The sequence below is a fragment of the Lampris incognitus genome, chromosome 6, assembly GCF_029633865.1.
Source record: "Lampris incognitus isolate fLamInc1 chromosome 6, fLamInc1.hap2, whole genome shotgun sequence".
Lineage (NCBI taxonomy): Eukaryota > Metazoa > Chordata > Actinopteri > Lampriformes > Lampridae > Lampris > Lampris incognitus.
Genome location: NC_079216.1, coordinates 14,849,994 through 14,955,502, shown reverse-complemented (window position 1 = coordinate 14,955,502; position 105,509 = coordinate 14,849,994). Strand labels below are relative to the sequence as shown.

General features: G+C 45.5%; 3 protein-coding genes across 4 annotated transcripts; all 3 read right to left on the bottom strand.

Moving 5' to 3' along the window:
• Nucleotides 1-1,231: 1,231 nt before the first annotated feature.
• c6h11orf96 (chromosome 6 C11orf96 homolog) lies at nucleotides 1,232-2,936 on the bottom strand. Its single transcript, XM_056281541.1, has one exon. The coding sequence runs from the start codon at nucleotides 2,534-2,536 to the stop codon at nucleotides 2,156-2,158; it is 381 nt and encodes a 126-aa protein (XP_056137516.1). The 5' UTR covers nucleotides 2,537-2,936; the 3' UTR covers nucleotides 1,232-2,155.
• Nucleotides 2,937-17,913: 14,977 nt separating this feature from the next.
• Nucleotides 17,914-63,574, bottom strand: alkbh3 (alkB homolog 3, alpha-ketoglutarate dependent dioxygenase). Of its 2 annotated transcripts, XR_008810363.1 has the most exons (11): nucleotides 63,353-63,574; nucleotides 62,804-62,907; nucleotides 61,888-61,922; nucleotides 61,099-61,146; nucleotides 59,217-59,320; nucleotides 56,896-56,984; nucleotides 52,327-52,536; nucleotides 46,663-46,761; nucleotides 42,434-43,487; nucleotides 18,854-18,933; nucleotides 17,914-18,124 (listed from the first exon to the last, which is right to left on the bottom strand). XR_008810363.1 is itself a non-coding variant. In XM_056281540.1 (9 exons), exons 1-9 carry the CDS (start codon nucleotides 63,435-63,437, stop codon nucleotides 43,362-43,364), a joined length of 900 nt encoding a protein of 299 aa, XP_056137515.1. In that variant the 5' UTR covers nucleotides 63,438-63,574; the 3' UTR covers nucleotides 41,758-43,361. The 2 variants fall into 2 exon arrangements, 1 of the variants encoding a protein (XP_056137515.1); XM_056281540.1 differs by lacking the exons at nucleotides 17,914-18,124; nucleotides 18,854-18,933 and having other exon boundaries at nucleotides 41,758-43,487.
• Nucleotides 63,575-69,582: 6,008 nt separating this feature from the next.
• cd82b (CD82 molecule b) lies at nucleotides 69,583-104,911 on the bottom strand. Its single transcript, XM_056281598.1, has 9 exons — nucleotides 104,798-104,911; nucleotides 90,107-90,179; nucleotides 88,199-88,271; nucleotides 79,182-79,306; nucleotides 77,865-77,939; nucleotides 75,198-75,296; nucleotides 73,474-73,647; nucleotides 71,662-71,745; nucleotides 69,583-71,295 (listed from the first exon to the last, which is right to left on the bottom strand). Exons 2-9 carry the CDS (start codon nucleotides 90,167-90,169, stop codon nucleotides 71,218-71,220), a joined length of 771 nt encoding a protein of 256 aa, XP_056137573.1. The 5' UTR covers nucleotides 90,170-90,179; nucleotides 104,798-104,911; the 3' UTR covers nucleotides 69,583-71,217.
• Nucleotides 104,912-105,509: the final 598 nt, after the last annotated feature.

Sequence of the window (105,509 nt, the reverse complement as noted above, 5' to 3'; positions counted from 1 at the left end):
GAAATAAAACCATTCACGCTCATGGAAGAAAAAAAAACCCCAAAACAGACTGGTTGTTGTGGCCCAGTCCATTGGTGCCGGCCTACTTATTGCCGACTTGCATAACATATCCAGTAAGCATGAAGAAGAACTAGCTAGACGTGTCGGGGGTGTTTATATGAGGACGAGACTTTGGTTTATCAGGAGCATAACGGGAGATGGATGGCGAACAGAAGGCTGTATATCAAACGCCCCCATGCCGTCCCCTCTCAAATCACACCTCGTCTTAGCCCCCATTTAGAAAGTCTTTACTTTTTCTGCAAACCTTGCTTCAGATTTAAGGCAGACAGGGTTATTTTGTTTAATCTTCTGTCAGGTTGCTGTGGCTTAAAGCCCAGTGCTCCTTATACCTGGACGCTTGTTGCCTTGGTAATATCTGACGCTACAATTGCATTCATGGTAATGGTAATAATAATAATATAATTACATTTATATATATTACATTTATATACAGTAAGTCACATGCATAAAATGTGACGTGTTATTGTAAAAAAAAATACATATATACTACGCACAAAAAGTAAGTAAATGTGTGTTTGGTAGATTATTTCTTTGTTGTAACAATGCTTCTTGGCAATAAAACGTATACCGTTGGGAAACCTGTTTATTTCCCTTTTAAATGGGGCCAATGTGTAAGGAACATGCATTTGTGGGATGAGCAGCAGAGCTGAGTATGTGGGCTGCGCCTATGAAACATTTGCCAAATCTTCTCTGCCAATGCCAAACAGCTTATTTTGCTGCTGCTATTGACTCTTGTTTTGAGCTTCTGGTACCCCAGGTGCTGACAGCCAGCTGCCTGATACAAGATTTATTGCCGAGAAGCATTGTTACAACAAAGAAATCATCTACCAAACACACATTTCCTTACTTTTTGTGCTAAGTTTATATTGGAGGTGCAGCTGATGAGTGTGCGATGCACAAAACAGGCTTGTGCTGCTATGTATTAAAACTTTTTTTCCTGCATCTGTATCGATATATATATATATATATATATATATATATATATATATATATATATGGTAGATTATTATATATATATATATATATATATATATATATATATATACAGATGTGTGTGTATGTGTCCCCCCGTATGAATGAACTTTGAACTGGAAGCTTCTGACTTTGTCGGTAGAACAAGCTCTTTATGTTGACAATATGCCTCCTAAGTACAACTAAAGGGTGTCTTGAGAAGTATTTGAACATATTTATTAAAGCACAGAGAACAAACTAACACATATAAACATCCACATAACAACAAATACACACATAATGGGAAAAAATATACAAAGTATAAAGGTTATGTTTTACTTCGACAATCAAGAGGATGACTTTCAAAAAGTCAGAAAGTACAGCAAAACAACACCTCGAGATCCACTTGAATATAAACAAAAGAGAATAAATACGTCGACATTCGGAAAGGCTTCCTGTTACTCGGAAAGACAGGCGACAGTGAAAGAGTCACTCAGTTGAGGAGATGTGGAAAGTAAGTTCAAACTCCGCACAAACCCGCGACAACTATTAATGCAATGACTGCCAGGGCCGCTCTCAACACACGGTACAGTGTTCTTCTCAGAGTATTTACAGGTCTGCGGGCCTCAAACGCTGGCAGACACAACACAGTGCGTCCTATCTTGACTGGTCACGTAGAAAATCTGAGCTGACGCAAGAAGATCTATACAAGTTTAGATTGGAAAGGTATCAGTCACGATCCTTCAGCGTTCAAGTTTTTAAGAAAGCTCTAAAGTTATCGGCAGTAGAAAAGGAATCTATCTGAAGGGTCGTAGTGTGCTCAACACCCCCTCGTGTGCTGCTACCCGCTCCACTCAGCGTGTCCAACACAGCCGTGTCCAGACAAACAGCTACTGCTAACTGGTAGACTTCTTTACAAAATGCGTTGAGTGCATATTATAGAAAACATATATCAATATGTTAGTATGCATTTAACTGTATAAACATGTTTTTTTTTAATGACGGCAACAGCAACACGTGCACGCTGGGGGGGGGGGGGGGTCCAGGCTGGCGATCAGTCCAGCTCGGTTCAGTTCTGTTGGCCTCCATTAGAAGCTGCGTCTGGCGGTGAAGTGAGGGATGGGGTGGAGGGCGTCCTACCCACTCACTGGGTGGAGTCAGAGTCACTGGAGTCCAAGCTGGCTTGCGTGGGTGTGACAGTGTGGCTGTGATGGGGGGCTGGCGGGCAGTGGAGGGTCTGCGTGCTCCGCCGCAGGTTCTCCAGGGACTGCAGGAAGGACCGGCGTGCCCTCTCCTCCTCCATCGGTGAGGAGCCCTCCTCCTCCACCTCGGCGATCTCGGCGAAGGTGACGGGCTGGGTCTTGAAGCGGGCCTCACGGGGCCGGCGGGAGCGGCTCTTCCCCCTTGCCGGGCCCTTGGGTACAGGCAGCTGCTGTGGGAACTCCTCCATGGCAGAGGCCAGCAGGTGGGCCGGCAGGACGTGGAAGCCCGAGGCCTCCACGGGCATCTGACGCACGGCAGCCATGGGTACAAACTGGAGTCAAATGTCTGAAGACAATTCTAAATGTTGAAATCTGATGTGAAGCAAGAGCTGGCAGAAAATAGCTGCCGATTGCCTTTCTGGAATTTCTTCTGTTTGGCTGTTACTCGAAGAAAAGTCCTTCTCTCCTGGTTTTGCAGGGATGCTTCTCCAAAATGTTTAACCAAATGCACCACAGATTTCCCAAGACCAGTGATCAGATTGTCAAACTCTCAGCAAAGTTATGTGGCGAGTCAGGCTGGTCAGTCTCTACTCCTCTGCTGTCTTCAAAGCAAGCCCGAGAGCACTTGGTTTCAACCCGGTTGACGTGTTTCTCTCTTTCTCTTTCTCTCTATCTCTTCTTTCTAGTTCTGCGTTTGTCTCAGTCTTCAAGAGCTTCTGCGACTGACAGCTTCTCCCTCGTCTTTTATAGCCGCCCCCCCCCCCCCCACACACACACACTCCCTCTTTTTCTCAAGGCACACACACTCTCGCAGTAATAGTTCCGGACTCCATAACTAGACAGCCAATCAAAACCAGCACCTCAAAATAAACACACGAGGATGGGGAGAGCTAGAGAGAGCGAGACAGTGAGCGAGAGAGCAAGAGAGCGCGAGAGAGAGAGGGAGGGAGGGTGAGAGAGTTTCAGGGGAACAGTGAGAAATTCAGTGAGAGAACAGAAACATTCAGAGAGCATCTGAAAGAGAGAGGAAGTAAAAAAAGCGAGATTCCGAGAGCTAAATAGAGACAGAAGGTGAGAGACAGGGGAAGAGGAAAGGTGTGGGGGGAAGTCAAGAGTTAGAACACTTTAAATACACATTTATTCTTCCCTTTATGCAGGACAAAGTCCTCTACACAATCAGCCATCAACCAAACGTGTTCAAGTCCCTTTTCTAGAAATCTTACTGACTGGCAAAACAAGAAACATTCAACTCCTCTCCTGCGGAGGACGCTATACGTCAGTCTCTACTTAGAAAACCTTTCCACATTTTAGGCCTTTAACTCGATGGATGCTCGACATTGCATTGCAACAGCCACTCTTCGGGGAACAACACGTTAGCTTGACTGTGACTGTTCATATGTATTTTCTGCCTTTGATCGCCCCACTACCCGCTCATAAGGGCAGAATGGTTTGTTTTGCCTCCTCACTGCCACTGCAGATGTGTGCGACCCAAACTGTCACAGTCCACTGGCTATTTTACCAGATAGCGAGGCTGCTGGAGCGGAACAGAACATCCAAACACCGGCTGGTAATTTGTCAAAATGGCCGGCAGAGTCAACAAACTCAGCAGCCCGGGTTTGGGAATAATCAGGAATCAGGAACACTATTTCGAAATATCGTTTCCCCCCAGCCCACAGCAGTGCAACACAAAGAAAAAAACACACGTCCAAGAACTACAAGAACACACATATCCAAACCAACACATATATCCAAACCAACACACATATCCAAACCAACACATATATCCATACCAACACACATATCCAAACCAACACACATATCCAAACCAACACACATATCCAAACTAAACAAAAAAAATCACTGTCCAAGGGAACGAACTGCAGCCAGGATGACTGACAGAACTTCCGGTCTGTCTGCATGGGCTAGCAGTTAGCTTAGCCTGCCCCGCTAATTTCATGATCCAACTGAATCTTTTCATAATCTCTTCTACTGCACAGCACATTTTGCATTTATTTGAAAGAACTACGCAAACGACGATGGATTGTTTGGGTGACTGGCTGAAAGAGGGTGACCTGGTCCCTCAGAACCCTCTCTGACAACTTGTTGATGGGAAAACATGGAAAGTTGCCTTGCTTATAGTATACACACGCACGCATGCACGCACACATACCCAACACACGCACACCGCCAGGAAAGATAAACATCGCTGCTGAGTCATGATGGCTCTTGTGTTGAGTGGAAACCACACACACGGTTTTAGCATCCCATCACCACCGCGCTTTCTTCCTGGATCAATATCAGATATGACACAAAGGACCAAGGTACATTGTACTGTCAAACAAAACGAGCAGGTATGTTATATTCTTCAGTATCAGCAGATTAATCTTCACAACAAAACCTAACTTTCCCTAACAATTCCTTTTAGGGTTGGAGCAAATGTGCAACACTAGTGCACTAACTGTTTTGGGTTTTTTTTGTAATTAGCTTGCACAGGACACATAAGATGCAACGTACCCTTTTAAAGGTAAAACGGGTCCATTCCGTTGCCTACCAACACGGGGATCGCCGGTTCGAATCCCCGTGTTACCTCCGGCTTGGTCGGGCGTCCCTACAGACACAATTGGCCGTGTCTGCAGGTGGGAAGCCGGATGTGGGTGAGCGTTCTGGTCGCTGCACTAGCGCCTCCTCTGCTCGGTCGGGGCACCTGTTCAGGGGGGAGGGGGACTGGGGGAATAGCGTGATCCTTCCACGCGCTATGTCCCCCTGGCGAAACTCCTCACTGTCAGGTGAAAAGAAGCGGCTGGAGACTCCACATGTATCGGAGGAGGCATGTGGTAGCCTGCAGCCCTCCCCGGATCGGCAGAAGAGGTGCAGCAGCGACCGGGACGGCTCGGAAGAGTGGGGTAATTGGCCGGGTACAACTGGGGAGAAAAAGGGGGAACCCCCACCCCCCCAAAAAAAGTAAAACAGCTGCGATGATCAGCAAACATGCACTTTGAGTGGAACATCGGCCAAATCTGTATAATCATGTTAAAACACACACAGATTTTTATTTCCCTTTGGTTCAAGTGTGTTCTTGGACATAATTTGTCTAAAACCTTTCGGTTTGCATTGACGTTGGTTCTTTCGTAAGGTCTCCCAAAAATGGGAAACATCTTACAGTCTGTTACGTCTCATTTAAATAAATCAGGTGAAAGTTCTTTCCCCCTAAATGTGTATAGCCATAGTATTTTGAAAGTTGTGTTTTGTCATCTAGGTTCGTAGCGAGAGGGTGACATGTCCGAGAATGCTCATTCACAGGTCTCCAGTACATAACCAGTGCCATTCAAAACTCAAGGCACCCCCGTGTCACCGGAGACGATCCGTGGTATATGTGACAACTAAAATGACCCCGCATGGTCAGATACATGTCAGCGGTGAAGCGCTTCTTTTGCGGGAGCTGAGGTGACGTTTCTGCTGTTTTTAAAGGAGGCTGACCTCATGGGCTTTCCTTTTGCTGAGCTAACGGGGGTGACGTACCATTTTAAAATGGCTTCCGTTCCGTCAGGTATTCCCTGGAAGACACCTCAGTAGTATCAAACACAGGCTGCACCGGGTCACCCACTAACTTCTCAAATATCTCTCCACTCATTCTCTCTATCACACACACACACACACACACACACACACACACACACACACACACACACACACACACACAGTCTGACTGTCAGCAGGGTTTTAAGTAGGATATGTCAACTTGTAAATAACCCCCCCCCAACTCTATTTTAAGTAGGTTGGGCAGTCACCCACTGTAAAAGCGACCAGCTGCCAGTCAAACCATATCACATGGCAACCCGGCTTGCTTTTTCACTGTGCATGTGCTGTGTGAGCCTTTGTGTTATGGTAAAGCTTTAGTGGTTTGGTTTGGCTACTGTCTTTTAGAATTAGGTGTAGTTTAGCTCGGCTGAGGCAGGGTCAGAACCGATGTCACACTTGGGGGGGGGGGTACTGACTCATTAGCCACCAGCAGACGCACCTGTGGCGTGTCCAGTCCTGGGCTGGATTAGACACGCCACGAGGAAGATGCCAAAAGAAAAACATTTTCTAGTGTAGATGGGAGTTGGACCCTTTTTACTGACTCGAGTTTGTATGAGTCATTCACTAAAGAGAGTCGGGTTTTCGAGTCACTCAAATCACCGAGTCAGTCACCCAGAGCCCGGGGAATCCCTCACCGGGCCCAGCGCTTACAGAGTATGTGCCCCAGAGACTTCCGCCAGCTGAGCCAGTGAACTTCCAGTTTAGCCTACCTCCACTAACTTGATTGCGATAAAATAATTTAATTGTGCAGCTCTTCTAGACTTTCCTATTGTTATCGGTCCAAATTTATCAAATTCTAATATTAAAATGAGTCATTTTGCTGGGGTTGTGACGTCCCAAAAATGTTATCCACTGTTTTACAGCTGCTCCTTTTCCCAGGAAACCCCAGCAATAATAAACGAGACCGGCTGACCAACACACACGGCATCATTAAACAACTTAAACCAACTCTGAGGTAAAGAAAATAACTCTTATACAAAATATTGGTAATAAAGAATAACTGAAACAATTGCACTGATTTAAAATGATTTTATTGTTTTCAGATAATAATAAAAAAAGAAGTGGTGTCGGACTCGGCCAAGGTTGTCCCTTGCCCCCGATTCTGTTTGTGATATTCATGGAAATGGATCTCAAGGCCCAGCCAAGGTGAGGAGTGTGTCCGTTTTGGGAATCTCAGAATTGCATCTCTGCTCTTCGCAGATGACGTGGTTTTGTTGGCTTCATCAGAACGCAACCTCAAGCGCACACTGGGGCGGTTTGCAACTAAGTGTAAAATGGCCGGGATGAGAGTCAGCAACTCAAAGTCTGAGGCCATGGTTCTCTACCGGAAAACGGTGGATTGCTCCCTCCGGGTTGAGGATGAGTTGTTGCCCCAAGTGAAGGAGTTCAAGTATCTCAGGGTCTTGTTCCCGAGTGAGGGTAGGATGGAGCTGGAGATTGACAAGCAGATTGGTGCAGAATCAGCAGTATTGCGGACATTGTACTGGACCGTTGCGGTGAAGAGGGAGCTGAGCCAGGAGGCAAAGCTCTCAATTTACCAGTCAATCTTCGTTCCAACCCCCACCTATGGTCATGAGCTTTGGGTAGTGACTGAAAGGATGAGCTAGCGGATGAGTGCTTTACCCCAGACCACCAATTGAAGAAAATATTCAACAGAAACACAGCCAAAATGAGCTACAGCTGCATGCCAAATGTCCAGCAGGTTATTTCATCCCACAACACAAGCATCATGGCCAAGGCACAGACCCCCTCACTGCAACCAAGCACCTCCAACTGCAAATGCCGTATTAAGACATCGTGTCCTCTTGAAGGAAAATGCCAGATAGAAGGAGTCATCTATTAGGCATTAGTAACAAGAGAAGGCAACTGCAATGTGGACACTTACATGGGATTAACAGAGGGCCCTTTTACAATTAGGTTTATATTAGGTATATGAGTAGCTTCAGAAATGAGCATGCGAAAAATGCAACGGCGTTAAGCCACCACATTTGGTCATTGGTAAACAAGAGTATCAGTTATTGTCTCATGGACAATCCTTGCAAAGAGTAGAGCATATTCAGTTAGGGGTAAAAGATATATTCTGTGCTTGGCAGAAAAATATTTTATTATTTGCAGACCTGATATGTCCACCTTGAATAATAGAAATGAATTGGCCACCAGTTGTAGACACCGAAAAAAATATCTCCTTTGTAATTATAAGTAAAATGTCTTTATTATTCCCCCCTGCCATTAGATGATACACATATGACATTTATTAGATGTTTTTTTTTTAAATTAACATTTTAACTGCCTGTCCTTCCAACTGTGCCCCAACCCCACCCCAATATATAATTCACATAAGTTACCTTGTTATATTTTTAATGTAGGCCATTTCAACAGTACCCTGGCCCCTAAATACTTTTCAAAACAAATCCCAGTCCCATTTGTTGTAATGTTTTCTACCCCTCCACTGGTTGCTGTGCATCATAAGTACCTACCCCATTGGTTGTTATAATTTGAATGTTTCCCCATCTCGGTCGCTGTCCAACCAAAATTAGGGGCGCGATGCTGGACAACGTAAACTGTATGATTCTTTGTTGAAACACATTAGCAGTTGATGAGTGCGAGACGCACAAAACAGGCCTGTACTGCTATGTATTCAAATCTTTTTTCCTGTATCTGTGTTGATATTCCCCTTCTCATTAGTTGAGCACTCACACCATTGACGGTTTCGGAAAAAAACGCTATATATACGAATATATACACTACCGTTCAAAAGTTTGGGATCACCCAAACAATTTCGTGTTTTCCATGAAAAGTCACACTTATTCACCACCATATGTTGTGAAATGAATAGAAAATAGAGTCAAGACATTGACAAGGTTAGAAATAATGATTTGTATTTGAAATAAGATTTTTTTTACATCAAACTTTGCTTTCGTCAAAGAATCCTCCATTTGCAGCAATTACAGCATTGCAGACCTTTGGCATTCTAGCTGTTAATTTGTTGAGGTAATCTGGAGAAATTGCACCCCACGCTTCCAGAAGCAGCTCCCACAAGTTGGATTGGTTGGATGGGCACTTCTTTGAGCAGATTGAGTTTCTGGAGCATCACATTTGTGGGGTCAATTAAACACTCAAAATGGCCAGAAAAAGAGAACTTTCATCTGAAACTCGACAGTCTATTCTTGTTCTTAGAAATGAAGGCTATTCCATGCGAGAAATTGCTAAGAAATTGAAGATTTCCTACACCGGTGTGTACTACTCCCTTCAGAGGACAGCACAAACAGGCTCTAACAGGTACTATTTAATGAAGATGCCAGTTGGGGACCTGTGAGGCGTCTGTTTCTCAAACTAGAGACTCTAATGTACTTATCTTCTTGCTCAGTTGTGCAACGCGGCCTCCCACTTCTTTTTCTACTCTGGTTAGAGCCTGTTTGTGCTGTCCTCTGAAGGGAGTAGTACACACCGGTGTAGGAAATCTTCAATTTCTTAGCAATTTCTCGCATGGAATAGCCTTCATTTCTAAGAACAAGAATAGACTGTCGAGTTTCAGATGAAAGTTCTCTTTTTCTGGCCATTTTGAGCGTTTAATTGACCCCACAAATGTGATGCTCCAGAAACTCAATCTGCTCAAAGAAGTGCCCATCCAACCAATCCAACTTGTGGGAGCTGCTTCTGGAAGCGTGGGGTGCAATTTCTCCAGATTACCTCAACAAATTAACAGCTAGAATGCCAAAGGTCTGCAATGCTGTAATTGCTGCAAATGGAGGATTCTTTGACGAAAGCAAAGTTTGATGTAAAAAAAATCTTATTTCAAATACAAATCATTATTTCTAACCTTGTCAATGTCTTGACTCTATTTTCTATTCATTTCACAACATATGGTGGTGAATAAGTGTGACTTTTCATGGAAAACACAAAATTGTTTGGGTGATCCCAAACTTTTGAACGGTAGTGTATATATATAATTTTTTTTATTTATTTATTTATTTATTTTGGTGTGTGTATGTGTGTGAGGGGGGGTACACACAGTGTTATTGCATCTGTATTTACCCCAACACGCTCATAGGGAATGAACCGTTTTGCACCACACTTGTCTTAATGGGAACCCAGTAGGCCATGAGTTGTCAGACAGTCCCTGGGGACGCCTGTTTCGTGACACCACAGCCAAGGTTGCATGTGTTCAGGCACAGCCTCAAGCAACAACACCGGAAAAAGTTTTGGACTGAACTAGACTGCATGCTAGTCAGTTCTTGGATAAAAGTATCAAAAATAACACTAAAACTTACGTTCATAAACAGTAGGTTTATACAAACCCCAATTCCAATGAAGTTGGGATGTTGTGTAAAACGTGAATAAAAACAGAATACAGTGATTTGCAAATCCTTTTCGACCTATATTCAATTGAATACACTACAAAGACAAGATATTTAATGTTCAAACTGATAAACTTTATTGTTTTTTGCAAATATTCACTCATTTTGAACTGATGCCTGCAACACGTTCCAAAGAAGCTGGGACAGGGGCAACAAAAGACTGGGAAAGTTGAGGAATGCTCAAAAAACACCTGTTTGGAACATTCCACAGGTGAACAGGTTAATTGGAAACAAGTGAGTGTCATGATTGGGTATAAAAGGAGCATCCCCGAAAGGCTCAGTCGTTCACAAGCAAGGATGGGGCGAGGGTCACCACTTTGTGAACAACTGCGTGACCAAATAGTCCAACAGTTTAAGAACAACGTTTCTCAATGTACAATTGCAAGGAATTTAGGGATTTCATCATCTGCAGTCCATAATATCATCAAAAGATTCAGAGAATCCGGAGAAATTTCTGCACGTAAGCAGCAAGGCCGAAAACCAACAGTGAATGCCCGTGACCTTCGATCCCTCAGGTGGCACTGCATTAAAAACCGACATCATTCTGTAAAGGCTATTACCACGTGGGCTCAGGAACACTTCGGAAAACCATCGTCAGTTAACACAGTTCTTCGCTACATCTACAAGTGCAAGTTAAAACTCTACCATGCAAAGCGAAAGCCATATATCAACAACACCCAGAAACACCGCCAGCTTCTCTGGGCCCGAGCTCATCTGAGATGGACTGACGCAAAGCGGAGAAGTGTGCTGTGGTCTGACAGGTCTACATTTCAAATTGTTTTTGGAAATCATGGACGTCGTGTCCTCCGGGCTAAAGAGGAAAAGGACCATCCAGATTGTCATCAGTGCAAAGTTCAAAAGCCAGCATCTGTGATGGTATGGGGGTGTGTTAGTGCCCATGGCATCATGGGTAACTTGCACATCTGTGAAGGCACCATTAATGCTGAAAGGTACATACAGGTTTTGGAGCAACATATGCTGCCATCCAAGCGACATCTTTTTCAGGGACGTCCCTGCTTATTTCAGCAAGACAATGCCAAGCCACATTCTGCACGTGTTACAACAGCGTGGCGTTGTAGTAAAAGAGTGCGGGTACTAGACTGGCCTGCCTGCAGTCCAGACCTGTCTCCCATTGAAAATGTGTGGCGTATTATGAAGCGCAAAATACGACAACGGAGACCCCAGACTGTTGAGCAACTGAAGTTGTGCATCAAGTAAGAATGGGAAAGAATTCCACCTACAAAGCTTCAACAATTAGTGTCCTCAGTTCCCAAATGCTTATTGAGTGTTGTTAAAAGGAAAGGTGATGTAACACAGTGGTAAACATGCCCCTGTCCCAGCTTTTTCGGAACGTGTTGCAGGCATCAAATTCAAAATGAGTGAATTTTTACAAAAAAAAAAAAAAAAAAAAGTTTATCAGTTTGAACATTAAATATCTTGTCTTTGTAGTGTATTCAGTTGAATACAGGTCGAAAAGGATTTGCAAATCATTGTATTCTGTTTTTATTTACGTTTTACACAACGTCCCAACTTCATTGGAATTGGGGTTTGTATTTATCAGTTCTTTGAAGGCTTCCTTTTCATCATCAATATGCAATTTAAGTAACGTGAACCAGTTTCTAAATTATCAACATGTAATGCATGGGTGTGTGTGTGTGTGTGTGTATGGGGGGGCCATACAAACTGCTGACCTTTCCTGTCCTTCGTCCAGGGCCTACTGGTGTTGTGTCATGTCCTGTCCCATGGCCTACCATATCTCCCCCTACCATCTTATCTGTTCTACCCTACTGTATCCCCTCAACTCACCTCCTATTCTAATCTGCATCTATCTAATCAGTATCTAACAGCTGACAGTGTGTGTATGTGAGTTCTGCAAACAAGTGAGTACGAGCGAAACCGATGGCAGCTGAAATAATCCTCCAGGCTTTTAATATGGCCTGGAAATAGGCTGGCTCTCAGCTTCCCTTTCAGCCCTCTCCTTCACCATCACTCTTATTTAGACCAGCCTCTGTAGCGCTACATCTAGTATGAGGAATAAGTTAAAAAAGTATTATAAACAGATAACAGTGGACATCAAAAGGAAGGGTGTGTGTATTAATGAATTACAAAGCGCATATTGGAGGTCGGGGTAGCAACTGATTTAAGTCCCTCCTCACTAGGCTTGCCTACATCGAGCCCGGATAAGACAACAGAATTGTCCATACCAGATGTATTAACTTATTAGATGAGAAAATTACACGGAATAAAACGTACATGGCAGAAAAAAATAACATCCACATCAGCCATCTTGATCTTCAATGGGCCAATATCACCATTCCATGTCTGTCTCTACCAGCTACCAGATAAAGTGGTGACATACTGTCTGTCGGTGAGGACAGAGAGATTTTTTGATGAAACATTTTGTTGTGATATTTTAACAAAACTGCCGGCATGCTGGTGCAGTGGATGTCACCTCACAGCAAGAAGGTCCTGGGTTCGGACTCCGCGGTAGTCCAACCTTGGGGGTCGTCCTCTGTGTGGAGTTTGCATGTTCTCCCCGTGTCTGCGTGAGTTTCCTCCCACAGACCAAACACATGTAGGTCAGGTGAATCGGCTGTACTAAACTGTCCCTAGGTGTGAATGTGTCGGCCCTGTGATGGCCTGGCAGTCTGTCCAGGGTGTCTCCCCACCTGCCGCCCAATGAATGCTGGGATAGGTGCCAGCATCCTGTGACCCTGATTGGGACAAGCGGCTTGGATAATGGATGGATGGATGGATGTTAACAAAACAAAACAAAAAAAACAGCAAACATGAAACGGAAGGAGATCTTTAAAGTTAAATACCCAAAAAAAGAATTGGACCAACTGGGGACGAGTGTACAAGTATAAATAGGGAAACCTCAAGATTCATTCCGATAAATAAGGTTCACTGCAACAAATAAACTTGGGTCTTTTTAAGACCTTTTTAATACCACTGAGAATGCAATTTAATACCCATTTCATAGCCATACTGGCAAAAGTATTGTAGTGAATTCGGGGGGGCAGTCCGGGAACCGCCACAGCCGGGACGTGAACCCGTGTCTCCCACTCCGCAAGCGACAACGTTAACCAGTCGACTCTACTTATCCATGCACGTTACAGTATGAAGGATATCAAGGAAAATCAATATGATGTGATTGGGTTCATGGAGAAGGCTCGTTTAACACAACATGGAAAGTCGAAAACAAGGCAGCAAAAGAAGTTCGACCTACTTGCTGCACTCCAGAGACATCTGCAGGTAACGGACGGCACCCTCAATGGCAGAAAGACGGACGCCAGACACACGCCGGTAATGTGGACTTGTGGGTGAAGAATCTGTTCGACAGACAGCTAACCCAAGCAAAGAAAGACATCCTTGCTAAGGAGCTGAATTTTGCTGTCATTGCCGAGGCAAATCCTGATAGTGGAACTGATTATAGCCACGGAATTAGCGATCCGTAAAAACAACATCATGTACCCGGAAGCGTAGCAACTGTGGACGAAACTTTCAGCATGCCTTAGCAATGCCAAGGCGCCTACGTCCAACATCAGTAGAGATGAGAGCAAAGCACTCATGACTCTCAGTAAGGACAATAACAACATCATCCTTCTGGCGTGTTCTATTTAGTAACTTGTGGACTGCAACTTCAGTTCGAACACTTCAACTTTACTGTGCCAGTGCAACACAACTTCAACTGCTCTCTTTAGGTATTTTGCCACAAACCTATTTTTGGCAGACTGTCGTAAAACTGCCGTCCTTACTGCGGTAACTACAGCCACGACTGGTGTGGCTCATAAACAACACCCCCCCCTTTAAGAAACCACAGAAAAAACAAAGTTTTGCTTGCACTTGAACGCCAAAACCTAACTAGGTAATGGGGTAGACTGCCAGTTACCAGCATAGCCATGTGGCTTATTCTGTCACGTGACAGACTATGCTCTGAACCCTAGTGTAGGAAGTCAGAAGTCTGTGACATAGTCTTTGAGGTAACTTGGCCTGACCCGGACTCGGGCCAGACGGGCTTCTGATTCAGCCTGCAGCTGCTCAGCAGGGAAATCGAGGTCCCCAACCATAGAGCCCAAGTCCTCATCAGTCCCTGGGTCTGTCATTGGGGGCAGTGCCATCTTCCAAAGCTGGCTTGCATGCCACCGTGTTGGGGCTCATACACAACATGGCAAACAAAGGTAGATGCACTGTTTTATTAAACCAGACAGACTATCATGAGAAAGTTATGCCGTTACTTAGCGACATAAATACTTATTAGCCCCTGAAATGAGATCCAGGCGATGGTTACAAGAAAAAAGGTGATAGACTGTTTGAAACTGGTACAACAAGACAATGCTATTAACAAAATTTTGTACCATAGATTATACCCAAGGGAAGCTACATCTAGTCTGTATGGGTTACCTAAGATACATAAACAGGATGTACCATTACAGCCTATTGTTTGTATGATTAACTCAGTGACCTATAACCTCTCTAACTTTCTGGCATCGATACTTAACTCGTTGGCAGGCAGTAATGAACATCACATTCAAAACACTATGGATTTTGTGAATAAGGTGAGGGACATCATCATGGAGAGGGATGACACAATGGTCTCTTATGATGTTACATCTCTCTTCACGTGTGTTCCTGGTGATGAAGCAGTGGAGGTGGTCCGTATGAAATTACAGGACAACCCCACCCTTAGCATTTGGACCACGCTTAACACTGACTAAGTGTGTCTGCTCCTGAAGCTGTGTCTTCAGTCCACATACTTCACATACAAGGGGGCAGTACTATAGGCAGAAGCATGGGTGTGCTATGGGTTCCCCAGTCTCACCTGTAGTGGCCAACTTGTATATGGAGGAAGTGGAAAAGAGGGCTCTGATGTCCTATCCAGAGACATCACCTAGCCATTGGTTCAGATTTGTGGATGACACCTGGGTTAAAATTAAATCTCAGGATGTACCACATTTCACCGACCACATTAACTCTGTGGACAACCACATCAAGTTCACCAGGGAGGATGTGAAAAATGACAGGTTAGCCTTCTTAGATTGTGAAATTGCAATTGGTGATGGGGGACATTTGATTGCTGATGTTGACCGTAAACTAACACATACTGATCAGTACTTAAGCTTTGACTCTCATCCTCCACTGGAGCACAAACTAGGAGTCATCAGGATGCTGTACCACTGAGCTGACGATGTCTCCACTGACACAGTAGCCAGGGAAGGGGAGAAATCTCACATTAAACAGACCTGCGTTAAGTGTGGTTATCCTAACTGGGAGCTTGTCAAAGCCAGAAAGACGCACAAAAAGTGCACCAGCCGGTTGATGAGAGAAGAAGGACAACAGCTGCCTAAGCATAAACCAGTGAGGATTCCATATGTGGTGGGAGTGTTGCAACAGTTGAGACACATATTTTCCAAACACCGCGTCTCAGTTGCTTTCAAACCCCAAAACACACTGCGCCAGAAATTGGTGCCCCCCAAGAATCGGGTCCCCTGACACAAACAGAGCAATATAGTGTTCACTGTTAAGTGCTGGGAGGATTGCCATGACTTGTACATTGGGAAAACCAAACAGACGCTGGCGAACAGCATGGCACAACACAGAAAAGCTAACACACCAGGCCAGGACTCCACAGTCTACACCCATCTACAGACCAGTAGCCACTCTTTCAAGGATGAGGATGTGCACATCCTCGATAGGGAGGAACGCTGGTCTGAATGGGGGGGGGGGTCAAAGAAGCCATCTGTCACCATCTTACAATGCTGTGATTGCAACTATTCCCCAATCCTCTGTGAATAGTGCACATGGCCATTGAAACTCTAGTCACGCTTATTTGCATATGAAATCAATCGTTGGTTTCAGTCGTTATGCAACTGTGCTGTTTATAAGGTTGGGGGATACCTGCAGTCAGATGAGACTGACAAGCCGCTTAGATGAGTGATGAAATGTTTCACCCACTAAACGTTGTGAACAGATGAACTGATTCCCTTTTCTGTGATACTGGACCTATCATCTTGAAATTTTTGTGCAGTTATGACTATATGATGAAGAAGGGTCCGCGTAATGCTTATCAGTTCAATTTTCAGTATAAAAAAAAAATGAAAAAGAAAATTTGATTTTTTTTAATTGTATTTTTGTGCCGTCATATCAATGTATAATTACGATTTCTGAGTCGTTTTTAAAATTTTCTATTTGTGGAAAGTTGGATAGAAAAATTAAAAACCGAAAAATGGAAATTTGGCAAGTTTCTGTTTGTATTTGTGTCTTGGGCTGCCTGACAGGGCGGGGTTTAAGTGCTCAACTCAACTGACGTATGATTGGCTGGCGGGGACCAGTTGCCCCGCCCATCGTCACACCTCCATTTAATGATTATGTCTGGTCAAGGCCACGTACTGATCCTGCTGTTGCAGGTGAGTCTCTTTGGATTTTCCCCCCTAAATGCATGTTCGGCAGATGCGCCAACTCATGTGTCACTTCGTGCTTTATTGCTCATCATAAAAACATTGTCAGAAATAAGGCCATCTCATGGAAAAAGAATCAAATGGACATGTTTTAATTAACAAGTGGGCTTGACTTCCACTCCAATGGCAATGCTATGTGTGTATATCGGTATCGGTATTTGTGTGTCATTGTGTGTGTGTGTGTGTGTCTGTGTGTGTGTGTCTGTGTGTCAGGGTACTATTCCAAGGCTAAATGAAAGGGATTGCCTGTCATTAGTTATGTCACACCAAGGCCAGAGAGGCATGTGTCTATCTGTGTGTCCTGGAGACAAGTACAGAGGACGCAAACAGCAACTACCGACAGAGGAAAACAGAATCAATGCTGGAAAGGAATCTAGGAAAACAAGAGAGAGAGAAAGCGAGAGGGGCCACATTTCCATCCACATGTTGATGCAAACCAAACTCTTTTATGCTTGTTTGAGCTAACATTTGAAGTAATAGTTAAGTCAAATCAGTTTTATTTGTGTAGCCCATTATCACAAATTACAAATTTGCCTCAGTGGGCTTTATAGAAATACAACATCCTGTCCTTAGACCCTCATATCAGATAAGGAACAACACCCTAAAAAATAGGAAGAAACCTCAGGGGGAGCAACAGAGGAGAGATCTCTCCCTGGAGGAGTAGAAAGAGGCTGGTCTCCTATTGACCAATGCTTATGAATCAAATACTGAAGATCTTAAACATGAACGACATCAGACAAGGAGAGTATTAGACAGACTACAAAAGAATGAAAAAGAGAGTCCTTCCACTCTGATAGAATTTGCAGTTTTTGCACCCATAACAGGATGTGTTCTATGAGTTGTTTAGGTTGTGCAAAATAACTGCAGTGTTACCAGTGAGCAGTGCAGCGTGTGAACAGTTTTTCAACTCTTAGGATCATAAAGAATTATTTGTGGTTTACTATGACATAGAATAGATTATCAAGTTTGGCTATGCTCCGCATCGAATCAAAATGGACTATAGCTTTGGATCTAAATAAGTTTGTGAGGCGTTTTGCTGAACAACAGGATAATCGCTGCATTCAGCTCTTATAGGTTCGTGCCAACTTTATGCTACACTGGCTCTTCTCACTAATATAAGCCTTTTTCTGGAAATAATATTACACCAAAGTCATGGATATGTGTAAAAAGACATGTATTTGGAAAAATGTCTGAAGATTTGGAAATAAAACAATATTGATTTTTAATATCAATAGTGACAGACATGGGCGCAAGTCCATGACTACTGGAATAGCACCCAGTGCTTTACCTGTGCCCCCATCCATAGGATTAGTGGTTGTGTCAGGAAGGGCATCCGATGTAACATTCAGCTAAATCATTACGCGGATTGACAAGACCATACTGGATCAGTTCAGGCTCCATACGGGATTGGCTGAGGTCCGGGTTAACAACGGCCACCATTGGTGCTGTTGCCCTCACAGGGTACTGATGAAACTATACAATTCGCTGTGGCGACCCCTCAGAAACAGGGAACAAGCTGAAAGAAGAAGATTGATTTTTAATACCACCTTTAGATCAATGCTTTACTCATGTTCCACAATAATGTAATGTTTTTGAGTTAAAATATCTTCATCTGGGGGCTTTTCCAAGCAAATATTGATATATATGATTGTTTGTGACTAAATCAGCATCTATATAGGGGTCGACCAATATGGTCTTTTCAAAGCCGATACCGAAACTGATTATTGTTAAGTTATGGGAGCCGATAAGCCAATATTTGGGGCTCATATTCAGTTGCAGGAAATGTAAAAATTTTGTGCCAAAATTTACAGCAACACAAACCCCAACACAAGGCTGCCTTTAAATGAACATATATTTAATTGAATTTTGTGTAAAACAGGAAATATAGAAAAAAAGAAAGAAAAGTAAAGTGCATGATGTTCAAGGCAATAACTAGATAAAAATCCGATTGGAATTCTTTTATCAATAAAAATAAATAAGTTTCAAAACATAAAAATAGAATGAATTACACTGCATGGACAGCAGGCAGTAAACTTTGATCAAAATTAATAATTATAATAATAAAATAACTCCACATAAATTGGTTAAAGTGCTCCTAGCAGGTTTTGACTGAACTGAATGTAAAAAAATGTATATTAGTGTCATTATTTTCCCTTTCTCTTATCTTTAAAGTGATAGTTCGGTTTGTTTTTGGTTTTTTTGAAGGGGGGTTGTATGATGTACTTATTGATATTCAGTGTATTACCTGCAGCAGATGGGAGTCTGTGCACTCCCAGTTTGGAGATTCAGCAGGAGTAGACGGCATGGAAGTTGAGGAATGTATGGCTGTAGATGGGGACATGGACAAAACGCATTTTAGCTACTTCAGAAAAGGCTCACCCAAAAAAATAAATTCCGTTTAAGTGTACCATATGTTTTGAATATTTCTACCATTTTATCTTGCTGTCAGACGGCCCTTTCATGTGAAACTACATCCTCTCAACCGCAGAATGTCTGTATTCCTTCGCATAGGTGCGCCTACGCAGCGCACGTTATTACAACGCAGATCAGCAAAATCAGAAGGACGTTCTGCGCTTGAGAGAATGTAGTTCCACGTGAAAGGGCCGTCTGACACGTTCATGTACAACACTGACAATAACACTCTGTATGTAACTAAAATATCACACATTAGCCGTTTTCTTTTAGCTTCGTTAGATTTGAGGGTTAGGCACAGCAGTGGAAATTGTGTTCTCTGTTGTCGAGCGCATGTTGGACGGATGTTATGCTCTTTGTTGTGTGTGGGAGGAGAGAGACGGAGAAACACTAACGTTACGGAGATTAAAATGAACCCGTTCATGTTCATTATTGAATTTTACACAAAGTTCACGGTCACTTTTTTTTTTAAATAAGCTGCTCTGAGCTTCAAGAGCCTCCTCCTACCCACCCATCCCTAGCCTGCCATCACTGCCACCAGTGCACAAGTAACAATGTGTCCCTAATAAGATTTCAGTATTATCATTACATTTACTATGTCAACAATGCGTTACCACCCAACCTCGTCGTCTGGGATTAACGATGTTGTCACAGTCACAGTTCTGATTTTACAGGTGGTGGGCCTCCACTCTGTCTCTGGCAGCACCCCTGGAGATGGTGGACTCTGTGTCCACCAGGGCCCAGCAGCGGTGTCCATCAATGGAGCAGCAAAGGTAGAGGCCGTGTGCGTGGCCCACTCTGCCAATCTGGAAAGAGTTCTCAATGGAGGATATGGTCAGTTGGCTGGGTGGCAGTCTCCCCGCGGTGCCACCCCACTATAGTTTTCCAACTGGGGAGCGTTTACGGTGTCGCGGTGCAGGGGCAGGGCAGTCATGGGCCCTGTGCCCCGCTTCTCCACAGCGGTAACATGGATCATTAGGCGTCCAGGGTCTGAAGGGTGGTTGACGTCGGCCTGGTTGCTTTCGGCATGGTGACAGACGAGCCTGGCAGACGACCCCTCTTTCAACATCTCCCTCATCTTCGTGGACCTCAGCCTGACACACTTGGGGTCTTGGTTAGTTGTATGGGGCCATCACAGCCTCCACCCTCTCTGCCTCTTCCAACGCAGTCTTGAAGGTCGTAAGTGCCGTGATGTGGAGGTGCTCCTTCAACCGCTCTGGGGTGAGCCCCTGGATGAAGGCACTCAGGGCTAACTCTTCAGGTGCTGCTGGATCAAAGGTGGGGTGGCTCTTCTCATGCCCTTCTCAACGTCCGCGAGAATCTCACCCGGGACACGCAGCAGCTGGCCATAAACCAGCTCGACAGACGAGGACTGGAGGTCTTCTTTGGGGGCAGAGCGAAGGCCGAGGATGACCCACGGGAGGCGATCGACCCAGTTGCTGTCCGTGAGGCTGGCATGAAGAGCGGCCTTCATAGACTGATAAAACCGCTCACAAAGTCCATTGCCCTGCGGGTTGTACGCTGTGGTGCGGTGGAGCATCACCCCCAGCCCCTCCGCGACTGCAGTCCAGAGCTCCAACGTGAACTGTGGACCCCTGTCAGAGGTGAGGTCAGCCGGCGTGCCAAAACAGGACACCCAGGACCCGATGAACACCCGGGCCACCTTAGTAGACGTGGTCGATGACAGGGGAACAGCTTCCGGCCACCTGATGGCCCTGTCCACCTTGGTGAGAAGGTGAGTGAGCCCGTTGGAGGGGGACAGGGGGCCCACCAGGTCCACATTCACATGGTCAAAACGCCTCTCGGGCACCAGGAATGGCGCCAAGGGGCTTTGGTATGACGGTGTACTTTGGAACGCTGGCAAGCCACGCAGGAGTCAGCCCAGGCCTTGACATCCCTCCTGAGGCCGGGCCAGATGAACTTGGCCCCCACCAGCTTAGTGGACGCCTTCACACCTGGGCGGGAAAGGCCATGGATAACGTCAAAAACACGGCGTCGCCAGCCGGTGGGCACCATGGGGTGGGGCTGGCCCATGGAAACGTCGCAGAGGAGCATGGCGTTGGCGCTGTCAAACACCACATCCTCTAACCGCAGCCCCGTAGCGGCCGTTCGATAGGCCCGGATGTCCGCGTCAGCGGCCTGGTCTGCAGCCATGGCAGTGTAATCGAGTCCCAAGTGAACGGACCCTGCCACCACCGGGGAGAGGCAGTCAGTGACCAAGTTGTCCTTGTCAGCCACGTGCCAGATGTCCGTGGTAAACTTCGAGATGGCAGAGAGCTGACGCTGTTGGCGCCCGGACCACGGCTCGGAGGTCTTGGCCAAGACAAATGTCAGCGGCTTGTGGTCAACGAAGGCAGTGAAACGGCAGCCTTCCAACAGGAACCGGAAGTGTCGGGAGGCGAGCAAGAGACCCAGGAGCTCCCGTTCGAAGGTGCTGTATTCCGCTCGTTGTCCTTAAGCTGTTTGCTAAAGAAGGCAAGGGGCTGCCAGGCACCGCCCACCCACTGCTCGCACACCACCCCGACCACATAGTCAGAGGCGTCGGTCGTGAGGGCAATCGGGGGGACGGGTGCGCAAGCAAAGTGGCATTGGCCAGCGCAGCCTTGGCGTCATCAAAAGCTTCGTCCATCCCCGGGGACCAGTCTACCTCGCCCTTGGCTTCCTTGCTCTGCAGGGCCTCGTAAAAGGACCGCATGTGGTGAGCTGCGTGGGGAATGAACCTGTTATAAAAGTTCACCATGCCAAACAACTCCTGCAGGGACTTCACAGTGCGGGGGCGTGGAAAACTGGCCGACGACGTCCACTCTGATAGGAAGCAGAATGGCTCCTTGCGGGGAGATGCGGTGGCCGAGGAAGTCGATGGACGACAGGCCAAACTGGCACTTGGCTGGGTTGACTATGAGTCCATGCGCACTCAGCTGCTCGAACAACTGCTGGAGCTGTGTCAGGTGCTCCTCCGCTGGCCACAAGAATGTCATCCAAGTAAACAAACAGGAACGGCATATCCCGTCGCACAGAGTCCATCAGCCGCTGGAACGTCTGCGCTGCCCCCTTGAGACCGAAGGGCATCCGCGGGAACTCGGAAGAGTCCAAATGGCGTGATGACCGGTGTCTTGGGCACGTCCCGAGGGTGGACCGGTACCTGGTGGTAGCCCCGCACCAAATCTACTTTGGAAAAGATGGTGGCCTCCGCCAGGTGGGCGGAGGAGTCATGTATGTGCGGGACGGGGTACCGGTCAGGGGTTGTGGCGTTGTTCAGCCGACGAAAATCGCCGCAGGCCGCCGTCAGTCTTAGAAACCATGTGTAGGGGGGAGGCGCACGGGCTGTCTGAGCGGCGCACAACGCCGAGGCGTTCCGTGGTGGCAAACTCCTCCCTGGCGATTGCTTAGCAGAGTCGAGGCGCCGAGCACGTGCGTAGACAGGGGGGCCGTCGGTGGCAATATGGTGCTCCACGCCGTGCTTGGCCACCGCTGACGAGAACGTAGGTGTGGTGAGGTCTGGGAACTCTGCGTGCAGGCGTTGATACGTATCTCCGGCGGCGAGCATGTTTGACAGGCCGAGCGTCCCTGCAGCTCCCAGTGTGCACGGGTATGTAGCGAAAGAGACAGCATCGATCAAGCGACAGTTCGTAACATCCACCAGCAGCCTGAAGGTGCACAGGAAGTCCGCGCTCAGGAGCGGAACTGACACCGCGGCCATAACGAAGTCCCAGCCGAAACGCCGCCCGCCGAAACACACCTCCACATACCTGGTGCCGTAGGTACGTATGGGCGTGCCGTTCGCGGCATCCATGGGGGGGGGGGCTTGTCCGCCGGCCATGGTGTCCGCGGCCGATGCAGGCAGGACGCTACGCTGAGCGCCAGAATCGACCAGCAACCGCCGGCCAGATAAGGCGTCCTTGATAAACAACAGCCTGCTGTTCTCGCCGGCGCTCATAGCTGCTATTGAGCACCGGCCCTGGCGTTTCCCTGGACGCTGAAGCTGCATGTCGGGCGACACTGCTTGGCCCTGGTACCAAACCTGTTGTGGTAATAACACAACCCGCTGTCACGCTGGCGGCGGGCAGCCACAGCAGCCGCGGTGCCCGCTGCGTCCTCCAGCGGCAGGGGCGAGGTCTGGACCGAGAGCATCGCATGAACTAACTGCTGCCGGTTGGCGAGGAAAACCCTGTCCGCTCCCGCACCCAGAGCGCAGTAGTCTTTGGTGGAGGAGGGGGGGGGAAGCTGGCTAGCGCCGTGCGCACAGGCGCTGCCGTAGAAGAATATGGGTGAAAATGAAGGAGGGGGTCCCCCGAGCCCAAAACGGCCAACATCTTCTCCAGCAGCTCAGAAGGTATCCTATCGCCGAGTCTAACAGGCCGCCTTCTCCATCTCCGACAGCTCTAAGAGCTGCGAAAGGAAGGCCTTGAGTGCGCCGTATTTTCCCACAGCCGGGGGGCTTCCAGTAGCCCCATAGCTCGGGCAGTCGTCTGGGCGTCCAACGCCGCCACCACATGGAAATACCTCGTAACGTCCCGCGTTATTCCTCCCAGCTCGAACTGAGCTTCAATGTGCTGAAACCATGGCCGGGGACTGTTCTGCCAAAACTCGGGCAACTTTGCCGTCGCTGCTGAGATGCTAGCGCTAAACAAGAGCCATCATGTTAGCATCACTCGGAGCCGGAGCGGTGTCGTCATCGCTTTGGGTCGACTTGTTCGTTGTCAACGTGCGGGGTCACCAATGTGGGAGTGCAGGAATGAGGAGGCGGAGAGATCGAGTCGAGTCAATCCCGTTTACTCGCCACACAAAACGACACCGATACAGCGCAATCTGTCGTGGCAACCAGCTAACCGCTAGGCTGCTGCAAACATGGCTCCCCCCCGGAAACTCTTAAGAAGTGCCTACGTCACCACTCTGAACGTCTGCCTTAAAGGAGCAGCAGCCCCTGACGAAGCTACCCTCAACTGTGTATCACCGCAACACCACGGTTAATGACCGCCGCTCTTTTAGCGCGTCCATACACAACACTGACAAGAACACTCTGTAACTAAAATATCACACATTAGCGTTTTTCTTTTAGCCTAGTTACATTTGAAGGTTAAGCACAGCAATGCTTGAACTGACAAGTTGTCGAGTTCATGTCGGACCGACAAATGCTCTTTGGTGGGTGTGTGTGTGTGGGGGTGAGAGACGGAGAAACTAACGTTACGGAGTGAGTTTTGTAAGCAACGTTATGACATGCTTTTCTTAGCAACCGATTGGGTTTTATAGCATCTAGCATGCTCCTCGTACCTTAGAAAAGCCTTAGACTTCTGGATGCTTCTCTTCTGTGTTTGTGTTGTTGGAGTGAGTGTCGTGCTGTGTTTTGGGAGAGTGAATGCTGCGTCGGAGGCGCGCATGTTACGCAGCGGACTTTTTTTTTTAATCGGCTGGCTGATAAATATACACCAATAATTATGATGTAAACTACTAATAAGACACGTTAGTCCCTAGGTAACGGGTCTGACCCTTTAGTCGAGCAGTTAGCGATGTCGCCCGCGGTGCGGGAGATGCAGGTTCGCGTCCCGGCTGTGGCGGGTCCTGCGGTTGTCCCCCCCCCCGCCCGAATTCGCTACAATATATATAGCTCTCCCCCTGACATATCTGTGGAGAGATGGCAGTGGAGTTTTTAACTAGATTATTTAATTCAATCTTGGAAAGTGAGAGGATGCCTGAGGAGTGGAGAAGAAGTATACTGGTACTGATTTTCAAGAATAAGGGTGATGTGCAGACCTGTAGCAACTACAGAGGTATAAAGTTGATCAGCCACAACATGAAGATATGGGAAAGAGTAATAGAAACTAGGTTAAGAGGAGAGGTGACGATTAGCGAGCAGCAGTATGGTTTCATGCCACAAAAGAGCACCACAGATGTGATGTTTGCTTTGAGAATGTTGATGGAGAAGTATAGAGAAGGCAGAAGGAGTTACATTGCATCTTTGTGGATTTAGAGAAAGCATGTGACAGGGTGCCAAGAGAGGAGGTGTGGTATTGTATGAGGAAGGCGGGAGTGGCAGAGAAGTACGTAGGAGTGGTGCAGGATATGTATGAGGGCAGTGTGACAGTGGTGAGGTGTGCGGTAGGAATGATGGATGGGTTCAAGGTGGAGGTGGGATTATATCAAGGATCGGCTCTGAGCCCTTTCTTGTTTGCAATGGTGATGGACAGGTTGACAGAAGAGGCCAGGCAGGAGTCTCCGTGCACTATGATGTTCGCGGATGACATTTTGAACTGTAGCAAGAGTTGGGTGCAGGTTGAGGAGAGCCTGGAGAGGTGGAGTGAAGAGGAGAGAGTACTGGAGAGAAGAGGAATGAAAGTCAGTAGGAGCAAGACGGAATACATATGTATGAACAAGAGGGAAGACAGCGGAATGGTGAGGATGCAAGGAGTAGAGATGGTGAAGGCATATGAGTTGAATTACTTGGGGTCAACTATACGAAGTAACGGGGAGTGCGGAAGAGAGGTGAAGAAGAGAGTGCAGGCAGGGTGGAGTGGATGGAGAAGAGTGTCAGGAGTGCTTTGCGACACAAGGGAACAAACAACATTTAAAGAGAAGGTTTATAAGATGACCAGCTATGTTGTATGGTTTGGAGACAGTGGCAGTGATGAAAAGACAGGAGGAGGAGCTGGAGGTGGCAGAGTTGAAGATGCTAAGATTTTCATTTGGAGTGACAAAGAAGGACAGGATTAGGAACGAGTATATTAGAGGGACAGCTCAGATTGGACAGTTTGGAGACAAGGCAAGAGAGGCAAGATTGAGATGGTTTGGACATGTATAGAGGAGAGATGTTGGGTATATTGGGAGAAGGACGCTGAATATGGAGCTGCCAGGAAAGAGGAAGGCCAAAGAGGAGGTTTATGGATGTGGTGAGAGAGGACATGCAGGTGGTTGGTGTGACAGAGGAAGATGCAGAGGACAGGAAGAGATGGGACGGATGATCCGCTGTGGCGACCCCAAACAGGAACAGCCAAAAGTTGTAGTAGTAGTAGTAGTGGTAGTAGTAGTAGTAGTAGTGTCTTGATCCGCCCCTGCATATGAGCAAAAACTGGCAAAAACAGATGGACATGCAGACGCTCTTGGCTTCTACTGTTTTTCACAGAAGAAAACATGATGATGTCCAGAAAGCACTGTCGGGGAAAGTTAATGTGAGAAGAAGAACCAATGCAAAAGCTCTCAGCTCGACCTTCTCCAGGCCAATGACCGGACATCATCATCAAACACAGCGGTGGGCATTGGCAGGATAAGTGGTGGCCTGCACAGTTTTATCACTGAAATGACAGCTGGGGTGTGGCTAGGACAAGGCAGGTGGGATACGAGGGGATACACAAAAGGGCTGCATTAACACCACAGGCACACACGTGTGCATAAACAACAGACGAAGAAAGAGGAGAAAAAGAGAAAGGGGGAGAAAGGGAGAGAGGTAGACACCGATGATGAGGGATAGAGAGACAGAGAACGAGCCAGAAAGATAGGAGAGAAAGACAGAAAGAGAGCGAGACAAAGAGACGAAGAGAGGCACAGAGAAAGGACAGAGACAGGGAGACATGAGAGGAAAGCCCATTAGTTAAGCCCGCAGAGTCGAAAGGTGAGGAACACGCCACAGGCCACATTCCCCAGCCAGCGGATCACCCTGTGCCTGTCGTGTTGGTATGGCCCCGTAACCGTGGCTACGGCCCCGTAGCCGTGGCAACCCCCCCCCCAATCTACTGCTGCGTGTCCAATTGGGCTTGGGTCGGTTAGCAGACCTCTGGTGTTCCCACCAACCCACCACAGCCCTCAGGACATCACGGTGACATTAGCATTTAAACTATGTTACAAGTGCAACCCAGATATGAGGATTAAAACGTTGCTTATCTGAGTTGTACCTCTCTAAAAACAGCACGTTGTTCCTACGATACACAGGATTTTACATAACTATCCCACATGTTATTTAGGGCGAGCGTTTACGCGTGATTCCTGGCTTGCATGTTACAGGGAAGGGGTTCGTGTGTGCGTGTGTGTGTGTGTGTGTGTGTGTGTGTGTGTGTGTGTGTGTGTGTGGTGACAGAGGGTATGTCATCAGGGTTACCAAGTGGGCACAGACCATCACATATGTGTCATTGAACTAGGCCCATGACTAGCCCCTCCACACCTGCTCACTGGCACCAATCGGATTTTGATCCCAGAACCAATCTGATATGTCCTGATGTGGACATATCAGATTAGTTCTTGGACTGGTTACGTCTTGGACTGGTTACTCCAAGAGGTTTTCTCTAATACAGTGTTGGATACTATCGCCCTTGTCTCTTCATTAACCAAGATAGAGAAGATGTGATTTATAAAAAAGTAGTTTTGGGTTGTTTTTTTTTTTAGATTCTTGCACCGTTTTAAGTCTACCCAGGAGAATAAAACACATTTTATCGAATCTAATCTTTCCAGCTGTCATGAATACTGTGAAGCCCTTACCATGGAACTCAGTTAGCTGGTCTTGTGCATTCTGTAACGATGACTTAGGCGCTGCCTGTCTTGTACGGAAGGACCCTTTGACAAGAAAGATTCCTGCAAACACGCAGTGGCTGAGATCAAACCTCCAACGTTTAGGTTACATGACACCCTCTTTTTTTCCCTTCCATTTCCCCCCCGCCCAGTTGACAGACTACCACATGCCTCCTCTGATACATGTGGAGTCGCCAGCCGCTTCTTTTCACCTGACAGTGAGGAGTTTCACCAGTGGGACATAGTGCATGGGAGAATCACGCTACCCCCCCCCCGAACTGGCGCCCTGACTGACCAGAGGAGGTGCTAGTGCAGCGACCAGGACACATACCCACATCCGGTTTCCCACCCACAGACACGGCCAATTGTGTCTGTAGGGATGCCCGACCAAGCTGGAGGTAACACGGGGATTCGAACTGGCGATCCCCGTGTTGGTAGGCAACGGAATAGACCACTACGTTACCCGGACGCCCCCAGGACACTCTCTCTTACCCTGAGTCGACGCCTCTTTCCACAGCATACACAGTTTGAAATGTGTTTCTCGCACAATGCTAAAATCACATCACATGGATGCCACATTACAATCAGTTGACAAGACCTCTAGAAGCCACTAATGAGTTGTCTATTAGCATGTGCTTGGTGCATGGGTGCCAAAACTCACACAGGAAAGAGGTGACTCAACCGCCCGGGTGGTGGATATAGGCTAATAGGGCTACGTCCCGTACAATCCAAGAAGTAATCATCAATTGTAGAATCAAGGGCCTTAGGATTGTGAGTTTTAATAAAATTAGAGTTTAAAAATATCAACTGCTCTTTCGCTTTCTATGGGAACGTTCATCAGGTAGTGTGCAAAGAAAGAGACAGGTTGGGCAGGAGAGAAACAAAGGTTGAAAGATCAATTTTAAAGTGTCACACAATGTGAGCCAGTGTCTGCACATCAGTTCTGTTATCCTGGCAGTTTTGGGCTCCGGAGGATGAAGTGACACTGTTTGTTGTGGCTGTTCGTGCAGACGGTCCTTCAGTCTGCATCCAACCGCTATTCAACCATTTCCTCTGAAGTAGTTTTAGTGTCAGTAGAAGTAAAAATCAACGGAAACAAAGTACAATTTACGGTCTCAGTTTGCAAAACAAACACAGAGAACACTGCAAGTTGTACACAACAGTGACCCAAGTACAACACGGTCACTAGTCAAAACTTCCATCAGCACAATCGCGCAAACCCACACAAAATGGAAACTGTTTGTTGTGAACACTGCTCTCGTATCATTTGCAATACTGTAATGTGTGAATATCATGTTGTGTTTTGTAAATACTTGTTAAATAGCTGCTTCATACCCACCGGCCAACTGTGGGAGATGAAGTGGAAACCTGATGGTGAACATGGAGTGTGCCAGACACACACAAACAATTGCATGTAGCTCCAGCAGACCAGCAGAATAACAGCGAGGCCCTTGGAAGAGGACCAGAGAGAGGATATTTGGTATGTCAACGGGACCGTGATGGATATGGGAGAGAGAAAAAGGATTAGGGGGAGGAGAGGGGAAGAGAGGAAGGGGGAAGGTGTAGGGTGGACGTGAGGGAGGGAGTGAGAGAGGGGGAAGGGAAAGGAGAAGTACTCGTGAGTCAAGAGATTTTCTCAAAAGTTGTTTCAATATGCAATTTGTGTTTCAGTTCAGTAACACAATTGCTTGACAATGCATGTAGGGGTTGGGGACACACACACACACACACACACACACACACACACACACACACACACACACACACACACACACACAGAGGGTGGGTGATATATCAACTATACTCGATGTATTGTGGCTTGTTCTATGTGGGATGTAGTGAATGGCTTAATTGTGAACATAGAGCACAAATTCTCACATAATTTTTTTAAGTCGCCGGCATGAGACTCGCTTTGGCATTTTGCTTCTCTCGCTCTCTGAGAGAGAAGAACGAAGGCGGAAAAACCCCGTTTTAAAAAATATCCATGCACATGTGGACTAGGCATGGGTGCAGTCCTGTAGTTCCAATAGAAACCACTGATGAATATAAACAAGAATGTTTTCATGCCCTGATAATGCAGTTACAGCATCATTATCAGCACATTGTAAAACAATTAATGTATCATCTCTGGGCTGGAGTTGGAGGTTGGCTAATTACCATCTCTTCCACACTTAATTGCGAAGGAAAGCTATGACTCATCATGATCTCAAATGAAAGCTCAGATGCCGGCCCTGACTGTGCACGGTTTTGGACTTGTTATGAAGTCCTCTGTGGGGACAATATTAGAGTTTTTTTGGCTTCATAAGTTTCCTATGTACCTATACTATATACGTAGGTATATATGAAGAATTAAGTTGGGTTATATTGAGTACCTATGTACCTATATATAGGTACATAGGTACTCAATATAACCCAACTTAATTCTGTTATGATGTCACTCAGATGTTTCTTTGCTAATAAAGATGTATAAACATCTGTTTACTTTGAATTAGACAGAGGGGGCAGCACAGTGGCACAGTGGTTAGCGCGGTTGCGTCACAGCAAGAAGGTCCTGGGTTCGAGCCCCGGGGTAGTCCAACCTTGGGGGTCGTCCCGGGTCGTCCTCTGTGTGGAGTTTGCATGTTCTCCCCGTGTCTGCATGAGATTCGGTCCTGGTTAAGACGCTAAACTGCAACCGCAGGCTGTAGAGGGGTAGCAGCTTACCTCAGCAAGGGCCCTTTGGCTAAGGACGACGTCCCTACTGATAGATCTGGTCCCCCTGCATGCCTGTATGGTACTTCCCATGGTGCCCAGTCCAGCCAACACATTGGGAAAGGAGAAGGGAACTCTGATTTCAAATTTACCTGCTGCCATGTGGGTTGATGCCTCTTTAGGCAAAGGCTAGGAGAGGATAACTCTGAATTCAAATCCCCGGGCACAGTCTACCCAGCTGTCAGTACCCAGAAAGGGTAAACCATGGCGGCTCCGCTCAGTCAACTCGGCAGCGGTTCCGGCATCCAGCAGCTCTGTTTGTCAACTCGGCAGCAGTTCTGGCAAAAAGCAACAGGATTCTTCTGCGGCCGTCTCAGCTACGCTGTGCCGCCGAACAACAGGAAATCTTGCCAAGGGACACTATAGAGCAACAAATGGTGTCGTCATCTAGGGTGCAGCCTCACATTTGAATATGGAGATAGTGAACCATAGATTTGAAGACCACAACTTATACTATCTTTGTATTAACTTGTGTTTTACCCGTTTCGGGTGAAGGCATGTGTGTGTGTGTGTGAGTTTCATGCAGGTGCTCCGGTTTCCTCCCACAGTCCAAAGACATGTAGGTCAGGTGAATCAGCCGTACTAAATTGTCCCTAGGTGTAAATGTGTGTGTGTGTGTGTGTGGGCTTTGTGATGGCCTGGTGACCTGTCCAGGGTGTCCCCCCGCTTGCCGCCCAATGACTGCTGGGATAGGCTCCAGCATCCCCGCAACCCTGAGAGCAGGATAAGCAGTTTGGATAACGGCTGGATGGATGTTTTAATGCAGACATATGTTGCAGGGACTACTGGTGTGATGGTATGCATCAAAGGGTTAAATCGAGCAGCTATGAAGTACTTTAGAGGAGATTTCAAAATACTGAGATATATATCATGTATCGCAATATAACCTATAAATATCGCCATTTTATTTACAGGCCATATTGCCTAGGCCCAAACACACACACACACACACACACACACACACACACACACACACACACACACACACACACACACACACACACACACACACAGCTAACCATTTCTCTTAGGTCAGACAGGGAAACCAGGAGGACTGCCGAGTGGACCAGAGAGAGGCAGTTACTATGCCAACCAGTCTGAGTTACACACCAAAGCGGAGTAAAGGTGATGAAGGCAGAGAGGGGGAGTGTGGTGGCAGAGGAGCTGAGAAGGAGGAGGGTGAAGGAGAGCGGAGGGAAGGGAAGATGAGAGCTGAGGGCAGGAGTGGCGTAATGAAGGGTGATTTAGAACCTGAAGGCCCAGGGGAGGAGAGGCGAGCTGAGCTGGGAGGTTGAAGCATATCGGTCAACTCATTCCCAGGCTGATCTCCCAGCGTGAGCCACAGCCAGACAGGTTAAGACTATATCAACCTGATACACAAACACACACACACACACACACACACACACACACACACACACACACACACACACACACCCCCACACACACACACAGATGTGTGTGCACAAAGTCAGATGTGCACACTTGCAGATATGCACCCACAGAGACAAAGGAACACGACTCCACCTGCTCTTCCTTTCACACACACACACACACACACACACACACACACACACACACACACACACACACACACACACACACACACACACACACACACACACACACCATGGTAGATACAAGTCAGAACTGGTTTCCCAAGTGTGACCCAGTTCTCAACACTGAAGATGCTTGGCTGCCTCCGTCCTGTCTGTGTACACACCTAAAAACCCCACATACTGTTCTTTTTAAGTGACTCGGCCTTTTCCCGGGTCCACGTTATATTAATCTAAGACTGGAAAAATACCTGCTTTTGGATCAACATATAATAGAGAAAAAAATTTTTTGGATTCCCCGCGCCCTTTTTCTCCCCATTTGTACTTGGCCAATTACCCCACTCTTCCGAGCCGTCCCGGTCGTTGCTCCACCCCCTCTGCCAAGCCGGGGAGGGCCGCAGACTACCACATGCCTCCTCCAATACATGTGGAGTCGCCAGCTGCTTCTTTTCACCTGACAGTGAGGAGTTTCACCTGGGGGGGGGGTGTAGTACGTGGGAGGATCATGCTTTTCTCCTGTTCCCCCTCCCCCCCAAACAGGCGCCCTGACCGACCAGAGGAAGCGCTAGTGCGGCAACCAGGACACATACCCACGTGTTTGCTTCCCACCTGCAGACACGGCCAATTGTGTCTGTAACATCATTCTTCCTTGCTGTTCAATGGCCCGTCCACATTAGAAATCAGCTAAAGCTGTTGGATTTAGAAAACGAGTGCTTTAAGGTCACGTCTACAGCATTCACACAACTGAGATAGCTTGCAGGTAGGTCGCCAGCCGCTGGAAAAAGTATGCTTAATTCACATGAGGATTTTTTTTTTCTCGTGGTTTTGTAAACCAGTTTCTTGTGTGACAAAGACCACCTCTTTGCCACTCAAGATGACTCATTATAACAATTAAGTCTCTGTTTATGGCCGTCATTTGTGATGTGGTGGGTTCGACTCCACCTTGTATGATCCTTCACCTACTGTGGACCATCGCAATCATAATGCAAAATGGTATAAAAGCAAAGTACAGTTATTGTTTCCGAGAAAACGGGTTGGTTCTGAACGTTACACCATTCGACATCAGAGGCCGGGGTTGTAAGAAATTGTGCATTTTTACTCAAACTGAGTTTCAAAATCGGCCGTACTAAATTGTCCCTAGGTGTGAATGTGTGTGTGTCAGCCCCGTGATGGCCTGGCGGCCTGTCCAGGGTGTCTCCCCGCCTGTCGCCCAATGACTGCTGGGATAGGCTCCAGCATCCCCGCGACCCTGAGAGCAGTATAAGCGGTTTGGATAATGGATGGATGACACAATAGACTCCAACATGCTGACACATAACCTCCGATTGATCACGAATTTTGAGTAACTTGATGAAACCCAACTGTTTCTCTTCTTGGCTATAAATTCTCCCCTGGATTTATTTCAGTTTACATTCGACTCAGGCATTTATGATGCCGCCCAGCCCATCTAAAGCATACTAATGAAAGGCAGGGTCCAAAGGTTTACAGCTTACTGGTGCTAATGTGGGGTTAAAAAAGCCAGTGGCTGGATGTCAGGGGGCTTTGGCAAATACCGCCAACATAAAGCCAATAGCCTCGAGCCTAATTGAGGACGATCCAGACCCCGCTTCCAATGGCTAAAGAAAGCTATAAAGGGAGTTAGCAGCAACTGCAGGTCTGATGTAACTCCCGTAAACCCAATCTCGACAAAACAGCTGTTGGGATCAGGGGCTAGCAAACAGCAGCTAACACAGGAATGCCAGGCGGCTAGTTAACTAGCCAGCCCGCTACATGCCAAATTCATCTCCCAGAAGAATGGAAATGTCAACCGCGACAACCCTACAGGAAGCACAGAAGATACAAGAGGACTGGTTTTGAACGGGACTTACAATGGAAAGAAATAAAGATGAAAGAGATTAAATAAAAAATGTTGAGCATTGAGACTATCGAGCTCTGTTTGCAGTTGGCTACAACTGTACACCTTTTGTAAAAGATAACTGATATACAGTATTTTTTTGTACCCATCAAAAGCTTCTATACATACCATACATACTATTGCCCATGGCATAGGGACAACAGAACCTCACATACAGTGAAAGATATCGCAGTAGGTTGCATATATTGGCGTACAAAGATTCACCCATCTCCTGTAGAAGACGACTGTGATTGGACAGTACATTGGATCAGTCTGTCACGGGTTGGTTGTACCGAGTAGGAACAGAATCAAGTCACACTCTGCTGACATGTTCTTGATGTAACTTTTTCCTGATATTATATTCTCTCATCACCACAAGATGACTTTTTTTGGGCTCCCCAACTGTAATTGGCCAATTATCCCACTCTTCTGAGCCATCTCAATCTCTGCTCCACCTCCTCTACCGAGCCGGGGTGGGCTGCAGACTACCACATGCCTCCTCTGATACATGTGGAGTTGCCAACTGCTTCTTTTATTGCCATTTGCTGCAGTGTTGAGGAACTGAAACTCAAGAATTTTACTCTCTTATACTTTTATAATGAGATGTAACAAATAATCTTGAATCTTGACGGTGAGGAATTTCACCAGGGGGACGTAGCACGTGGGAGGATCACGCTATTCCCCCCCAGTTCCCCCCTCCTCTCTGAACAGGCAACCCGACTGACCAGAGGAGGCGCTAGTGCAGCGACCAGGACACATACCCACATCCGGCTTCCCACCTGCAGACACGGCCAATTGTGTCTGTAGAGATGCCCGACCAAGCCGGAGGTAACACAGCAGTTTGAATCGGCAATCCCCGTGTTGGTAGGCAATGGACTAGACCGCCACGCCACCCAGATGCCCCACAAGATGACTTTTAACTGGGCAATACTCAATTTCAAGTACAACATAAGACTCTGGTTCCTTATGTCAAGTTTCAAGCGTTTTAATTTGTTAGCAAAGTAAAGTGGCACAAAAAAAAAGAATTGGTGGGATGCTCAACCAAAAACAAAAAAAAGATAATGTAAAATCGATGAGGTTCTCTATGAGAATGGAGCAGAATGTTTCTAGGAGAGAATCTGAGAAGGCTGAAGTTAAATCAAAAAAGCAGTTGAGGAACACACTAGTCCTTTTCAGTGACATCTTGCATGGATTAAGTGGGGAACACACACTATAGATGATTTAAAGGCCGATTATAAACCCGATTTTGGCCATGAAGACTGGTTTTCAACATCATGAGGATTCTGCACAAGATCAGAGCACATCAACAAGGAAAGCCGCCACATGCTACCTTGTAGTGCGCGGCGGTTTAAGATTCAAATCGCCCAACATCTGATTGAGCCTTCGACCCGTGGTTAGCAGTCATGACTTTATCAAACATGTTGAATGTTTTACGGCGGGAATATGGACAAATCTTCTAGTGTGCTTCAAATGGTGGGGAGTGTGGAGAGAGGGCAGATGAGACACGGGGGGAATTCTTTAGAGGGATTTGATCCCAGTACGAGAAATGGCAGACATGTGATTTCCAGGTGGATGGGGACTAAACCTCTGACCTCTCTCTTGGCGTGAGCTCCCCATGTTTTGACTCTTGTTAAGAGACTCTTGCTAAAAACTCACCGGCAGGTTTTAGCAAGAGTCTTGGATTACAGCCAAGATCCGCTAATCCGGCAAACCCATCCTTCACTTCGGATCAGTGCTCAAAATTAATTCCTTCTTTATTTTTTAAACCAAGCATTAATTTGACTCTCTCACTAATTAATTGCCCCCCCCCCTTATTTGGAAGATCATGTTTCTGTCCTGGTGGCCTTGTTGTTGGGCAAGTCTTATTCTTGGTACATGCAAACATACTATCAACAAATCAACTTCAGCTTTGTTTTTCTTCTAGGCAGATTGCATATTTTGTCATTTACATTTCAGCCATCTGATTGAAACTCCTTGTTTGTGCAAACTTTATTGGCCAATAAAAGATTCCGAACCAAAATGTTTGACACTTGGCGTCCGGGTAGCATCGCGGTCTATTCCGTTGCACTACCAGCACGGGGATCGCCAGTACGAATCCCCGTGTTACCTCCGGCTTGGTCGGACGTCCCTACACACACAATTGGCCGTGTCTGCGGATGGGAGGCCGGATGTAGGTATGTGTCCTGGTCGCTGCACTAGCACCTCCTCTGGTCAGTTGGGGCGCAGGGGGGAATAGCATGATCCTCCCACACGCTACGTCCCCCCTGGCGAAACTCCTCACTGTCAGGTGAAAAGAAGCGGCTGGTGACTCCACATGTACTGGAGGAGGCATGTGGTAGTCTGCAGCCCTCCCTAGATCGGCAGAGGGGGTGGAGCAGTGACCGGGATGGCTCGGAAGAGTGGGGTAATTGGCCGGATACAATTGGGGATATAAAGAGGGAAAAATCCGAGAAAAAAAATGACATTTAGCTCATCCCTCTATCCAGAGCCAGGATTGGGGGGGGGGGGGCTGTTTTGCTTCATGGCACCTTGACAGCAGTACACACAGTACACACTAGCTGCTGTGGTCCTCGAAAAGGGTGTAAGTCCTAATACCAAATTACTGGACCGGTCCGGTGCTGTTCTGTGTTCAGAAGTGTGATGTTCCCACTGGGTACAAAATGTGCGACCCTGGTGCCTCCCCGAGTCCGACATCAAGGTGCCAATAAGTGTTCGGCACAGCATGGTCTGCTATTCACACAGCGGCCGACAAAAAGGCCTGTGACCTACTGCCTGTGACCTATTACACAACCTACTGCAATCATTAATTCCCTCTCTCCACCTGCATGCATCAAGGTGCACACACACACACACACACACACACACACACACACACACACACACACACAAAGGATCTTAATCGAAAGTGGTGTCTAGACAATTGGACACATTACACAGTGTGAGTTCCTAAATCCTTCTGCAAATACGTGCGGTCACACGTGCACACACACACTTTTCAGCCGGACCCCACAGCCTCTCCTAATCTCTCCTGTATTAACTGGAGCTCATCAGTCAGTTCTAAGGGTGCGGAAGCTGGAAGCGGTACGAGCACTGGTGGGTTTTATAATCCTTCCCGCCAGACTCCCGCCAGTTCTATTTTTTGGAAAACAATGATTTTAGTTAAGGTCTCCATCAGATGTGCATGGTTTGAATGGAGAGCCAGGGGGGAGGAGGAGGGGGCCGCGCGGCACTGACGCAAACACAGATTGAAAGCCGAGCTGAAGGAAGACAGTTGCCCGTGAACTCCGTGTCAGTGTCGGTATTTGGCTTCAAGATTGGACCGGATCAGTTTGCACGTGTGCTCGACAGCTGTGCATCCTTTGTGGTTTTTCTGATATTGGGAAACATCAAGATTTCATGGAGAAAAAAAAAAAAGAAATCTGAAATAAGAGGGAAAACAGTTTGCATGCTCGTCTGAGGGGTCAAAGGTGACGTGTTGGTAAAGGGGCTATGTGACCAAGAGCTTTGATAAAAGGCCGCGGAATTTCTAGAACTGCACGTAATCTTTTTCAACACTGCAGAGTTTTTATTTTTCCCTTGCATGTCCTCGGTAGCAGTATTGTGTTCAGAGATATTGTTCATGGAAATGTACATGAATTACATTTCTTTTTAAAGAAACTCTTTGGATGAAACGTGGCAACTCACTCACACTTTTGTTTGGTATAACTAAACACATTTACACACCCTTTGTTGCCGAAATGAAGCCTGGAGATGATCGTCTTTACCATCTCTGTCCTCTCCGTGCTCCTCTGCTGAGGCATCTTGGGGTATGTGGGCCCTGTAGTCTGATCAGCCTTTCAGAAGAAACGGGACACTGTCGTCAGCTCTGCCAGTCAGAAGTAGTGTACCATTAATGTCAGGCCCGTCATCAGCCCGCCAATCAGCCTTACATATACCATTAAAAGTCTTGCTCCACTTTTGCATCATGTTGGTATCTTTTTAGGAAAACCTTGTGTAGTAAAGCACCCTTGTACCTGATACAACCAAAGCGGTGAGTCACTTGTTCACACTTTTACCGTCTTTCCATTTGCACTGGTGTGGGTAGGGTCCGGTAGTGTGTCATTCACCTGGCTGTATTTGTGGACTTAGCTTAATGCACTTTGTGTCAAAAACCTGTTCCTGCAAAACACAACACAAAAATCAAAAGGAGTTAAAGGTGTCTGGGTGGCGTGGCGGTCTATTCTGTTGCCCACCAACATGGGGATCGCCAGTTCAAATCCCCGTGCTACCTCCAGCTTGGTCGGACGTCCCTACAATTGGCCGTGTCTGCGGGTGGGAAGCCGGATGTGGGGATGTGTCCTGGTTGTTACACTAGCGCCTCCTATGGTCAGTCGGGGCGCCTGTTCGGGGGGGGGGGGTAGCGTGATCCTCCCACGCGCTACGTCCTCCTGGTGAAATTCCTCACTGCCAGGTGAAAAGAAGCGGCTGGCGACTCCACATTTATCGGAGGAGGCATGTGGTAGTCTGCAGCCCTCCCCGGGTTGGCAGAGGGGGTGGAGCAGCGACCGGGACAGCTCGGAAGAGTGGGGTAATTGGCTGGATACAATTGAGAAGAAAAATGGGGGGGGGGGGGGATCAACAGGGCTTATCCTGATTGACAGCAATCCGAAATGATCAAATGCAGCTTCAAATCCTGGAGTCTTTTACTTCTGCCTCCAGCCCGAGGAGACGGTGGGACCAGAGCCATGCTATGTAATCATGAGTCTGAGCCAGATCTGAGGAATTGATACCACACAAACAACTATTAATAAACTACATGGGAGCTACTTTGGTATGAGCGGACTTGCATCGACGAGCTAGCATGACACTGCCAGGAAATGACTTAAGGTCCAAAAATAAATGTAACGTATCGCCATGAACGGAGCGGAGGGGCAGACGTATAGTTTGGCCACGTTAATGCAACGTTAACCAGCTACATGCCAACGTTACACAACAGGCTATATTGTTGCGGTAAAACTTGAAAAGGTTGTTCTTCATTGGGAATGTGGGAATGATGGGGACATAATAGCTTGATGAGCCCACAGGAAACAGAATTTATACAGCACTGACTGGAACGTTTCACCATCCCATACCAGCATAGGAATACAGAATGGGAATAAACAGAAACTCAAGCCAACTCCAAAATGTCCTACATGAGTTGGAAAAGGGACAAATGAAGCACAGCTGGCTGTTATTTATGGGAACGTTCTTGTTCACTGGAATCCTCCGAGACCAAACAGAGTCACGGGTGGAGACGACCTGCTGTACGCAGCTCAGCCACAGCTGCGATCCAGCGTTTCCAGAAAGCCCATTAGAAGGTGTATGACTCGCTGAGGCCTAAATGGGCATCGGCTCCTTTAAGTTAGCAAACACTTACAACAAGACATTTTCCCCATGTTGCAAAACAGCTCGGCTCAGTCCCGGCCAAGGCTGCCGGCACCTCCGAGACCATCTCAGCATCAGGCTTGTGGCTCCGATATGCACGTACGTGTGTGTGTGTGTGTGTGTGTGTGTGTGTGTGTGTGTGTGTGTGTGTGTGTGTGTGTGTCCAAATGAGTAAAAGAGGCGCCTATAAACACAGGATCATTCACCATGAGGGGCCTAGAACAGGGTAATTTATCAGGAGGGGGCAAATAAACACGATAATTTATCGCCGAATAAAACCCACACACACCTTATATGTGACTTGTTCTTTTGTTAATGAACTGTAAAAGGTTTAGTGCTTGGGTATGAGTAAGGGTACAATACTGTAATGAAATATCCGGGAGTCAGACACTAAATCACTAACAGCTCCGGGGCCATGCTCGGCTGAACCCTGATCTCAGGCCTCCTCGAGGAGGGAGGCGAGTTAGGCTTTTTCCCCTCTCAGGGGCCTGTAAATATGTTCTCACAGTCTTACTCGATTGTGGCTTGTTGTCTTTCTGGAGAACCGATTTGTTGAATCTATCCAGCGAGATAATATGTGTAAACAAAGATCACCGTGTGTCAAATTTCAGCATGGATGGTGGGGTTTTAAACATTTCTGTGGTACGAACAAGGTAAACATGCAATCACCCACAAACGATGCAGTGACCTCCTTTATTGAGATGATGACAGTGGAATATGAAAAAATAATAAATGCATTAGCAGATAATATAAGTGAATGGGTGGAGCTTAAAGCTATATGAAGTTTTTCCACTCATTTATGTCATTCTGATGTTTCTATATGACCAACGTATGCAAATGAGACCGTCATTAGACCCCCCCCCCCCAATTATATCCATTTACCCCACTCTTCCGAGCCGTCCCGGTCGCTGCCTCACCCCCTCTGCCGATCCAGGGAGGGCGGCAGACTACCACATGCTTCCTCCCATACATGTGGAGTCGCCGGCCGCTTCTTTTCACCTGACAGTGAGGAGTTTCGCCAGGGGGACGTAGCGCGTGGGAGGATCACACTATTCCGCCCAGTTACCCCTCCCCCCTGTACAGGCGCTCCGACTGACCAGAGGAGGCGCTAGTGCAGCGACTAAGACACATACGCAGACATTGCCAATTGTGTCTGTACGGACACCTGACCAAGCCGGAGGTAACACGGGGATTCGAACCGGCGATCCCCATGTTGGTAGGCAACGGAATAGACCGCCACGCCACCCGGACGCCCCCCATCATTAGATATTGTTATGATTCCAACTGCTAATCTCCAATATCTGAGTAAACAATTTACGGCACACAGACGGCACAGCACATAGCCACAATCAGAGACACGTGACCTCATCACTGTACATCTTCCTCAAGTGTCCCCCCAAAACACCACCACATCTCTCACTCTTCCTTAGAAACAAATGCACAAGCCACTGAGCTGAAGGGAGAGCTTTCCAACAAGAGGCAACGCCTCTGATGGGGTGCGAAGTTCTTCTTTTATGAAACAAACCACTTTCTCCACTGAGCGCACAAAGTTGATGTTACGTTATATTTTGTATAGTTCCGGCAAGGCTCACATCAGCTCTGTGTGCTCTTGAAATATATCTTTATCTGCACACTGATAAACATTTATTTCAGTGAAAAAAACAAATATATAATATCATTTCCAGGATAGACGTCGGTCCTAGATGAAATCGCGGCATTTCTGTGCAAATATAATTTCTGCATTTCCTGTATGATCCTAACGTGGACCCCCTTGCTGGTTAAACGGTCATAGGATTCCAGTTTTGAATGCTTATGTGTTCAAATGCTTCTACACAGAGACATCACAAAACACTATCCACTCTCCCCCCTTCCCCCATTTCTGAGCAGTTTCCACAGATAATGGGACAGAATACAGGTTGCACTGGTGTGTGTGTGTGTGTGTGTATGTTGTGTGTGTGTTACTCTCTAAATGCTGCCTGTATTCCCAGTCCTTAGGCACGCTTGCCAATACACTTATAATAATAATAATCATTACATTTATACAGCACTTTTCTAGACACCCAAAGCGCTTCACATTGAAGGGGGTAACTCACCTCAACCACCACCAATGTGCAGCACCACCTGGGTGATGCAGCCCATTTTGCACCAGAACGCTCACCACACACCAGCTCGAGGTGGACAGGGAAGAATCCTTGTGCCAGTTACATGGGGGGGATGATTAGGTGGTCAGATGAAGACAGCCAGGTTGGGAATTTTGCCAGGACACCGGGGAACCCCCTACTCTTTATGATAAGTGCCATGGGATCTTTAATGACCACAGTGAGCCAGGACCTCGGTTTAACGTCTCATCTGCAGGATGGCATCTCCTCCAGCACAAGTGTCCCCGTCACTGCACTGGGGCATTGGGATTTGAGATTTGCTGTTTTTATTAGGACCAGAGAGAAGACTGCTCCCTACTGGCCCACCAACACCACTTCCAGCAGCAACTCCGTTTTCCCGGGAGGTCTCCGATCCAAGTACTAGCCAAGCCCACACTGGCTTAGCTTCCGTCATTTGGCAGAGCCAGGGTACATGTTGGTATGGCCGCCGGCCATGTATAAGGAAATTCAGATGACATGGACCCGTATTTTGATTGAAGAACGAACCCTTTTAATATTTACAAAGCAAGCAAACGTTTAATAACCACAGCACTCCATACACATCTTCATACACCACTTGGGGTTTGAACAAACGGCTCAAATTTCTTATTGGCAATACACGCATTTTCTGTTTATTTCAGAACCACTTAAAACAAGAGTGCCTCCTTCGTCTCTGCAGTGCTACAAAAAAAAGACAAAACCATGCCGAGACAAAGTGTCTAGGTAAGATTTATCAGCTAGCGCAAATGAGGCCACAACCATTTTGTCAATACTCTGACCTTTCAAAATGTTCGCCAGATGTTTAAACAATATGCTTCTGCCTGGACAGGAACAATGAAACATATCTTAAAGGGATATCAGCTTTCTTTACTAGACTTGTATTATAAACGGATCGCTAACATGGGTTTGCATTCAACACGTCTATGGTGGACTGAAAGGACCTCCTGTTCTCACCGATAAAGGATTCTTACAGAGTCCAGCTAGCCCTAGAAGGAATGGTCTGCCAAACACTCATCCAACAGGATTATTATCCAACTCCATTCCCAATGGAGCTGTAATGAACCTAATTGGTCGCTTAACTTGCTCCTTCACTTTTTATAGCAGCCACAGTCTCCACATAAAAGCTCCCCATCACAAACATCTATATTTTTTTCCCCCCATTTTCCCGGTACACTTACCCAGACTGACTCTTGAACGAGTTACAAAATAGTGGTTCAATGTCTCGCCGATGGTCTGTTCCAAATGAATGAGAATGAAGAATTCTTGTTCTTTTCTTCCTTCTTAGGAACGGGCCAGTTTTCTTTAAACCTTCAACCAGGAAAGACACGTCTGCCGGTTTTTTTCTGTCAACGTGCTTCACTGTCTCAGTTCTACAGAGTCACACATGGGAGTCGTCCAGTTTAATCCCAGTTCTAAACACCTATAGGCTACCGAGCAGCTCTGCTACAGCCACCGAGTGCCTTGCTTAAGGGCTCCATGCTGAAGGTTGTTGAGAGAGAAGTGAGCATTTCTCAATTGATCTTTCCCCATTTAATTACTCTCTATTATGGCTATTGCTTTCTATTCCAAAAAATACACAACTTCATAGCAATGGTGCCATGTTAAATGTTTTGAAAGTGAATAGGTGTCCAAAATTGTGAGAGTAACACCATGTGATGCTTTAAAGCCCTCTCCAGGGACATCATCCCATTTTCATCTCAGTTCCTCTGAAATAATACCACCGCCCTAGATATTATCCCCAAATAGTCCAAATGGGAACCACTTGTTTAGCAGCAACAAAGAATGGAGATTTACAGTTGTATCCATCTCGGAGAGAATCAAACTTTAATATGACCTCATCTTTTAAACTAAAAGCTTTGCTTGCAAACATTTCAGACTGTGTGAGGTCACTAAGAAGGGCCTCAAACTTAATCAATGGCAAGGTCAACCATCCATTTCCCAACGTTCACAAAGTTGTTTGTCTTTATAGTCACACTTCGAGGGTCCCCACATATTGATTGATGCACCACACCTGGTTCAGCTAATACCATTTAGCAAACCCTCTATGTCGGGCTTTTTCCCCTTGTAAGGATGCTAACCTGGACCTCTCCCATTCCATGAGTAAGTTCAGGGTTGCTTAGCTATGCAGCGTAGCTTGGTGCCTGGTCTGTGGCCCTCTGGCTCTGGGTAGATGGTCCTGAAGGTCAGGTTGATGCGAGGACCTCGGTCATGGTATTCTTTAGCTACCTGATGCTGTTGGGAGAGACAGATGAAGAAAATTTGATTTCAAAAGTACTATCAACACAATGCATTTTTCATTAGCAGGGAAAAAAAATTTTTTTGTTCGGCATCTCCTACAGCACAAGTGTTCCTGTCATTGCACTAGGATTTGATAATTGTTGTTTTTATTAGGACCAGAGGGAAGACTACCCTCTACTAGCCCACCAACACCACTTCCAGCAGCAACTCCGTTTTCCCGGCAGGTCTCCCATCCAAGTACTAGCCAAGTCCATACTGGCTTAGCTTCTGTCATTTGGCAGAGCCAGAGTACATGTTGGTATGGCTGCCGGCCATTTATAAGGACATTCAGATGACATGGACCCACTTCAATCCACGATACTTGACCGCTGTCAGGTTTCATCTGTGCATGGCCCTTGAAAGGAATACTTTGCACAAATCCTGTCTGTTGAGCAGTATTTCACAAATAAAAGAAAGAACAAGGTATGAAAAGTCAATTTTCAACTGTCAAGCTTAAACTCAAAATCTTCACACAAATGTGACAATGTTCTGCTGATACTGAGGGAAAAAACTTCGTTAACACACCCACAAATAACTCTGGACTGGGACCAAAGGCAATTTGTACTGTGAACCATTGAACTGAGGTCCAGAGTGATGCTGTCTGTGGGGACAGGGGACATGGACCCCCCTGTGTAAAGCGGTGCAACATATCAATATAATATCAATACCATGATATGAGACTAGATATTGTTTGGGATTTTGGCTATGCTAATATGGTGATATAACTTAAAAAACATTTTCATTGCCGGGTCTTAAGGCTGCCTTACAGTAAAGTGAGCTTGTTAGATTGCTTTAGCTGAGTGACAAACAACGAATGGCTCTAACCTGCTTGGTCATTATAGGTACATGAGTAATGATTTCCTTATTTCTCAAAAAATTCCCATGTGTAAAGTATCTTACAAAAGCTCCAATAATCATCCTCAAAATATCAAATAAAGAAAAGCATTCAGTCAAACATATTGTGATATTTGATTGGGTCAGTATCACCCGGTCCAACTGCTGTGGCAGCTACTCATTTTACCTGTAGATTCAAAGCCTTGTACCTTGCCAATTACCCCCCTCTGCCGAGCCGGGGAGGGGAGGGCTGCAGACTACCACATGCCTCCTCCGATACATGTGGAGTCACCAGCCGCTTCTTTTCACCTGACAATGAGGAGTTTCACCAGTGGGACGTAGCGAATGGGAGGATCACAATATTCCCCCCAGTTCCCCCTCCCCCCTGAACAGGTGCCCCGACCGACCAGAGGAGGCGCTAATGCAGCGACCAGGACACATACCCACATCCGGCTTCCCACCCACAGACACGGCCAATTCAAGCCGGAGGTAACACGGGGATTCGAACCGGCGATCCCTGTGTTGGTAGGCAACGGAATAGACCGCCACGCCACCCGCACACCCGGCACTTGTTTATTTCTAAGCAGCACTGTTAAGTCTGTACACAGGTCAGCAAGATGACTCACTCGCACAACTTTCCTATTAGACAACACAAAGGGCAGGCGTCAAAAAGTCACCATTTTCCAAATGAAGTTCTGTGAAAACACACAGCAAGGATGAGTGTTCTTGCTCTCACACACACTCGCACACAAAAAAAGGTCATATGATCAACTAACCGGGGATAGTTAGTTCAACTTTCAACACACTGAACACGCAATGAGGGTAGGGGTCTCCACGCTGTCTCCTCGGGCTCGTTTGCCCTCTCTTCCTCACTCCTTACAACAGTAGAAGTGTATGTACGGGGGGCAGGAATCATCACCCCCCCCCACACACAGACACACACACTAAGCTTACTACGGGGCCAGAGGAGGTTGGCTGAACATGTTGGCACCTTCTCAGCTATATCTTTCATATATACAGTTACACTTACGCAGTCACACCTGGAAGCTCGCCAATACAAGGACAGCCTGGTCTGTTGACCACTCAGAGACTCTGCCTTGCCCATGGGCATCTCATTGAGGGCGTGGAACACATTTGAACGCTTAAACATTTTAATACATGATTCAACTTGTGGGAAATTCTTGTCACTAGGATGCATTTCCAACTGGGAAGATAGACTGCCAGTTTGCAAAAGAAGGAAAAAAAAACAATACAATACATTTCAGGAAAACATGTTTTTCTGACGTCACCTGAATGGCCCTGATGCACTAAACTCCACCCATTTAGTGCTCAATGCTGGCTAAAACAAACAGAATTATTTGTCCAAAACATTGTGAGAGACACACACACACACACACACACACATACACACACACACACACACACACACACACAGAGTTATTCAACTTCCAAAAACCTCTCGTTACATCACTCTCAAAGGAGGTGAGAGGTTTGTTTATATGCAGTGTCCCGAAGGAAGAAACTAGGGCACAAGGAACATATTTCACAAGGGCAAATGAAAGCAACACTGTCCCAGGATCATCAGGCTCCCCTAAATATTTAGAACTCATTTTACAAGCCTCTCTGAATGAGTTTGGGGTTTTGTGGGGCCGACCTTGATTGGAGCGGAGCTCAGAGAATCATGGGTGAGGTACTCTTCATTATCAGGCAGGCGGAGGAGATGCGCGGCGAGTCGCCCCGAGAAGAACACCTCCGTCGTTCCCCCTCTTCGCGTGGCTCATCCCACCGCCACCATCAGTCTTTGTGGCGGTCTCTTTCTTTCAACCGAGTTTGTCACGTACACCATCTTCCTCGGTCTTTGTCTCGTCCTCCATCTCCCTACCTCCCTCTATCTTAGGGCCAGATCCACTAAAAATGTGCACTGGTGCACGCCATCATCAAAAAGTGGCTACCCATAATTACTATGGTCACACAATGAGCCTTTAATGTGTGCATTAAGAAGAAAAACAGGCTCGTTTTTTTTCATGTTAGCTTCATTTTAGTGGCGCAGACATGGCTGCAACTTCTCTGCAGGACCCCTCCTGTATGCTTAGAAGCTCTATAAAAAGCCTTTTTTTTTTAGTACGGCTGTGCAAGTGTCGTGCCATCTTTTCTTTGACTCATCAATTGAATGTTTTATTTCTCCTAATACATTTACTTTAGCCTACATTTAGTCCCATGGTGCTTTTACGTGAGCTTCACCTTCACCTGAAATAAATGGTTAGCAGGCTAACCAGTTAGCCATGCGCACGCCTACCTGCCAGTCTTCCTGTGTGGCTCCCTCCATCAGAAGTAGTGTTCCGTGACTAAGGGGAACCCGAAGCCTCTCCACGTATGTGTAGTCTCCATTCTCCTCCTTTTCCCCACCCACACACACACACACACACACACACAGATTAGGGAATAAAAAAAGAGCCAAACCACTTGTGATTAAAGAAGCCTACCACCTATGACTGAGTATCAGCCAGTCTAAACACATTGCTTAACTTAAACCTTCAACCTCTGGGGTGCCTTGGTGGAGCAGCGGGCTAAAGATTCTCAACACTGAGGTTCATAGTTCAAAGCCCAGTGTTGCCTTTGGGTCAGCCAGGCATTAAGGGGATGTGCAATTGGCAGTGGTCCTGAGTGGAGAGCCAGCACCCAGCAGGGGTAATGTGTCCCGCTATTGTAAATAGTGACTCCTACAGGAGGTGGGGTGCCTGCACAGAAATGGGTGAGTCTGGGCTGAAATACTGTACATGTTACATTCCTCCGGAGAAACCTGTTTAACCTATTTATGGGGCAGCATGGCTCAGGAGGTAGAGCGGGTCATCTAGTAATCGGAAGGTCGCTGGTTCGATCCCCGGCTCCTGCAGAGAGCGTATCAAAGTGTCCTTGAGCAAGACACTGAGCCCTTAACTGCTCTTGATGAGCAGGTTGGCGCCTTGCACGGCAGCCTCCGCCATCAGTGTATGAATGTGTGGATGTGAGGCATACATTGTAAAGCACTTATACCAAAGGACTTTAATCTCTACATATCCTACTGTGGCAAAATTCTATCTCATCCCAGTTTGCCTCTCCCACGCACTCTGACACTACTGTTCTTGGCCAGGCCCCCCTTAACTGGCACTACTCTTATGTTTTTTTTTTTTGGTTGCTTGAAATATTTTCAATTCTTTTTTCCTTTATTAGGTAATGTTAGACAGACACTGGAAAAAAGCTTCCAGCCAGTTTTCCTTGAGCTAGCCAAACTTGAGCAAGGCCAGTTGACTTGGATAGCATGCAAGACAGACAAGTTTAATCTAAAAGCTTTCAACATCCCTTTTCTCATTTCAATAAATAAGACCAATTTTACAGTTTAAAACAAAGCAAAACATGTTTTCTAAATTCTTTTCACTACAACATATCACATGTGTAGCTCCACATATATGAATACTGAACAAACCAGCACCACATGAATTACACCACATATTTTTTAATATGGATTTTGATGAGACAGTTTTTAAAATCAAGCCAAATATTAGTACCTGGGTATTTGGCTTGAGACACACACACACACACACACACACACACACACACACACACACACACACACACACACACACACACACACGCAAACAAATAGACAAACCTAGAGGCCAACTCCAAGGCCATTGCACAAGTGACCATCAAGTGTGGCATATACCAGGGTGATGCGCTGTCCCAGCTGCTGTTCTGAACCCCCTCAGTCATATCATCACAAAGAATGGATATGGATACGAGTTCAGAAATGGGGTAACCATCAGTCACTTCCTCTACATGGATGACATCAAACTGTATACCAAGAGTAAATGAGACATCGATTCACTGAGCCACCTGACCAGAATATATAGAGATGATATTGGGATGTAATTTGGGCTGGATAAGTGTGGCCGAATGGGTGGAGCTACCAGAAGGCAGAACTGCAGACATACAGGACATTTACAAGTACCTGGGTATCCCACAAGCCAATGGGAGCCGTGACGAAAAAGCAAGGAAGTCAGCTACAGCCAAATACCTCCAGAGAGTAAGTATGGATCTGAGAACCCTGCTCAATGGTAGGAATAAGATCCAAGTCATCAACAAGTACACCCTACCAGTCATCAGATACCCATCTGGGATAATAAGCTGGCTACAGGAGAGGCCACAGATGTCAAGACATGAAAACTCCTCACAATACACGGAGGATTCCACCCAAAGTCCAGCACCCAGAGTGTACAAGCAGCAAAAGGAGGAGAACCAAGGATTGTTGAATTTCAGAGCCACTATCCAGGAGGAAACAAGGAGCATCCATGAGTACATCAGGAAGATGCCCCCCCCCCCAGACAAACTGCTCAGTGAGCACCACAGGTACCAGAGGACAGAGGGTGATGAAGAAGAAGAAGAAGAAGAAGAAGAAGAAGAAGAAGAAGAAGAAGAAGAAGAAGAAGAAGAAGAAGAAGAAGAAGAAGAAGAAGAAGAAGAAGAAGAAGAGGAAGAAACATCATGGAGGTCTTCCATGAGATATACCATCGGCAGACAGAGGGAGCGGCTGGCATCAAGAAATCCTACCAGTGGCTAGAAAAGGCTGGTCTGAAGAACAGCACAGAGGCTCTGATCAAGGCAGCACAAGAGCAGGCACTCAACAACAGATCATAGAGGCAGGGGTCTACCACAGCAGACAGGATCCAAGGCAAAGGCTGTGCAAAGATGCCCCCGAGACAATCCAGCACACAATAGCAGAGATGCAAGCTGGGACAGCATACACTTAGAAGATCCAGGCTTGGACAGTAAACACTGAGAGACATAAACAAGTGGCTGGGATGGTGTGCAGAAACATCTGCACCCAATACGGACTGGAAGTCCCCAAGTCCAGATGGGAAACACCACCAAAGGTGGTTGAGGAAAGCAGCGCTAAGGTCCTGTGGGACTTCAAGTTCCAGGCAGACAAGCAGGTGCTGGCCAACCAATCAGACAGAGGTGGTTGACAAGGTGCAGAAGAGAGCAGTAGCGATAGATGTGGCAATCCCGGCAGAAAGCAACATCAGAAAGAAGGAGCATGAAAACACAGAGAAGTACCAAGTGCTGAAGGAAGAACTAGAATGAATGTGGAAGGTGAAGTCCAAAGTAGTCCCTATGGTAATAGGAGCACTAGGGGCTGTGACCCCCAAACTGGGAGAGTGGCTCCAGCAGGTTCCAGGAGCAACATCTTTCCATCCAGAAGAGTGCAGTCCTAGCAACAGCCAAGATTTTTATATATATACTATAATTAGGGCATTCATGACTGCTGCATTCAAGTAGTCATCAACTACCCCAAAAAGTAGTGATTAATCGATTAATAGCGGGAGATTTTTTTTCCACCCAATAACAGCCATCAATTCTGGTCAAAAAGGTCTCAAATACAACCAGTAAAGGGTTAACTAATGTAGGCGGTTGAACATCTACGCCCAGGTAGATGTTCAACAACAATCAAAGTTATGACCACCTACCCACAGCATCCCCTGCTGGATATTTGCTGTAGATGCATTGCCATCGCTTTATTACTGCACAGTGCTAAAACCACAGATGAGCGATTAGTCTACAACTATGCAGTGTTGACTAGTGGTTTTGATGGTCAAGTCGTCGACTATTCTGTGAAACCCCTTGTTTGTGTGTGTGTATATATATATGTGTGTGTGTGTGTGTGTGTGCACTAGTATATTATATATATATAATAAATCAATCTTATATAGCGCTTTTCTAGTACTCAAAGTCGCTTTACAAAAAATGGAGTGAAACAAGATGACAGATGAACATAACACAGACAATACAGGGGTGGATGGGAAGGGGGGCTACGAGAGGGAGAAGCAGCAGCCAGACACAACGCCAGCAGTACTCTCCAACTTGGACAGATATAAAGGGAAAGAAAAACAAACATAAATCACATAAATCACAGATGCAGGTCAAGCGCTCGATATATACTAGTACTATATATATATATACATAGTATATACTAGTACACTGACCATTCCCTCTGACCACAATGTGGGTTGCAATGGCAGAGTGTTGCTGTTCTTCGTGGTCGCCACGGGAAGAAATTCTTCGTCTGTATCTATGTATGTATATCTGTCCTTTGGTCCCTTATGCACCACTGTGTACTAGGGGTGGGAATCATAGAGTAACTCACGATACAATATTATCATGATACGTTGCCCATGATAACGATGGAATTCCGATACAGCAATTCTGCGATACTCAATACATTGCAAGACAATCATCTACGATACATCACGATGTATAACTGAAGAAGAAAAAATACCCCTAAAAAGGCAAGAAGCAGGAATTATGTATTTATTCACTGCAATGTGGCGTCAATTCCACAGAATTTGACAACTGAGATGAAACAATGTCTTAGCTTAGTTCCTCTTTAACACACACACACACACACACACACTGACTGCAACTTGTCTCAACTGCCATCATTCCAATGTAAAATAAAATTCCCTGGCAATTTATTGCCTCTTTTTGTTCTTTAAACTTCTGTATAGGTTACTACTGTTTGAGTTTGACTTATTGATAAAGTTGGGGAAAAAAATATCATGGAAAAAAATGTTTTAATAAAAATATCGATATCTGGCGCCAGTGTTTTGATAGCGTATCGCAAGAGGAAGTATTACAATATATCCAAGTACTGACATTTTGTCTCACCCCTACTTTGTACTATACACAAAGGCACTGGTATGCTTTTATTTATAAAGCCATTATTGGTTTACTTGTACATCATTTATCTGATCTTGTTAATTGGAGCCCTAGCACATGTTTCTGCTTACCATCCCCTTACACAGCATCTGAATTTGGGAAGAGGGCCTTCAGTTACTATGCACCACAGTGCTGAAATCAGTTGCAGCAAGCGGTCAAGACTTCAGGTCTTATTCTCCTTGCTGGTTTTATTGGTTTATTAAAATTCACTGAGGTTTAAGTCCTGCATCTGTTTTAGTCACTGACATTGACCTTTGTTGTCCTTTTTTATGCTCCGAACAATCTTAATTTTATGTAACTACTTTGTGTATGTGTGTACATATGTGAATAGGTCTTCCTTGCAGGAGAGATTCTAATCTCAAAGGAAGGGATAAATGAAATGACAATGAAATCCAATTTTGGGCAATGCATAGAAATTAACATTAGCACATCGTTAGATGTCTGTTTACACTTTTATTATGTCCTTGCATCATTACCTTGAGCGTTTCACCAAGTCAGATTTCCTAGTGTGTGAAAACTTACTTGGCACCCAATAAACTTGATCAATGCAAACCCCTGGCTCAAAGGCATAGAGGCTGCCCTGGGGAGGAACCAGCCTGAAGAAAGCCATGCTGTACCAATCGGTCCCTCGCTTTCTCCAGAACTCCCCATTTCCCTCTACCCACATCTAAATGTTCATATATAGCCATCTCAAAAGCACTGATATTTGTACCCAAACCCTTGAGGAACCTGACATAACCTAATGTGCTATGATTTGATTGTTTCAGTCGGGTCAAGCTCAAGTTCAAAACTCTGGTGATTGGGGAGAACAGTAACCCCCGGCAGAACAAAAAGGCAAAAAAAGCTTTTTTTATTCTTAGTATTCAGCATGACCTGGCCTATTGATCCATCTGAACTGAGGCGGTATAACTGAGAAGGGACAGAACAGTTCATAGCAACATCACTTCTAATCTTAGCTCCTCATATCATTGTGAAACAGAATCCATGAAGTGCTGGATTCTTCATTCACCAATAGGGAATACACATTAAACTTTGAACTCTTTGAAACAAGTAAGGTCAGTTTTACTCTAGTGATGATGAAATAACTGTTTTGCTTGACTAGATTGTGGTCAGAGTAGACTTGACCTGTCTAGACAGGAGCTAAATTTTCTTGCCTGGGGATCAAGTCTATTCACCCACCCCACCCAACCCAACCCCCATGGCTCACCGGTGGAGGTTGCTTGCGAAGGCTGAATACCCTGGTGTCGCCCAGGCTGAGGGAGGCGATGGTGGGCTTGTCACCCAGTGAGGCCTCATCGTCGCTGTGCCAGCCGATGCTGTCATGGCCGTCCCGGTACAGGTTACACAATAGGGAGTTGAAGCTCCGCCCAGTCGCCCGCTCAACCTCTTCGCGCAGGGTTGACAGCAAGGGGTGCCACTGTTGTGAGGAGAGACAGATTGGGTTTTTGTGTTCAAAACGGGGCTATGAATCTGTCTGTGTTTGTTTATTCTTCACACTATCCAAGGTGGTGGTGGTGGGCGGGTGTAACAAAATACATTGGCAAATATAGAGAATAAAACAAAAACAAAAAAAGTCAGTTGTCTCCTCAGCCATTATGTTTGTCATATTAAATGGGCCGAAGATTTATAGTACTTTGCTAATTTAGTTTGTGTGCTTTACTATGTTTGTTTCAGCCAGCCTTTGCATGTTAAAACCCCAGTTTCCCCGGTCTCGTTCTATGCCAATTTAGCACTGTTTTCAAGCCATTTTCAAGCCACTTAGCATACAGTGCCTCGCAAAAGTATTCAACCCCCTTGACAGTCATCACTAATTTCTGGATTATAAAAGACCCTCACATATCTGTTCCTGAACAATATTGTTTTTGTGAACCCATAAGTGCTAACAGCATGTTCCTAAAGCCAAAATAAGTTTGTCTTTTGCTGACCTTTTGTAAATAAAACTAAAATATAGTGCTTGTATACTCCCTTGTGCTCTGAAAGCTCCAAGTTTACACAAATGACAAATTATTCCTAAAACAAACTCAGGTTATCACAATTAGACATAATTAGTGTCCAACTGTAAGATATTAAAGCAATGGTCTGCTTCTACTATATAAGCCCACTTGGTCTTTTATCTTTAAAAAAAAAATCAAGTATTATATCACAGAGATTACATATTTCACAGCCAACCAGAAGGGTGTTACTATGTTGTTATTTTTTTATTTGAAGCCAATCAATGTTTTTCTCCAAAGTTATCCTTTGGCATGTGCCATAGCAGCCATTTTAGAAATGGCTCCAAAACTGCTCCCTAATGGGAGCCCTCTGGGAGCCACCCCCCCCCCCACACACACACACACATACACAAATTTGATGAAAAAAAATTTTGTTTACAAGAATTGCACATTTAAGAGGTTATTAAATGAAATGACACCAATTACTGAATGTTTGCTTGAAGTTTAACATCTGTCTTTAGCATTCCAAAAGATGGATTTTAGCAGTGTTCAGAGCGAGCATGCAGTACAACTAGTATGATGGTGTCAGAGATTTATGTTGTATTACAAACAGAATAGTATGAAATTAAAATATTTTAAAAGACGTTTTAGGGAAAATAGTAAAATGTCTTATCTATTGTATAGTTAACAAAATTCATCCTTTATAGTAGACCGGCTTATAAGGAACAATGCTGGTGAAAAGCCTGCTCTAATTAAAAGTTTTACACAAAACAATAAAAAAAAAAAACGGATGATCTGCTGTGGCGACCCCTAAGGGGAGCAGCCGAAAGTAGTAGTAGTAGTTATTCTATTAATTATAAAAGCATGATACTTCTGTCAGCTCTTGATTTAGGTGTTTGCACCAATTTGCAGGCATCACTTTTGTTCCTCATAAGCCTGCTAGTATAAAACCTTACTTGATACTGGAATTTCTTGAGCAAATTAAGATTTACTCTCAATATGTTTTTATTCATGTTAATCATTTACTTCATTAATATTTCAGGGAGACAATGGGTAGGTAGAGGAAAATTATAGGGACTCCCAAAATATAAAACGCCTACCAGGAGTTTAGGTCTGAAAATCTCAGTTTTGACAAAGAATATTACCTGTCAACCCCAGCTACATCGAGACGCTTCCTCTCATGCACCATTTGCTGAAGCACCCCTACAGCTCTCTACACCACTTGCAACCTTGGCTCCTTCTCCAACATCCTCCACAGCTGCAGAGGAAGCTGCTTCTCCAAGCACAGGTAGCCCCAACTGATGGTAATCAGTCTAAGATCATAAGCGTGGAGACAATACCAGGCTCCCAGGTTCTGAACATCAGGAGTATTGACCTGGGATCTTTGCAAAATGTGTTGCCAACATCAGCAAGCCATCAGACTTCAGATAGCACATGCCAAAGTGGAGTGAAGGATTGCTTTTCCAAGCACATTATACTACATAAACAAGTGGCCTAAAAAAAAAACGGTTGAATACCATGAAGTATGGAGAGTCCTTGACCCGTGGCTATTTCTAGGCTGATGGAAAATGAAAAGAATGCTGAAAGAAATAAGAAAAAGCCAACAGACACCAAAGGTAAAAAAAAAAAGGGTCAAGAAAAGGAAGGAGAAGGACACAGACCAACTGACAGAGGCTGAAGCAAGTGTGAAAATGGGCCAACCTGCTGCAACTGAAGAAATGGTCACCGAGAGAGGGGTGTACTACACTGTTAGATGTACCCGGTCCAGTGGCGCCGGCAGTCGTAATCCTGTGCGTACATTTTTTATGATGTTCGTTTTTTTTTTAACATTCTATCTTGAAAATAAAATAATCCTTTACAGTGCATACAGGATTACGGCTGCCGGCGCCAATGCCCCAGTCTGCAGCTTACTACATTGGTAGACCCCCCACCCCAGTGACACCATCCCACCAAAGGGAGAAGAGTTTGTGATGAAATTCCTCAGCAGAGGGCCTTGAAACATGCATTTCCTCCCAACTCAAGACAAGTCTGAGAATGTTTATCGGCATTTCATTTTCTGCAGGGCGCAACTCACTGGAGCTGGGCCACTCCACCCGGCCAACTACGAGGAGATGGAGTTTCTTTACAGGAGCATTTTAAAAGAGAAAAGATAAACAGTTGAAGCAATGACGCAAAAGTGTTGCTTTTAAACTTTTTTTAGTTTGTTTTTAGTCTGTTGTTCCTAAGCAATGTTAGTAAGATTAAGATTAGTAAGATTAGAAAAGAACAGTAAACACGATGAAATAACAGGTGTCAAGAGATGATGTTGCTTTTAAAATGTTTGTTAACAATGTTCGTTGACTTTTTTTTTTTAACAAGCAACAGGCCATTCCATCTGGTGTGTTTCCTTAGAGCATTTTAAGAGAAGACAGACAGCTACAGGCTGTGCACACTACAGATGATCACCATTTGATAAGGCAATAGGCTTGGCCTGTACTTTTTAGTGATGGTTGAAGAATAGATGAATACTGTTTGAAAAGCCCCCCCCCTTTTTTTTTTTAGTCCAACTGTATCCAGCCAATTACCCCACTCTTCCGAACCATCCCTGTCGCTGCTCCACCCCCTCTGCCGATCCGGGGAGGGCTGCAGACTACCACATGCCTCCTTCGATACATGTGGAGTCGACAGCTGCTTCTTTTCACCTGACAATGAGGAGTTTCACCAGGGGGACGCAACGTGTGAGAGGATTACGCCATTCCACCCAGCCCCCCCCCCCCCAAACAGGCACCCATAACCGGCCAGAGGAGGTGCTAGTGCAGCGACCAGGACACATACCCACATCCGGCTTCCCACCCACAGACGCGGCCAATCGTGTCTGTAGGGACGCCCGACCAAGCCGGAGGTACTAACATAGGGATTCAAACCAGCAATCCCCGTGTTGGTAGGCAACGGAATAGACTGCTATGCTACCCGGACACCGCCCTCTTAGAGAGGTTTGAAGCAATCTGTGCCCAGTGAGGAGTAGGTCTACATGTTGTTTGAAATACAGTATGCCAACATGTAGCTAAAGCAATGCATAACAGTCAGATATTTAACAAAAAAAAACAGAGTACTAGAAATACCTCATAGTATATCAAGTTTGAGTTGCATTTTATATAGTGTTTTCTAGCTGCAACAGCCAATCAAAGCACTTTACAAGTATAGCGAGACTGATACTTGCTTTGATACTGCTCATTTGAATTTCCTGCCTTTTGTGGCTTTAAACCAAATCAAACAACCCACCTAAAACATAGTTTTTTTCAATTAACTGTGGGAGCTGATCAATGCATCATATGTGGGGGGAAAACATGATGCTGTTGTTTTCATTGGTAAGTGTCTGCTTGTGTGCTGTTAATTTGTTTTGCTACTTCTTAATTAACTCCAACTGAATTTAGATGCTTTGGAAAGTTTATTAAAGAGTAAGTAAACCCTTGACCATTTTAGTGTTAATAACCATGTAAGGGTTAAAAACATTGCAGACTTGTCTTGGCACTTGATGTTAGCATAGCGGGATACACACAGCTGCAGCTCGTAACATTAATAATGGATATGCTTGAAAAAAGAAACAACAAAAACAAAAAGAAAAAGAAAGAAACAAGAGAAAGAAACAAAAGGAAAGAAACAAAAAGAAAGAAAAAAGAAACAAAGAAAAAAGAAAGAAAAGAGAAACAAAAAGAAAAAGAAAGAAAGAAAGGTGCTGCAGAGATGAAAGGGTGGAGGGCAAATGTTCCTTGTGCATCGTTTACAGAGGAGACAGTGTATCCACGGTACCCGTGTGTTTGCCTGTTACTGTAAATGAGGCTCATAAAGGAACAACCTGTATGTACCTGTGTAGTGGCTGCCATGGTGGAACGAGCATAGGTGTAGGGCAACTCTCCGTACCAGCAGGTCAACCTGGGCTCCTCGTAGGCCTCACCTGGAAAACACACACACACACACACACACACACACACACACACACACACACACACACACACACACACACACACACACACACACACACACACACACACACACAACCATTTATCTAAATGAATAGGAAGATGGGCACGGACCCACTGTGGGCTCCCACGTACATTCCCACATTGCAAAAAGTAATTGATTATGGCAAATTGAGCGTAACAAAGAAGAGATCCAGTATCCATTCACAGCCCTGCTTGGTGTTATTCAGAGACCCGTGAGGCCGTCTCAGCGTGTTTAACTGCTGCTCCTTATGGGCTCCTAGCCAGCATCAAAACAAATTGACCTGTTATTAGACATGTTCCTCACAGAGGAAGGGTAAACAACCTAATCCCAGCCCTCTCTCTCTCTCTCTACACCGTCTGCTTGTCTCTCTCTCTCTCTTACCCATTGTGTGTGACCCTCTCTTTTTCTATCTTCTGTTTGTGTGTGCCTCCTCCTTCTGTGTATCTCAGTCCATCTGTGTGCATATGTGCTAGTGATTGTGCAGCTGTGCACATCTCTCTCTCTGCCCTTTTGTTTATGTCTCTCTCTCTCTTACTTCATTTGTCCATCTCTGCCTGGCAAGAACCCCATCACTTCCAAGAACCCAACACTTTGTGCCATTAGTGTGTTTTGGCAAACTGGTACACACATGAGTACCCAAACACAGCCACTGCTTCAACGCCCATTGCTTTGTATGGCTCTTAACAAGGTGGAGGCCATTAGGCTGTTATTTATCCCATGAAAAGTTTCATCTATCAACTAAAAAAGACTTAGTCCTTTCATAAAAAAGATCTTATCTGGGAAAAGATCAACAAAACCCAGTCGGCACATCTATTTAGAGCACCAGGGACTGGACTCGGAAAAAATGAGTCAATGTGTCGAGAAGGGCTATAACAAGACAGACAGACAGACAGACCGACAGACAGGCAGGCAAAGAAGGGGTTAACACCCCACCTCCTCCACCACCTGTTAACAAGCCCCTATTTCAGATGGAGCAGACAGGAGCGAGTGCAATCTCCCTGCTCCATGTTTAGAAATCAGTTCAGTCACTTGTCTTGGTCAGTGGTGTCTGCTTCCTCCCAACCCACATCAGAGCAACATGCTTCAGATGAGAGCCAGCCCGGAGCCACACAGGCCCTTCACTGCATTCTGGCTGGGGCCCAGTGGAACCACACATTTAAGAAAAATGACTTTTTAAGCTTAAAATAAGGAAAAACAGACTTTTTGGCAAAGTATTTGTCTGATCAGCTTGGTGGTAGAAAAAGATCATGAATTTCGCCTATGATGTGCTACTGTTGTTCTTGTCATTATGTAATGAATAGTATATTTTCCCAAAACACTTCATTTTTATTTATTTTTTTGGCATTTATCCTCTGCGATCCGATTCATCTTTTTACCCCAAAGTCTGCACCTCTTTAGACACTTTTTGCAACCCTTTTTCCTCAGCTTCAAAATACATTACTCTTTTTTTTGTGGCATTTCCCCCCTTTTTCTCCCCAATTGTATCTGGCCAATTACCCCACTCTCCCAAGCCGTCCCAGTCACTGCTCCACCCCCTCTGCCGAGCCAGGGAGGGCTGCAGACTACCACATGCCTCCTCCGATACATGTGGAGTCGCCAGCCGCTTCTTTTCAGTTTCGCCAGGGGGACGTAGCACGTGGGAGGATCACACTATTCCCCCCAGTTCCTCCTTCCCCCTGAACAGGCGCCCCGACCGACCAGAAGAGGTGCTAGTGCAGCGACCAGGACACATACCCACATCCAGCTTCCCACTCGCAGACATGGCCAATTGTGTCTGTAGGGACACCCGACCAAGCTGGAGGTAACGCGGGGATTTGAAGCAGTGATCCCTGTGTTGGTTGACAACGGAATAAACCGCCATGCTACCCGGAAGCTCATTACTTTTTCCTTATACTTTATATGTGCAAATAACCCGAATTCAGAGAACAGAAAAGCATAGTTTTAACAATTTAAATGTCAAACCACAATAAATACAAAACAAACACGAAATCAAAACAAACGACAAAGACTAAATGAATGAAAACATTAACTGATTAATTAATAAAATAACAAACCACGAAAAAGGAAAGTCGGGCTACTCAGTATACCCTGGGATTCATCCCGTCTACAGTAACCCCTGTACCCAGTGCCCTGGTACTTGCAGTACCTGTAGTTTATGTTACCTCAGAGCCCTGAGACTCACCCTGTCTGAGGTTAGTCTTCTGGGACCAGGGCAGTTCTGCAAGCAGCTTGCTAAACATCCAGTCAGCCTTCTCCGGCAGCAAGAACCCAGGAAGCAGCCGTAGTCTTACCAGGTGCACGCACACACGCACACGTGCACGCACGCACACACACACACACACACACACACACACACACACACACACACACACACACACACACACACACACACACACACACACACACACACACACACACACCCCAGCGGAACAGCAAAACAAAAGTTGATCTTATTTAGCTGACTGAACAGTTTACATGGTTATCATCTGAAGTTCTACCTAAACCCACACTTACCCACTGGTATATACAATATGAGAGAGAGGTAAGAGCTAAGATGGTATATAAGTAAAGTGACTGCCATCTAGTGGACGGGAGCCCTCAACATCAAGCAACCCTGCAGTCAGATTTGCCACCAGCTCTGAACACATTTGGTCTCATTTATAAAACGCTGTTTCACACAAATTCATTCTTACGCATTAAAAGAATATTTTAGCCCTCACGTTTGTCTCATAGGGAAGACATAGAGCCTGGGTAACCCCTGAATTTAGAAACCAGTTGCTGAACATCGACGTCCTTGCCAGCCTGAGTGATTGCTAGCTGCAAGAGGAAGACAACAGATGTCAGGAGGAAGGAGTTACAAATATCCATTGAGATTGGCATATGTCTGGAAGACAAACTTGAGCACTAAAAAAAAAAATCCTTGAGAGCGTGAGAACAAATTTGTGCGCAAAAACATTTCATAAATGAGCCCCATTGTACTCATTTAGTACTATCCATTCAGTGTTCACATCCTTCCATTACGCCGTGACTACTCAGTCCATTTTAATTCAATGCTGCTGATTTCTCATTGCCTCCCTCATTTGGGTTTTGTTTGAATTTTCTAAATAATTTCTAGTTTCTGTTCTCTTTTTCAGTTTTTTTTTTTGCCATCTTTTCCTGAGAGATTTATCACTAATCATCTTGTATTTCATTTTACCTAAACAATTGCTTTTGTGTTTATCATATTTGCCTGCGTAAATAAATGATCTTAATAATGGAAGACTGACACCCAGCTAATGGGAGTAAAAAGAAGAACCCCAATGCTAAAAACAGGAGGTAGAGCTCAAACATGTTCGCTGTGACTGCTGATGCAAGACAAAGATCCTTTTTAGAGAATTTACTGTCTTTCCTTGCTCTTCCTGATTTCCATCCATTAAACCAAACCGCTTATCCTGCTCTCAGGATTGCGGGGATGCTGGAGCCTATCCCAGCAGCCACTGGGCGGTAGGTGAGGAGACACAAGAAAAAATTCTACTACTACTTTCGGCTGCTCCCATTAGGGGTCGCCACAGTGGATCAACCGTTCCCATCTCTTCCTGTCCTCTGCTTCTTACTCTGTCACACCAGCCACCTGCATGTCCTCCCTCACCACATCCATAAACCTCCTCTTTGGCCTTCCTCTTTCCCTCTTGCATGGCAGCTCCATCTTCAACATCCTTCTCCCAATATATCCAGCATCTCTCCTCCACACATGTCCAAACCATCTCAATCTTGCCTCTCTTGCTTTGTCTCCAAACCGGCCAACCTGAGTTGTCCCTCTAAAATACTCGCTCCTAATCCTGTCCTTCTTCATCGCTCCCAATGAAAATCTTATTATCATACAAGAGAAAACTCATTGGTCCAAAATGAAATGTCCATACACAACATACTTTTAGGAGAGTGGGTGTTGTTCAAATTCTGGGTTGACTAGAACAAAACACCTCTGACTGAATGCCATTTAATTTAGATGTATTGAAGAATTAACTTCCCACTTAACCTCCCTATAAATGAAACTTCCTTTAGACTGTGTGTCAGACTGTGCTCACCTGGACACTCCTGATAGCCCGTAACTGATCTCATAATCTCCTGCCTGCCTGCTCAGAGACAAAGTACAAGAAGAAAGTAATGAATGTTAGTCAAATACAAGACTATGTGGCGCAGGCTAGTCACAGTTTCACACTTCAAATAATTAAAATAATAACTGACATAAATAGTAAGTGGACATTATATTCACAATGGGGACCGATTTAAAAAAATAATGCAAATCTTTAATAAATCTGGTTTTGATAGGATAAACATAGGAAAAACCTGGGGTTCACTTAGCAATCTTAGCAATGAAAGCAATGTTAGCCCCTTGAGAAGAGGATTTTCTTATTGCATCTTTTGTGTGCAGACAACTGCTGATTCAACCAGCTCATGTAATTTTACAGCAAAAGGTTTCCAACATCCTGGTGAAAAAAATCCACCATTTTGCAAATTAGAGCAGTTTACCAGTTAAATTGATAAGTACTTATCAATAGACAGCTCATAACAAATTTGCCATTTGACTTCAAAAGCTTACTTATTACCATATAAACATTCAAACTTGACAAATTTGCTTTTTTTTTTTTGAAGAAAATCTACTGTGAGATGAATAAACAGTCTAGTGTTTTTAGGGACATCATGAATGACAAGGGCAGATCTAAGATTTAATTGATAAACACTTATTTTTGATCAGAGGTGGTTTGTTTGAAATTATCCTGACAAATGCATATCTACAAACAACGATGGACCAAAAAAAAAAAACGGGGAGGGGGAGGGATCAAGTCCTTCATTCATTTTAGGGCAGTACTTACTCAATCACTTTCTCTGGTGGGATTTCTCTGATTAGCTGTGGGAAGAAAAAAGTATAGAGGAAAGGTTGACACCATCCTGAAGCGCAAACTTATGTAATGCAAAAGACATACAACAACAACCCTGTGTTTATATTGATCTTTTCTTATTTAGCAGATGTTCTTATACAAAGCGACTTAGAAAACAGACTGACAATTAATTAGCAGACATTCCTGTATGTCAGCCTACAGGCCTCTTAGAAGAGAACTAAATAGTAATTATACCAAAGGCAAGAGTACATGTTATCATTATCATGTTATCTAGTAGTATCATGTTATCTAAGTGCAGTTACTTGATGTATGCGATGGGTAGGGTTATTGTTGTGCACCAAAAAAAAAGCAAATAAGGGATTCAAAATGCAAATTAGCTGGACAATGCCACAAATCAGTGTTGAAGGATGGATTATGGTAGGTAGGTCTGGAAAATCTTTTTTTTTTTTTTTGTCTATTCTTGAATTAAGTAAATGAGTCTGTTGCTCGGTTGGGAATTCATTCCACAACTTTGGGATCAGGTGACAAAAACTCTGGACCTAGAAGTTGGTACTTGTTAAGTGAACATAGACAGTACCCTTCCAGAACCAGAATGAAATGGTCAAGTTTGAGCGTATGTATCAATATGGACTGGCAATTCAATTCAGTTCCTCGAACTCACTGGAAATCCAGCAGCAAGGTTTTTAACTTTATGCAGGTGCCAACCAGGTGCCAGTGTAAGGACACAAGATGTATGTAAGATGTGTGTGTGTGTGTGTGTGTGTGTGTGTGTGTGTGTCTTGGCTGGGTGAAAACCAAGTACTGCATCTGGTCTCTTTGCAGCAGCTGGCTTGTAGGGGCTGGGAAACCTGATAGATGTACATTGCAGTAGTAGTAGTTCATCCTCTACCTTGGTGGGCTGTTGAAACTCAAATGTCCGCTGCTGTTTAACTCCCCAATTAGATTCATGAGATGAGCTGGCGCTTTTCAGCTGTTGGTTGTTGGAAGAAGTTCCTGATGACAAAAAAGAGCCCCCCCCCACACACACACACACACACACAAGTTTTAGTTCAGATCAGACAGGATAGAGGTCCTCGCCATGAAGAGTCAATGGTTCAATTTCTGGCAGCGAAGTTAGGGAAGATTATGGAAGACAAGCATTTTCAGAAATGCAGTCGTTAAAGTCAGTCATACGGGCTCTCTAACACCATCAGGGCAAATATAAAACAGCTACAACAAGAGCTACAGATCCGCCAGTAAACCAAGAGAAGAAGAAAACCTTAAAGATATAAACATCCTGGCTGAAAAGAAAAGGCGAAAAATTATAGCTTACTGTAGGAATATGTGTGTTTAGCTAAGTCATATAACTATAACTAACAAGTAAAACCAAATTCGCCTGACGATGCGCTTGCTGATCACAGCAAGTCATATATACCGGAGCAGACTAAGCTGGTCTTACCTAGCCTAGCCGCTGGCTGTGGGGGCTTTGCAGGGTGTTTGGCCCAGGAGCCCTGGACTCTGGCACGCTGACGCTTGTCCGACATTGGTCTACATCTACATGGATAGACAGCAGAAACATTTATCCGGAGTAAGGAGAATTTAGTCCACCTCGTACTCCAAATAGCAAGACTTCTTGTTGTTTTTTGGGGGGGGGGGGTTCGTCCGACTACTTCTTCGTCTTGTTTTGATGGCTTCTTTTTCTTCTTCGGCTTCGTCTTCTTCTTCTTCTTCCTCCCCTTCTGCTTCTCTTTCTGTTTCGCCAGCGACAAGCGTTAATGCTGCTGCCCTCCACTGGCCGAATGCTGAACTAGTCTTGAGCTCAGCTCTGTGTGATTGGCCAACTACAAATCTGGTGGCGATCCGGGGGCCTGTTTCAGAAACCGAACTCGGGGTTGACTAACTCTGAGCTGCCAAACTCGGAGTTTTCGGATTCAGAACAGCTGATCTGAGTTAGTTCAGTCAACTTTGGGTATGATCACGCTTGAGTTAAGCGCGTGCGTGACGACTATTAAAAAGTCGTCATCAATGGAGCTCCGGTACTACGATTCACCATGGCAACCGGTGAGAAAAAGGGTCGTCCTACTTCATCCCACTGGAGTTATAAATATTAATGTATGCGTATGCTGAATACGAGTATATGTTTAAGGAAAAAAAAGGCAATGCGGGGGTATCTCGAGTTTTACACTTACTGTGTACGCGCACCCGTGTTTGTTTAATATTTATGCAGCTGCAACCCAACAGGCACAAAACGTACTTGGCAGCAACTGAAGATGAAATATAAAACTATAGTTCAAACAGGTAAGGAATAATTTCATTACAAGCAATTGTGGTGTTGTTTAGCCTACCCGACCTCATTAAACAGTGTTCAGTGGCTACATTCATTCATCCATTCATCCATCCATCATCCAAACCGCTTATGCTGCTCTCAGGGTCACAGGGATGCTGGAAGCTTATCCCAGCAGTCATTGGGCGGCAGGCGGGGGGACACCCTGGACAAGCCGCCAGGCCATCACAGGGCCGACTACATTCAATATGTGATATCTTTACGTAGATAGTGAAATTTTCCAAGCAAAAAAAGTAAATGTTTCAGCCATCCCAACACGGTCAGTATTTAATATTGCCTATTTGAAAGCAACGCCTAAATGCCTTTATACATGCAAGTCTGCAAATTTGTTCATACTCTCTTCTACTACTACTACTACTACTGCTATTTTCAGCTGCTCCCATTAGGGCTCACCACAGCAGATCATCCGTTTCCATCTCTTCCTGTCATCTGCATCTTCCTCTGTCACACCCGCCACCTGCATGTCCTCTCTCACCACATCCATAAACATCCTCTTTGGCCTTCCTCTTTTCTTCTTCTCTGGCAGCTCCATATTCAGCATCCTTCTCCCAGTATACCCAGCATCTCTCCTCCACACAAGTCCAAGCCATCTCAATCTTGCCTCTCTTGCTTTGTCTCCAAACCGTCCAACCTGAGCTGTCCCTCTAATATAATCGCTCCTAATCCTGTCCTCCTTTTTCTCTCCAAATGAAAATCTTAGCCTCTTCAACTCTGCCACCTCCAGCTCCGCCTCCTGTCTTTTCGTCAGTGCCACTGTCTCCAAACCATATAACATAGCTGGTCTCACAACCATCTTGTAAACCTTCCCTTTAACTCTTGCTGGTACCCTTCTGTCACAAATCACTCCTGACACTCTTCTCCACCCACTCCATCCTGCCTGCACTCTCTTCTTCACCTCTTTTCCGCATTCCCCGTTCCTTTGGACAGTTGACCCCAAGTATTTAAACTCATACGCCTTCATCACCTCTACTCCTTGCATCCTCATCATTCCACTGTCCTCCCTCTCATTCACACATGTATGTATTACGTCTTGCTCCTACTGAGTTTCATTCCTCTTCTCTCCAGTGCATACCTCCACCTCTCCAGGCTCTCCAACCTGCACCTTACTCTCGCTACAGATCACAATGTCATCTGCGAACATCATAGTCCACGGAGACTCCTGCCTGATCTGGGCCGTCAACCTTTCCATCATCGGTGCAAACAAGAAAGGGCTCAGAGCTGCTGCTTGATGTAATCCAACCTCCACCTTGAACCCACCTGTCTTTCCAACCGCAAACCTCAACACTGTCACACTTCCCTCATACATATCCTGCACCCCTCCTACATACTTCTCTGCAACTCTCGACTTCCTCATACAATACCACACCTCCTCTCTCGGCACCTTGTCATATGCTTTCTCTAAATCCACAATGACACAATGCAACTCCTTCTGGCCTTCTCTATACTTCTCAATCAACATTCTCAAAGCAAACATCGCATCTGTGGTGCTCTTTCGTGGCATGAACCCATACTGCTGCTCGCTGATCATCACCTGTCCTCTTAACCTAGCTTCCACTACTCTTTCCCAAATCTTCATGCTGTGGCTGATCAACTTTATACCTCTGTAGTTGCTACAGTTCTGTACATCACCCTTGTTCTTGAAAATCGGCACCAGTACGCTTCTTCTCCACTCCTCAGGCATCCTCTCCCTTTCCAAGATTGTGTTAAACAATCTAGTTAAAAACTCCACTGCCATCTCTCCTAAACACCTCCATGCCTCCACAGGTATGTCATCAGGACCACCTGCCTTTCCACTCTTCATCCTCTTCCTAGCTGCCCCTCACTTCCTCCTTACTAATCCACTGCACTTCCTGATTCACTAGCCCTACATCATCCAATCTTCTCTCTCTCATTTTCTTCATTCATCAGCCCCTCAAAGTACTCCTTCCACATTCTCAGCACACTCTCCTCGCTTGTCAGCACATTTCCATCTCTACCCTTGATCGCCCTAACCTGCTGCACATCCTTCCCAGCTCAGTCCTTGTCTAGCCAATCGGTACAAGTCCTTTTCTCCTTCCTTAGTGTCTAACCTCTCATACAACTCACCATACACCTTTTCCTTTGCCACCTCTCTTCACTTTATGCTGCATCTCCTTGTACTCCTGTCTACTTTCTTCATCTTTCTGACTATCCCACTTCTTTGCCAACCTCTTCCTCTGTATACTTTGATGTACTTCATTCCACCACCAAGTCTCCTTGTCCTCCTTCCTCTGTGCTGATGACACACCAAATACCTTCTTGCTCAGTATGTTCAAATTTGACCTCCATCATAGCCAACAGAAAAAAGGCTGAGGCCCGAAAAACACATTTGTGCTAGCAGGAAATAAAGAAGAATTCAGAAAAAGAAAGGCATATTGTCTTTATTTGACACTGGAGAGGTGATGGGTGAATCAGAAATGATGGTAGTATATTGTGTCTGACTGCTCTTCCATCTCGTGCATCAGCGGGGTGGTCAGGATCGTGATCAGGGTCATTCACTGGTTGAGTTGGACATTGTTCTCCTCTAATTGTAGCGATATTGTGCAGAATCACACATGCCACAATAATGTCACATGCCCTTCTGGGATGATCCCGAGCCTACGAGGGCACTGGAACCGGGCCTTGAGCATCCCAATGGTCATCTGTACCTTGGCTTGTGTCCTGCTGTGGGCCAAGTTATAACATTGCAATGGGCCGGGCTCAGGATCAGGGTAAGGGGTCAGCAAATAGGGCTAGCAGGGGTGCCCTCTGTTACCGAGCAGGTAACCATTGAACTCTCCTATGATAATAGGAGGACACCGTTTGAATTTCCAGTTGCAATAGGAGGAAACAAAATATGATTATAATAGGATATAGCCATAAACTCACCAAGGGCAAATCTAGCGCTCAGTGTACATACACCCATGAAAAATGTGTGAGTCATGTACACACCCAGGCCACATTGCTGATGATGTGAGCTGCATCACATATGATCTACACAGTGCAGAACAGTAAGTAGCTGCAGTAGCTGTATTGTATCTTTCATTTGGAATGCTAAAGGATACTATTTATGCCTACTTGCACATTAAGGCTGTGGAAAGACTTGCTATCCACATAATCTCCTTCGTTTACTGAAGATGTGATAGGCATATGAGTGCCATTTCTGCAGCCAATCACACCGGAAAACCCTAAAACATATCAAATTAACTGATTAGTGCTTCAAGTCTCAAAACTTCATACTAAATTAATTATTGCTTAGACTGATACCTGCATTTCTGTGGAATTCTTCTTCGATGAGTCTTGTGGGTCGGTGATTTGGCAACACCACAACAGTGTACAGTAAGCATTTCAGTGCAAGAGTCACATTTCTGACAGACGGTTGCCTTGGAAAGCTGCTCGGCAAAGAACTTGTTCTGAACTGAGAGCATGTCCACGATGTGTCATATGAACGATATAAGGGCTGAGAATATTGTTCAGGTGGCGCAGTGGTTAGCATGGTCGCCTCACAGCAAGAAGGTCCTGGGTTTGAGCGCCAGGGTAGTCCAACCTTGGTGGGTCATCCCGGGTCGTCCTCTGGGTGGAGTTTGCGTGTTCTCCCCGTGTCTGCATGGGTTTCCTCCGGGGGCTCCGGTTTCCTCCCACCGTCCAAAGACATGCAGGTCAGGTGAATCGGCCTTACTAAATTGTCCCTAGGAATGAATGTGTGTGTGTGTGTGTGTGTATGAAACCTGTGATGGACTGGTGGCCTGTCCAGGTGTCTCCCCGCCTGCCGCCCAATGACTGCTGAAATAGGCTGCAGCATCCCCGCGACCCTGAGAGCAGGATAAGCGGTTAAGATAATGGATGGATGAATATTGTTTGGATAAATCATCCAAGCGGGGTCTGATCACCCTCTCCTGATGGCGATTTCTGTGGAGTATTTGTGTTTCAGTATCAACTGGCTCTTAAAGAAAAGGACGCGCCATGTCTGACACTTCCTGCAGTCTACATAAGCTTCAGCTAAAGAAGAGAAACTCAGGGTTAGGTTAGCTACACACAGCATGTTGCCATAGTGACCGAGTCAGAGTTGGCTTTGTGAAACCAAAACACAAGAGCTTCCCTTAACTCTGAGTCAACTATGAGTTTCCACAAAACCCGCTTTCTGAAACAGGGCCCTGGGTTGACTTAACGAGTTGATAACCACCGTCCCGGCACCGCCTACATGTGATTGTGGTTGTCAGGCTTAGTGACGCCATAACAAAAGGATGTCCTGGCTAGGTTGAACTTGCTTCATAGTATAGTCCTCAGGCCTCAACCTTGTACTCTAGGTCCTGCAAAACCCAGTTACATTCGTCACCGCTAGCCGAGTAGTGTAATAAATTCTGCCTCGTCTTTCACTCACTCACTCTCAGCCACATCACACAGTCGCTGTATGTATTGGCCGCAGCTTTGATATAACTCATGACAGGAACATCTATCTACTCGTCTCATCAGATGGTTTTGTTTTGTTGCCTTGCTAACTGCTTCAGCAGTCTCCGCTCATATATGGGCCAGTCACTGGAAAAATGCTACGCTGCACCCTGCTTAATGGATTCCACATAGTGCTGTTAGCACCGCACCTGTCATCAAACCACATCTGACTTGCTGTTTCTCTTCCTTTTCAGAGCCATTAAGGTTTCTCCTAACAGTTTTGCAGTACTTTCCACGGCCTGCTTCGAGCACCCACTGAAGTGCCCATAAAACTGCCGTGACAGCAGCGAGGACTGAGACTTTGTTAGGGAGTTGTCTGGCGAATTTCAGGCCAAGGAAAACACATTTCAGCCGCTGACAGGAGCTTTGGGGTCCCATCTGCAAATGAGGCCTCTGCAGACTGCAGACGTTTCCTTTTACCACCAGCAGAGGGCAGCGATTCGCTCTGTGTGTGTGTGTGTGTGTGTGTGTGTGTGTGTGTGTGTGTGTGTGTGTGTGTGTGTGTGTGTGTGTGTGTGTGTGTGTGTGTGTGTGTCTGTGGTGGGGGGGGGGTTGACCCTCCATAACCTCATGTTAGTACAAAACACATGGTTGTTTGAGCGTTGCTGTTATAAAAGGTGAACTGAGACACATGCATAAGTGGATTCTCGGGTGGGTTCGGTTTATTAACAATTCTTGATGCCAAAAATGAAATGAACAATATATAATTTCTTTCTTAAACATGGCTTCTACGTCCAGGAACGTTCTTCTACACAACAAAATACATAACACAATTTTTTTTCCTCTAAGTGTAAAAACATTTTAAACACAAAATAAAGCCTTCATCGATGTTTAACTTAAATTAATGTCTCAATTTGTAAGATTAATAGGTACAAGCTGAATGTCATTTTTTATTTAAAAAAAAAAAAGGGCCAGTTTTCTCTCTCCAGCATGTTTAACTGCAGCATAAGGAAACACAATGTGAAATGACTCTTGATATAACAAATGTGAGATGTGTGGTAAACATACACACATTAAACAGCAATTGCTGTTGGATGAGCCAGACATGTCACCCGCACTAGTGATGCTGAAATGGAAGGAACTAGGTGGAGGATATAACGTAACTTAAAGCCGTGTTTCTACTTTTTCTTTTAGCAAAACATTCAAATAAAATGAATGAACGAACAGTCTCTGGCAGCAGTTGTTTCACAGTCACCATCGAATTCGCTCACGTTTCTCCGATCCCTTCGAGGAGCATGAAGTGAACGGAGGGTAAGGGGCACCAGCGCAGCTCCGCGGCCGACGTCAACCCGATGAAAAGAAACGTGGCCGTGACTGAACTGCGGATACCGGGGCAGAGAGCTGTCCCCCGACACAGTAACACAGGCATGCCTTCTAGACAACACTCTGTGTTTCACTGGACTGGAATATCTTTTTCACCGCAAACCTGTTCGAGAGATTTAAAGTTGGGCTCCCCGAAACGGGCCGGCGTGCAGCCAGACTCTGTACATCACAAACAAAAGGGTGGAAACAAAGAACAATGGGACTTTCAAAACAAAAGCGTGCGGGTGACCGCTTTCCCATATAAAATGCTGACCGAGCACAGAAGTGCAGTAATCCCTTACCAAAGTCATATATACAGCTTAAAAAAACAAAAAAGGATGACAACATTGATATATAAATCATAAAAAAACAAAGGGTAATAAAATACACACTCGACACATCGTACAGACTCATTTTCTTCATGCAGAATTAGCTACTGGTTACCAGTTCAGTACACCCGTGAGAGAAGGAGCGGGAGGGAGGGAGGGGTGACGGATGGGAAGGGCGGTGATGGAGCCGGGTGGTGGTGAAGGAAGGTTATTATTAGGACCCATGACCAAAAGCCAAAGCCTACACACCGAGGCGACCCTGCCCCAGCTCACAGCAGGGCTTCCCCTCCACCCTTTGCAACAAATGTACCCGCTGCGTTATTACAGAGGGGGCAAATCTGTGATCCTCCTCCGAGTACCCACCCACAACCTCCCTGACTCGAGCTGGAGGGTGCTCGAACTGTCAGACCGCCAAATGTTGCAAGAGACACTCTCCCAGAAAAGACGAGGCAGACTGTCGGCACGGCAAGCGCTTTACAGGACAGCAACAGTAGACATTATAACACAAAGGGTTTGTCACATGTAAAAAGGAAAATTAAAATCATTCTACTACAACTTATTCTCTGGCTAGGCTACCCCCGTAATGCACTACCGATGGTTGCCTTAAAATATACTAGTTTCATTCAGAATGAGATACTGTACACGTGCGTGTGGCCCTTGGTAACGTGTGAACACACGTCTTAAAAAGCCACTGGTCCAACAAGCGACTGAGAGATCTGTATGTGAGACTTTCTATGGGCTGAGAGATTGGCACAGCTGTCCAGGGCTGAGAAGGGTCAAAGGGCAGAAACAGCTGCCACATGTCCTGTATACATGTGTGTGTGAAAGACAGAATGTGAGAGATAAAAGAGAAACAGATAGACCGTCCATGCATGTGGTGTGGCGCTGACTCAGACTTCACGGTCAGTACTTTGGTACTTTAGTGTAGTCTTCCTGGACGACGCTCTTACACAGACACATGGACAGAATCATCCCCAAGAGCTGCAGAGACAAAGACAGAGGTAGCAGCTCAGTTATCACAGCCGCCGGCCTGTGCACAGGTTCTCTAGTGAGGAGCAACACAGTCAAAAGTGACAAACATCAAACACATCCTTAATCGCTTACTCACTCACTCACAAACACACACACACACCTATTCAAATAACAGCCAATACTGGGAAAACACACACACGCACACACACACACACACACACACACACACACACACACACACACACACACACACACACACACACAAGCCAGGCTTCCTATTGACTGAGTCAAGAGTGTGTTGGGTAGTGTGCACAGTTAACACATTCATTCTCCACATTTTAGGGGCTCCTGTGGACAGAGGGGAAAGAGACATACCTCCACGACCGCTACTCCGACACAGATTCCAAGAATAACTCCGGAGTTCTCCAACAACCAACCCTCCACATTGCTTATACAGCCCTGGAAAGGAGAGAGAGAGACAACATGAGAGCGAGGCTGGCAGAGAGACAAGAGGGGGAAGGTCGCAGACACTACAGAGAGAGAGAGAGAGAGAGAGGGAGAGAGAGAGAGAGAGAGAGAGAGATACATGGCTGCATGATCCTGGCTGGACATGAACAGAGCCCTCTCCAAACACATGTTGTCTTTGGGAGCAGGGCACCGAGAGGAAGAATAACAGGCCTTGACTGAGATGAACCAAGGAGAATGACCAAAAGAGAGAGAGAGCGAATGCAACAAGTGTGACAGGGTGATAAAGACAAAGAAAAAGAGAGAGAGGAAGCATGATAGGATGATAGGAAGCATTATAGAGTGAGAGACAAGCAAAACAGGGTGAGTGAGAGAGAGAGAGCAGAAGAGAGGAAGGAAGGTAGAGAATTCAACAGATAGCGCAATAATGAGATCAACAGGCTGATAAGGAAGGGATAGGAAACAGACAGCTTGAGGGAGAGAGAGAGGGAAAGACAGACAGACAGAGAGAAAGACAGACAGACAGAGATAGACAGAGAGACAGACAGAGAGAGAGATGGAGAGACAGACAAAGAGTGCGAGAGACAGACAGAGAGAGAGAGACGGACACAGAGACAGACAGAGAGAGAGAGAGACAGACAGATAGACAGACAGACACGACCACAGGAAGGGTTTCCTGGTGTTTGAAGAAATCACTCGACTCAGACACGCACACTCTGAGGTGGCAGCAGAAATTACACAATACACGATTGATGTAATGTCACATTACATAACACGTGAAGGTGTAACAAAGTCCTCACAGCACAATGCACTGGATGGCAAACAGCCTCACAGAAGTTGAGGACAAAGAGTCCTGTACTTCGTCCTGCTAGAGAAATTCAGAAATGCTGGCACGCCGCAGACCAGCATGCAGGGTGGACGATGCATGCCACACATGACACTACCAATCTCACCAGTCACTCCCACTGACGTTTTGAGATTGGGTCAGGACGACGTCTTGGTGAGAGAAACGTCAAATAGGTTGGTGTTAACCAAAAAAAAAGAAAAAGAAAAAAAGATCAGTCCTATCACAGTTATGAAGACTGACCCAAGAGCACCATGAGGTAGACAGGCAGCAGAATCATAAAAACCACAGCAGCTGAAGCGGCAACAGGTTGAGTCCGTTTTGTCGTGGACGCCATAATCACAGAACAAGTCTCATATTGCACAGGGCACGAGGTGCACAAGTGTCGTCTGTTGTTACTGAATTCGGCGTGCATTGTGTTTTATCTCTGTCACCATCATTATTACTCAATTATATAACTCTGCTACGTTTCCACTAAACAGCATCTTTGGCACAGCCTCAGAAGATGTGATTGGACGTCCACTTCTTTGGCTGGTCCCATCTGTTTGAAATCTTTTTCAAACAGAAGGAAGCCAAATCATATCTTCTGTGAAAGGTCAACGCATTAGACTCAAGAGATTTGTCTGGCCATTTAGACGAGTGCCACAGAAGTTGTCAACCACTGAACGTTGTGTCAAACCACAATACTCTTACACTTAAATAGAAAGATTAGGAAAAACTTAACAATTATCCTACTCAAAAATGCGAAAACTTTTTCACTAATACTACAAAAAATATCACAGCCCAATTTAGAAATGTAATTAGAAGTTGAATAATCGTGATACTCTGTTGACCCTGGTGGAAGAACAGCGGCAGGAAACTGAGGTGTGTCTTTGTACCGTTTCATAGACGGGCAGGTCTGCGGACGGATGCTCACACAGACCCGTCTCCCTGACGTCTGTGCCGGACAGGGATTCATTACGACAGGAGCACGAGTAGAGGATCTGTGAACTGTTCTTAATCCAGATGTTCTCCGTCCAGTTACTCGGACTGGTCCACCCACAGCACTTCATCTGGACGGGGGGGAGAGCAAGCGAGAGAGAGAGAGAGAGAGAGAGAGACAGACAGACAGACAAAGACAGAGAGAGGGAGAGAGGAGAGAGAGAGACAGACAGACAGACAGACAGACAGACAGACAGACAGACAGACAGACAGACAGACAGACAGACAGAGAGAGACAGAGAGCGATTATTTCTTTATTTTTTGTCAACATGGCAGGATGTTGGGCAGAGGGCAACTGAGGCCAAAAAGAGGAGTGAAATTGAAAGACAGATTAATGACAAGTCACACAAGTTTGATTCTAAACAGTCAAATCCATTCTGACAGTGAAGGCGTGTGTGGAACCAACCCTTCTTGGCTGCTGTTCCCAGCGAAAACACAAGGACGGGGGGGTTGGCAGGAAGTAGTGAAAAGCAAAATGGTGAAGGAAACAGCAAAGAAGGGAGTGAAAAGTCTCCCAGAGCGAGAGCGAGGCACTCCCACCCACAACTTGGTACAGACTATTGTTTTGCGTCTCGATGGTTTGTTTGTGGAGATCAGTTTTAATCAGTGGAGCACAATAGCAACACTGCCAGAGGTTGGACTCCTACTGGGGACCTCCAAACTAAAATCACTGTAGTCCAACAAAAGGCAAGAGTTATGATAATTTTACTTGTAACAGTGTTATCGTTTTAAACAGTCTGTGTGTATTATTAAGAAAACATCTTATTTCTGATCTGCTCAGGACAGTAATGGAATCAACAATGCAATTATTCCCTTTATTGTTCCTGGTTGTTAACATTCTTTCTTTCTTTTTTTTAATTTCCCCCTTTTTCTCCCCAATTGTATCCGGCCAATTACCCCACTCTTCCAGGCCGCCCCGGTCACTGCTCCACCCCCTCTGCAGATCCGGGGAGGGCTGCAGACTACCTACCACATGCCTCCTCCAATACATGTGGAGTCGCCAGCTCCTTCTTTTCACCTGACAGCGAGGAGTTTCACCAGGGGGACGTAGCATGTGGGAGGATCACTACCCCCCCCCCCCAGTTTCCCCTCCACCCCCCGAACAGGCACCCTGACCAACCAGAGGAGGCGCTAATGCATCAACCAGGACACACACCCACATCCGGCTTCCCACCCACAGACACAGCTAATTGTGTCTTTAGGGATGCTTGACCAAGCTGTAGGTAACATGGGGACTCAAACCGGCGACATCCGTGTTGGTAGGCAACAGAAAAGACCACCACGCCACCCGGTTGTTAACATTCCTGATCTAACCCTCCTATATTCCAGCACCATCTCAATACAGCAGTTGAGGGGCATTGTGGTGGTTAGGTCATACCGTGTGGGCTCAGGCCTGCTCACAACTTCCCGTGTTTGAAACCAGCAATAGGACCTTAGTCTGAACCTTCACGCTTAACCTAGTCTATTTCTACCACTTTGTTTAATAACAGACTAAAATCCCATAAATAATCTCTACATAAAGAGATGTCCATGTAAAGAAAGATTAGTGCTGTAGTTGAGCCACATTGTGCTACAAGGTGCAAATTACCCAGCGGCCATCCTCATTCGGTTGTTAACTCACCGTCCTCTGGATGTAGTCCCACGTGTGCTCTGTGGTTCTGTTCTGGCCCGTGTAGTTGACCAGCATGTTCTTTATAATGTTGGACATCTCGTGTTTTAGCTGTGGAGAGCCGGGAAAAGCATGTTTCAACATGCACAACAATAATCAGTAAAATACACAACAGCAATCTCTGATGGACAGTTTCACACAAACCATATAATATGCCTTGTACCGATCCTTAGGTCAGTACAAGCATATGAGCATGTTTTTAACCAGATGGGTTTAAAATGGATGCTTGCCTTTGTAAATATGTGTTGAGGTATGCAAGAGTCAGAAAATAGTGAGTTCGCATCCCAAATAGGTACAAATGCTGGTTGTTGGGGGGCCAAGCTCTAAGAGACAGAAGCTGGGGAAAGGAAAACGGATAACCAAACACACTCAGTCCTGTGACACTGGGATGGAGATGTGCAAAATTTTAATGGCAATTTTCCCCCCAGATCATACCTGAGCTGGCATTGCTAAGAAAAGACGTTGCCTTGGGTTAGAGCCCTTTAAAAGTAAAGCTTAGCAGGAGCGAGAGCGCTCGTCGTGCAGGGAGAGACTATCTCCAGAGCCTCGCCCTTTTCTGGGACCGGGCACCACCCTGCCCTGTGGTTAACCTTAAACACAGGGAACATGGCTGGGCCAGGGACGGAAACGTGCTCCCTCGCTAACATGTGTGCACGTATGCGCACACACTCATGTTTATATATATAGTTAATAAACACGTGCATGCAGCTGAAATCCAAACAGTTGAAAAGTCAAGGGCAGCATCCATGTCTCTTTATCCAGGGCTGTGTGTGTGTGTGTGGGGGGGGGGACTGATCATGGGAGCGGCATTACATGTTCACACACACATCACATGGAAACACCCAGAGGGATGATGTGATCAAACAACATGCCCTTAATATAAAGTGACTGAACACTTTTTTTTACTTTTCTTTAAAATAACCTCCACACAGAGCAGAACACAGCCCCATATGTTCTCATGCAACACGGACTCAAGAATACGTATCCGTTTGAGGCGGACGCTCTCCTCCAGAATGACTTGACAACGACGGAGCAGGTTAGAATTTGGTACTACACGTACAAGGGTCACATGGCTCTTAAGGTGTCAAACTTAATGGGGTTCTAGTTGAGGGACATCTGTTCTCACAGCCAGGACCCCCCTGCCATCCAAAGCTGTCCATGCTGAGGTAGTGACTGGGCTCTGCCTCCTGCCGGAGCCATTTTGTCACCAAGAGACACTAGAACAGCCAAGGCGGTCATTTTGATGGTTTGGATTTTCAAAGTTTAATAACTTTGTGAAAGAAAAAAAAGATAGAGACCTGCTGCTCCCTGAAAGCTCCTAAAATTGCGTATATTTGCATTGAAATGCGTTTTAGATCAATTGCACAAAAAAAAGATTTGATAAGATCTACCTAAAACGACCAAGAGTAGTCAAAATGACCGCTCGTAATTTGCGTGTCATGTCACTATTTATGACATGTGTTGGTCGCATCATTTCCTTCACAGAGTTCATCGCTCTGTCCTAGAAACACACTAGAGTTCTCCAGTGCAGAGTAATGGTCTACACTTGATTTTAGATTATTTCCAACATGTCTGGTTACAGACGCCGTTACAGACGCACCATGACTACCACCGAGGTGTTGCAGTATTTACAGGCGTTGGACAGTGGCCATTTTAAATTGTTTAAAAATACTATTATAGTTGTCAAAATGTTAATTTTGGTGCGAATACCCCTTGGTCCCAGCCATGTCGAGAGGGGAAGAGAGACAGAGAGCGAGAGAGAAAGAGAGTGAGCCAGAGAGAGAGAGAAAGAGAGAGCAAGAGAGGGAGAGCAAGCGAGAGAGAGCAAGAGAGAGAGGAAGAGAGGGAGAGTGAGAGCAAGACAGAGCAAGAGAAGAACGACAGGAAGAGAGAGGGCGAGAGCGCGAAAGAGACAGAGAGCAAGAGAGAGAGCGAGTGGAAGAGAGCGCAAGAGAGCGAGAGGAAGAGAGAGAGAGCAAGGGAGAGAGAAAGAGAGTGAGACAGAGAGAGCGCACGAGAGGAAGAGAGAGACAGGAAAAGAAAGAGTGCGAGAGAGAGGGAGAGAACAAGAGAGGGAGAACGAGAGGAAGAGAGAGAGAGGGCAAGAGAGAGGAAGAGAACGCAAGAGAGAGTGAGAGAGAGGATGAGAGAGGAAGTGAGAGCGAGAGAGAAAGAGAAGGAGTTGGTGTTAAATTAAAACAAAGTTAATATGGAGGGATCAGGAATAGAAAATTTAAAAATGGGAAGGGAAATTAAAGATAAGGAAGCTAAGTAAAGAAATGACTATAACAAGTTCGGCAGCTGTTGCACAACAGAAAATGAAAAACGCAAAACACAAAAAGGTCGCACTGCATTCAGTCACACAATATCCTGAATTTTGTTGTGACCCGGACACCATTACAGAGTATTGCACAGTATGACTGGACTTTAAAAACGTTACAGCTCTTGTTACATTTGATAGTGTCTTCTATATGGTGTGTGACAGTGAATGCTGAATGTCACTCAACACCAACACCCGCCAACTGTGACTGATGACCAAGCACTCGTAAGCTTTAGGGAGAGTAAGGGGGAGAAGCAAATAGGGGTAGATGATACTGGGCACAGGTAAAAGTAACTCACCCGGTCCCTTTGGAAATAAATGAGCACTCCAGCAGTCACCTGGGCGATGAGGATGAGGAGGAGGCAGGTGAAGTACTGCAGTGAGAAAACAGTGTCAGTATAACACGACAGTCACTATAAAATTCCTGCATCAGTCTGTCTGGTTGCAGAGAGGATTCAATTATTACTCAAACACACACAAACACACACACACACACATCTACCCTCTTTCACATGCACATACGACCCCCCCCCAAAAAAAACAGAAACAAGACAAATTAGCTTCCAACTCCCATTTTTTGCAAACAAATGTTCAAAAATGATGTATAATTCTTGACAACCCCATAATCAAAGTGGCAGTTATAACTTTCAATTTTGCCTAACATTAATCTTGATTCAAGATCATCTCCAATGTCTTGACAGAAGAAATGCGTAAACTACTGAACATCCTCCCACAGTACTGTTGAGATGTTCTCTGTAAGCTTACAGCATTTCATGTTGATTCACAGAGGTGTGTGTTTGTGTGTGTGTGTGTGTGTGAAGAGAGAGAGACAGAGACAGAGTGTTAGATTGTGTGTTAGATTCAGGGGCAAATGGGGCGGGGGGTACCCCAACTGGATGAGTGGAGGAACCGCCAGCTGGTCATTGTCACTGAGAGAAGTAGGTCACTACACTTACTCTATTAACCCTTAGCAGGTTTAAACTACTAAGAGTCCCCCCCCCCCATAACCTACCATACCCCCATGTGGTCCCTAAATCTCACAAGCTTTATCCCTATAAACCCCCTCACCCACCCTTCTTTCAGAAATCCACACAAGCTGCAAAACCCCCAAGACACATGAGTAGAAATGAGGAAGCTCTTTGCTGCCACTGGGAAGCCACCCTGTGCTCTCACTTGTGCCGGACAATGAGATCACAAGCAGGTGTTTTTACATACTGGCTACATCTCACAGCTCCGTCTTCTTTGTATTTGCATGGGTGCATAAAAATCACAGTAATTAGACTTCATTATACATGACTGCACTGCGGCTGTCACGCAACCATAGTGCAGTCATGTATTATGAGTGTGTCTTAAGTGAGTCACATGGTTTTGAGTTGGGTATTGCCATTAGTAACCATGAATTGTCATGTTTGACAAGTTGCTGAGGTGAAGGTGACACTTTACTTTGATTTGTATCATCTCTTTACATTGAGTAGGCTATACCATCGAGACAAATTCCTTGTCCGCGCAAATCTATTTTGCTATTTGTTAGATGTCAATGTAACGTCTCTGTTAGCACGAGGCCTGTTAGCTATAGCACGCTAGCATGTATGCTCCGAGGGACAGCACAGCCTTACCAGGCCCAGCAGACAGCGGATTTCATAAATGGCGCCGATGCATCCAAAGAAGCCCATAGCCATAGACAGGGAGCCCACTCCAATCAGGATGTAGGAAGCAACTTTCAATGTGTTCGATGACTCCTCTGCAGAGAAAAAAATGTGCACAAGACAAACAGGGAGTGGTCAACCACAGGGCCAACCATAAAACCACATATACACTGGGTGAGGCGCACAATTCTTCTTAAGTATGTATTGGGTTAATGCTTAGTGCAGTTCACAGAATCCACATCTTACACAAAATAAAAGACCAGCTCCCTGAACAAAACCACTGCACTGCCATATGAAGTTGTTCAGCAAAGCATACCGATACCCTTTTTACACCAAGGACCCATGTTCAACTCACATTTCCCAACACAGGTCTGACCCGTGTGGGACGCTCTTACAACAAACCTGATGACTCACAGTATCCCCGTGTCAAGCCGTTTGTACAAGATGCGGGAATGGGACGCTGGTCAGGCATTGTGTCATGTTGCTGTCTACTCTGTGATCTATGTAATTAACAGACGACGCAAACTTTTTTTTTTACAGCCAGCTCACCATGCAGCTGACCGCAGTGGACAATTTCTCTGGCATGACTGCATTGTAAACCTTACCCTATCTCAAATGCTACAATTTCACCAACTCCAAGCAGTCATTAGGCAGAGGAGAGTACAAGAGATGACGTAAAAGGCAAAGAAAGGGCATAGTGTAAATAGGATACAAGGGCCAGATCTATGCCATGTTTTTCTTCTTTCATAATCACACTATGCATTTGCAAACAAATCCTGTACTCGGAGGTATGGCTAGTGTCCGAGCTGTCATAAATACAAGACTATGTTGGTACAGGCTCCTACTGCAAATACGATGAAATATTGTTTGCCACAGAGCAAAGCTTCCACATTGAATTGGGAACAACCTAACACTTCTCTCTGCCCCAGCAGATGACTAATATTCCACTGTGGAGAGTTGGACCGACGCAAGAGGGATGTGGGGAATGACAGACCGATTTCTCTGTTTGGCATTTAGAACAGGGAAAGATCCAGGGGAAGAGAAGTGCAGGCTGGAATATAAGACTGAAAGGCTCGGAAGGAGATAAAGTGGAGCCATTATGCGGCGGTGTGTTATCTTGGGTGGGAGCGGTTCCTGACAGCTCTGGCTTGGTCTGAGATGAACCCTGGATCTGAGCCCTGTGATGCAGTGCCTGCTCCCAGAGATATCTGGTCAGGCAGTGCTGGTTCATAACTCATCACAATGACCAGAGTATGGTGCCAATCTAGTGACAAAATATTTGTACATGTGGCTGCATTTCATAAACCTGCAGCTTTGCTTTGTAATTAAATGTTTATGTTCCACAGATGCAAATTTCAAAGTGGGAAGATGGCGGCGCAAATTCACATTTGCAGTGGCCTCACCCAGTACCGATGTGGGAAGATGGTGGCGCGAACTTACGTTTGCGGCAGCTTCACCCAGTACCGTCCATGCAGTGTCTTTGTCCATGTCTGCGTCCAAGTTTGTGTCTTCGTTTGATGGCTGGGAGAGCTGGCGCTGGATCAGCTGGGATAGCTTGGTCTGCTGCATCCTGTGGGCCCAGGGACCACGGACCACGGCCCTGCCCGGAGCTGCATCCGAAGAGGAGACACCGAGGGCGGTCTGAAAGGATGCGGAAGCGGGGCAGGCTAAGCTAACTGCTAGCCCAAGCAGATCGGCAGTTCCGATAACACCGAGGGCAGTCTGGCGGCGGCCTCACCTAGCGTTGACTGTTTTTTGGGTGTCGTCGTGTGGAGTGCGTAGGGTTGGGTATCGAAAACAGTGCTCATATGGCACCGACCGAAATATCTTGGTCCTATCGAGTATCAAACTCTTTGGAAAAAAACGGTGCCAAATTTCGATACTTTACGGTAGACGACGTGAACGCTATCGCAGCCAACCAATCACTGCCGGCGTTGTTGTACGCAGACTGACAAATCAGCATGAAGCTATTTGGTATGCGTGTGCGTCTCGTGAGTGACTGGTTGGAGCTGAAAACTCATGGGCAAGTTGCGTTCCAAAGCGTGGCTAAACTTTGTAAAAATAAACAGCAAACCTGACACAGTAAAATGCAACCACTGAAAAGCAATCATCAAATGTCATCAAATGCAAGTCAGGGAATACATCAAATATGATGAAACATCTGATCACGCATGGGATAAATTTACGAGTGGACAACTGCTCTGTGTTTGATAACGTTAATGTCCGTGCTGCTGCCAACGGTAACGTTAGCTCTGGGACGTCTGCCGCTGGGTCTTCTGGTGCCACTGCTAGCAATGATGAAACAGGTAAGGGCGGTTCCGCCAAGTGTTTCTGGTTCTAACGTTAGCAGTATGTCTGAGGTAAAAAAGAAATGAAGCTAGTCTAACATGATATGGAACGTTAGCTACGCTAGGTTATAAAAATGAAGCTAATGTAGCTAGCGCTAGCTAACTTTAGTTAACAGTTAGCAGTCTGAGGTTCAAAAAAAAGAAAAGATAACGTTAGCTCTGCAGTTCCCTGACTTTATCTCCTATTTCATTCGTCCCTACTCCAAGCCTGCAGTAGTGTAGATCGCCAAGTCAAGCCAAGTCAAGTCTCCGTGACTCCATTCTCTTTGGCTAGTACCAATGCTAAGATGAGGAAAGAAAAGAGAGAGGAATGTCACCGGGCTGTAACCCGCTTCATAGTTAAGGGGTTGCAGCCCTTCAATACAGTTGAATCTCCATCTTTTAGGTAAATTACGTTTGCAAAGATCTACTAGGAAAAGTAACAGTAAATACATGAACTCTGAGGACGAAGACAGGGCCCTAACCATCAGCAGAAATGTGGAGGGTGTCAGCACAAACGCGCAGACTGAAGCAGAGAGGGCAAGAAAGGAGTTAGAGCTGTATAGAAGCCTAACTAATGTGTTGACCTCAACAAATTCAGTAATCTGGTGGTTTGAGGGAAAGGAGACTTTACCAGTCTTGTTTGGTCTAAGTGCTAGGTACTTGTGTCCCCAATCATCCTCCAATCCGACTGAGCAAACATTCTCAACAGCTGGGGACACAATTAGTGTAGAGAGGGCCCGTCTCCTGCCAGAAAGGGCAGATATGCTTATCTTCCTGCATAAGAATGCTAAATGAGAATGAGCAAACATACATTCAAGATGTCAGTCTGCATGTTGACCTCAGTGTCATTGTATCCTTTCAATCTCGAAGTGCTAGAGTACAGAACCAAAATAACACAATGTGTCAATGAATTATGGTGCTCGCTGTATAGAAAAGTAGTATGCTGATAATCCTATAAGGTTTTCATAATATATAGTATCGAAAAAAGCATCATTTAGGTATCATATCGAATTGGAGGTATTGGTTTTGGTATCGAAAATTGTCAAACGATACCCAACCCTAGGAGTGCGGGGAGGAATGTTGAAGGTGTCTGGCCGGGAGAGCTGGTGTTGGATTGGCTGGGGGAGCTTGGTCTACTGTGTCCGGTGGGCCCAAGGACCACGGCCCTGGCTGGAGCTGCGCCCGAGCAGGAAACACAGAGGGCGGTCTGACAGGACGCGGAAGCGGGGCAGGCTAAGCTAACTGCTAGCCCATGCAGATCGGCAGTTCTGACAGTCATCCTGGCGTTCGCTCTCTTGGACAATGATATTGTATTTGGATATGTTGGATATATGTGTTTTTGTAGTTTTTTTGTAGTTTGGATATATGTGTTCTTGTAGTTTGGATATTTTTTTTGTCTTTGTGTTGCACTGCTGTGGGATGGGGGAAACGATATTTCTTTTCATTTCATGTGCGCAGGTGCATGGAATGAAATGACGAATGTTCCTGATTCCTGAAATTTACTGCTAATTTAACATACTTGCAAAGGAATGTTTTGTAGCTATAACTGCAAACTTACAAAACATGATATGTGCCAAAATCTTTTTAATTGGAGAGGAATGTCTACAAGTAGCTTATTATAGATGTAGACCTTGGCTACTCTCATTTTATTCAAACATGTTATTTAGGAGGGATCATATTTTACAAAATTATTTTCTCGTTGCACTCTAGTTTTGCAAACTTGACATGAAAGGTTCTGTATCTGTAACTTTAAAGGTAAGGATACTAGTAGAGCTTTTTCCATATACCCAAGCATATTTTCCTGAACAGTGAGTACCTAGAAAAGCGGTGCTTCCTCCAAGGCTGCAAAGCGACACTTAGCCCTTCCTGTACAGATATCATGTGGTAATCATATGTGGGAACAACTATAAAGATTTCACCCCCCCCCAATCAATCTCAGAGAGGCTGTCAGTCAAAGCAACCCATCCACCACTGCTTTATTGATGAAAGGCAGCATCGCCTCAAAGTGCTGGCTTGCTCACAACAATGCTAAATACATGTAGTTATTCCAATTCCCTGTGTCGTATTATCTGTTGATTTGCTGATGCAGCAGTGAAGAGATGAACCCTTGGCAGATAAACAATGTCAGCAAATACAACCACATGAGCTCTTGTAGCCTTTCAAAGCAGAACTAGACTACATAGGATTGTATGCACAATTTTCTCTGTGCATACACACATATACACACATAAAAACACATACATACACGCGAGTCATGAAAACACATGTGCCCACCCTTGGCCCTATATAGGTTGCACTATGGTGGTTTGTGTGTAATTGAAAGCTAAACATGTCTCTTTGGCCCTCCACCTTTTTTAAGTAGAGAGCAGGCCCCGTATAGAGCATGTGTATGTGGCTGTAAGGGTAGCATTTATAGGGGCGACAGATAAAACATGTGACCTATAACCAGCGCTCTATTGGAGGGTTAGGCACCACTTCAATCTGCCTGTCTCCCTGTCCTCCTCTCTCTGCATCACATTATGAACACACACACACACACACACACACATCCATACAGAAACAAACAGCCAGCTTGCATCAGCAGAAGTGACCACACAGAGGATCAGAGCCTGAAGTGGATGGAAATATCATGCAACAGATATCCCACACTCTCGAAACTGTGCTGCACTTGGTCAGCAGCAATGGTCAGCAGGTACAGTTTTGTACAACTCCTGTTTGATTAGACAAGTCACAGCAATGTATGGCATCCTTTTTTTCCAGTCACATGACCATTTTCTCTGTCATACTGAACCAGTGTTGTTTAGGATCCGTATCCTACAGTAAAACACCTTGTAGGCTATGTTTGTGGGTTTTTTGCTTTTCAGTTGTATATTTAAATCCCATATTACTAAAAACCACACCATTTTCAAAGCTTGAACATGTATCAGGTATGTCGGGGCTGTAGAGGAACAGCCACTCTGCAAGCCTCTTCTACAGAACGCAAGACATAGCTTTTTAATGGAATCAGCATGTGTTGGCCTGGTTATGGTGCTGCTCTGCCTTGTACTGTGGCAGGTTTCCATCAAAATCTCTGCTGGCTATTCCAAAATAGTTCCTTGGGTGGTTTCCACGGAAATTTCCATTTAAAGACTCAAGAAAGATGGTGCCCTTTTAAAAGTTGCTAAGGGCAGGAGGTTTGGGGGGAGGCGGATTTGGTGGGCTGTTTGGTATTGCGGAACCTTCTGTAAACACAAGCAGCGCCAGGCATTCACAGTCTGTGTACACTGGGAGAACATTAATGGCCGATATTATATACAGATTTCAGCTGGAAGCACAACTATATCCACCAGCGGAATTTCAGAGTTTTAAGGATCCACTGAAGTTCAGTGTTCCAACCAAAGTACTGCCCGGAATAGTTGTATGCAGTGTCCACACTGTACTCTAGTACACTACTGCACCCCCCCCTCCCACACACACACACACACCTCCCTCTCCAAGGCCTTTTTTTGTTTAAATGGGAAGCCGGCTGTGTTTTGGCAAACGCTAACATGATAAACGTGAAGGTGTCACGTCGCTGTGGTCAACATTAAACAGCCCAGCGCTGAAGGACAGCACACTGAGAGGGAAGCTGACCTTCTAACCAGGGGGAAAGGTACCAAAACACAGGTTAACCCATCCTAGCTGTGTAGCTAGGAGCAGTGGGCAGCCACCGTGCAGCACCTGGGGACCAACTCCAATTCCCCTTTCTATGTCTTGGTCAGGGGCACAGACAGGAGTATTAACCCTAACATGCATGTCTTTTTGATGGTGGGAGGAAACTGGAGCACCCTGAGGAAAACCACGCAGACACGGGGAGAACATGCAAACTCCACACAGAGGATGACCTGGAATGACCCCCAAGGTTGGACAACCTTGGGTTCGAAACCAGGACCTTCTTGCTGTGAGGCGACAGCGCTAACAACTGGGCCACCGTGCCGCCCAGTAAGGAGTTTCGCCAGGGGGACGTAGCACGTGGGAGGATCACACTATTCCCGACTGACCAGAGGAGATGCTAGTGCAGCGACCAGGACACACACCCACATCCGCCTTCCCACCCGCAGACACAGCCAATTGTGTCTGTAGGGACGCCTGACCAAGCCGGAGGTAACATGGGGATTCGAACCGGGGATCCCCATGTTGGTAGGCAACGGAATAAACTGCTACGCTACCCCGACGCCCCTGTAATGTAAGTTCTAAAGAACAACAAGTGAAAACAAGCAGAAGCAGAGAGCCCATTTTCAGTCAGGCAGCTGCTTCATTGGAAAACAACGTGCTGGAGTGTTGCCTGCTGTTTTGCTCTGTGCGTTTGCTCTTTGGAGGCCTGGTAAAGAGTTTCCTACGTAGTTGGGATGCCAAGGAACCATGGAAGACCAAGGCAGGAACTACCCCAGGTACAGCGAGAAGGAGGAGGAAGAGTGAAGGTCACACAATGCCTCATATGTTGGGAAGGGATATCCTCGGGGTTTACAGTAAAGCTCAATTTTGGCTATCTCTGATGGAGGACCTGAATTGCGACAACAATAGGAGCGGAGCTGGCGGGGACGATGGAGAGATACAGCTGTGCTTTCTGCGCTCCCGACACCCGCACAGCGATAAGCAGGCTTAGCTCAGTGGTGACCTTGGTGGGGTTCAAGAGAGGGCAGCGACCCTTGGGCACTAAAATAGGAACCACAGGAAGATGGGACCCGACTGAATGCTGCAGGAAAACAGTTCTCTCTTTGTCAAAAGCTCCTGTCTATTTCTCAAGTCATTAGTCAAAGCAGCATGAACGTCTAGTCTAAATATAAACTTCTCCAGCTCTGCTCAGCACCAAGAGATAGTCCTCTGTTTTTTTTTATTTCCCCTGTTGACAGATCCACATGGGGGGTGGGGGTGGGGTGAATAATTTCAGTGGGAATAGAATTAAAAACATTGTTTACAGAGCTTCTCTGGGAAAAGTAGGCTGAATCTCAAAGTATTATTTACCCCCCCCCCCAAAAAAAAGCTGACTTAGACTTGCAAAGCCTATAAAGTTGCCGGATAAGAAATTGAAATAATTCTTATTTATGCACTGGCGTTGGGGGAACAGCTCCAGCTCTGCTCTTGGCCAAGCTCCATCTGGGCTGCAACACATTGAAAAAAATCTGTGACAAGATTTATGGTTAAACTTGAGTTTCCATCCCTGGTTCCCTGCTTTCTCTTCAAGCACTGTGGAGAGCTGGGCTTCATTACACTTTCTGTACTCTCTGTGCTCCAGATATCCTTCAACTTCACAAAACGCTCATCAGACACAATGCAACATCCCACGCTAGATTAAAGTTCTACTTTGCTGTTTGACTTCTTGCTGCCTCCCACTCGTTTAGCAGGGAGGGATCTACAAACTGACCCGTGACAACATCTGGGAGGGTGCAAGACGGCACCTCCTCACCCTGGAGAGGTCACAGATTGTGTTACAGACCAAAGCACATTGTAGTAACCCACTGCTGTGAGAAACACAGCTATTTTCTTACACCAGATAAAGCCACCAGATGATAAATGTTTACAGAACACGTCTGTAGTCTTGCCAACCCCCGATCCTGCTTCACTCACTTTGTTTGTGTGTTTTTCTGGGTGTGCGTATTGTTTTGTGTGTGGCTTTTTTCTGTACGAAACATGTGTATGTTTGTGTGTGCGATCTTCTGTGCGTGTGTCTGAACAGAATGCCTTTTTTGCACGACCGAGGAAGTCATTGTCTCTCAGTTGTGGGTCACATTTTTTGGTTTATGGTGAACATCTCCCAGATTTTATGGGCCGCTTCCTCTTGGGTCGGTGGGAGCGAGGCCAGCGGAATGAGATCCACATCAGTTGCACACAGAGCAGGCAGAAGGTTTTAGGATTTGACAAACACACTTGGCAACTGCTGTTTTCACTTCCACTCTACTGGGAGCGTTCATACTGACAGGTCAGGAGTGTTGAATGTTTGTCAGCGTAATGGTGTGAGTGTTGGACATGGGAACAGCATGGTGTGTGTGTGTTTTGTTCTTCCATCTCTGTTAGCACTACTCTTCAAATATCCACAGCCAGTGTTAGAGAGAGAGAGACAGTGAGAGAGACACACACAGAGACAGCAAGACACACACACGCACACACAGAGAGACCAAGAGAGAGAGACACACACAAAGAGAGAGAGAGAGAGAGAGAGAGAGAGAGAGAGAGAGAGAGAGTGAGAGAAACACAGAGACAGACACACACGGACACAAAGAGAGAGAGACAGAGAGAGACACACACACCCATGCAGACAGAGAGAGAGAGAGAGAGAGAGAGAGAGAGAGAGAGAGAGACACACACACACACACACACACACACACACACACACACACAGAGCGAGAGACACACAGAGAGAGAGAGAGAGAGAGACACACACACACACACACACACACACACAGAGCGAGAGACACACAGAGAGAGAGAGAGAGAGACACACACACACACACACACACACACACACACACAGAGCGAGAGACACACAGAGAGAGAGAGAGAGAGAGAGAGAGAGAGAGAGAGCTTCTGCTGTGGGTGTAGATTTCACAATGTACCCAATTGATTGATCTACATATACACACTTCCTTTGCCTCTGTTTTGTGTGTCTGTGTTGGTGTGTTTGTGCATTATATCACTTACGAAGTACGGCAATGAAGCTCTGATTGTCCAGGAGGACCCACAGTCCAAAGCCCATGATCAACGCTCCAAAGATCTGTGGCGGACATGTTAAAATGACACAGGCAACATGTTAGAAGATCTGTGGGGGGGACATGCAGAAGATTAAACACAATGTTGTATTTGTGTGTCAGTAAGCAAACAACAGTGTGCCTGTTTCGTTGGCCTTTCTCAGTCTTCTCACACATCTGGGAGTAATCACCCCCCCCCCCGCTTTTGTATGTCTGCCTGTCTCTCCGTCTTTCCAGCCATCTGTCCAACTCACTCCCTCTCCGTCACAGTGATGAAAGGAAGGAGAGAGGTTGTGGATTGGGTGGTGGAGCGGTGCAGTAACTCGCTATGGGAATTATTGACAATTAACACTTCCCATCAACAGGAACATACACAGCATTAATAAGGGCTCATGCAGCTGTGCTGAGGGCAACAGCAGCAGCCAGCGGAAACTGACCTTGACAGAGAAATCCTCACTTCTGGACCAAAAACCTGGTAACTGTTGCCTGAGGACTGTGGAGGGATCTGAAGTCCCCTAATGACTGGCTAATGAGGTTGTGAAGCACAACGAGTGCTGTGTAAATATGAGGGACAAGGTTCAAGAGATGTGAAGGGGAAGGAGGCAACAGTGAGGGGGCAGGTCTTCTTCATGAGTGGGTTTATTGATTCACCAACCCCGCTCCTTTTGAATAGTCCCCTCACACACACACACACACACACACACACACACACAACGTTGTAATTACAGCCCTGGTTAAGAGCTGTTCATTTGGAGGGACTGTGGAACTCCATCCAGCCATCATTAACCCACCACTTCCCGCACGCTTCCCATTAAGAACCTGGTCGAGGGTTTCACATCAAAAGGTCTGTCGGTTTACAGCTGCAGACCTCCTGCCAAGGTCTGGACATTCTTGGAGCAGAGTTTATGGAGAGGAGCCGTTGAGTAAGTTTCAGGGTAGACTGGACCTTATGTTGTGGCTGTGGTGAGAACGGAGGTTATAACAGAAGCCATGTAGTCTACACCAGTACTGGCCGTACTCTGGTGAACCTCGAAGTCTCTCACTTTGTTTCAGCCACAAGGTGACATCTGTGTACATGTGTGTCATTTGAATATGGTTAGCCTATTCAAATAACAGCCAATACCGGGAAAACACACACACACAGACACACACATCGCTTTGTCTCAGGTAAGCAATGGTGCCAATAAGTAAAAAGTAATATCCTATGATAACATGGGTGTCACAGTGCTCTGTGTGTGTGTGAGACTAATGTCTTTTCTTGTCTCTTCTCCCATGTATGTGAATGGTGTGATGCGAGTCTCCCCTGTGTGCATGTGTAGTCTGTCCCCCTGCCAGGTCTCCATAGTGATGGAGGTCACGTGGCTCAGGTCCTGGGCTGTTCGGGTGGCGTCTGGACACTGCTTGGCATCCTCCTCATCATATTCTTTATATCTCTTATAATTCCATTATAATTCTGTTATCCTCTTTCAATGTTGTATTCTGTAAATTGTGTACACACAACATCCATTGCACATCTGTCCGTCTTGGGAGAGAGATCGCTCCTCTGTTGCTCTCCCTGAGGTTTCTTCCTATTTTTTCTCTCTGTTAAAGGAGTGATGTGAGGATCTAAGGACAGGATGTTGTGTTGCTGTAAAGCCCAATGAGGCTAATTTGTAATTTCTGATATTGGGCTATACAAATAAAACTGACTTGACAACAATGCTGCCACACTGTGCACTGGGATAACAAATGCACAATGTGGATAATTGGGATAATTGTTTGTGTGTGTGTGTGTGTGTGTGTGTGTGTGTGTGTGTGTGTGTGTGTGTGTGTGCGTGCGCAAGAGGGCTGCAGAGTGGAATGAAGCAAGGCAGTCACTCACAAAGAAAAGGAGATTGAACAGGAAGAGGAAGTACTTGGTGGCCATGATGCATCCCTTCCCCATGGTTGGTGCTCTGGAAAAGAGGGACACAGGACTGGTTGGTGAAAAGTAAACAAAAAGTGACGGTATATCACAGTGAAGTCACTGTCAATCTAACATGGAGGGACCCTGTAAAGCTATATAAAACACATTTCCCCCCCAAAGACCGACTCAAAATATGTGTGACACAGATAAATAGAAAGACAGACATATGGATAAACAGACAGCCAGATAGGCAAATAGTTCAATAAGTCAACAGAAAAAGTCAGAAAGGGCATCCGGTTAGCATGGCGGTCTATTCCGTTGCCTTCCAACACAGGGATTGCCGGTCTGAATCCTCGTTTTACCTCCGGCTTGGTCAGGCATCCCTACAGACACAAGTGTCTGCAAGGTTTATTTTTTTATTCTAAATTTATCTCTCGTTTTTCCCCTTATCCCAGCCGACTAACCCAATGGCATATGGCCGGAACTCTTGTCGAATAACTCCCCTGGCTCACGTTTCCACAGGAAGGAGATAGTCGTAACACCAGCTTCCTTCAAACTTGTGTCGGCTGCTCTCGCTATTTTATACGCTGAAGCCTCGCATGGATTGCATTACCTTCAGGCCGCGAAGGAGATGTAGGGAGAATGCTTTCGGTTGCTTGGCTGCAGGTGCCCAGATGGGCCAGAGGGGTCGCTGGAGAACGACGAGTCCCCGAACACTATGCCAATCTACACCCACTATCCCTCGGGTAAGGATGGCCTAATGAATGCCTTACCCCGTGCGTGTCTGCGGGTTTGAAGCCGGATGTGGGTACGTGTCCTGGTTGATGCACTAGCGCTTCCTCTGGTCAGTCGGGGCGCCTGTTTGGGGGGGAGGGGGAACTAAGGGGAATAAATAGCGTGATCCTCCCACGCACTACATCCCCGTGGTGAAACTCCTCACTATCAGGTGAAAAGAAGCAGCTGACAACTCCACATGTATCAGAGGAGACATGTGGTAGTCTGCAGCCCTCCCCAGATCAGCAGGGGGTGGAGCAGCGACCGGGACGGCTCGGGAAGAGTGGGGTAGTTGGCCAAGTACAATTGTGGAGAAAAAGGGGGAATAAAAAAAAAAAGTCAGAGAGGAGGGGCAGGGAGAGAACGAAAAGAGGAGGCACTTCAAAATATCAAAATGACTGTAAAATCCTAATTTAAGCAGTGCTCTGGTCTTCAGCGAAAGAGCAACAACTTCAGCTTACTTTATTATATCTTACTGCCATAACAAACCCTACATTAATGCTCTCTTTTACACAGTAAAACCACCCTGTTCACTTTCTCACACTATAAGCCTACATTGCAACCAGGTGGTGGTATTCCCTGTGCATGACAGATCCAGCTTGGTAGTGAAGCCATGTGGGCCCTGACAAACAAAGGGAACCACCCTGGTCAAACCATCCTGGAAACAGGACCACCTCTGATGGAGCAGACTAAGACTCATGATGACTGTGTGGTCACTATGACAAACCATGCGGCGAAGCATGTTATTGCCATCACAAGGAGAAGGAAATCAGCCCTAAGTGATTAAAACACTACTTGCTGACCCGGGTTATTACAACAAAACAAAAGAATTTAACAGCCAACTTTAGATTCGATGTCCTGTTCCTAGTTTACATACAGGATACAAATGGAAGTACTGAGCCAACATCCCCAGGCTCGGCTGATGTTATATGACCACATTACAAAAACAATGTGATGATTCATACACGGACATGCTGAAAGCAGTAGCCGACAGTTTTTTCCCCACCCCGGGCGTGAAGCAGCTACGTTTCCCAGTCACTGGCAGACGTCTACAGCAGGGCCGCTTCCAGGATTTGAGCACATTCGGGCTTAGCTCGGACTTTTCCTTAGGGGGATCCGTGGGAATCCTCCCCCGGATCTTTTTTTTTTTGGGGGGGGGGGGATAAACAAACTCTATTTTGATGCATTTTATGCACTCTGGCAACCTACTTACATTCAAAGTTTTAGTTCATTTTATGGAAATTTTATTCATTTACGAGAAAATCCCTGCTAACGGATGACAAAAGTATGCTGTGGCCAGTGGTGGATCTAGAGATTTTTTCCTGGGGTGGCAAGACTGTGTCCCAGAGGTGGCAGCTGCCACCCCTTGCCACCCTGTAGATCCGCCCCTGGCTGTGGCTCAGACGAGTATGGCCCCGCTAGCTGAACCGCACCTACAATTACTTCATCGTGATTGTAAGGTGCCGAATCCAATTCATATCATAAATCAAGAGGCAATTTCAACCATTACTGAAGTCACTACATAGGCTAAGTTCTTACCCTTCCGCCTCTTTTGGACAAATCTAAAAAGATTCGGTTGTTTTTGTCTGTTTGTTTTTTTCCCCTGCAGGCTCCGCCATTTCTCCTCTCCTCGTCTCTTCCCGCTTTAACTTGTGTCACGCGACAACGCTGACCCTCAGCCCCGCCCACAAATGCGCGGCTCGCGGAGTTGGTTCGAAGACCTGCATTTTATTTTGACTGGCAGTTGCGTTACGACGACTATCGGACATTCACACAAGGTACGTTTTTTTTGTTTTGTTTTGTCGGGCTTCAGATAGGCTTAAATTTACAATTGTGTAACCGAGCTATTTTCTCGCCCGGCGCGGGATTCGCACGGGTACTGCACCACAAGGCGACATTACTAACCGCTCGATGTTACATTGGTGGCAGCGGTGGGATCCGGAAGCGTGCGGATCCTCAGAAGTCTCTACGGAGCGCGGGAATAACGAAGCACGAGGGTGCACTTCCGGGAGAGGGTGACGACTGTAAACTACTAATAAGACCCACTGGCCGATCGAGTAGAGCAGTGTTTCTCAAACGGGGGTCCGCGGACCCCTAGTGGTCCGTGGTGTAATTGCAAGGGGTCCGTGAAAATAAAATATCTTTAAAAAAAAGATCCTATGACATTTATAGAAATAGGATTATTTTACTCAAATGTGACTGAGATCTTTATCTACCTTAACTATAAAGGGTAACAGGACTTTTTTCTCTAATTACATCTGTTTCACAAGTGTAATTTATTGTATTTTAATAAGAGATCTCGCTCCCGTTTGCATTGTTAAAAGTTACTGCATAAAAATTCTGTTGTTACATATATCTGAAAGTTACTGAATACATATTCTGTTTTGTTACATATATCTAAGTTACAACTGAAAGCTCTTATTTTTGCCCCAAAGAGTGAATAAATGCTATAATGCAATTTAAAATGCAGTTTCTACTGTTTCTACAAATTGCAACCCCCCTCCCCCAAGATCAGGGGGAGGGGTCCTTCGGGTAGATAAAAAATACGCAGGGGGTCCAGGACCCCAAAAACGTTGAGAACCACTGGAGTAGAGGGTCTGACCCTTTAGTCGAGTGGTTAGTGATGTCGCCTTGCGGTGCAGTGCACCCCGTGTCGAATCCCGCACCGGGTGAGAAAATAGCTCGGGTACAATTGTATTCGGGACTACACTCAACACGTTCGGGGCTTAAGTCTCGGCAAAATGAGCGACGCCGATGGTCTACAGTGCTTCCCAGTGTACCTCTTAAACCCTTCTGCTTTTCAGATGCACCGTGTGCGCTAATGACTTAGCGCACACGCAGGCGCACAAATTACAAGCAGAAAAACACACGCACACGCCACACTGTGCGTGTGTGTGTGTGTGTGTGTGTGTGTGTGTGTGTATGCATGCAACGAAGAGATGTTAAAGTGAGTATGAATGCCCTGAGAGAAACACCTGTCCTGGCAAACTCCACACATGGGAGCGCTGGGTCTAAAGCTCTCCAATAATATGTTTCAGCCCAGGGTCCAGAGAACCAAAAGAGATATTTAGACTTCCTGGCATACTGAAAATATAACCGCTCATTGTGGTTATTTGCCCAGTGCAAAAATATTCTAGGAGGACAACTCTCCCAACTATCACTTTACAAGCTATTCTCCAAGCCTCTTATCCAGAAGTCAAATGTAATGTTATCCCAATGCATAGTGTGGTAGCATTGTTCCAGTTCATTTGGAACAACTGAATAAATAAAACTAAAAATAATTATATCATCTAATATGAAAGACCCCACAGGCTATCCTCTTGTAAGCCAGAGACTTGGTACGTCTCTCATTCCGGTGAAGCTCAAGTGAAGAACTGCGGAAAAAAACTTTTAAAATTAGGAAGACGTGTCCGAGAATATCTAAAAAAAAAAAAAGATTATCGAACAGTATCTGTAAACCTAGGAGTATCTTGTTTGCCTAAATGTCAAAATTACTGCAGTTAGGAAGGCCTTGCATTACGGGTTCTCCTACGTTTGAGAACTTGGCAAACACACTCGAGAGACTTGCAAAGCAGTTTAATCATTTGCAAATGAGTGTGCGTAAGAAAACACATTTGACCTAAATTAATATATCTTCCCTTTCAGTAAGATCAGCGTTATCTGCATCTGACCAAGGCAAATATCAAACAGCATGGACTTCATATCTACCACGTACTCTATGACACCAGGAAAGGAGTCAACACGGTCAATAGGTTGATTATTTAGAAAAACACAACATCTTTTATTTAATCATGTTTTTTCTTTAAATTTACCGATGCCTTTGGTGATACATGATAGTTGCAGTGGTGTTTGAGGCCTCCAAAGAGCATTCATTTGCACGTTCCCCAACGGGAACGAAGAAACATGGTTGGACCCAAGTTCTAGCTACTGAGGTGGTGTTATCTGTGTGTCCATTACCACCTAGGCTGGCCACATCTGCTTATTAGCCTCCTCTTCAAACACGCTGCTAACTGCCTTTTCCATCTGCATCTGGCTGCTACGATGGAGGTGTATAATGCTTTGTAACGACCGGGATTTCACTCCTACCTAAAATGACTGCCGATAAAACTGACCGCTGGTTTTTAAACTCTATATTCTGTCAAGATAAATACTCAATTAAGATATTAATGCATTGTATATGTTGGTATGTCTGTTAGGAAATGACTGACACCAAAATTAACATTTTAACAACAATTAACAATTTAATCTAACAATCTAAACTTCAGACATGGTCGAACTTGAACAGCAAAATTGAAAAAGTGAAAATATATCCTGAAAAACAAAATGGGAAACACATACTGCTAATCTACAAACATAACAAGGCCTATAAAATGTGAAAAAAGGAAATGAAAATAACCATTGAAACTGTCCCAAACAACGACCAGAACTTAAACACAACTAAAATGACCAGTTTTTAAACTCTATATTCTGTCAAGATAAATACCCGACTGAGATATTAATGCATTGCATATGTTAGTGTGTCTGTTAAGAAACAACTGACACCAAAATTAACATTTTAACAACTTTAATACTATTTTTCAAACAATTTAAAATGGCTGCTCTCCAACGCCTGTAAATACTGCAACGCCTTGGTGGTAGGCATGGTGCGTCTGAAATGGCGTCTGTACCCAGACATGTTGGCAATAAGCAAAATCAAGTTTAGACCATTACTCTGCACTGGGGAACTCAAGTGTGTTTCTAGGACAGAGCAATGAACTTCACGAAGGAAATGACGCGGCCAACACACATAAATAGTGACATGACACGCACGATGACGCGCAAATTACACGGTCATGGTCATTTTAGGTAGCTCTTATAACTTTTTTGTGTGCAATTGCTCTAAAACGCATTTTAATGCAAATATAAGCACTTTTAGGAGCATTCAGGGAACTGAATCTGTATCCTTTTTTTTTTCTTCAAAGTTATTAAACTCTGAAAATCCAAAACGGTCAAAATTACCACCTTGGTCGTTCTTCTGATGACCAACATTTGTTCATGATCTGGATATCCATAGGTTAGCTATTAACTGAAATATGATAAAAAGTAAGTATCAAATAGGACATTACTTCACTTGTCAATCTTAATTAGTTCATCTTTTGGCCCACGTCTTCCCAAAAGACTCAGTGGGTCAGTCTGTAAGAGGAACACTGCCCAGAATAGATGGTTGGTGCTGCTGGGAGTCTTTTGCAGGTAACTCCTCAATGTGAATTAAAGAGTAAGTAAACACTCACTTTTAGACTGACTGCCTACCCACATTTAGAACACAGATATAAAGGGGTGTAGATGTAGAGGGCAGTGATGGAGGTGTCCATGTATAAGGGATATAAAGGGGTGTAGATGTAGAGGGCCGTGATGGAGGTGTCCATGTATAAGGGATATAAAGGGGTGTAGACGTACAGGACAGTGATGGAGGTGTCTATGTATAAAGGATATAAAGGAGTATAGCTGTAGAAGACAATGATGGAGGTGTCCATGTATAAAGGATATAAAGGGGTGTAGATGTAGAGGAGGGGTGTAGATGTAGAGGGCAGTGATAGAGGTGTCTATGTATAAAGGATATAAGGGGTGTAGATGTAGAGGACAATGATGGAGGTGTCTATGTATAACAGATATAAAGGAGTATAGCTGTAGAGGACAATGATGGAGGTGCCCATGTATAAAGGATATAAAGGGGTGTAGATGTAGAGGAGGGGTGTAGATGTAGAGGACAGTGATGGAGGTGTCCATGTATAAAGGATATAAAGGGGTGTAGATGTAGAGGAGGGATATAGATGTAGAGGGCAGTGATGGAGGTGTCTATGCATAAAGGATATAAGGGGTGTAGATGTAGAGGACAGTGATGGAGGTGTCTATGTATAAAGGATATAAAGGGGTGTAGATGTAGAGGACAATGATGGAGGTGTCTATGTATAAAAGATATAAAGGAGTATAGCTGTAGAGGACAATGATGGAGGTGTCCATGTATAAAGGATATAAAGGGGTGTAGATGTAGAGGAGGGGTGTAGATGTAGAGGACAGTGATGGAGGTGTCCATGTATAAAGGATATAAAGGGGTGTAGATGTAGAGGAGGGGTGTAGATGTAGAAGACAGTGATGGAGGTGTGGGTTAGACTGATGATATCAGTGTTGTAGTAGAACGTCTCGTCCCAGCGTCTCACCAGTCTACCCCGGGAGATCAGATCAGTTGGCTAGCCGGCATGTTGCCTTTCTACTTGCCTCATATTTTATTAGTTTAACATGCTGGACCCATGCGTGTCAACTACTTCATCAATATTGTCCACACGCTTGAATAGCAGATGGCTAAAAGCACGAGACGAAGGCGACGCCATGCAAGACAAAAGCATTCTGTATTTTGTCATTTTGAAAAAAAATTGAGCTACCTATTGGCTTCTGATGTATTTTCAGGACTTTTTAATATCCTGATTCTAAACTATACGCCCTACTTTAAGTAGGCTAGATATCCTTTTGCTTAGCAGACTGACATAAATATGAGAAAACTGAGAACAAGTTTAATGTGTCACCTTCTCAAATTCACCTATTTGTATAACCTTAGCACTTTCTCAGACTCGTATCCGCCCAATGATATTATAATAAGATATACATCTGAGAAACTTCTGCACATGTGTGCTTGCGGCCTGTTTCATCCTCTTCCTTTTAGAGACTACCCACATTTACCAGCAGCATGAGTCTTCTCATGGCGGTCTACTGCAGAATGCTGTCTGGTTTTGTAACAAGACTAGATGACTAAAAAAGTCAGATTTTTGTGTGTTTTTGTCTGTCTGGTTGTGGTTACACATATCTTGAAGTAACAGTAGATTTTGCACTGTTTACTACTGATGCGATTTTGCACTGTATCTCGACACACTACCACACTAAAGAACACTAAATAAAGTGCACAAAAATGACATCTGAAGCCTCAGCTGGGAAACTTTTTTTATGCATATATATATATATATATATATATATATATATATATATATATATTGTGGCGAATTCAGGGGGCAGTCTGGGAGACCGTCGCCAAAGCCGGGATGCAAACCCGTGTCTCCCACTTCGCAAGCGACAACGTTAACCAGTCGACTAAAAGTTCCGACCCGTTAGTCAAAGACCAACGTGTCTACTTATCCAAGTACGTTACACCACCCCCCTCCTTCGGGAAGCATGTCCCCCCGCTTCAGCATATCATCTCCCTCACACCTCTGGGTGAACGCGCTTCCGATGACCTCACGGTCTCACCATCCCACTTCTGACACCAATGTAGCGAATTCGGGGGGGGGCAGTCTGGGAGGGGGGCAGTCTGGGAGACCGTCGCCACACGGGTTTCGTGTCCCGTCTGTGGGCAGATATTTATATCTATATATATATGTATCCCCGCGACCCTTGGGGCACGATAAGTAGTTGAGATAATGGACGGATATATATATATACACTACCGTTCAAAAGTTTGGGATCACCCAAACAATTTTGTGTTTTCCATGAAAAGTCACACTTATTCACCACCATATGTTGTGAAATGAATAGAAAATAGAGTCAAGACATTGACAAGGTTAGAAATAATGATTTGTATTTGAAATAAGATTTTTTTTACATCAAACTTTGCTTTCGTCAAAGAATCCTCCATTTGCAGCAATTACAGCATTGCAGACCTTTGGCATTCTAGCTGTTAATTTGTTGAGGTAATCTGGAGAAATTGCACCCCACGCTTCCAGAAGCAGCTCCCACAAGTTGGATTGGTTGGATGGGCACTTCTTGCGTACCATACGGTCAAGCTGCTCCCACAACAGCTCAATGGGGTTCAGATCTGGTGACTGCGCTGGCCACTCCATTACCGATAGAATACCAGCTGCCTGCTTCTGCTCTAAATAGTTCTTGCACAATTTGGAGGTGTGTTTAGGGTCATTGTCCTGTTGTAGGATGAAATTGGCTCCAATCAAGCGCTGTCCACTGGGTATGGCATGGCGTTGCAAAATGGAGTGATAGCCTTCCTTATTCAGAATCCCTTTTACCCTGTACAAATCTCCCACCTTACCAGCACCAAAGCAACCCCAGACCATCACATTACCTCCACCATGCTTAACAGATGGCGTCAGGCATTCTTCCAGCATCTTTTCATTTGTTCTGCGTCTCACAAACGTTCTTCTTTGTGATCCAAACACCTCAAACTTGGATTCATCCGTCCACAACACTTTTTTCCAGTCTTCCTCTGTCTAATGTCTGTGTTCTTTTGCCCATCTTAATCTTTTTCTTTTATTGGTCAGTCTCAGATATGGCTTTTTCTTTGCCACTCTGCCCGGAAGCCCAGAATCCCGCAGCTGCCTCTTCACTGTAGATGTTGACACTGGTGTTTTGCGGGTACTATTTAATGAAGATGCCAGTTGGGGACCTGTGAGGCGTCTGTTTCTCAAACTAGAGACTCTAATGTACTTATCTTCTTGCTCAGTTGTGCAACGCGGCCTCCCACTTCTTTTTCTACTCTGGTTAGAGCCTGTTTGTGCTGTCCTCTGAAGGGAGTAGTACACACCGGTGTAGGAAATCTTCAATTTCTTAGCAATTTCTCGCATGGAATAGCCTTCATTTCTAAGAACAAGAATAGACTGTCGAGTTTCAGATGAAAGTTCTCTTTTTCTGGCCATTTTGAGCGTTTAATTGACCCCACAAATGTGATGCTCCAGAAACTCAATCTGCTCAAAGGAAGGTCAGTTTTGTAGCTTCTGTAACGAGCTAAACTGTTTCAGATGTGTGAACATGATTGCACAAGGGTTTTCTAATCATCAATTAGCCTTCTGAGCCAATGAGCAAACACATTGTACCATTAGAACACTGGAGTGATAGTTGCTTGAAATGGGCCTCTATACACCTATGTAGATATTGCACCAAAAACCAGACATTTGCAGCTAGAATAGTCATTTACCACATTAGCAATGTATAGAGTGTATTTCTTTAAAGTTAAGACTAGTTTAAAGTTATCTTCATTGAAAAGTACAGTGCTTTTCCTTCAAAAATATGGACATTTCAATGTGATCCCAAACTTTTGAACGGTAGTGTATATATATATATATATATATATATAGCGTTTTTTTTCCTGAAACCGTCAATGGTGTTATAAGTGCTCAACTAATGAGGAGCAGAATATGAACACGGATACAGGAAAAATGCATTAAAACTTTTTTCCTGTATCTATGTTGAGATATATATATATACACACACACACACACACACACACACATATATATATATATATATATACACACACACACACACACACTAACCAACACATCTTTTCTTGAAGGATGCCATCACTGATGGCTGACTTGCTTTGCTTGCAGGCCTCTTTGGGGGGTATTTTTGGTGAAGAAAATCCCAATTCCACTCTTTAATCTGCGTTTATAGCCTCAGCATTTGAAAATTTCCGCATGATCCTTGAAAAAGTAGATGTGTTTCAATGGACAACCGATCACCTAGAAACTGCTTGTGAGGCTTTTGTAGTCAAACTCTGCAGATGCGCAAATACAAATGAGACAAGTCAACCAAAATGGCGGCGTCCATGGGCAAAACATGAAAATATGCTACAACTTAAAAACAGTTCTTTGGACTAAAAAACGGCAGAAGATTCTTATAGGACATTGAAAAGTATGAGGCGGGTCTAGATGGAGGAGAAAGTGGCTGAGCCCTTGGCTTCCCCACTGGACAACACTGCCGTCACATGGGTCTCCTCACTTGTGATGCCCCAATTTAAAGCGTGCAAATCAGAGGGGGATGGTTGTAGTTGTAAAGTGTGTTTTACCCCAGATGTAAGAAAAAGCATAGATTTCCCCCTTAAAAGCCGCCATGTGAGACCTCTTTTTTTGTTGTTGACTTTATCATGAGAGCAATCAGTCCTGCCATCCTTGATCCACAGCAAAACATTTTCAGATTAAAAAAACAAGGTAGAAAAAAGGTTTATTTCCTGTTTAACTACATCATCGTGTCGTTTTAAAGATGACTTGTACCCGCCCCCTCACCCCTTTCTTTTCTCGGTTACACTGATTGCAAAGCACCAGGTTTTTACGATGAGAACATGAGGGTTTTGAGCCTCAGATGACAATGAGGACTGATGTCACAAGCAGCAGACACATGGCAAAAATATGTACTGCCTTACTGATGTGCTTAACTAGTTTAAGGCTTCATTTAGAAGCTTTCTGTGGCCTCCGTTTAACCACAGAGCTGTGTATTTTAGACTAGGAACAGTGTTAATATGTTACATTAATATGTTACTACATGAGCTTGACAATTTGTTCTCAAACCGGGGGTCGGGGGTCACCAGATGGTTGTGGAGAAAAAGAATACAATATTTTAGACCGGGGAATGGTTTTTACATTACATCGCCTGTGCCAGTGATATAATTAGCCTTAGAATAGATTTTATATCGTGTTTGAGAGAGTCAAAGTGTGTGTGCACGCGAGGGGCTGTTATTTCAATAAATCTAAAAACACTAATTAAAATCAAATTTGAATTAGTTGTTGTTCTGTCTGTGCAAAAATCAGTGGTTTTCAGTGGTTATATTACAGTAATCCCCGGACAGTCTTGGGCAGACAGTTTATGAGCTATCAATGTGTTTGCATCGGGGTGTTGCGAGTTAAATGTCCCAGTGCTATTGGAGGGGAGGTCACGAACACCAACCTGATTATTCTGGGGAGGGGGTCGCTTCTCGAAAAGGTTGAGAACCACTAAGCTAGACAATGTCATGTGTACAAAAACTGAGCCTAGATACCGCTCCAAAGAAGATAATCCTTAAAGGAGATTGTTGGGTCTTTATGTCTTGATGGTGAGCACCAGAGTGTGGATTTCCTATGGACCTAGGCTTAAATATGCATATCTGTTGACCTAGCCCAGGCTATCTAAAAACAATCCCTTAATGTTGCGATGGTACACCCACATTATTCAGACAAATGAAATGGGCAGACAGACCCAAGACCAATTTGTTCTTAAGAGACATGGCCAACTGGCTGTATGCTGCTCTTTGAGGTTAGCAGCAGCGCCAAACTAAATCATGGACAGACTCAGATCTGAAAACTTCACATGCTCACATTCTGAGCAGACAAAATGGAGCCACTGCCTAGCCTTGTCTCTGTTGAAAGCCGACACAGATGAGCCTAATCCCACCAACACAAAGTGAAAAAGGATGACTGCTGGAAACCCCCAACAGCGCCAAATAGCAATGACAATAAACTCAATCTGTGTGGCGCTGTTAAAAATAAAAAGTGCTGGCACAATCACTGCAAGACAAACTCAAAGAAATGGAGAGAAAAAAGTCCCACTTAGACTTGAGACACAAAGAACTAGCAGGGAAGGCCTGGGCTGCCTTGGGAAATTACCAAAGAGATAACTCAAACCTGAATTTCCCCAAATTTTGTTACCTCATATAGACATTTCACTCTTGGTCCACTTCCCTCTCTACGGTTTGGCACTAGGTGTGATTTTCTATCACACATGTTCACAGCACACTTCCAGTTCAGCCAGTGTTTGTTTCTTTTGTATGAGAGACATTCATTCAGGTTGGAGGCACGGAGTGAAAGCAGGATTATAAGGACAGCATGTGGTGGCTGGCATTAACCGGTGTTCTGGCAATTTGTCCTACTTTGCCCAAATGTCCTACCATCGTAAATTTATAACTGTAACCCAAGACTTATCCTGTGCATGCGCAAAAACACTTGATAAGAGACCCCCCCCCCATGAAAGACTGCATGGCCCCAGTAGTGATGGGAAGTTCGGATCTTTTTACTGACTCAGATCTCTGAATCTCATTCAGTAAAATGAATGAATCTTTTTCAAATTATTGGTTCACTGGAACTAGTGTGGCGCTGTAGCTCACCTGAGTAACAAAAAAGAGCGCGGTTCTCAAACACTAAGAGCAACATGGTTTTCTTCACTTTGTAAAGTATAATACACAAGTTCATTTTTATTAAGTTCTTAAGCAACATTTGGACTATAGCCTATTGAGCCATCCAGTTGAAATGACATTACTTCAATTGCCCATACGACAGCGCAGCGCCTATTAATAAAAAAAATATTCTATTCATTCTATGACAGCTAATCACTTTAGCCTACCTGGTCATTGAAGCAAATTAAACATCCATTCAATAGTTACATTACACACAGCTAGCTAGCTATGGGAATGTTCTGTTTGACCAGCTAAAGTTAGCTAGCTCTCCCCACCAGTAACAATAGCATTGGTCATGTCCAGTGGTGGTTGGCCAGTACAGGGCGCCGCCCCCTTCAACTATCAAGAGATGAAAATCTACTGAAACATGTTAGATATAATTTAGTTGTATAATGTAAATAATTATGAAATAAAAATGTTTTTCAGTCTGTGTGCGCCTGTCAGCAGCCATTAAATATTCGTTCCAAGTGGTATTTGGTTGATTTCTGTCTAAATAAATACACTTCCTGGGTGAGAGGTGCCGGCCAAACGATACTGTAACGTGCATGGATAAGCAGACACGCTGCCCGCTGGCTGGCGGGTCTGACCCTTTAGTCGAGCGGTTAGCGACGTCTCCTGCGGGGCGGGCGATACGAGTTCGCTTCCCGGCCGCGGCAGTTCCTGCGGTTGCGTTGCCGGTCAGCGTGTCTACTTATCCATGCACGTTACAATACCTTATGTATGCCCTCAAAACTTCCGGTGAGCAGGTGACCTGAGGCTGCTGTGTAATTGGTTTCCACGGGGCGCAGTTCTTTGCGCCCCAGACACTCCCACTTTTATTGGCAGCGAATTGGTGGTATTGTTTTGTTTTTTTGATCTAATGTGATTGGACAATTCCCGTGGCTGTCAATCATGTTCACGCCCACCACGACGCCTCCTCTCGACTGTCAATCATCCACCGTCTACGAACCCTGATAAAATCTATAGGCTACATTGTCCTTCTTAATAACTCTGTGAGCTGTCAGGGGTGCCTCGCCAAGGTAAATTGCGCCCCCCCTCCCACATTTTTAGCACCAGCTGCCACTGGTTACTCCTACAACCACGTGGAGAATGGCACATATGACGCAGACCCGGTGACTCGTCAGTCGTTCCCCCACTGAGACCATCCAGCGGTCATGTGACAAGTGAACGTAAGACTCAGACCCGTTCGTGAACAAAGGTGAGCCTGCAGCTGTCACAATTCAGATGAACGAAACGAGTGGCACGTCCCTGGGGGGGGGGGGGGGAGAACAAATCACTCACCGAGACGACTCGCCCCCCCCCCAGTCCTACAAAACCATTTCAAAATGGACGAGTCGTTCACAAACGACACATCACCAGTACCCCAGTTACGCTGAAGCCGTAAAGTAAACGGCGCCGTGCCAAACCCTCTTTAAAAAGTCTGGGCAACAAAGCGAGGCTGTCCGCCATCGTTGTTCACACCGTCTGACCCACATTTACACACCTGGGAGTCAATTACCCTCCGTAAGGCAGCGTCCTCACCGGCACGCTGAGAAAACACCCCGTTCGTCACGCTCATCGCTAATTAAGACCGCTTGAGCGGGGGGCGGCCAACGTAGGACCAGATGTCTCCGCCGCCAGAACACCGGTGATGGAGGATCTAGAAACGGATCACATCTGTCAAAAGCATCGCCGCATTAACGCACAGCTGGATGGTAAAAGACACGCGCCGACGCCGTGCTCTCAGCCCGGCTCGCTCTTCACGAGGGCGGCTGAGGAACTTTTTGGTGCCTCGTCGTGCATGCGAAACCCACGCGGGCGAATCAACACGGCAAACTTCTGCGAGCCGAGCACAGCGCGAGTAGAGTTTCGCTATCTCGTCCTACATTAGCTCGGGAAGAAACATCCAACAGGAGCAAATTGTTGTCAAACGTGCGAAGATGAACGATGCTTACTTGTTATGGAAGACTCTGGCGACAGTGGAGCTGAGCGGCTGTCCGTCGTCCGTTCCGTAGAGCGTGTGAGGTATCGACTGTGTCTGCGTGGGACTACTGGGGGGGGGAAATCTGTGTGCGCGCGCGGTTGTGTGCGTGTGAGAAAAGTGTCACACCGCCACCGTGTGGTAGAAACGGGTTACTTCGTTAACAACTTCCTTACCAGTAACAAAAACTGGCAACGCTTGTGTACAAGTTAGACGGCGTGTTATTTGCGTTTTTTGATCAGGTTTCTTAGAGTAACCTGATTACTGCCAATTTCGGAACAATTACCGGGTGGTGTGTAACCTGTATCGGCCGTTATATCATAAAGGCCCATTTTAGAAGCTGTTGATGTTTCCCACCATAATTGACCTTTCGCAAAGTACCGCCCCAGAACGGTGCTGGTCCAATCCTACCTTAGCAACGGTCCGTCAAGCTTTCAAACACACAGCAAAATGCTGAGACGGTGTGCCTATGGGACCTGGAAATCGGATACTAGATATCTGAAAAGTTCGGAGGGGGTGTCATTTTCTTCCCCTTCCCGAAACCCAGAACGGAAGAAGCGCAACGTCGGCAATAGATTTGGCAGTATAGCAGACCCCATGGCTAGCTTAATCCATCCAAAATCAACAACAATACCTGTCTGCTCCAAGCTAAGCTTGCTGCTAGCTATTATTGATAGCTAATACAG

Coding starts and splice junctions, on each gene's coding strand:
- alkbh3 (XM_056281540.1), bottom strand. CDS start 63,437: ATGTCGGACAAGCGTCAGCGTGCCAGAGTCCAGGGCTCCTGGGCCAAA. Junction 61,923..62,803: donor AGTTTCAACAGCCCACCAAG/GTAGAGGATGAA, acceptor TTCTTCCCACAG/CTAATCAGAGAAATCCCACC. Junction 56,985..59,216: donor GAAGACTAACCTCAGACAGG/GTGAGTCTCAGG, acceptor TGTGTTTTCCAG/GTGAGGCCTACGAGGAGCCC.
- cd82b (XM_056281598.1), bottom strand. CDS start 90,169: ATGGGGAAGGGATGCATCATGGCCACCAAGTACTTCCTCTTCCTGTTC. Junction 79,307..88,198: donor GAGCTTCATTGCCGTACTTC/GTAAGTGATATA, acceptor TTTTCTCTGCAG/AGGAGTCATCGAACACATTG. Junction 71,296..71,661: donor TCGGAGTAGCGGTCGTGGAG/GTATGTCTCTTT, acceptor TTGTCTCTGCAG/CTCTTGGGGATGATTCTGTC.
- c6h11orf96 (XM_056281541.1), bottom strand. CDS start 2,536: ATGGCTGCCGTGCGTCAGATGCCCGTGGAGGCCTCGGGCTTCCACGTC.